A 144,179-nucleotide genomic window follows, 5' to 3' on the forward strand; every position below is an offset into this window, starting at 1 on the left:
GTATAGAAACAGAGAGGGAAGAGGGGTCTAGGTGGAGTCTAAGTGCTAAGTGGATGTGATATTTTTCTCAGCTCCTACACAGCACTGCACTGTGGGGGCAGAGGTCTGGGGTTTTTACCTCAAACCTGACTGTTTGGGTTGAATCAGGCCCAAACATTCCTATAATTTATTAAACACAATGAATCCAACTGGATTCTGTACATCCACACCACTGTGCGACTGTATCTTCTGTATCTTTGACTGTAGTGACAAAGGTAGTGAAAATAAAAGTTTGGCAGAACTGAGGACCCCCGTTCAGTTTTTTTTTTTTTTTTTTTTTTTCTTGTAGCATCACTGCTTCGTCCTTACAAACTGCTGTGGCCAGATTTACAGTAAGGCAGACCGCCTCTCTTACCCAGGAAACACTGGGGGAGATTTTGTGGGGAAAGGTCTGTTTACCTTTGGGCAGAAAAACTCCTCACTCTGTGAGGTAAAATAAACTTTTTGTGTGTGTTTACGTATCAGAACTGTGCTTTCTTAAAGAGGTTATTGTTCTTTAGATTTCATGAGACCCAGGGAAAGAAAAACAAATACGCAGAGAATCCATGTTTGTACATTTATAGCAGATGTGTGCGTGTATCTGATTTTGCATGGTTGCATCAGAGAAGACTGTTAAGAAATCAGTACAAGACTTCTGGTCATAAAACATCCCACCCTTTGTAAGTTAAACCTTCTGTCTGATGACACGCTGACTCCAGTTGCTTCCTTTAACTTCGGCACAAGTTCAAGAATACAGGATAACAAATACCACTCTCAGTCCACACAGGGTTATCAAACACCATAACATTTTATTTTTCCAATGGTCGACACTGGTAATTTGTAATGTCCTCTTGCATGATAAACAGCTGTCCTCTGATAAATAAAATATAATGGTCCAAATATGCTCTTCTTGCTAATTCAGTTACCAAAACATTGCTCCACTTCTCCACATCAACATAGCTGCCTGGCTCAGTCAGAGGTAAAATAAAAAAAATCCATTTTAAGGCAAGTTTGAAGCTCAAGCATGTATTTGTTTACTCTATGAAAAGTGATTAAGTGTTATGGCATGATTAATTCACTTCATCTGTTTTTATCAATACACCAAGCCAAGCATATAAACTGTTTTGCGAAATTTAGACATTTTTGTGAATTTTTGTTTTTCCATTTTTATGCACACAATGTGCATATGTTTTTATGGATAAACAATAAGTGAACTTTAGACTTGCAGGAGGATAGATCTGTTTCACAGTTGGACAGAGCCAGGCCAGCTGTTTCCCTCTGTTTCCAGTATTTGTGCAAAGATAAGCTAAGCTAAGTGAGTCCTGGCTGTCGCTTCATATTCAATGGCGAGATATGAGAGTGGTATCAATTTTATCATCTAACTCTCAGCAAGAAAGCAGATGAGCGTATTGCACCAAAATGTCAAACTATTCCTCTAAGGTTCTCTGAAAACTGTAACAGCTCCAGTGCTGTGGTTCAGGTGTGAGACAGAGAAAGCAGAGAAATCGCCTCTGTTCCAGTGTTCACTTCCCTCTCTTCCTGTTATTACCTGCCTCTCCCTCAGTTTGTGTTTACGTAGTAAATAATCCTCTCCTCTGCAGGGCTCCTCTTGTCTTCTCCATCTCTCAAAGCAATCAGTTGAAATGGTAGTAATCTGTTCCTTCCTTCAGATGCAAAGAGTTAAGGTTCTCCTCCAAAACACCTCCTGTCATGTCCTGCAAACGAAACAATATCTGAGTAAAAAGCAGGAACAAAAAACATGGTGGAGGGCACAAATCTCCTCAAAACAACATAAGAAGCACCATCATTTGTCCTACTGGCTAAACTTGCTTGCTTTCCTTCTTGTCTTCATTGTCTCTGCTGCACTGCACTAATGCCAAAGGTTGTACACAGACTAAAGAGATTCAGACTGACCTACAGTTAATTAGGTTTAACCTTGGCCTATGAGAAAAGTTCAGTTGAATATATTTGTTGATTATATGGTTATTTGACATCTGGGTCGAAAATTTGTCTGATTGAGTCCAGGTGTTCGTGTGTGTGTGTGTGTGTGTGTGTGTGTGTGAGAGAGAGAGAGAGTGTAGAGAAAGAGAGAGAGTATGATTGAGTCCAGGTCTCCTTGTCCTCTGACTCTGATTACTTCTCCCAGTTTCCATAATTGAGCAATTAGTAGCCCCCATAGGTGGGGTCACTCTAGAATTGATGTCTGGATCTGGCTGGGTGATAAATAGGTAATTAGTGATTTGCCTGAATGTGTGTGTGTGTGCGTGTGTGTGTGTGTTTGTGTGTGTGTTACTGTACAAAAAAAAAAAAAAAAAAGAATTAAAGAGAATATGTATATCTTAGAAAAATGCCCTGCAAAAATTAATTAATTTTTTTGAATACAAAATATATGCCAAAATATCATACGTGGAAACTGACCAATGGCAAAAACATGAAATGTTTGTACAAGCATCATGTGATCAAAGATCAGGCTGCAGTCTCTACCCAATTCCTGACCGCCTCTCCTCTGCGTGTGTGTGTGTGTTATGCCCTGTGCCGGGCACACGCCCTCGATTATTATGTCATTAACTTAGATTACGGACCTGAGGGACAAACGGTCAGAAACGGCAAACATACAACACACAAACACACTTTCTCCTCACCAGTTTAACACAGATGATGAAGGGCGCGGAGGCGTCTTTATAGTGCAGAATTGGGATTTTTGGCTTTGGTATTTCCTGAAAAGATATCAGCCAAAAGAGAGTCAAACAAATCATTTATCACTGTTACAGCTTCATAGAAATTCAGTGAAATAAAATATTTGGGTAAGCATTATTTTGAAATGTTGCCTTAAAGCTAATATCTCTGGTTTGATGACCTTCCCAGCTAACTGTAACATTAAATCACAATAAACATATTACACTTATCCACAGTGGTTGACCTCACCTTGGATTCCTCATATGTGTAAAAGCCTTTCTTGATCTTGTTCTCGTCCACATCACAGAAAGCTTTGACCTGATAAATGAATCAGTGAGGCGGGGAATGCTGTCACACACTTGCATAACACAACTTCTCCCACCAGTTCTATCACAGAGGGACCAATAACAGTAGAAAAATATATTTTAGTTATTGTCTCACAAGTGGAGGTAACGTACTTTCTTCTGATTGGTCGGGCTCAGGCATCGGTACAGCTTCCGGCCCTGTTTCCCAGCATTCCATATGGTGAAGCTCTCCCATTGGCTGAGTACTCTCTCCTGCAGGAAGTCCACTCGTAGCTTCCAAATGGTTTCCCTGACAACAGATGAGGCGATGATCAGAGGATGGGCTCACAAAAGCAGGAGGAGTACAAACTTAAAATTAGAGATGTTGTCTATAGACGTAATTGCTTTATTTTGTCTGAAAATTAGGAAAACTAATCTAGAAAACTCGTAAGTACACGCTGACAGAAACATTTGATAGAAGAAGAGCTCATACAATCAGATCCAATTTTTTTTCCCCATCATTTCTCTCAGTAATAAGATTCTACCTACTAAGTACATCTGCTGACATCTGACGGGACGTTGGTAAAAAGATGTCTGACACAGCAGGAACTTGAACTGTGACATGCTCAGATCTAGACAAACTTAAAGATAAGAGTTAACTTTTATCTCAACTCTAAAATCATTCATCAGCTTTAAGGATGCAACTAATGATTATTATTAATGATTATTTTCACGATTGATTAATCTGCCAGTTATTGTCTCGACTGACTTATCGTTTATAAGACATCAGAAAACAGTCAGGAAGAACCTGAAACCATCACCATTAGGTATTTTTGCTTGAAATTTGACTTTAAAAATGAATAAATTATCAATATAGTTGCCAATTCTTTTCCTTTTGATAAGCTAATCAACTAGACAACTAATTATTGCATATCTAATCAGCTTATATATCAATGTTCTGGCTTAACTTTATCTATTTGCTGTAGTTTTTTTAGCAGATTATTTCCTATGAAATTAAGACTATGAGACTACTGGTCTTTCAGGTGAACTCAATTCAAAATGAGTTTTACCTCCAAACAGAGGTTTAAACATCTGGCTGAACTGTTGGTTTACAATCTGTTTGATTGCCTAAATGCTTGTGTTTTGTGCTTGTCGGACTTTGTTTTAATGAAGTTAACATGTTCCCAGATTACAGCAATTATATCGACATATCTATAATAACTGATAGAAATGATGGCCAAAAATACAAAAATCACATCCAGGTTAACTGCTTTTTTTATGCTTTCAGTGTCTGACCATAATCCACCCTCTGAATCTTCCAAAAGTATTTATTGTGTTTAATAAAAGCTATAATTGAACAGCAATAAAGTACTGTCTGATTTTTCAAGTAGACACCTGTACACCTGCTTATTCGTGCATTTATCTAATCAAATGCTTAAAACCCTGCAGATACAGGTCAGGAGCTTTAGTTAATGTTCACATCAAACACCAGAATGAGGAAAAGATGTGATTCAGTGACTTTGACCATGGCATGATTATTGGTTGCAGACTGGCTGCTTTGAGTCTTTCTTAAGATGATGATCTACTGAGATTTTCACACACAACAGTCTCTAGAGTTTGTGGTGCCAAAACCAAAAAAACATCCAGTGAACGAGCAGCAGTTCTGCAGATGAGAACGCCTTGTTGAAGAGAGAGGTCAGGGGAGAATGGGCAGACTGGTTGCAGCTGATAGAAAAGGCTAAGGTAACTCAGATAACCGCTCTTCACAACCGTGGTGAGCAGAAAAGCATCTCAGAATGAACAACACGTCCAACCTTGAGGTTGACGGGCTACATGAATGTGCAGCTGACAAATCTACAGAAAAGATGTGATGTAATCATGTCAGCATGACATCAGCAGAATCTCAAAGGAACGTGTGCAACATCCTGTGAAAGCCATGCCACGAAGAACTGAGGCTATTTTGAGAGCAAAGACAGACCCAGTATTAGTAAGGTGTTCCTAATAAAGTGTCTGTCTTGATGCTCTCCTCACACTCTTCACCCCTTCCTCCTCCCTCACCCTCTCTCTCACGCAGAGGCATGCACTGAGTAATTATACGCATATAGTCACAGGAGGTACTCCACTCTCATCTCCTGATGTGAGCATCTCAGTGTGTCTAACAGTGGGCCTCATATGACAAACAAACCCTAACCCACCACCATCGTGGAGTGCGGGTGGTCCATGGTTTGCTTTCTATACAATCTCTATACAGGCTTTGATTCCAAGACATGGCAGTAACATGGCAGAGATTTACTGTAAACTGTATCTGCATGCACATACTGAAGCCTTCATCTCCTTAATACCCTGCAGATCAAAAGGCAAACACTTTCACAGATTCTGGTATAGATTCACACACATGAGGGGTGCACAAACATATACACACTCATGCAGGCATACCCACATCCATAAACACAGCCTTTCCACGTTAAGAACCCTCTCAACTCAGTTACTCTATGACACCATCTTAACTAATTTTTTAAAAACATTTCTCACATACAAAAGATCTACACTCAGTTGTAAGTTTATTAGGAACACCTAGCTAAAGCTGGTGCAGCCTAATACAGCAATCCTACACTAAATCTTCCCCTCATGAAGACTATGATGTTCAACTGCATGATCATTTTGGTGGCTGCGATTTGTGGTGCTGTAGAATTGTACTGCGTTATGTTGACATGTGTTCCTATTATTTTGTCCACCTCATTTAACTCAGTGAGGGCAGGCTAAGTAATAGAAACACAGTCAGAATAAAAACTGAACATTAGAACATTATACTGCATTAGTCTAGACAACTGAGCGTACAATTACATCAATGTATATGTGAGACAGAGAGACTGACAAAAAGAAAGAATATGATGGCTTAATTTAACTAGAGAGGAAGTAGGTAGGCTGTGATAGGAAAGGGTGACAAGAAGTGGGGAAGAGTGGAAAGTAGGCAAGGCGAGCTTGAAATAGGCCTCCAAAAATAGACAGATGATAGATAAAGACAGAGAGGAGGATGATCGGTGAGGGACTGCGTCAACACGGGCAGATATACGAGCAGTGGACAGATGTAGGGGAGGAAGGAAGGAAGGAAGGAGGAAAGGAAGGAGGGACAACAGGAAAGAGGGGATGAAAGGGAGGGAGGTGCGTGTGTGTGTGTGTGGTTGGGGGTTGGGGTTGGGGGGCATGAAAGACCTTCTCCTTTTGGTGCATTTTACATTTTGATGTAGAAACACACACACCTGCAGACGCTACATGACCTTGCTGAAGCACAGGCAACAGTAGGAATGTCAGCTCCTTCAGACACACACACGCACACACACCACGTTCACTTCTGTCCACAACAAGTTCGGATTCCCTTTGAGAGAGACTAAACCCTGAGAACAACACATGGTGAAATTCCTGAATCATACGCTGGGAAAGTGAATGAAATTCCAAAAACATATTCTGAAAATGTCAAGATTATGAAAACATGTGTCTGTGTGTGTGGGTGTGTGTGTGTGTGCATAATTGTGTGAGAGAGTGTCAAGTCCTGAGAAAATGTGGGATGGCAGCGGGGCAGCTGTGAGTAGGTGGATGAGCAACACTGCATCCAAATATGTGTGTGTGAGTGTAGCCGAGTGGGGAAGGGAGTGTGTGGAGATACTGACTCTGTTACAGAGTGTGTGGTGGCCTTCTCGTGGTAACGGTAGATCAGCAGGCACTGGCTGACCCTGGACAGACCTCCTCCCTGACGGAGACTCTGGTAGAAGAAGATCAGATCCTCAGGGACTCCCTGGAGAGGAGGAAGTAGAGTATGAAATAATGGTTCCAGATGTATATTCAATATTTGTTAATGGTGGCTGTGTCAGTTTAGGTAAAAGCATAATTATAAAGGAAGCCTGAGCGAATCCAAAATGTTATTGTTTAAGTGAAGGTTTTAGTAGTCATCGATTAGTCGACTGAAAAAAAATTCATTGGCAACTAGTGTATTATGATAATCAATTAATAATTCCAGCTGGTTCCAGCTTCTTAAATGTGAAGATTTGCTGCTTTTCTTTGTCTTTTTATGACCGTAAATGAAATGTCTTTGGACAAAAGAAGCAATTCATAAACGTCACTTTGGGATAACTGTGATGTTTCTCATTTTTCATTCAATTTTAACATTTTATGGACAAAACATTTACTCTGACACACTACACTGACAATGTGTTCACGTTAGCCAATTTCTAGTTGGGAGAAGGGAGGCATATTGCTTAGTTTTGCCCCACACTGTTAGTAGAGTGATGGCAGCAGCTACTGAGAGCAGTTTACTTAATGTTTTTGACACTGATCAATAAAAGTATTTGGATTTAACGGGGAACTCCACTGATTTTACACATTACAGTCTGTTTCCAGCTCTTGGTCAATAACTACTACTGCATATGTGAAAGGATTTGTAAAAAGCCTTTTGTGTCCCCAGAGGGAGCCGCGAGAGGTCTGATGAAGTGACGTCACTTCAGTTAGCTCTGAAGACACCACAAGTTTGGAAAAGGAAAAAGCAGCGGGCATCAAATCTGACTCTGAGTCTGGAACCAGGCTAACATTATAGATGTTCAAACTGAACACGGATGGAGCATTGAACATGGAGCCCATCTGAGGATGGGCCAATGCTTGGACTCTGTGTCATCTAGAGAGGAATCGGGAACACAAAAAGAGAAAAAGGAACATTGGGTGCAAAGGCTCTGGGAACTCTCACCTTGCCTCCCTCGTCAAATGGTCCAACCTTCAGGAACCAGTTCCTTGAGCAGAACCATGTCGGCATGACAACGGTGGGGCCATGAGATGTGTACACCTGAGACATAAAAACAGTTCAAACTGTAACAGAAAACACTTGGATACATATAGCCCAGAAATCCCACGATATCAGTTACAGTATATTATACTGTGACTTGAGGACATACTGTACATGTCCATACTGGTCCCTGTGAAGGGACAATTTTAGGTACATTTTGTGTCACTTTGTCAAATCCTTAAACACCAGGGATTAATCAGATGAGATGCTACATGTAGATGCTCACTCAAAGAACTTGGGTTATATTTATAGGTCTATTTTTGTACATCTTGCGCCATCTGAAACAAGGTTTGTGTGAGAATGGGGAAGCACTGGAGAGATAAGAGATCACATCATAACCAACAAATGCAGATGGAGGATGGAAAAAACAACATAAATGTCTTAATAAGTCATTGGATGACCACTTGTGAAATAACACGAACACTATCTCGGATCATCATTCAAGATTTGACAACTGTGAAAGACAAAATGAAAATCCCCGTCAGAAAGCAGAAATCATACAGTGACCATATCAATTAGTGCTCAGTCTGTGAGTTGAGAAGCTTTAAATAAACCAAAGACGAGCAAGAGATTGAGTAAAAGCACTGTAACTGATCTGAGGTTGAATAAAAGTCTGTTGTTGGTAAAGGGAGAGCATTGAGGAACGGAAAACCTGCAGCATCGACCTAAAATAAGCTTGTAGAAGTGAGAAAGCAAGGGAAACTACAGCATGACCAGTGCACCTGAAAAAACAGTATTAGTTGTCATGAGTATAAGTACAGTTTTATTTTAACATATATCAATAAATATATCTTGTATATGTTTAATGTAAACACGCAAACAAATCGGCACTCAGGCTTCTACAATCACATCCTGCAACAGTTACCAGGATATGTAATTAGATTTATCCTCTGCACTTTATTTCACGACAAGCCACACCCCACTCTCTCTCTCTCTCTCTCTCTCTCTCTCTCTCACACACACACACACACACACACACACACACACACACACACACACACACACACACACACACACACACACACACACACACACACAGCTCCACTTTAAAAATAAAGTTTATCATGTTGCGGTTACAGAACGTACTGTAACATAACATGCATCATATCAGCCAAACCAGATCAGCATTTGGCTCATGGTTCGGGGAAATTTCCGATTTGGCTTCTCGGAACAGACAGTCAAATGAAGACGGACTGTTAACTTCTACTCCTGCAAACAAAACAGGTTAGAGTGCAGCAACATGTGCTGTCTCACAGAAGTGTGCGCTTCCTGAAGTGTGCAGTGGAAGGATACACACTTCCATCCTCTCTCGCATGATCTTTGTCTGTTGAGTTTGTTTTGGCCTCTCCTTCTCTCTCTGACCGCAAACTCTGTAATACACCAGGAGCACACCGTGGCCTCTATATGTCTTTCTCTTTTCACAGATGTAGCCCTCAACCCATTCGTTCCACTGTTCCCCTCCTCCCTTTCCAGACCCCCACCTCTTCTTCTTCCTCCTTTCCTCTGGGTGTGTGTGTGTGTGTGTGTGTGTGTGTCTGTTGAAACAGTAGTGTTTTTGCATTCTGAACCTGACGGCCATTCCAGGTTGATGTTTCTTCGTACGACTACGTCACTGAGTTTCACATGCTCCTGTGTACATGTGCATGTGTGTTTGGATGTGTGTGTGAAACTGTTCTTGGCTGAAGTAGAATACTACTGCATAACTGAAATGCATCACAGATGAAGAAAATTGTGAAAAACATCTGGATTCAGCCAGTCAAACAGCTGGACAGAATCTAGTGAATATGTGTGAGTGTTTGTGTGTGTGTGTGTGTGTGTGTGTGTGTGTGTGTGTGTGTGTGTGTGTGTGTGTGTGTGTGTCCCCACCTACGTACATCTCTTCTCATTTCTGTTGAAATATTGCAACATTTTGCAGATGTAAGCTGTGGCCAAAAGTATGAATAAGAGGAATAAGAGTGAGTTCTGGGAAATCAGTGGACACAGAGAGAGAGAGAGAGAGAGAGAGGGAGAAAGAGCTGATGTGGATGTGATTAGTCAGTGGGGTAGGGAAAGTTTTGGATAACCATATCTAATGTCCTACAGATGAACCCTCAGGGTCCAGCTCTGGATCAAGTTAAACAAGCACCACCCTGAGTTAATCTCCGATTTAACTACAGTTAGATTCTGTTCCTTTGCCTAGAAATTGAAAGTAAAGAAAGATAAAGTGAAGGAAGAGAAGGGCAAAGAAAGGGAGCTGCTTTTAAGCCTGCAGAATCAATGTATGATCTCATTCTCATGCTCCATGAAACTTAATATCATATAAATATCCTGGAATGTCTGCTAAGGAGTTATGTAGACTTTGTGTGTGTGTGTGTGTGTGTGTGTGTGTGTGTGTGTGTGTGTGTGTGTGTATGTGAAAGAGTGAGTCCAGGTTGTCTTGTATCCTTGGTGACAGTGTGTTTTGTTCAGACAGCAACAGTAGACTTCCATCTAGTGCCAGTGGTCCATTGTTTCACTTTTATATCAGTGGCTCTCTTATCATTTAGTGATTACTGTGACTATTCAATGTGGTGGAATGAGGAAGTATTAGCTTTAAAAGTGGTATATACAGATTTTCACTAAATAACACAACCACTTTATATTTTGACTTTCTAAAGTCATCCATTTGTGACAAGAAAAAATATGACATAATGTATTATAATGTCAACATTTATGTTTTGCCAAGTTAGCAAGCCAACACTATTCCAATATAAGGACAATGTTATCACTTTGGCTGGCTTATGTTGGGCCACATTACCAGGATTTCTGTCATTTGAGATGGACACTGATACACTTCTTGATCGGGAGTCATGGCAGATGACATGTTAGACCCTGACCAATCATGGCTTGCCATCTGTCACAACTTGTGCCTAGGTTCACAGAGACCGACTTCACCTTTTCCATCTGATAGCATCAACAACACATGTTTGCATATGTAACCATGAGTTTCATGAATGAAGTTGAACCTGGAATTATTTGTTGTCATTTGTTGGTGAAGTTGGGCTTTATTTTCCTTCCCTGTTGGTAGAAATGGGGTGAGTGTGTGGCTGGCTGCCCAGCATACATACGGTGCATGTATCTGAAGAAGGTGATTTCACACCTAATGTTTGTTTGCTCTGGTCCGATTCAGTTGATGGGTTTGTAAACTTGTAGCATTTTCCCCTTGGTGTGGTTTGCTTCCACACAGAAAAAGTGAAGTGAGTGACAGGAGAAGGAAAGTAAATACAGGAAGAAGCTCAAACTTGTGAGTTCACCTGCTGGTGGGGTCGGATTGAGTTCGGAACTCTTTCACACCAAAAAAAGAAACGCTCCAGAGTTCGCTTGGGACCGAACCGAGACCACATCCTCGAAAGGCTCTGGGTGGGCCAAAGTATGACGGCTGATGTTGTGGAGTCTGAACTCAACACTAGACCTGGTTCAGTGTTGTCTGGCAGGCTAACCTTGATCTGCGGAACAGAGTTACATGGGCCCAACTTATATGGCCTGCCCAGAAAACGTCTATTATCCCAGTAATTGGCAATTTGGCAAAAACATATCTCTCATATGATATCTATGTAAGCAGTGACACCCATGCTTCTCCTGCTATGACATGTCACGGTGTTTGGGGTGAAAAAGCAACACTCGGTCATGATGACCCACACTTGTTTTGTCCTAGTTCTCCATGTTGTTGCTCCATTGTACTTGTTTTGAAGTGAAAGAAGGAGGAAAGGTGGCGCTTGATAACAGCAAACAGGAATCCATTAATTTTATCATCTGCCACAGACAGAAACTCTGGCTCCACCTGCTCTCTAGGGACATCATTTTTCTGTTTTGGGCCATTGAACTATTTTTTATGACATCCAGTCTGATGGGAACCCTTTAAATTTTGGTGATGGATTTGTTTGTTTATAGTAACTATACTGCTGTCTTTAGTGATATCAGTCATACAGCAGACCAGTACAATAAGCTTTATATGAGCACTACAAATCTATATGTGTACTGCAGTCTGAAGAGTAAGCTCGCAGAACTTTTTTGTCAGCAAAATGAACTTTTCCTCTGCCAGGTTACAGTTTCCACTATCGTCTGCTCTGAGCAGACAGCTGGCAGTGTGACCTGCTTCCTCTGGCGGGACTGTCATGGGCAGTGAGGTGTCCACTGTCACATTTCCATGGAAACTGAGGCTGGCAGATATGCATCCTGTTTCTATCTGACCTGGTGACTGCCTGGCACATGACCTCTCATATGCACGCGGACACACACATTCATACACATCCAAATCACATTCGGTGCCCAAGCTGCGAGTGTTTACCTGTGTGAGGAGCTGCTCCTGAGCGACTGTGTTGATCCAGCGGGTGTAACGCTCTGTGGATCCCTCTGGAAGCCTCTCGACTCTACAGCCAATCAGCTGTCATGAAAACACATGCACACAGCTTTCTGAGTGTTAAAAACATTTTTTCTTTTGACAGCCAATGAAAACATTTGCAGCCATTCAGGGAAAAATACTGCAATAGAAGAAGCTTGGAAGTTTTGTTTGTTTATTGTTAAGCTGTCTAGAAAGAACTACGATCACCACCGGTTTCAGTGGTAAGCTTTCACAATAAAGGCACATTTTGGACAATTTACTTACAATCACATTTTGACAACTTGCGGGACTTTGGGCTCTGATCATTTATGAATGCATTTCTTATTATTTTCACACAATTTCAAACAAGTCATCCATTAATCAAGAAAATAATGGGTAGAATAATTGTTATGAAAATAAAGCCCTAGAAATTTTCAATACGGCAAGATATATATATTTATATTGGTCCTGTGTACTGTATATCGAAATCAGTTGTACCATTCTTGACATGTACAAGCAAAGCCCCTAAAGAAAGTGCTAAATGAGAAGTAACAAAGGGCTCACATAAAGAAGAAAGAGGCTATACGCAATTGAAAACAAATCATATCTTTACCCACAACCATGAAATATTACAGCAATAACAGAAAGGGGCAGGTTGTTTGTGCAGGGCAGCAAGCCTGCTGTCTCCATGCTGTCTCCCTCACTTCCCTCACACACACAACCTTTGACCTCTGACCTGGCAGGCCTCAGAAAGCATCAACACCGGATACTCACACTGCTCTGCATGCCAACTGCATGGAAGTGCACACACAACACCACACACACACACACACACACACACACACACACACACACACACACACACACACACACACACACAACACACACACACACACACACACACACACACACACACACAACCAACACGCATATTTTTTATTTGAAGGGAGGAACCTGGTCAGATGGCCAGAGGAGGGAGGGAAAGGGAAGGGGGGGGGGGGGTGAAGTAAGAGCACCACAGAGAGGGAAGGAAGTGAGTAAGCGAATGCTTGAGGGAGAACTTACAGAGTTTGGGTGGAGGAGAGATGCCTCATACTGCAGACGAACTCTTTGAGGCAACATAACGTCATCCTGAGATGAAAAATCAATCAAAACACATAGCACATATTAATTATGGTAAGTATTCAGCACCATGTCACAACATATACATAGCAGGTACCTTTAATTAAAATGAAAAATTTTAACTGTTGCAGTTTAGGTTTTTCTTTGCTCTATTTCACAGTATGTGCGCGTCTCTCTGAACACCTTTTTGTTTTTTTGTTGTTGGTTTTACAGCAGTTATTTCGCATAAACCACAAATCAAATCAAAGGTGATTACAATTACAGAAGTACAATTAAAGGCCAAAATTATATAAAATAACTAAAATATACAATCTAGAGACATAAATAAATTAAAGAAATATCGCAGCTGAAAGACCTTTCAGTTTACACCATACAATGTTAGTAAAAACAAGATGCTGCCCACTTTTCTGGATTTTTCTTGCAAAGAAGAATATTGAAGTATACAGAGGGAAAAAAATGCATTTCAATGCAAGGATAAAGATAGAAGTTTAAATTTAAGCTTCCAGAGGAAAAGAGGATGTGAACAGTGTTCGCAGTAGAACAGCAAAAGCAAGAGGACAAATAGAAGAAGTTGACAGTTTTTTAAGAAAGCTGTTTCACTCAGAACAGAAGTGAAGAGAGGGCAGTTCAGATGTTGTGGCCTTTGACTTTTGCCAATTCAGTCTTCAGATGAACAACTACAAAGCACTGTGCCAAAGACAGGGCTGCAACTCATATACATACAACATACGCACAAGAAACACGTATAGTATATATGAAACACTGCGCTCAGGTCATTAGTCATGTGCTCTGACAGCTCTGTCAAACAGTCACTGAGCCCCTGAGGTCTGAGTGTGTATACGTACAGCCTGTATATTTGGACAAACCAACATGATCTAATTATTTTTGACTCACTACTGTATGTGTTATGAAAGATTAAATAATATATGCCCTGTTTGATACACACACATACTTACCGCATCCTGAAAGCACAAGTATTTTCCACAGCTCTGAGATATTGCCTTATTCTTTGCATATCCCACTGAAAGACAAGGGAACAGCCTATGTTTATGTGTGTGTGTGTGTGTACTCCTGTGTGGTAGCTATTCCCATTTAGCCGTGTGCTATATTCAACCATTAATCACTTGACAACATAGTAAATGCCACACTGTCATTTGTCACTGTCAAACCAAAAACATGCAACAGCGGCAGACATGCCCTCACGCTCTGTTTCCAACACAATCTGACTTAATATGTGACTGAAGTCTGCCAGTGTGTTTTGATTAAATATAGTTGTCATTGTCATTTTTTCCTTCACATATACAGTACACACGGTCGGCTCAGCTGCCTCAGATTTAGAGGAATAAAAAACTTAACACCAAGGTTCTTAAATGTTAGGCTGGTCTTATTTTGTTTTTTCTTTTTGCCATTAAATCCCAAGAAAAGACCAAAATCAACATTGAAGTGATTCTACTGACAAGTGTGTGAAACATCCTATTCCTCTGTGCTCACTGAGCCACACTGTGGCAGTGGGTGACATTTCCCTTCATTACCTTGAATGCACACACACACACGCACGCACGCACGCACGCACGCACGCACGCACGCACACACACACACACACACACACACACACACACACACACACTATTGCATACAAATGTTATGTGTGTTACAAAGGTGTATGAATCCACAGCAGGTGAGAGTCTCCAACATACACACTATTTACTCCTGATTTTAGTATTGTTTGCTAAAAACTAGAGTGCAGCTGTTTCAGTACATTACTGACCTTTTAAAAAAAAAAAAGTAAACTATACATTGAGGAGAAAGAAAGTTTTGAGATGCACTAAGTCATAACTAGTTTAATAATATGACAATATACTATATATAGAACACTATATAACTATAAAACTATATAGTTTTGTCATCACAGGTCCCCAAGCAAAACACATTTCCAATCCTGCTGATCCAGTGACACATAATGTTACTACAGAGGTAATGTTTCTAACAGAGATAACTGCCTGAAGAAGAAAGTACATATAACAATATTTTTGGCTTGACATGTACACCTCTGTGTGTTGCATACACCTTAGGAAATTCATTTAACTTCCAAAATAAAAAAAATTAAAAAACATCTTCCTGGGCAGTGTTGTTGATCAGATGAGTACCTGTGTGGCCTTACTGACCTCCTCTTGGTTGGGCAGAGTTGTGGCTAGAGGTCACCACTGAGATGCCCCTCGCCTCCAGTTGCTCCCTCCAACCCTCCACCACTTTCCTGGAGTCATCCTGAGGGACAAACGCAGAGAAATACACACTAAGCTTCAACTGCAGTCTGTTACTCAGTCAAGACAGTGGTATTTACACGCGCAAAAACTTACAGTGCTTGCATCGTCAAAGACAGACAGCTCCATGGATCCAGTGAAGTCTTGCTGTAATATGGCCTGCAGACATTCATCCAGCCAGCAGGATGCATTGTACACTGGCATGACAATACTCTGAGGATAAAAACAAGCGTGGAGAATCAGTTTATTACACACTCAGTACAAACAAGCGATGCATGGACAACCAGACAGATATAGTTGATTCACTAAACACACAATAGGGAGACTTTGTTTTACAAGCTGTTGACATTAAAATGTGCGCAGAAAAATCATCAGCATTAATTTCAGGGTGGAATTAACGACTCTATGCCAGCGTTTACATAGACCCACTGATGCAGTCATTCAGCCCTCTCTCCTTTAGCTCCGTGTTATCTTGTAAGTCAGTTAGTCTATCACTCACCACATCCACTGCGCTCCTCTCCTCCAGCTGCTCTCCTCTCGGTGTCTCTGTTCCACCTCCCGCAGTACGGAGCCTCTTCATCGGTGGGTTCATGTCGGTCTCCGACACCCCGTCCCGCCGCTGCTCAGAGAGCCCGCTGCTCATGTGGGCGACCACAAAGCCTTTAGCCAAAGTCTGACTCTGGTTCGGCTGATTACATATGGGATATGAAATAACAGAGTAAAAACGCGGTCGTTTGCACACAGTCGGTGAGAGTGTAAACCACGGCGGCAACGCACGTGAATCAAAATGTCAGTAAACACTCATGTTGTAACCGTACTCTATATGAAATGCATATATGTCAACAAAGGTCATGACTTGAAATGTTTCTTGCACATTTTAGTGACGGTCAAAGTAACAATTTTAGCAAAACGTGTAGTCCAGACATGCACGGTGGGTTGCGGCTTCACAACTTCCGCAAACAATAAACTCCAGACGCTCATTGGCTCTCGCTAAACATGAACAGACACTGGATTCGCTCTAGCTCACTGTCAATCATCTGGAACAGTGACGTTGCTGACAGCTTCTTCTTCTTGTCCCTCCGTTTTATGGCGGGTGGCAACAAGCATTAAATGCATTACCGCCATCACCCGAGTTAAATTTTCCCCTTAATCAAACAAACACACATAAAAACAGTTATCTCATTGATCACTTTTCTTTTGATCTGTCTATTTTGTTTCAAATAATGCCATAGATGACGTTTATTCCAAGTACAGGGTTTTATCTCACAGCTATTCTCACTGTATCCATTGAAATGTCCACTATGCCCTTAATCCCTCTGTAAGCTGCTAGCAAGATAAATGTTTTTAAAAAAATATTCATATTTTCAAATCAGTCTACGGAGTTTCAAATATCTCATTGACGATATCCTGCCGACTGTGAGTGCAAAACAAAATTTCCAGGCTCCATTTATTTCTAAGTGGAGGTGAAAAAACTTTCTTGGTTTTTACTAAGAATGAACTCTTATTTTTTTCTCTGGCTCTCCAAAATCAAAATTCTAAGAACTGGACATTTCAAAAAGTAAATAAATGAATAAATAAAAGAGAAAAGCACAATGTAGAGCATAGTTACCCCTTCCAAATGTATTTGCATTCGGTCAGGAATTTAGAGAAAGTATCATGTGTGCATTATGTACTCTATCATTTGTGTTTTGACAGTCAGTGTTCATGACAATAGGATTTTGACAATAAATTCATAGTACAAGCTCCATTTGCTGAAAACTTTCAGGAGCTTTCCACCATATCTCATGGTCTTCCGCAATGGATAGGGTTTGCTCAGTTGTTATGGAGATGTTTCAGCTGATATCACATGATCACATGATAACAGGTGGCCCTATCTGATAATTATTTTTTCCAAATTCAAAAATGAATCTTCAAGCTCAAAAGTACATCTTTTTTGTTGTTGTTGAATGAATTAAATTGTAAAAATAGACTGGCCTTTTAAAGCATAGTGACAGTGGGTAACAGCATGGAACCTATTAATAGAAGTAAACAGTTTTCACTCTGGTTAAATCTATGTAAAACAGTGTTAAACTATATGGAACAACTGCAGCTTATAAAGCATTTTATCATTGCTTAGACTGCAGTTTCAATAATAAGTGATCCCATCAGGACAATACCTTATCCTTGGATTATTCAGGAGGGCAGCTACAGTCTGATGAGAGTTAGTCGCTCAGCTGATGTCACTGATGTCATGTTTATAGTATTTTTGATTTAATTTGAAGTAAATCTCAGATCATTCAGGCTTTTAAAAGAAAATATTCATTGAAGTAAACAGTTCTCTCTCTTGTCTTTCTGTCCTTGTTTTGTTTGGTCAGACTCAGTACTGGCATGTAACAGTGCGGCCCTCTGTCTCTGCAGCTTTTCCTGGAGCGTTGAATAGGAACCAGATCAGTGTGTTATTTCATGTTAACGTTGGCAGCCACAGTATGGGAGGTTTGTCTTGGTGTGGGGGGACAGAAAAACAGGATGGAATGAAATGTTGTTTTTGACTCTTGTTTTCATTTGCAAAGGTAATCGAATCATGAGAGAGAGATAAATCGTGTGTGTGTGCGTGTGCATGTGCATGTGCGTGTGTGTGTGCATGTGTGCCTGCGTGTGTGTGTGTGTTTGTGTATGTGTGTGTGTGTGTGTGTGTGTGTGTGTTTTGTACTGCTGTAGCAGCTGCAGGTGTTGTATCGGCATGTATGTGTGAGTTTAAGATGATGTGCTTATTAAGATATATTTAACAAAATGAATAAAGATCAGGGTGCTTAGCTGAAGCAGGGACGATCCAACATTTGGAATCATGGTCTGAGTCAGGACCCAAACACCAGACCTGGGTTAGGATATATCCAAACTCTGTTTCCAGAGTAAAGGTCTCTAAATCCCCCTTTTATTGTCATATTATATCTCTTTTTAATCACTGTTTTTTATTTGTGTCCTGATAAAACGAATTACGAACAATTAAAAGACAAAAGCCTGGAAGAACATAAGCTGCTTAAACTGCTGTGTTGCCCACTTTATAAACCCACATGTAACCGGCCTCTCTCTTCTGGCCAAAGCCCTCCTGAGATATTTTTAATGAAGTCCTGAATTTTTACTAAAACACACACACAATCCTCCTTAATCAGGGCACCGCTCAGACAGGATGTAGTTTAGAAACTGCGTTGAGTGAATAAACACTGCGTATGTGTACGTGAGAGTGTCTGAGTTTGTTTCTCCTGCAGACTAATTGTTCCCACATTGCAGCAGCATCTTGATCAGACAAAGCTTAATTCATCACTCTGAATGCTTCTTGAAACTGGACAACTGCCTCGCTGCGGGCCAGGAACAACAGCTCCAAGGGGGGCAACAGACCCGGGCCAAGATCAGGAATTATTCTCTCATGCTTGAGTGCATGATAAGTGGAATCAAGAGAAAATTTGGCCTGATTGTACTGATCAGCACACACACACACACACACACACACACACACACACACACACACACACATAGGGCTATCACACACTCACACACACACCATCACACAACACACACACGAGGATTCGTAGAGCACACCACACAAGCATCACAACACACACACACACCTGCTAAACTGGATAGCATAAAGACTGTTTGCTTGTGTGTGTGGTCGAACTTTTACTCTTGTGGAATTATCTGCTAATAAAAGTATTATTAAATTTGTGTGTTACTGTCTTTCGAAAACACAGTGAGAGGCCAGAGAAAGCATCCATTTATCGTGTTGCACTGGGCCTGTGAAGGTAACCAGATATTAATTTTTGACTTACAGAGATTGATAGTTGCCGACAGCTATGCACGATTAACTAAAAGACAGTTGTATTATTAAAATGTTTCATTCTTACAGGTTCAGGCGGAGGTTACGAGTTCCCCTGAGTCTCTGTTCTGACCGTGTGTTTCCATCTCTCTGCACTGCAGGTCCACAAGGTCTCTTCTATACTTTTGCAATAGAAAATATTCTCCACTCGATCTCACAACTGTTCTCACAATCATTCACTACCGCCCGTTTACTTCCCCTCCTCCATCAAATCAACACCACATGGTGATGCTGCATTTCAAGTGTGCGCACAAGTTGAGTTACTGTATCTGGAGGTCAAGACTGCAGCTGTTTGGATCTGTGATCAGACTGCACTTGATTTTGTTTGGACAGAACATGAAAGAGAAGGGAAGTGTGTGAGTGTGTCTGAGTCTATGGACGTGATTGGATTTCCTTGATTCATTTAGTTTTGCTTTGACCTCATGAGAGAGTTTGTGGGTATTTAATTTAGCTTGTGCAGCCAGACACACACACAGGAGACACACAGTGGAGGATAGCGGCATGTTGAACCATGTTTTTGTTTTTGTTCACCCAGCAGCTGAGGATGGCAGTCTTTCTGTCATCTCACATATTCTGTCCAGAGCAAGAAATCCCCACAACTGGACATATAGTCATAAACATCTGGTGACCCCCATTAAATGAAAAATTCCCCTTGTTCACAACAAAGTATCTGGAAAACCAACAGCCTCAATTGCAATAAAGTTGCCGTTGATGTTCTCGGTCCCCAGTGGAACAATGCGACTGATTTCGGTGACTTCCTGGCCTTTTCTCCTGCGCCGACGTCAGGCCAAAGCTTTTAATCTATTGGTGCGGGTATTCACTAGAAGTACAGAGCACACATCCATGCTTCCCAGAGGAGGAACTGTTTTTGTTTTTGACATCAACTCCCCTCAAGCACCACATTCAGGCCAAAATGTTTTGTTTGCATAATAGAAATCTCATAAACCAATGTGCAAATTGGCAGGACAATGCTGACTATATTCATTCTGATACAAACTGTTTAATAATAATAAATCTGACTTTGATTAAAGCACTGTGAGATAAACTTCTGTCTTCCTGTCTTTCTCTCTTCTCTATAAGATACTGGGCCTCTCTCTGATGCGCCTGTGCAAGAAATGCTACATGTGAAAGTATTTTTTTTAACCTGCCACAGACACATACAACAGAGTTCATTAGTTTCATTTGTTTGGAGAATGAAACGTGAGATCAACTCTTCCAGGGCAGCGCTGGAAAACAGCGGCTGCTTATTTGACCCTAAAGTGTGCTGACTGCTGGTTTGCTTCACTATCAGGCATGTAAGTGTTGTTATCTTGTGTCCTGGGTGTAAAGTAATCACTGACTGAATAGCTGGAAAGAAAAGAGTTGTATACTGTTTTAATGCTGCCATCTAGTGGCCACAGGACAAAAGTCATTATATGAATCCATCATTGGACAACAGTGATCCAGCTTCTATTTCCTTACAGCAGAGCTGTTCAGCTGTCAAGCATATCTAAACTGCTTTATACATTTTAATACAGGCCTGTTATGTTAGGTGCGTACCGTAGCTGTGGAATGTGAATAAAATCAAAATTAATACTGGATCATAAAACCTGATCCATAAATCAAAGTCTGCCATTAATAAAACCTGCACCAGAAACGACAGTCAAATACACTGAGGCCTGTGTATGATGTTCAATATATTGATTCGTTTTTAGTATTTTTACATATCAGTCATGCATTTATAATGAACTGTAGAAAGAAAGTGCACCTACCCAGCACCCCAGTCCATTACCTTTTTGCATTTGTTCCATTGTTAAAGTGGAAACTTTTACGTGTGTCTCGGACAAAGCACATGCTTCATAACATTAGATTTGGGTTTAGTGTAATGTTGGTGTGTGTCACGTGTGTTACACATGCCTCTGATTGTGGAGCGCCAGCATTCTGTCTGAAATCACACACTGGGTCAGTGTTGGTTCAGGCTAAACAAGCAAAGCCGGCTAATGAGGGGTCTTCTTATCTTATTATTCTCTGTGTAAAAACATTCAAATATTCAACCCAACCGAACTTTCAAATCCAAGCAGACAGAAATGATCTAACTTTGAACTGACAATATCAACATTATATGCCAAGAAAACTCTGTGTGATTATATAGAATCAAAAATGATTCATTATTTAGGGTGTAGTTACTCTTTAAATAAAATTAGGACTTGGAAGCTACCATTTTAGTAGTGGGACACATTTACTGTACATAAAGCACTCCCTCACTGTGATGCAACTTCTTTTGTTTTTGATGAAAACAAAATCATGATGTAAATGTAATGGAGTAAACATCTAAAAGTTGCTTTTCAAGTGAAAAGAGGAGGAAGAGTTTTCATAATCTCTAACCAGCCTGTGGATAAGGAGGTACGCTTTATCTTTTTAACTAAGGAAAATGCTCACTCAGCCCATAGCTGCATTATTGTGTCCACTGGTCCATTGATTGTAATAGTTGTAATATTTGATGCTGATCTGACTGAGAGCGAGCAAATAGACTAATTTACTCACAAAAAAAAAAAAAAAAAAAACTAAACCAATTAAGACCAGAATTTTAAAGTTCTTCAGCAATGTACTGGAAGACATACATATTATTGTTATCATACATAATGTTAGCAACAAAACAGTAAACAATATCCTCTAGCAAATGCATTGATGTGTCCAGAATTACAGTGGCATGCCAGTTGCATGCAAGTTTGAGCACCCCTGGTCGAAAACTCTGTTACTGTGTATAGCTCAGTGAGTACAAGTTGAACTGGTCTCCAAGAGGCATGAAGTGAAAGATAATGAGAACATTTTTTTCAACATTTTAAGTAAAGTTCATGTATTATTTTTGTTTTGCACAATTATAGAGTGAAAAAAAAAGGAAAGCAGCACCATGCAAAAGTTTGGGCACCCAAGAGATTTGAGCTCTAAGATAACTGTTACCAAGGTCTCAGACCTTCATTAGCTTGTTTGCTATTTAGCTTGTTCGCAGTCACCGTTAGGAAAGAACAGCTGGTGCAAATTTCAAAGCTTTATAAATACTCTGACTCCTCAAATCCTTGTCCCAACAATCAGCAGCCAAGGCTCCTCTAAGCAGCTGCCTCACACTCTGAACGCACTCGTTTGCTAATTAGCACTTAACACTGCTAGTTCAGCTGAGGCTGATGGTATTTGATCATAAACAAGAGCGATTATTTCTAAATTACATTCTATTGACTAAATAATCTATTAAATTTTAAGAAAATAAGCAACAGTTTAATTGATGATGAAAATAATTGTTAGATTCAGCTCAACACTGTAACGAGTTAACAAATGAATGAATGAGTCATAAATAAATTGCACGAACACTGGAAATTATAATGCAAACACCATTCATTTATTGGTAGAATACTTCATCATACTGTATAGTTATCATTCTATTAAATACATATGTACTAAGCCTGTGTGTATCTATAGGCAGGCATTTCACATTCAAGTCCAGGTTCAGTGCAGTGATGACCAAACATCTCGTCTCGTCACCGACTCTCTTGTTCCTAAAACAGAGGTGAACGAGGAGCTGCTGCTCAATACATCAGTTTATCATCTGTGATCATTTCACTTTCTTTATATTAATCTCTCATTCACCCCTCCCTCCTCCTTTATCTGTTCTCTTCATCCCTTGTTTTGATGCCCACATGTGAAATAGCCACTAATGCCTTTCAATTCACTAAGTTTGAATCTCTGTGGAGGAGGGACAGAGCGGCCTCCCTGAGGTCCTCCTCAACGGCGCCAATATGAACCAGCCGGGAATGCATTGTGGGTCAGCTGTAGAGACAGGCACGCGGGTCCGATAGGGTACAATCAGTGATCAGTTTAGGTCTAGATTGAGACAGTAAGGTCTAGCTTAGGCTGGTTTAGTCCAGTTTTGAATCCACCTGAATCCCGTTGGAGCTAATCGCCTAAAAGGACAAATAACTTAGCTAACTTAGGGCCAGATGCTATGGAGCTTGCAAGGTAACAAGGCAATGCAAAATAGATATCATCATGTAGGAAGGAATGCCTGAGTCAATTAGCTCTTGAACAGTGCTGTATGTTTTCTTGAATCTCACAGTAACACACTTTTGAGTCGTCTCCATTGATTCAATTGTGCCAAGAAAGCTCAAGATACTATTTGACTCATCAGAAAACAGAGGATTTATTTGAGGAACTCCTCTCAGGCGCTCAGCAGAATAGAATAGTTTGTAGCCTCAGGAGGGGAGGATGAGGGTAAGGGTGGGGGTAATGGGTGGGGGTGCATTCATGCTTTAGTCGGTGAAGCAGCAGCGGTGAGGATCCTGGTGAATGTTGATGGACAATCAAAGTGTGTGGCTTCATTCCAGTCTTCCAAAGGAACAGTTGTGTCTCTGTGGTCAAAGGGTGCTCGGAGTCGTCACTGTTGATGGGGAAAAAGGCATCGAAGGGACTGTTGAGATACACCCTGTTAGTCTGGTGGTGTGTGCATGCTTGTGTCTGTGCATAATGTTTGTGTCTGTGCACCCTGAAGTGCGCCTGAGTGCGTGTTTGAGTGTGTGTCTGTGTGTGCGTGAGTTAGCTTTTCTTCAAGAGTTCAGGTTATATAGCAGCTGATGTGTCTTCGGACGGACACAAATACATCCAGTCCACGGTTTTATCCACCTCAAGTGTGCACAATGACATCAGACCAGGATCCGGTTCAGGCTCATTTAAACAAGTCTCATTGTAGTCAGCATAGATTGATCCAAAAAGAGTCTCTGTCATTCTCTGTCGTCTCCCTCTGCAGACCCGAGTTTGAAAGGTGCAGGAGTCTCAGAGGAAGGGGTTGTGGCTGTGTGTTTGTGTCTGTGACTGAGTGCGGGCCGCCGGTCGCGGAGAGAGAGGGAGCAGGGGTTGGGGGAGGTTGGAGGGAAGGTCCAGGAGTCCGGCAGGAGGCTGTGTGAGAGAGGAGGGGATGATGGGCGGCTGGTGGGGCAGAGGGAGCGGCAGGGACGGGCTGTAGGAGAGCATGTGAGGGGGCAGCGGGGAGGTGGAGGATGGTCGCATTTGATTGAGGGTGAGGCGAGGCTGGTCGCTGTGGAAGGGGTTGGTGGGAGACGGAGCACTCAGACCTGAGGATGAAAAAAAAAAAAACAGGATTTGTTGATTGGAAAAACTTTTTCGTGAATCAGAATAAGATTTCTGTAAGTACAGCAGGCGAGTTCTTGAATAACTTGTTACCTGAGAGGAAGGGGTTATTGTGCGTCTTGCTAGGAGGGTTGGGGGGTATCAGAGCGTCTAAATTGACCAGCGAGGCCCCCGTGGGTCCCAGAAAGGCCTCTGGGGTCCGACAGACACGTGTAGGCGGGGCACTGAGCGGAGGGGCTAGCCGGGATAGGTCAAACATCTCTGGACTGGCAGACTCTCTGCCATTTACCTGGGGTTTCACAGGAGGCTCGGCTCCAAACAGATCTGGTTTAGAATCCGCTGCCAAAAACGGGTCAGAGTCTGGCTTTACTCCAAACAGCTCTGCATCTGCAACAGGAAGAGAAAAAAGAAAAAGCATTTCTTTTTTTTTTTTAAAGTAAATGTTGGTCCGGCACAGGTCTCCAGAGCAGCTATTTGACAGTGGCAGTAAAGTTAAACAGGAAATGTGGGGAGAGAGATTGGGGGAATGACATGCAGCTAAACTTTTAAAACAGACTCAACTTTTAGTTTACAGATACAAACGCAACAGACTGCAGTTTTAACTGACTGTCTGACTGAGCAGAGGAAATCCCTACACTCACATGCTGTTGCACATAATTATCGCCATGGTTACCGAATGATTTCCATAAATATAACATACGGCATGGGTTTATAAGTAGCTGAGCTTTTGAGATCATGCTGAAATGACACATCTAATGTCCTGTGGTTCGTCCGTGTGCTTTCCATCACAAATGAACCACAGCAGACTGAAACATCTCTGTAGCAACACAACGTGTCATTTCTGGTATGTTGTGAAACATTTTACTTCTATCAAAAAATTGTAGCTCCTGCGATTTGGATATTGCACAGAGCCATATTGTGATTTCAATCATATTTTGATTAATTGTTCAGCCCTAATTGAGACCCTCTTTTTCAAGCAGTCTCTGTCCGCTTGTTTGATCCGCACTGGGCTTTGACTGAGTTTTTACACCAGCTCAAAATCCTACAAACCAGGAAACCAAAAGGGTTGAGGCTTTTTCTCATTTACTCCAATCCTTTTTAGAGATCAGATCAGTCTTAAATAAAAAGTAATTATAAGTTGTATGTAGTATTACTTTGCCTGCTGTTCAGGGGCTCATGCTAGAAGATTTTTTTCTGTCCGACTATTGTCAAAGACTTACTGCTTCTGTGAATTCCAAATATACAGTGCAAGCCACAGTGCTTCTGGCTGTCTGCTGTCTTGTACTACATTACCTGTGGGACTGGCAGGCTGTGGAGAGGACAATTGAGGAACCTCCTGTTTGGGCTTCTCCTCTTCCTGTGCAGCAAACGGATCATTCCCGTCACCGCCTGCATAGGAAATTGAAAAGTGATGAAAACGGTCCAATCACAGGCAGAGTGCAATGATTACATTTTTGGTTAGACACTGAAAACTACAATCAGTACGTATGTGCGATCTGAGAGGAGCTTGTCAGGTGGGCCAATGTTTCTGAAAGGTACCGTACCTCCGTCCGTCGGGCTGTCCCACGCATCATTCACAGGACTGGAGGAGACGGGTGCTGCTTCCCAGGGGTCTGTGCCTGAGTTGGCACATGGGGCCCAAGGATTGGACGCATCGGAGGAAGGGGGAGGGGCTGACCAAGGGCTACCAATCACAGGAGTGCTGGAGTGAACCGCTGTGAAGACGGACGGATGAAAAAAAACACCAGAAGTCATTGTGAGGCATTAAAAACACACAATCTCACAGAAAATGAAAAAACACAATGAGACAGCAGGTGTAGCATCATATTGGCCTGAAGTGTTTGTGTGTGTGTGTTTGTGTGTGTGTGTTTGTATGTGTGTGTGTGTGTGTGTGTGTGTGTGTGTGTGGATGTGTCGGTGTGTGTGCGAGGAGCCACCCACCTACAGAGTCCCAGGGGTCACTAGTGATGTCGCAGGTGGGCTGAGCTGAGTTCCAAGGGTCACTCGGAGGAGGTGCGGGCTCAGAGGAAGTGCCAAATATGTCCACCAGGTCCAACATGGCTGACTACAGAGGAAGCAAAAAGTCTTATAATCAAACATTCTCTTATTTGCTTCCAGGTTTGTATGAGTCACGGGGTCTTTAAGCACCAGGAGACTCTTGATAAGAGACAAAAGAAACATATTGAACCCTTAACCCTGATGAGCTCTGTGAAAGGAGAGTATGGGAAGTGTCACAGTCAGTGTGGCTGGATAATAGACGTGAAAATTACTTTAAAACACTCCTTAGACATTCAGCTCGGAGAACGTTAGTTAAGTGAAGTAGCAGGGAAATAATTAGTGGTGTGAATGTCTGTGAATCGAGCATAGGTGGAAACTAAGCTGAACTGTTTTCCTGACACTGTTTCAGTTAAAACTTTATCAATCTGTGTTTAATTGTGATTTTTCAGATTCACTGAAGGATAGCGTTTTCTTTATGGGTTTAGAATCTTCACACCTCTTCAGTCAAACAAACCATCCAGAAGAAAAACCCTAACTCTAACCCAAAATTTGTGTTATCAAATTGTTTTTTGCTTGTGTTTTGTCTGTTTGCATGTGTTTTCTGAAGTCCACTCTACTGAAAACACACATTTAGAGCAGAAAGAGCATTTTTAAGTGTCCTTTTGAGTTGTAAATTAATTCATTGGTCCGTTGTAGAGCCTAATAAATATCCCGTATCAAAAAGCCAATGCTAGATATCACAGATGTTGTGGTATTGATGTTGTATTGTTGGTGTACATGTTGGCAATGAGATTACATTATATAACGCAGTGAAAGTCGCCTGAGGAAATTCTGAAACGGTGTCATCGTTTCATAAATTTGTCAGGCTGCATCTGGACTCCACTGCTCAGATTCCTCTGCAGGACCTGAGTTAGCAGAGCAGTTAGACCGCAGTGCCGCCTGTTAAGAACATTGTGTTTACTGTTCAAACTAAAATACCCGTGTTGTCAAATTGATGATGTTTTCTGAATTTGCAGCACGTTTGTGCGTGCGTTGAGCTCTCAGGGCCACCATAGTAATCAAGTGATTTCATTTTAGCACAGGACAAAACTGGCACCTAATGTTGTTTTTGAAGTATTCAAACATTCTAAATACACAACATCACAACAGGAATCAAGATAAACCTGCACAAGTCAGCACTGTAACGTCACGGGAAACGAAGATGCTGGACATAACATTTTAACAGTGACGTCCTGGGTTGGAAATTTCAGTCTGGAACAAAAGTTCACCACATGAATCATCTCTCTTCTGCCCCTCCCGCCTTTCTTCACTCCGCACTATCAAACTACAGGTGCAAGGATTTCGCCTGATTTTTGCAGACGCAGGCACCTCTGCATGGTTTCCACAGATGAGAAGCTCGATACTCACTCACAGTCACATGAAGGTTCAATGAGCAACTGGCACATGTGTGATGAGAGAGAGGGACTTTTCAGTGAAGCGGGAGACATCTGATTTCCAGAAGTCAAACTTTTGAAATGAACAATATTTGCATATTCATATATTTTGGTTTTTCCAGTGACAGAGAAGAGCTTATTAGTAGGTAACTGAACTATTATGTGGAAAACCATATCAGACACAAACTGTTATTCCAAGTAAAGTATTTCTATATGTCGTGTAAGAATTGAATCCTGCGGCACCCGTTGTAAAGTTAAAGCATTAGATAAAATGCCAAAAATGAAATGCAATTTTTGAATGCATGATGAGACATGATGAATGATGACATGTATCTGACCTTGTGAACACGTCAGGTATTACGTCAGACAACCAGGAGCTCTCTTAGACAGTTTTTTCTACTAATCCTAATTCCTAATCTTTTTCCACGGAGCACCTAAAAGTACCAGATAATAATGATAAGAATATAATATGACCAATTACAAGCCAAGGGGACTTTTACATAAGACAGCCTGTGACTCTGATTGGCTTGTAGACAGGACCATGAATACGGGAGTTGGCGTGCTACAAGATAAGGAGGATGCTTTCAGGGAAATGTCATGCTGAGCTCAAGGTTAGACAAGACAATGTCATTATCATTCAGCAGGCACGTCTCTCTCGTCCCTCAGCTCTCTACCGTTTCTCTCTCTCACACCCTCCCTCATTATGCTGATCTATGTCTTTTTGTCCTGTTTCCCTCCCTATCCCACAGTCCACACCATAAACTCCACTTCATTCTCTAAATGCCTGCCAGCAATCCACCCACAAATACACCTGCCCACCTCTCCATGCAAAGGCACACTCATGTACCATGCATGCACCCACACACTTACCGTACAGCATGCACACACAAGTGCACACACACCCACGTGCGCGCACACACACACACACACAGACATGTTTTTAAACTCACCTCCTGTGTCCCTGACTGGCTCTCTCTCCGGCTCTCGTCCAGGGCCTTCTGTAGCTGAGACTCGTCTCCTTGGCGACAGCGCTGCTCCTGCAGGGGCGGCATTGTGACATCATCAACATTATCGCCACGGTAATGAGAGTGGATGTACGGACACACACACACACACACACACACACACACACTGCCGTTAGTGAAACAGTCTTTGAAGGCAGCACCAGCAGCTTTTTTGCACTGTTGAAATATTTAGTTGACAAAGAGCGGAGGCTGGTTAAAGGCAAAGCAGAGAGAGAGAGTGCAGCAGAAATCTTCCAAAATTACATGTAGAAATTCAAACATAATGTGTGAGAAAAGATGTATAAAAACTACTGTTAAAGTAGGAGAGAGGAGGCGAACAAAATCTGTGCAGTCTGAAAGCTGCTGGGAGATATGGCAGCGGTCCTGGAAGGGAGAAAAGTGACGTAAGGAAGGAAAAAGTTAGGAAGGAAGTCATTAGTTAACCACAGAGACACATAGGAGCCACATCATCAGATACGCAGAAAGACACACAACTACAGGGTTAAAAAACGTTAATAAACAGCTTTAAGGAGTGAAGTGTGTTTCTCTGTGTGTGTGTGTGTGTGTGTGTGTGTGTGTGTGTACCTGCTCATGCTCCCTTTGGCTAAGGCTTAACACAATCTGTAGTTGTGTGTCTTCATCCATCTCTATGGTAACAGGGGAAGGAAGGGCTAGCTAGATGAAGGTGGGCGAATGTTCAGAACGTTTGTCACAACATTTTCATTTCTGGAATCGTCAAGAGGATGTGAGACACGTGTTGCTAGAAAACAGAAGACGTGTGTGTGTGGAGCGGAGCGGAGGTATGGTGGTGGGTATGTTGGCAATTACACATTATCATAATATGTGTGCGTATGTATGTGTGTTGTTTTACCTTCTGACTCTCCTCCCTGCTCATGGCTAAGGCCAGCTGGAGCTGCAGCTCCTCCTCCCCGCTGGTCTGAGGGCGAGCCTGCTCCAGGTCTGAGGCGGCACGAGGAGACGAGGACGAGGCTGCAGCAGAGGGAACAAGCGTTTGAGGGAGGAAGGAGTAAGAGTGTGAGTGAGGAGAGCTGGTCAGACTGATGTGGAGCACAGGAAGTGTGTGTGCGTGTGGCTGATTTGAATATTTTCAGGCCTATGCTGCAGTATTGATAATCTATTTGGTGGCACGTCCTGAGTGCTGGGCTAAAGCACAAAATGCATTTCATTAGGGATGTGGCGTTAAGCCTGAATACAAGTGTGTGTTTTTCACTCTTCATCCATTTATTCATAAACTGCCACCACATAAAATAAGCTGTTAAGCGCTCCAGACAAGTTCTGACTTTAAATACCCACAATGCTCACAGTTAAAGGAGGACGGAGAGCCTCTGGAGCGGCTGAACTCCTCCCCGTACAGCACAGCCATGCTGGGCTGGCTCGTTCGCCTGCCTGGGTGGTAAGACGGGGGTATGCCTCCGTACACACCACCCCCGCCGCCTCCGCTGCCTCCCCCTGCCATTCGCTCCTTGGTCTTTAGGGCTTGACTCCTCTCCTGGCGGAGTCGCTCCTCGTCCCGGAGGAGACACACCAGTTGGCGTGCTTTTTCTCTCACGTTAGCCCCCTGGTCTCTGCCGTCGCGGTCTACGTACTGGAAGTCACGCAGTGTCTGAACCACACATAGACAAAACTCATGTTCACAAATGTTTACAGATCAGCATGAATATTTAAATCAATGTATCAAGTATCCTCTGACTTTCTGAATTTTTTTACTGGTTGCTTACTCTATTCAATGATTAACATTTTATTCCGTTGGTGGTGATTGAAATGGTGATTTCTTTCTGCGTGTATCGTAATATTTGCTGGTTACACTGTATTTCTATTAAATATAGACCCCAGGATGAGTAGTGGTTGCCGAGGTAACAACTAATGCTGATCCAAATGAACAATAAACAGTAAATCAGCTCTATTCCTGAGGCATTCAGATTGCTGAGGTTCTCCTCTAGTTACAGTCCAGTACCTGAATCGTGAATGCATTCTCACGGCACTGCTGAGCCACTCTCTCTGATCCTGTCTTCAGCAGGTAATCCAACAGAGTCAGGGCCTGGAGGCAGACGCTGATTACCACACTGATGCTCCAAAATCAGTATTTTGTTACATCTCTATGTTACAAGGCAACTGACACCTTTAAGCACAGCTTTTGTAACAAACACAAAAAAAGCATGAATGTTACTGAATGGAAGTAGTGAGGGAAGTGGTGGTGAGCGGTCAGGGGTCAGAAGGAAGCTGAATTTAACACAGTCAGCAAACAGAATGAAAGAGAAACACACAGGTAGAGGAGACTTATGGTTAAAAATTATGGTCAAATCTGACAGACACTTTCTTTCCTGAGATCACCTTGTAGACATGTCTCCAGTTCTTGCCGCTGTCGTTGAGGCGTTTCCAAACCATGCCCATCACCTCAGCAAATGCCACCACATTGAAGGTCAAGTCGGCGATCTCGGACATGAGAGATGAGGACGGGCCCCATGGATCATTCGAGGTGGCCTCACGAACCTACACAACAGCAGCAGAGGAACCACAATATCCATTTTTTTTTCTCACATTTACATGTCAATTGTATGTTTGTTCACATCCTGTGTAACAGTGTCATAAAAAAGTGAAAGATTACAAGTTTCAGACATTTCAAGACATGAAGTAAGAGGCAAGTAGAGAGTTTTGCTCTGAGGTGTTTTTTTTTTTTGGATGTGACATGAGTGTTCATTTAATCAGACTCACATATAAACACATAAAAACAGCAATGGTACTTAAAGTGAACACAGTCCATCTATAATACCTTGATCTCCGCTTCTGAATAGTTGTGCACAATGTTCTTCACCTGCCGGCGCAGGGCTGAGGTTGTCATGGTGACAGATGATGGAGGACGTGGAAGGATAGAAAGTGAATACAAATGCTCAACAGGTGAATAAAGGGGGTCAAAGGGGAAATGTGGGTTGAAGGTGGAGAGGAGAAGTCGCTATGGCAATGAAGGCTCCTCTTCTCTGTCAGGAGTTATTGGACGCCCCTGTATGAAAGACATGATGGCAATATATGAGTATAAGTGAGTATATCAAATCTATGTGTAACTTTATGTCTTTCTCTTTTAAGGTTGATCTGATTAGCCATAAATGCCTAAGATTGATCAGGGGTTTTCAAAGTCTGACCACCCCCCTTCAGCCTCTCTGTGGGCTACAACCTATGGGTTCAACTTGCACCCACCTTTTTTTAGCCTATATTTATTCACATTTTGGCAAACTGGAACCATTAAAAGCATGCCAAATTAGCTATTTGCAGTTCCTGTTTGCAAAGTACCCATGGATGTACAGACAACTATCACTAGATTACTTTGATGTGGAAGAAAACTTAAAAACATCATGATTCTCTAGCAAATTCTGGAGTGTCTTTTTTTTGATTATCTTTATCTTTTTTTTATTATTGTTTGTCTTTATTTCTTTGTATTTACATCAGTATGAATACACTGAGCTATACAAACAATGACTGATGATAGCGACTGAGTTGGTCACAACTGGCACCCCTCAGAAGGAAGTAGGTCATACAAAAGCTCTGGCACTCAGGTGTCTGATGAAGCTTCTTGGTGGCTTATTTTATTCAGGCCAACACACACACATATACACACACACGCACAGGCGTGCGCTCACACACACACACACACACACACACATACACACACACACACACACACACACGCAATCGTGCGCTCGCGATAGCAACCCATTTCTCTCTTCCAAATTCATATTTCAGAAGGGACACAAGGGAATTGATCATTAAGGGTTCCTGTGATACTTTTCCCTCTGCCTGCGACTATAAGTCTTTATAGACACACAGTGTAATTAACCCACTAAACCAAACCTGAACTAGGGTGACCTCACTAAACTAAATCTCATCTCATCGACTCACTTAACTGTCAGATTGTCAGAGATAGTGACAGTTTTACATTTGGTGGAAAGTACATTTTAAATGACAAAGTAAAGCCAATGTGTTTCTAGCTCATAAAACCACTACGGAATTTTTTTTCTGTGAACTTCACACACTTTAGTCACTTGTTTCTCTGTGTAACTGTGCAACCCAAAACAGAAAAAGGGTAGCGCTTTGGTTTTCCCTGGTAGCTATTGGTAGCTTTCCTAGCTAGTGGAAAATGGCGGATGGTGGAACAACCAGAGTAACTGTGGGATCTCTACCCAGCAAAATAAAAAGAGTCCTGTTGTTGGAGGTGGCAAAAAAGCAAACAGGGGGCGCGACAGAAATCAAGGAAAAACAGTGTGAACAGAGTGAACCTCGGATGGGCATTCACTCCATGGAGAGAGCCATGGTCAGACTGGGACAGAAATTCACCCCTGGACTTACCCACTGAGACCGACTGTCCCGGGATTTGTCCCAGGAATTGGCCTGGTGGTCCCTATGGCCAGTCCAACTATGGAGAGAGCTCAGACATTCAGGCCTTATTTCTACTAGTAACAAAACCTGCCTACCTACCAATACCACCAGGTGATTTACTCAGCACCAACATTGGAGTTTCTAGTTTAACTTGGGATTCTTATGGTTGTTTCTTGCTTTGGACGGTAGCCAGGCTGAAAGTGGTAATATAATAATAATAATAATAATAATAATAATAGTCAAAATAAATAACACGTTTCCTGGTGGTGGCCTTTCTGAAATGAACAGCTGTGAAACGTATTATATTCTTCTTAGCGACAGTGGCGCCAACATAAACACCACTTGGAAATGGGGAAAGTTGTCTATTGCCATGTAAGCAACATGTTGCAGGTTAACCTGGATTAAAGGTGCAGCAGTACCTCAAATTCACATTTTGTTCCTGCTGGATATGAAGTGCCACACATTAAAACCACTTCACTAATTTAGAATATAACATATATATATAACATTATTAACAGGCAGCTACTGCTATGATCGTGACTACTAACAATAATAATTATATTTAACAATTACTGACTTTTTAAAGAGTCTTGCATTCTTTTTTTAAAATTGTTTTCATTTTTATGTCACTGCTGCTCCACAACAGTTCACAGAGGGTGTCACAATGAAACAAGTCACTGGATGCTGCATCCTGCCGAAAAGCAAGCATCAGCAGAAGCACAGAGGACCTGAGATGCACACAGCAGGGACACAGACAGAAAACACAGAGAGGAGGACGAGTCTCAGAGTGTTTGTGCATATGTGAGAGAGGGAGAGAGAGAGAGAGAGGGAGAGAGAGAGAGAGAGGGAATGAAGGACATAAAGAAGAAAGTGAAGCTCAGCAACTTCAACCAGTATCACCTTTCTGCACAATCATCTTCACACACACAAACACACACACACACACACACACACACACACACACACACACAACGACAAACAAAGGTTATTAAAGGCTTGTGCTGTCTCTATGAAGTATTTGAAACTATTGCTCTTTGTATCCCTTTAACTGACCCTCACACCACAACAGATACTTCATAGTGTGGGAGTAACATGAACTCGCTGTGTATATAACGACTCTCAAACCCGAGAAGACGAGGGGGCAGTAATGGCACCAGCTGAAATAGTGTGTGTGGGAGAAAGGAGTTTATGTGGATATTGATGTGTGGTTTAAAAATCCCAAAAGCAGATTACATCTGTCCTTGTAAAAAAAAAAAAAAGAATTTCCCAATTTTTGCATTATTGTGAGGCCTGGACCAAGCATATGCCCCCCCTCCCCCCAAAAAAAATCACGGTTAAACTTGTACTATGTGTTGTAAATACTAGTATCTTCCTCCATCTGTCCTATTAGGAATACAACCAGCAAAGGCCACATCCCATCAGACAGAAACAACACTAAAATTAATATTAATCATTATTTGATGTGCCAGCAGGCTACTAAGAAAAGTTCAGGTGTAATGAAAACTGAGACAAGGCAACAAACAATTTTATCTTTATATGAATGAAAGTTGTACAAAATCCATCCTGACACATAATTAAGATATTTCTGTACAACTCAAAATGTGTGTATTTGGTAAAGTCTCAGAACAGGACACAGAGACAGACTGGTGGCGATGAAGTCATCCAGGGACAAACTGTGGAGCTGCTCAGTGAATAATGCAACAACCCCTCAGCACCTTTGGTGGTCTTACTGGGATGTGGGCACATTTTCTGATTCACAGCTATAAACTTCACATGTAAATGACTCATCTGTGTGTAATTATTTAAACAAACTCACTCTGAGACAACAGTCAGTCACTAAATCTAGTTGGAGCAGCTCCATGGAGAGTCACCTGATGAAATCATCCAACATGGAGACATCCGTCTGTTTGTAGATAGCCTACTTATAATTTGAATAGCAAGTTCTACTCAAGCTACACTTTAAATACTATCCTACACCTTTAATACACCGACTAATAAATCCAAGTTTTCTTACATGGTCGGGTGTGATGCGTCAAATTGCTCCAAACACAGCTGAACGTACGTCACGCCGTCGTCCACGTTTGTGGACGCGCATGCGTGCTGGGGAAGCAGGTGTGCTGTATTTTTTCAGGTGGTGATGGAGAGCAGAGAGGGCGCCCATGGTGGGTCTGCATAATGCATAACCCCACCTCACCACCGCCACCCCACACATTCACATACACACACGGCCCTCTTGCGGTGGATTCCCTGTGCGGGTTGTTGCCATGTGTGGCAGATCCCTCCGCAAGACCAACTACTGCTGGAGTTGCCTGTTAGGCTACATGTAGGTCCACAACATATCTTAATACACTGTAGCTTACATGTGGAAATAAAGAGATATTGGCCAAAATATGCACAGGAACTACATCCAGTTTCAACAACATGCAGCTTACCTTACCCATTGCTCATCTCTCGCCTCCCTGCTTCCCTCCTCTCCAAGTCCTCAGCGTCGATGATATCCCCTCCGCTGGGATCAGCTAAGCAGGGCAACCACAATTATCCACCCCGCACCTATTACCGGCAAACGTGAAAGAAGAGTCGAGCAGCTCGTGTTATAGAAATCCTTGAATGGGGATGTCAGCGTCTAAATCCCGGCCTACCCGGGATGATGCGAGCAGCTCGGGCAAACAGTCACTGATGAAATCCGCATAGGACAAGGATAAGCCACAGCACACGGCTCACTCTCTCCCTCTCTCACTCAGGCTCAGGAAGCCCCATCCACACACGCATACAGCACCGGCAGGCCAGGCGCGCACAGCACACACAGTAATCACAACGGGGAGCGTAAAAGAGAGGCGGGGACGCGGGCGCGTCGTTTGCAGAGTCAGCGGTACTGTTAACCTACTATCATCCGCTGATGTGAGTGTGAAAGAGTGTGTGAGTGAGTGAATGAGACAGAATTAATATTACTCCACATCTCCACTGTGCCAAAATAACAGAAAAGTTTATTGATTTCACGTCAGAATGAGTTCTAAAAACAGATTCCTGTGTGACAAGTTTTATTACAGTTGGTTGACTACAGGGCTCCTGAGCCTCTCATGTGTTAAAAGTGTGTCTGTCCTCCTCTCCCTCATCCATCGGGTCACACAGGGTGTCCACCAGGTCTCCCATCAGAGCATACACCTGTCAGATAGATACAGATTTACACATAGGATGTGCATATGACGGTGGGAAACCTCAAACTACTACTACTCCAGTGATTTAGTGTTGCACTTTCTTAAAGTTGGGGGATTCACTAGTGGTAGATAAAAAAAATGGAAGCAGCAGAGGACATCCTGATTTATAATCCCTGTATGGGTCAAGCTCCAAAAATACAGAATCCTACATTTCCCACAATACAACTGGATGGTGCTTTTCATTGGACCAATGAAGAATGGTAAAAAAAAAAATTAAAGACGCAGAGATATCCTGACTTTTAATCGCTAGTATGGCCCAAGCTCAAAAAATGCAGAATCCTGTATTTCCCATTATGCAACTGGGTGGTGTCTTTCATTATTTCAATGAAAAATGGTCATCAGGGTTATTTTTTTTAAACTTTTGAAAGCTAATGCAATATATTATACAACTCTTTAGAATAAAAACTGTATTGTAGAGATTATTAAAGGATAACCTTCTGGTGCAGGAGCTTTGTGTAAGTGTTCATCGCCTCCAGCTCTACATCGGAAGGTTGCTGATTGATGCTCTCTGGATGGGTATCAGTCAGTGAGGCAGGCTCATTCCCTTGCTTTTCCTTTTCCATGATGCGCTTCCCCACTTCATCTTTTCTTTTCCCCTTCTTCTTGTTCTCCTTTGTACGCAGGGTAGACAGATATGAAAAATTTACAGTTTACTGATGAATCACCATGGACTTTTTACTGAGCATGCAGGATGATGATATTACCAAAATGAGTTGGTTGGTAAGTCGTTTTGTGCATCTTATGTGATGAAAAACTACCTCCCACATATTTGATGGCATGTAATATATTGCATGTTCTGTGGTGGTTGATTTAATGTATATCTGTGTGTGTGTGTACCACAGATGGCTTGGACCAGTCCAGGTCCTATTAATTCACACCCTGGGCACACATTTGGAGAGCAGGTGCACATTTTCACACAGTGTTCTGTTACCATGGTACCCTGTGAGTAATAGGCTGTACTTTACCTATGATTCAACCATCACACAGTGGAAAAAAAAACACTCAGCAAAATACACAGTCAAACAGACAAGAGTGTGTCTGAAGTATATTTCTAAATGTAAAATTACATCTTTTCTGTACTTTCTACAGCTCACAATAGAGACATGAGAAGAGGTGTAAAAGGTCCAGAGCCAGATTCACACCCAGAACATTGTTTATGTGGCAACTAACTCAGCTACAGGACACGTCATCTCATCATCTATAGCTGAACAACACAGTCAGTGTCCTCATTAGAGTTTTCACTCCCTGTGCTGACGATGGAAAGTTGCTTAAATTCAGATTTGTGAACGGGACGATGCAAAGTTCCTGGGTATAATGAGTTGGGTGCATGGAGGATGGGAGCAGGGAAATAATCATCTGCATTAAAATGAATGGGTATGAAGCGACATTTGCTCGCTCGTTATCTCACCCGACCAGTGACACTGCAAAAATATGAATGGCCACTACCATACTCTATTGCTAAGCTACTATAATGGCTTCTCTGGGGGAAAACACTGGATTGAGAGCATTAGTTTCCTACACTTAGTGGAAAGATGGAATAAGGGATGCCTGGTAACCCTCTTTCAAACACACACACACCCACGCAAACATACACACACACACACACACATTCAGGCTAGAAAATAAGCCAGTATATGTATAACTGAGAATGAGGCAGTAAGAGGCCGAGTTGTGTGGAATAGTAACAAGTCAATCGTAACAAAACAACAGAAGCCTGGTGAATGGCAGATAAATGAATGACGAACTGACAGCTTGTTTGAAGGGGGGAAGATGACTCATGATTGGAACAGCTGAAAGTCAGCTGAAGTGATGTGTCATGTCTTAAAAAACATGGTACTTCATTCATGCCCATAATTAAAATACTTGTGAATCTGCTGCCTCTCAGTGGCAAAACATTTTATAATTCTCCAATTTGTGTTGATGAAGGTGAGTCAGCTTCACAAACACACATATCTTTTCCCCTCACCTCCACTGATTTTTCAGTTGTTGGTGACTTGGACTCTCGTTTGCTGTCATCTTTAAATCTGGACCTGGCCCCACTCCTCTCCTCTTTAGCAGCTGCTCCTCCCTTTTTCTCACTCTTCTCATCTTTGTTTATATTATCAGCCAAATCTGTGATGTAATAACAGTGGTAAACAGCATGGATTCAATACCCTCACCAATGTATGTCTGAGTGAAAGTGTGGGAGTCTCACCAGCGTAAGAGATTGGGGATTCATCCTTTTTATCGATCCATGTTTCTCTCTCTGGGAGGCCCAGCAGGTTTCTGAGCCTCATGGCCTCACCAGCCATGGTGTCCAGAAGTTTCTTCCACAGCATCTGTCTGCAGGGGGCACCACACACCACCATAACCTCCAGGCTTACTACACTGAGTGTGCAGTGTGTGGGATGCTATGAAAGAGATGCTACATGACTCATGTGTGTTTATGCCTCACCCTAAAGCTGCTGCTGTTAGATGGTCGTGTTCCAGTTCAGAAGGTTCAGACAGCTGCAGAAGTAGAGAGCTGAGCTGGGCCAGGCTCTTTTCTCTGGTGATGGTGTCCCGAGCTGACTCTTGTTCAGGCAGAGACAGCACAACCTTAAGTGTGGGAACAAATGAATGGATAAATATGTTACATTTTTAATGCATCATCATAGTATGAAATTGTACAGAAACTTGCACTCTGCATTTAAATAGTCTACATCCTTGAATCAACCTGCTACACGTACTTTCTTTGCAATGACCAAGTGTTATTATGTAACACATCACTACATTTTGTCTCTACCTGTCGGAGAGTATCAACAGAGAGGTCCCAGGTGTGCCCTGGATTTACTTCTTGCCACAGTCTCTTCAAGTCCTCCACTGGCTGATGAAGATACCGCAACTAAAACCATGGATGGAGTTAAACAATCTGGAGCAGTAGGTTATAGTATGAACATGTGAACACAAAACCCCCATGAAGAGACAGTACTATCACGCTATAGGATGATAAACGCCACTATCCCCTTCTAACAACGACGATGCATGTCACTATTTTTATTCATTCCTCAACAGAAGAGAAGAAATATGCATGCACCATATAAAAGGCCAAAAGAGCAGTCATGATCCTAACATTTGGTAAAGCTAGATGTCACTTTGTAAGGAAAAGTCAGTTCACCTCAATTACAGGTTAGATGAATAGATGATGATGAAAAGGAAGTGGTATTTCAATCTTAATGTTTGGTTACACTTTCCAGTGTTGTTTCCAATCGTCCCATCCTTCCTATATCTATCAGAAATTAGCTCAGCAAAACTTGTGAGGCAGACATGCTCTAAATTCACTAGAGACTAATCTTATCAGCCCCCCAATTAACCCAGTTAAAACCAGGTTCCCACTGCACTGCCATGGCAACATAACCTCTTTTGTACAATGTAGAGGCAACAGTAACTGGTTTAAGGTATTAGCAGTTACAATCTATAATCAGTTAATGAGCTATCAAGAATTGTGATACTGTAGATCAAAAATATAATTGAGGAGAGCTAAATGATTGGGGACTGAGATATATTCAGGTTGGGGACGGGCAGCCATAACGGTTCTGATCATACTCTCGCTTACACACAGCGAAATGTCAAACATGATGAATTGGTCCATTAACGGGTCATCTCAAACTGAATCAAGTGATGTGGAGATTTAGACTGAACTAAATGTGGACAAAAAGAAAATAGTTTGATGCATCAGCAGTACATGGAATCAGGCCACCCTGATGCATAATGAGCAACGTGACTCCAGCTACATTTGAATCAAAGAAACTGAGACAATTTTAAATTTCAGGAGCTGTCTTTGTGCACACTGTTGATGTCCTAAGGGGGTTTTGTACAAAGAAGACTGTAAAATTCTATATGGAAATTGCATCCACCTGTGGGATTTACCTTGGGGTTTTTGTTTCGAAATGTTTGCACCTCAGTGATGTAGAGCTCTGCAGGAGAGCTGGGTCTCTCTGGGGTGTGGACCCCACGCAGCACCTCATACACAATCGACTGACACATTTTCACCATCACTATCTTTTCCAGCTTCGTCTGCTCGTGCACACACAACAAAAACACCGACATTACAAAGAAAACATATGGGTATCTTTTAACGAACACCTTAGTGCCATGTGTCCATGTGTGTTTCTGTCTCTCTTTCACACAGTTGTATACAGTTTAAATGTAAAACTACCTCTACGAAAAGTCTTTGGTCTGCAGTTTTGTCCTGGTAAAGAGCTACTCCCTTCAATGTGACCTGCATGGAGGCTCCTTGCAGCAGCATAGGGTGGGTGTTGAGCTGCCATAGTTCAGTTTTGATGCCTGGCTTCTCTGACTTGAATATAAACTCCAAAAGCTGGGTTTCACCTGGAAGGATCACACCTGGATGGGAGGGGAAGCAAAACAGAAAGCAGAAAGGCAGGTTGAGTACTGGTTGACTGACATATAGACAAACAGTGTATGACGTAAGAGTGGTGGCAGCAGGTGTTTGATTATGTGTGTATGTGTGTACCAGAGGAGGAATTGAAGTAGAACTGCGGGTTCATTGTTTGTGATTGCAGGTTAGGAAAGCTGTGTGGAAAGGGAAGCTGATGCCAGCTGTAGAAGATGGCTGTGCTGCCCTCATTGTGTAGCTCCAGGTGGGACGAGGCTGTTTCTCCAGTCAGGGCCTCAAAGAATATTGTGGAACTGATTCCTACTTCTCCCTGAGCAATGAGTGTTGGAGAATACAAAGGGGACAGAAGAAGGAGAAGAAGCAGAAGAAGAAGAAGAAGAAGAAGAATAACAAGAAGAAGCCATACTCCTGATTGATGTTAAGATACTGACAACAAAACAAACAACAACCAAAAATTTAATTTACAGTGGATCTGCCCCAAAATTTAATGGGTTCATCCCTGGACATTCACAATGCACTCACAGACCAACTCACTGTGTAAAGGCCAGTCTGTACCTCGTTAGTGGAAGAGTTTCCAGTCCAGCTAGCAAGCTGCCCACAGAACCTCAAGGCAGGAATGAGCAAAACATCTGACCGAGCATCATCATACTGTTCCAGCGGATCACTGTGAAAGACAATGAGACAGAAATATCACTCTGCTGTTTTGTATGAAAACCACACCAGTGTTTCCAGGTTGTTTTAGTAGAGACCTGAACAATTAAAAGACTGCTTCTTATTTCCATCTGGGAAACAGCAAAACTGTATCACAGCCAACATCTGGAAAGCAGTGGGACAGACGCAGCTCAGCTGACAAAATCATTATTTCATGGTTGTAATGTGGTCTGACAGAATCAGCATAAATTCAGGTTAATGACAGCCACTGCTCTGTATGATCAGCTATATTCCCATTTAAAATGAGTGGTCACAGAGGGGGTTAAACGGAAAGTTGTCTTCTCAACTTCACTGAATGTAATGCAATGAAACTCTACTGCCATACAGCCCTGACTGTCACGCAGCCTACATCATTGTTTGGAAAAGCTACTTTTACCCTGTATACCCTACAACACCAAGCCAGCAGATTTGGAGACTTTTGAGACAAACACAGTTTTAGTCTGGACAGAAGACTGAAAGTGAAAGAACAAGATGGGTTTCTAAATTTCACCGGCTTGGTGTGGAAATAGTCTCAGTCTGAGTCTGCACCCAAATAAGATGATCTTATCATAAGATGCTATATTCAAACGCTTCTTGTCGAGCTTGAATTTAGCTTTGCACCAGGAAGCTGTCCTCAAATGTGTCTATAATACATGTTGTGACATGTAACTACAACACACTGTGGACAACTGAGTCCCAGCTTAATGGTAAATATGTGCATTTAGATTGCTGTAATACAAAAGTAACTAAACTAACATAATACAGTATCTAGGCTGCTAACAAGAACTAGCAATAGCGTTTATGTTTTATAGCAGATGACTGAATAAGTTGAATGCATCATCAAACTAATGACTCACATACACCGATTGTGTTTCTTAGTGTATTTGGAACAAAGGCAGCTTTATTGGCCTGATCTTGACATATCTAGTCTAGAAAAAGACTAGACAGTTATCTCTTACAGGTTCTGCTTCTTCTCCTCCTTGTGCATCTTCACCTCTTCTTCCTTCTCCAGTAAGGGAGTACCACACACTGTGACAAAGGTGAATGTCTTGCCAGCACCTATCACCTCCAGTCCGTCGATGTCCTGTATTCAAAATGACACAGAATGGTGCTTTTGAGAAATTCAGTTGTATATGTCCATTCGACACTCTGGTTCCTTCCTGTTATTGAAAAGTAATACCCAACGTCCTCTTCGGCTCAACATCAATAGATGCATATGTCCTGTCTACTCACATCCAGAAAGTACAGACACAGAGGACAAAATTAGGTGTCTGATGAAGCCTTCAATAAGACAAGACGAGGTGTTGTGGAACACACTGTCCAGGTATCAATGGCAAACTTAAATTATCAAGGTGTACATCCACTGTCCTTCAGCCTGTTCCAACTCAACTGCTGAGTGAAACATTTCCATTCAGATTTGTTCTGTACTTTATTGTAGCTGCTTTACCAGCAGAGCTCTACCACAACATTATGGAATAGGCAGAGTGAAACAGATCCTCCTGTAGTTCAAACCTCTCAACATTTTTCAGTCATTGTTTTCTCTCCAACCTCCCTTACTATTTACCTTCCTCTCTTTTATGTCTCTCTTGACAACCCCCCCGTCCCCTTCATCTTTCTCTCTCTTTGCACGTATGTCACAATGCCATGGGCTAGTCAGCTGCTGACAGGACGATCTGTCTCTTTCTGTGTGTTTGTCAGAAGGTACTTCAGACCTCAAATCGCCTCAGCATCACACCACCAGCACGATAGAACACACTGCCAAAGTGTGTGTTTGTGTGTGTGTGTGTGTGTGTGTGTTTGAAAGAGAGCGCAGAGAGGGAGAGATAGGTGGACAAAGATACCAAGTGATAAATAAAAGATGTCATTTGAATAAACCTTCCCATAACCAACACCTGTTACTTAGTGTGTTAATAGGAGTAAATGGGAACTGGCTGTGCAAAGAAGTGCACATTTCTGTTTATTTGTGTTTAAGTGTTTATCCCAGAACCTCCTGCCCCTGCTGATGGAGTCATTGTAATGCAGAGACAGCAGTAAAGCAGGCTCTGTCCCTTTTCTTAGGCTCTGGTACCCCATAGATCTCAACAGAGCTACTCTATGACTTGACACGCTCCAGATTTCATAACTGTACCTTCTCTATATTAGCATGTATGTGAGCAGACATGAGTGTTTATGGAAAGGCTGCAAAGCTTCATTAATCTCATTATGCTTGTGCCTACTGAATGTACATTTTGCCAAGGGCGTAGGTTTGTTTGTATTTTTGGTAGGGACATTTTTTTGTTAGATGGCCAAAATAATATGTGCTCTTGTTCTTTATCTCTCTTTTCTCTTTACTTGAACATGTGTTTGCTGATATAACTTGCCTGAATCTGGACAAATTAGTTTGATGTATCATGATTTTTTTCCCGTTTTCAAACAGATATTTTAGATTTTTTTTTTTTAATTAATAGAACGCACAGACCAAAGTTGCTGTATAGATCTTTCAAATAACATAGAAGGGAGTTAAAAGGGCAAGACGGCTTTAGATAGGTAAATATATTGGCAGGGACAATTCAGCAACACCTTGACATTAGTAGGGCTGTGCGCCTTGCCCATTTGCTGTGGTTTGTTCCCTGTACAGAAAACCCAGAACAGTGTGCCCAAAGCTGGATGATCACAGGCTGTTTGTGAAGATACAGACTGATTATGAGCAACTAGCAGCTCCAGCAGCAAGAGACAGAGTGTCCTGAGGGTGTCAGCAGCTTCAGTGGGCTGTGTGGTTGGACGTCGAGTGGTCCAATAACGAAGCTGCTTGTGTTGAAACAAAAGTTGCATAATCAAGACCTGTGCTGTGCCCATGAAATTAGGATCTTGTTCACTGTTAGAGAGAACTGACAACGCTTTAGTGAATAATATGCGATTTAGATTTGAAATTTTTGATTAGATTAGGGGTTTTCAAACTGTGAGGCATGCTTCCTCCTTCCACCATGAGCTGCAGCATTGGCACGCAGCTCATGGTGGCTGTTTGAATTAAAAAGCCCATAGCACCTGATTGCTACAATTTGCATCAAAAATAACACTCCTTCTCAGAGTCATAACTCAGTCAAATTTCATTACAATGTCCGTCTTAAATAACAACAACAACTCACAGAAGTTCCACAACTTGCCTGAGAATCAAATTAGTAAAATAATAAAATAATAATAATAAAAGTTTACTTTAGCATGAAAGTGATCCAGTGGTAATTGTTTGTACATACATGGGTACATTAGAAACAAGAAACAGGAACTGCTAATAGTTAATTCGGCATACCTTTATGGTACCAAAGTTTGCCAAAATGTAAACAACTATAGCCAAAAAATGGTATGCAGAAGGTATGCTGGAGGCGACATACATTATAAATCTAATGCTGTTGTATCAGACAATAACCAGTGCACCCCAAAGTAAGGAAGACTTACAACTTTATATGTTTACTTAGATCCTATAGAGCACTTTGAATAAAAATTTATATGTAATCAAAAACATGTTGGCTAAATGTAGATTAGATGAGTTTCTTGCATGTGGACTCTCTTTGACTGATCATTTGCTATGCTTCATTGGAAATGTCAACAGGCTGCAACTTTTATATCAGAATGATTCATTGTAACAACCTTCTGTGTACTGAAAATACATAATACATCCAAGGCTCTACTTAAGAACATTATCCCACCGTTAGTAGACTTTCAAGGTAATATTGATATTGATATTTGAGAGTTGAAGAAATTAGATAAAATTTGTGTTACCGGCTTTTTGATGTCCATGTCCCGTAGAACCTCCCCGAGCTCCTGACACTGATGCTGTAGGTATGCACTCTGGTCCCAGGTTCGAGATGCTGGACGCAGAGTCTCAGCACAAATGATTCCTAGAGGATGAAAATGTTCCCACAGAGAGAATACAGTCAGTCTCATAGAGTGCCTGAATTTGCACGTGAGTGTGTGTATGTGTGTGTGTGTGTGTGTGTGTGTGTGTGTGTGTGTGTGTTTTTAAGACTTTATACCATTTCTCTCATTTGAAGTTTGTGTCAGAGTTACTCTCCATTTAAAGTAATCCCCTCAAAAGAGGGACACTGTGTCCTCCTTTTCTTCTGTTGTTTGGATTCAACCAGTCACATCCAATTTATGTTACTTATTTCAACATGTTTTGGGTTTTCTCTCTTGATCCCTACTGTGATTGTTAGAGGTGGACAGCTTAACTGTCACAGAGCATTTTTTTTAACTGGGACACCACTACGTTCCAGGTGCACAAACAGAAGGAAAAGGGAACTGAAAGGGAAAATTGGGACACGACGTAGGTGTCTGTGTGTACCTGATTCCTGGCGTATGCTGCTCGGTTGTCCAACATGTGTGACAGGTTCCCGTCTGCCCTGCTCTGTCTGAGTCAGAGTGGCTGTGAGGCCACTCATTTCATCTCCATAACGCTGGGGGAGACTCCAAAACTCACTGCCCACACGATAACCCTAAGACATACAAGTTAAGACACGACAGAAAAAGCCACCAAGAAAACAATAACACAGATTTTAGGTACGAGAGAACTATAATATGAGTCTGACAGATGGCTAACATCACAGTAGACAAGAGTGTGTCATACATATCCAGAGTGGATGAGTGGCATGACTTGGTTTAGAAATTCCCTCCTCTCCTGAAATTCTCTGAAACGGTTAGCTTGGTTCATCAGTAAATTCTCAACCGGCCTGTCGAGCAAATCTTGACAGAGTTGAAAAGAGCAGCAGATAAATAAAGGGTTAGATAGACAAAGATAAGACATTGATATAGACTTTGGAAATCAAATGTTTGTTTTTTTTAAAAAGCAAATACCTAGTTCTTTAATTTGCTTCAAATGAGAAACCTGCAGTTGTACACACGTTATGGCTGCAATAATGATGCAAATTTGATCTCTGTCTGTTGCCCACCAGATAAAAAGTCCTGCTGCCGTCTGCGCTGCCTCATGTGTGTATGCCAATGTTGCAGGGCATTACTCTGTTTGTTTCTGTGGCCTGGAGAGAGCCCATGCCCTCTTGCCACAGCCTCAGAATGAGATCCCCCTGGGGCCTCAGATGGAGGATCTCTCTGGGACTCGGGTATCTGCTTCACCAGCTGGACGGTGGAGGGAGGACAGACAAAATCAGAAGTGACTAATACAGCAAAGTGAAAATATTTGTATTGCATTTGTTAGTTTGCAGAATGTGTGCTGAATTTACCTCTGTCTCCCCTTTGGCCTCCAGATAATTTCTAAAATCTTCCAAACTACCCAGGATGCTGTGTGGAAGAACCATCCCTTTGTCATCAAACCGGAGCCCTTCCGGTCCTTGAAAGAAAAGTACAAGGATAGAAAAAAATTGAATTTTAGCTTCAAGGATGGATATTATGACCAGAATAACATCTCTTTTTAGAGATAGGAAGTTTTTCAGTAGGTACTGGATGCTATTGTCCATGAGAGCAAAGGAATACAACTTACCTGAGTAGCCCTGAGGCTGAGAGTCAGGGTCCAGATTCACTGAATGAATTTTACGCACACAAGCCATGAGCAGTGGTTTCTGATGGCTCTTAGGTGGCTTTGGTACATGAAGCTGCAATCATATTCACACAGTCAGTTACACATACAACTGCTTTAAAAAGAAAGTGCCACACATTGTATTCTATTGGAGGAGCAAAGTTATTAACTAATGGTAAACACTACATATGGATGGAAGTGGGTTTACTTTATTGAGCCCCTGTGGGTGACTGGCCAAAGCCTGGATATCCCTGCCTTTAAGAGTAGAGTCTGTGGACTGGTCATCACCCAAGATGGAAAGCTCCTCTGATGTTTTTAGCTTCTTGTTTTCTAGATAGGAGAGGAGAGGAGAACAGTGTGGGAGTGTTTGAGTAGTAATATGTTATGTCAAACTAGGTCCTACAATACTTCGAATTGTACAATACTTAAAAGAATACTTAGTATAATCTCTCTCTGTGTAATCTCTACACACAGAGATTATAATGAATTATGTTGCTTATTAGTGATCCCTTGATTTTAACATTTTAAAAAATGAAAAGAGGCTCCACTTCATTGTGCACGAGGTACATCAGTGCTGACACACACATACACACAGGCAGAGAGAAAGAGATTACCCTGGAACGCTGACATGGTTATGCAATTCTGTTGATTTGTCTTTATCCAACTGTGCCTGATTATAGTTTCCATGACCACAACAACAATTATGAGTCCTTGGCTTTTTGTTAATGTTTCACTTCCCTCACTCCATTTTTTCCCTTCTGCAGGCAAGAAATGCTTTTGGATGAAAAACATGAAATGTAAAAGCGTTTTTATTTCTTTGCATATAAATCTATCAAAAGCGGATTGATATTGGCCTATATACTGGCTGAGATATTGTGTGTTTCTCCCATTTAAGGCATCACATCCGCATAGGCTCATTGCTTCCCACTCTAACTTTATAAAAACAATGGTAGAATGCAATTGGGCATATTTACCCAAGTATTGTACTTAAAGTACTCATACTTTTCTTTCCATTTTATATTATTTTATACATCTACATTTATTAGATTACTTTAGTAACTAATTACTTTGCAGTTTCAGATACATTTGATGATATACATTTTCATCTATCACACTATACGTTAAGATCAGTTGAGACTATTGTTCACTGGGAGGATTTTCATAAACTAGCCAAACCGTACATAGAGTAGTTAATTAACCCCACATATCAACTGCAACCAACATTAGGGTGATATATACATTATTACATCAATAATTATAATCCATTAATATACAGTACATTATTTTGAAACGGGCAGTTCTACAAATGGGTTCTACTTGATTCTAATACTTCTATACTTCAGTAACATTTCTAGATGCAGGGCTTTCACTTATAGCATAGTATTTTTACACTGTGGTTTAGGTAGCCTACTATGGTCAGAGTACTTCTTTCACCACTGTTATAAAGAGGTTAAGGTGGAGGGGGGGAAAGAGACAGACAGAAGTGAAAGATAGATACGGGAAGTTGTAGCTGACCTGAACGACTCGAAGGTCTGAACTCTTTCTTCTCATCGCGTTTCATTTGGTCTAACCATTAAAGTCATGGATAACTAATGTAGCATTGGCAGTGCTAACCAAGCTAGCGCTGTGTTTCAGCTTCTAGTATGTTTTCACTAATCGTAACCAAGGCAACGGAGTCTCAAAACCGTGGAGCTACCATAGCAACGAATGAGTCCTTTTCTTTCTTACTTTCTTTCTTTTTCGTATTAATCAATAAAAATGATTAACAAAACAAGAATAACAATAAGACAAACAAACAAAAAAATTAACAAATAAATAAAAAATGATTTAAAAAAAAGATGCGAGCTTATATAGCCTACAACTAAGACTGAATCCCGCAGAAATTCTCTTTCTTTCTTTCTTTCTTTCTTTCTTTCTTTCTTGTAAATATGTAAATATCACAGCAAAGGTGTGCAAAGATTTAAAAAACAAATATAGCTACATATAATTATAACTTAAATAATAATAATAATAACGATAGTAATAAAATAATGATAATAATAATAATAATAATAATGATAATAATAATAATAATAATAATAATTATTATTATTATTATTGTTATTATTATTAATCTATCATATTGAACTCTTCAGAAACATGCCTATGGTAAATCATGTAAGTAGACTAAAACGTGTTCAGATGTATAGCCTATGCTGCTTCCTCAAAACACAGTGTTCTTCTGAAGAACACAACAACCCCTTCTGTCAATCAGCATGACGCGGATGAACCACGCGGTTGAGGCTAGCCTATATAAAGAGAACGAGCATCAGCCTCCGCGCCAGAGACAAGCTTGAGGCCTATAAAACTTCAGACCGCAGTCTGCCACCCAGACAAACCCATCTTACAACGATGGAAATGAGCAGCCTCTCCACCGGCGCACAGACCACCCCAATCCCTGTTCCGCATCAGCTCAGCTGCTCCACCGTAGATGGTTCCCAGTTTCATGGTAATATGGACGGGCAGTGCGCCGGGTCCTCCAAAGTCTTACTGGCTTACAAAAACGCATCGCAACACCTGAGCTCTTCGGGGATTAAAGCGGGTTTGGGGATACTCAAAGTAGCCACGTCCCAGTGGAAACAGGAAAAAAAGACGCGCTCGGGGCCCGCCGTAAGGCAACTGTCCGCTGCCAACAGCAGCCATCCCTGCAAGAGATCCCCACTGGATCAGCTGGCGGCTCTGGTCCTTCATGGTCAAACCCGGCACCATCAGATTGGCCACGAGCACCGACAAGATGCCCTTTGCTCCACCAAGCCGCAAAACTGTAAGCGCATCGTAGTTCTTGGTGCGCCACGGGTCGGCAAGACTTCCATCCTGAGAAGATACCTTCGGGACGGATTTGTGGAGGAGTACAGTCCCACCTCCGAGGATTTCCTCAGGAAACTGTTTCGTATCCGCGGGGAGACCTACCAAATTGACATCCTGGACGCGTCCAGGGAAAGGGATTTTCCAGCCAAGCGGCGACTGTCTATACTCACTGGTGCGTATTGGCTCAGTCTTAATCTCTGTTCTGCAAAACTTTAAATTCCTTGTCAGTTTTTTATTTGTTCAAAACAGAAGAATTGCTGTAGGAGGTGATAGGTGCATGCGTAAATGCTGAACTTAATTCTCTCTCTTGAAGAGTGCATGCTATGCATACAAATTGTTTTTTATGTTTTTGCAGGAGACATTTTTCTTCTCGTATTCAGTCTAGATGACCGGAGCTCTTTCGAAGAGGTGTGCGCCCTGCGAACGGAGATTCTTGCTGCTAAATCCAAACTCACCAAATCCTCTGTGCCAGAGCAGTGCGCACAGCTCCAGGTTCCCTTGTTGGTCTGCGCCAACAAGGTGGATCTCCTGGAGTCTGAGAGAGAAATATCAAAGGCAGAGGTGCTCCAAGCCCTCGGTGATGACTGTGCCTATTTTGAAACATCTGCAAAGGACAGCACTAATCTGGAGAAAGTCTTCGAGACTTTGGCAAAGAGAGGCGGTCTACCGACTGAAACGGGTCCGTCTCAGCACCGCAAAGTCTCCCTGCGTTCTTACCAGGCGATACGGACTGGCCGTGTGGCGGGGAGGGGGAGCCAGACGCCGGGGCGCGAAGATCCATGTGGCGCCCTGTACCCACTTGCACGTCGGCCGAGTTTTAGCACTGATCTCCGAAAAGTCATTGGACCAAATACGGGAAGGAAGCCCGGCAAAGCACGGGAGAAATGTCAGATTCAATAAGAGTAAAGTAGACTATGAGACGAATGAAGAAAGGCATCGATGTCCCCTAAAATATAACTAATGCATTATGGTTGTGTAATTATATGCACGTGAGTTGTTTTTGAAATAAAATCTTTTAATAGTATAATGGCTTGCTTATTAACACAGGATCTATCTATCTATCTATCTATCTATCTATCTATCTATCTATCTATCTATCTATCTATCTATCTATCTATCTATCTATCTATCTATCTATCTGTCTATCTGTCTATCTATCTGGTGTGTGTGTGTGTGTGTGTGTGTGTGTGTGTGTGTGTGTGTGCTGTCCATCCATAATGTGAAGGAGGAGTGGGAGGATGTTGAGTCAGGAACGTCATTATTTGATTATTGTATGACTATTGCATAACCTATATTCAGAAATCTATTAGCAACTCTTTCTGTCGCCCACACTTTTATGTCTCTTCCTGTGTGTGTGTGTGTGTGTGTGTGTGTGTGTGTGTGTGTGTGTATTGTTATTGCCAGTAGTCCCACACATACTAAACAACCAGATTAAAGCTGGGGTTTCCAGTTGGCATATACCTTTCCATCCTACACTGCTCTATAAATGACTTCTCAGACGGCCGGCCTCTCAGTGGGCTCTTCGTGCCCACCAACCATGAATCCACACCGGTTATTTAACTTTGACGTCCATGACGACTGTTAACTCATTCTTGATTTTGTGCAGCTGAAGAAACCTCTGTAAAAGACATGAGGTGATGCTTACATCTCATCTCCCAAAGTGAAGCAGGGCAACAATGGAGACATGAACTCCATTCATCACACAAGGTGAAACATTAAGTTACAAAGTTTTATTCATTTACCATGACACAGTTTAATAGCTTGGTCTTTATAACAAACCTATCTCGCAGTCATTTATCTCTTTTTGAAGTTGTGAATAAGAGTGTGCTGCACCAAGTGAAGGTCACTCGCTCCTATAATGCTGGAGGTAATGTAGACGCGTTTCCATGGGCACTGCTTTTGAGCTCATATTGAGAATCATTTGTGCAGCAGATAACACACCACTCTGCATTACATTTACAACAGACCTTGCATGATCCCTATGAGCAGTGTTTTGTTTTTTTCCCTGTGTGCCCATTCTTAATAAGTAAAATAAAAAAATGACACTGCTTCGCATATGCAATGACAAATGGATCGATGACACCGCTCCCACATTGTCACCTAAAAATAGTGAAAAAAGTGATAACTCTCAAACCCCTTCCTTACATTTAACTTGATAATCCCACAATGTCACCACTGAGCTCCCATGTGTATTTTCATAAAAAAAAAAGTTTCTTTTCTCACAGGGCTCTAATTCGTTACCATTGTAAAGATGTGTGGTTTGGCTATGTGAGTCATGATGCCTGAAAGCCTCAGAACAATGTGTGCGTCTGGGTCAGACAGACATTTGGGGCCCACACACAAAAGCTATTATTTTGAGTAAAAAGAACAGTTTCTAATAACACATTAGGGAATAGTCAGGCTAATATCCACGAAAATGGAATATTCCGTGGACAAATAAAATGTATAATCACATGAAGACCCCTAATCTATTGTGTCATTCAAAGGATGAGCAGTGAAAGTTGTTCCCTATAACCACTGCTCCTGAATCTTCAAGCATCAGTTCCCCGGGCTCAACCAAAACACAGCTTGTAAAGCTGAAAGCTCGCTCATCTTCTGTTCCAAGAAAACCATTTCTTTCCAGCTGTCATTTCATCATTGTGTATTATCCTTCTTTCTTATAATTCACCAAAAAGATACTGCCTGTCAAGCTCTCTGTTCTCCTGAGCTGCAGTTGACAGTTATAGCGGGGGCAGGTTTACAGCTCAAATTTCTCTGTGTTTTTTAAAACAATGGCTCCTTGATTTCAGACAGGTAGACAAACGCTGGCCTCTCTTTATAGGCAACTGCAATTTTTCCAACTAAGATGTCAACTGTCACTGGCAGATTGAATCAGCTTTAGCTACAAGCTAATAACACTGTTAGCTCCATGAATTGTTTGAAAGGGCCTTCTCCGGCTGACTTTTGAATGTTTTCACATTTTCATTTTCAAATGAGAAAGCTCTGAAAGTCTGGTCTTAGATATGCACTTGATAGCTACATACATGATGCCATACAAAAAAAAGTAAAAAGGTGGTCTTGAAAGGAAAAAAAAAGATCAGACTTATTTTGATCTAAGATTACCCACGTGCAGCTGCTTATATTGTATTCATCTATATGTTTTCAGTTGTAATGTTACAAGAGGATACGGACTAACCAATGTGTTTAGCAAATGTATAATGCTATCTTGCATAAAGAGGTTGGCTGTGAATTCTGAAGTAAAAACTTCAGTAAACCCCATGTTCAACAAAGAACAAACAGAGCTGCTAACAGTGTTCGAAAATGGCTTCCAAACTGTGGGAAAATCCACTGAACAAATATTGTGCTCAGTGGTCTTGGTAGTGATGTTCGACAGTAAGCCAGACAGCCGAGCATGTTAACAGCTGCAGCTTAAGTTACAGCAGGCAAACACACTGTTTAATCCATTTCTTAGATGTCCAGAAATTAATTTCTATGATTGGACAATTGCAGTCTGGGGGAGGGGTTTAACGAACAGTCAATCAGTCAGTGCAATAGTCAAGCCAAATAGATACTTCTGTTAGAAACTTCACACATTTTCTTTCTTCTTTTTATTAATGTTTAATTTATTCTGAGGAGTTGTGATTGTTAGACATACTGATTATTGTTTATCTGTCTCATGCAGTGTAGCCGATTTCAATTAACTGTGCAGCAATACTCATGTGATTCATACCAATCAAGCTAATTTAATTTGATTCAAAAAACATCTGTGAAAATTTCATATCATCAAAAGATTGACAGTGAAAGAAACATATTTTGTAGGTGAAAATATGTTTTCTTGTTTTCTGTCTCTGCAGTGAGGGAGTCTGAACTTTCCTTTCTATGTGCTGTCGCGTGCTGGGAAGTTCACATTGCAGGAAACTGCAGCCATTTTCACCTCCGTGTGACTTTATTGCACGTGCATGGACACTTTTTCTTTGTTAAAGCAATCACTGCGCGCACACACACACACACACACACACACACACACACACACACACACACACACACACACACACACACACAAACAAATCATAACAGGTTCAAGCAAGGACTACTGAAACGTGATGCTGTACTCTACTCAGCCATGTCCCTCACTGGAGGATTTGTTATTCTGCAGGTAGCTAAGGTATAAGACCCCAAGTTTGAGAAACTGGCTGCATTTTTTTTTTTTTTTTTTTTACATTTTGTTGTTTTACATTCTGTTACTCTCACATTTCCATGTTTGATGTTGCACACATAAAGCCATGCACAGAAATTAGTAGGTATTCAACTCAACATAGACATATTGTTTTATTAGGTCATTTGAGTTGGTCTAAGGCTGGAGTTTGGATGATCTGAGTTAGCAGGTTGTGACTAATATTGTATTATTTGCCAAATGTTATAAAATAAAAGAATCAATATGTCATTATCTTAATTGAGTTTCTTCCTATTTCACTGATGTTTTAAGGTGTTATTAGGAGTTTGCCTTGTTTTGTTGAGACCTTGGACTGGGTTGGGAGCTGATACTGATGTGTCCTACAAAGCCCCACTTGAACATTGGTATTGAAAGGTCTCTTCAGGGACAAGGTTTTTATATAAATATGTTAAACTTCTGTCACGTAGTCTAGTATGACTACAGATGTTCTAATGTTGAATGAAGCAGACAAGTAGGATCAAAACATCCACTCTTCACTTTCTATGACTCCATACACAGAGTAGAAATGTTAGCATGTGTGCACCTAGTGTATGGAGAGCTGTGTTTGTCAACAGTCCAATCAGTCACTAGTTCACAGCAGCTGGGCCAATATCATGGGACGGAGGGAGGCAGGCGGCTTGTCACGCAAATAGATGACAGAGAACTGAAATGATAACAACGGAACAAGTGTGCGCGCATGCACACAGACACACACACAGACACACACAACACACACACACACACACACACACACACACACACACACACACACATACACATGCACCTGCCACTAGTGGATGACTCCCTTCTCTTGTTAATCAGTCTTTTCTAGTTGGTCTACTCAATGAGTGTTTGCCATAATTGCTCCAGAAGGATTATTTTCTAAGAAATTAAACTCATTTTAGAGATAATGAAGTGAAACCTCAAATAGTTCAGCATCATTGTTATGAGAAAAGGTGGGCGTGGAAATTGCGAGATGGAGTCGCATAAATTTCCAAGGCATCAATGGAAAACATTAAATATAGTATATAGTTTTTTAAAAACCTTTTAAATTATAATTCTACCAAAAGAAGCATTTTCTGGTATTTTTTCTTTTAAATCTGTTGTTGTCATTATGTTTTTTCACATTGGAGGAACTGAAATGTAAATCAGGGCAAAGATACCACTCCAGGTAGGGACAATACTGATATCAATTGTTTAAACACATTGGAGTGATGGTAGAGAAGTGAAAGCCCTAATCAATAATATGAGGTGATTGGTTGTTTTCGTAAGGAGTGGAAACTGCTGTAATAAACCTCATCGCCCTGACCTCAGTATCATGGATACTTGTAAAACAAAGGAGTTAATTTGTGCCATATCACAACAATGACTCAGGACTTGATATCAAGAAAGCTTTACCTAATAAACAGAAATAAAGTGTTATCAATTGCTCTATATGTTCCTGGGATTAGTGGAAGCATGGGAGTTAACATAATTGCACTGAAGAAGGTACGATCAACACCTGAATGTAGGAGTCATTAAACTGACCATCCAGTGAATTCTATTCTGCATGGAAGCATCTGCAGTTGTGTTCACATCATCTGAATTTGTTACCCATCTGTATATAAATAAATCATTTAAAACTTTGACAAATTGAAGTTATGGAGAAAAACAAGCAGTAATTCAGCTTCTGTTGTACATTATTTATTTTCATCATCAACATCATCATCATCATCTCTCTGTGGTGCAGAAGCAGAGGTTAACCAGGAGCCTCAGAGACAGAGTATGTTCTTGGAGGTGTTGACTGGATGTTGTGAGCCAGATGTATCTGAGCCCACCACCTCACCAGCAGCTGGATCTCTGTCTGTCACCACAGTGTCGTCTGCACACTGGATAATGCCTCTAGATCACCTGTGTTAACGAGCTCCTGAGACAATGTTAGCTCACATACAGTTAACACACAACATCTCCAGGTCTTTGCTGTACACCAGAGGGATTCAGAGTTTTGTCAAATCAATTCGTGAAGAGTTGACAATCGTAAGTCATCGTAGTTTGTATTAATTGGGACTTACTTTCTAAATCTGCCAACCTCGTTAGCAACAAGAATATGGGTTTTAAATGATGTAACTAAAGATATTTGGCTTAAAATACATTAGGTAGAGTTAGGTTGAACTGTGGCTCTCTTAAAGCTTGAACCAAATGAGCCAGGATATTTCAAACTGGGCCGACTGTGTTACAGGTACAGGAACAAAGAATAATGAACAAGATGATAATATCATGTGAAAAAATGTTTTTAAAGGTAAACAATGGGATGCCAGTGAATTCAGGAGTAAAGTACAATTCTTTATGTACAAAAGGTTTGTGAAGACAAACGATGTGATAGAGATAATCTTCACCAATCCAATCTTTGTTATTTTCAACATGTGTCTTACATTTATTTATTTTTTTCCTTTTATTTTCTTCTTCTTTTTTGTAAAATGATTTAATTAAATCTCTGAGATTAAAAGATATTAGAGATTAAAATGGGGCATGACCCCTCCACTTTTATCAACACCTCACATTGAGGGGGAAAAGATAAGAAAGAAAATAGATTTTCAGATACAGTGTTGAGTTAAATCACTCAAACATTTTCATTTATCTAAAATATACATTAGAGGGTTGAACTGGCAGCAGGCTGTCGCTGCACCTCTGCTGTCTTGGGGGGTTCAGGAGGAGCTTGATGAGGCCACAGTGAGTGGAAACACTAGAGATGAGGAGGCAGGGGTCAAGGCTGTTCTCAGGACAGACTGATGGACAGATATCAGTAGCTTTAGAAGCAAAAGCTGCGGTCTGGAGGCCATGAACAAGTTTAGGTGAAGTTCCTGAGACTGAGGACACAGGGCGGAGAAGTGGACTAATGAGCAGTTTGTTTACAGAGGGTTTTGCTCACAAAGTGATTAAAAAAATATTGACACTAGTCAAGAGAAGCTTCAATGTGCTAACAAGAGTTGGGATCATCTGATGGACATGGTCCAGTGTTGGAAGCTTTTTCCATTGATGTTCAGGAGCAGAGGAGACACAGATTTATGTTTCTTTGTTTTTGTTTTTACTCAGAATAAACTTCTTTGGTATGTGCAGATCAGATGAACTCTTTGGTCTGGCAGGTGATAGAGTTTGAAGGCAGTTAAATTTCTATGCTGAGCAGAGACATGAGACTTGGAGGGAGACATAAAGCAACAATAATAACGTGAGGCCGTGGTCCAGTTAACCAAGACAAAATAGGTGCAGTGGAAACACCGGGACAACTTCTCAGGTGTATTCTGCTGGATCTAAACTCAGGCAGAGTTTTATCACTGTGTCAGCAGGACAAAGGGACAGCAGGAGTAGCAGAGCGAAAGGACTCAGGGTACAGTTAACAGAGGCGTGGCGTCAGGCCTGTTCCAGGAAGTACCTGCTTGCTTTAAACCACAGGGGAGGTTTGCTGAGAGTTTGTGGTTGTCAAAATAAATGGCTGAGTGTGGGGGGAGTTTGGGAAGGCGACAAATAAGCTCAGGTAAATTGTTGGAGGAAAGACATCATGGGTGATATTAACAGCTGTCCGACAGGTATCAGCATCTTGATAAACTGGCAGACTGAGGAGCAATATAAAATTCTCTGAGCAGGAGGGACACCCAGAAAAACATATCACATCGGAGGCTTTAACGTGCCGACAGGAGGGAGACACCAAGCAAAAACTAATTAGGGTTTCACTGGTCAAACTAGGTCTGCAGGTGCAGAGGAGACAACGGAGACATTTTCTTGAACACTAAAGAATGTGGAGGAAAGGAAGTAGTAGCGAGCCATTTCAACACTTTTCATTGTGGAGGTAGCCAGAAGACACTTGGTGAAACTGGTGGTGGACACCAGCGTTGGAGGAAGCCTTCAGGTTGAAGAGGCGAATATTACGGTTTGAGAGGAGTTTGATGAAGCAGCAAGGAGATTCTAGATTCATTAGAGGATGAGGACTAGGAGGCAGCACTTTGTTCTGACTATTCACAGACACGTGTATCAGTAAAACCTGGAGCAACTGGCCTTGACTACAGAATTGTCAGGTGGAGGAAGGAAAGTTTTAAACGGATAAACTCTCCGTGGAGTACGGCGCAGTAAAGGTTTTTTCAAGCTGCAAAATGATAATTAAACATTTTCCGATGCAAATTACCTCTTGTGATGAGGTATGTCATTCATCATTAGTATGTAGCAACCACCTGCCGACAGCAACCACCTGAAACACCTTAGCAACTGAAAGGTGACTTCTGCATCGTCCACATGCGCAGGATAGCATTTAAAGTTCAGATGAATTCACAACCACCACCGCAAATCCTCTTAGGGAGGAAGTTGGGATGGGATAGTGTTCAGTTGTGCATACCATCTGAGTTTGGTACCACAGGGATTGTGTTCTCTTCCTGATCTTTCACTAACCTAAACCATTAACCTTAACCTCATACCTTGACCATTAACCATTACGTTCTGATTACTATTACTAATAATCTACTTTGTGTATAATGACTTGTTGGTCAAATACTACCAATAAAGATTCAAGACTTCATTTTTCTCATGTTTTTTCAAGGGCAGCAGACCCTGAGGAAGGTGTACCAAAGGGCAGTGATGGGTTGTCTCTCCTAGTCCCAGGTATCAATGAGCTGCCACCACTCAAGGTCATCATCATCTTTATAGTCATTCAGCTCTGTAGGATTTCACCTAAATCTGCTGTGAAATCAAGTCTTGCAATTTTTGTGCAAGAACATGCGGCATGTTGTTGTGCAATGTGCCTGCTCACAATGCCAACGCGGCCAGGTAGTCGTGGCTGTGCCTGCCTTAGGTTGTCCCCAAGCTCTGCAGGGGGGGGGGGATCTTACCCGTCATAGGCGAACCAGTCTTCCATACCTGCCTGCCTGTGTCTTTTCCCACACTGAACAAAAACACTGTCACAGTGTTCTCGCACGCTGTGCCTGCTCACAGCGGTGTTGAGGTCAAGTACTCGTGGCTGTACCTGTCTTAGGTCGTCCCGAGGTTCAGCAGGGGGATCTTACCCGTCATAGGTTGAACAGTCTTCCATACTCGACCCTTTTGGTTTTGTTTAACAAATGGAAACGTATCAACAGCAGACTTTAGTAGGATTTCACCTAAGTCTGCTGTGAAATCAAGTCTTGCAATTTTTGTGCAAGAACATGTGGCATGTCGTTGTGCAATGTGCCTGCTCATAATGCCAATGAGGCCAGGTAGTCGTGGCTGTGCCTGCCTTAGGTTGTCCCCAAGCTCTGCAGGGGGGATCTTACCCGTCATAGGCGAACCAGTCTTCCATACCTGCCTGCCTGTGTCTTTTCCCACACTGAACAAAAACACTGTCACAGTGTTCTCGCACACTGTGCCTGCTCACAGCGGTGTTGAGGTCAAGTACTCGTGGCTGTACCTGTCTTAGGTCGTCCCGAGGTTCAGCAGGGGGATCTTACCCGTCATAGGTTGAACAGTCTTCCATACTCGACCCTTTTGGTTTTGTTTAACAAGTGGGAACGTATCAACAGCAGACTTTAGTAGGATCTGAACATGCCTGACCTGAGTGGTGCAGGATCAACACTCATGAGACTCAGGATTCTCCCCAGTTGCCTCATTCACCTTCCTCAGGTGAAATATATATTAAAATTTAGGTATCTGCCCTGAAAAGACTGAGAGACCAACAAGCTAACTAGTCAGGTGGCCTGAGAGACCAGTGTCTAACTTCCTAAAAAGGACAAATTGCTGTTCAGTCACATGAGATTATGCAACAAGGTGAAAGGTGCGATGACCTTTGATCTCAAAGACTGTGCACTCGCCACGCTGAGTGGATCAGCCGTGAGTCATGGGACACCGGCTACACCCCACTTTGAGGGGTTAGATTAGTTCAGGTTGATTAGTTGAGGTTAGCCTAGGCTATGTTAAATTGGGTAAAGAGAGGCTAGGTGAAGCTACAAGTTAGGTTAGACTGTAACAGGTGAAATTAGGTTAGGTTAGGTCAGGTTAAGTTAGGTTAGGTTAGGTTAGGTTAGGTTTCAACAATGTGGGAAGCAATGAAAGTTTTGTCACCTTGGTCCAGCAGTTCTGCAGAGCCTCCATGTTATTATTTCAAAATCCTCATCCTTATTGTAAGACGTGTTTTTTTTTTAGAGGAAGTTCAGCTAATTAGCTAGCTCCACTTAGCTTTACTTTGTACAGTATTTAGCTACTACAAGTTTGGGAGTCCATGCCACATCTTGCATGAGGACTTCCCCTGTCTCCTCACTGTATTAGTAGTTGTAAAAAACAAAACTGCAAGATATGGAAGTAGGACTGTAGAGTACGTTACCTCCAGGAGTTAAGAGACATCACATGGTTTTTGTTTCTGGGTGTTACCACAGTGTAGGTTGAATAAAAACCATGTTAAATGTTTGAGCGGTGTAATGTGGTTGCTGTTGAGCAGTTGTTGTTGTTATGGAATGGCAATGCAGGAGCCCCTCAACAGCCCTGACCCTAACCCTGTTCTCCCAGTGTTCGGGAGCTCAGTGCGATAAGCTGTGTCACATGTTCTCCAGTCCCCAGGTTTCATGCAGCTCTGCAGAGCGAGATCCTCTACTGACAGGTTCTCCAGGTGTTGTGGAAGCACATGAAGCATGTGAGGTTTGAGTGATCCTCTGTGGTACCATGAGGGACTGGAGGGTTAACTGTGAGGTGTGACAGTGAATCAGCTGAAGGGGCGGGGGGGTCAGGAGAAGATCTCTCGATTTTCTCTTTCCTCATCCTCCCCTCGTTCCTCCTGCTGCCCCCCCCCCCCCTTTTCAGCTGAGCTCTCCAACACTGGGAAAACTGTTGAGGAGCTCCTGCATTGTCAGTCTAAATGCTGCATGACGCCAACCCCCGTTTAGTGCAGCTTGCAGATCTTTGCCTCCCCTTGCTCAGGCACGTGGACACGATTTTGTGACCTGAACGCTTTTTTTGCCTGCGAGTAAACAGACTTGGTCTTTCTTTTTCTATTTACCTCTCTGCGGGTTTTTATCTGTCTTGCCCTCCTCTTTTGCTCCCTCTCCTCCACCATTGCTTCGTCCTGGTCTAATGCCCTCAAGATTCTGAGCAGGCGAATCCTTATGGACTGCTGCCGAATCATCCTGTGCACCAGCTGCTGCACTGTGTGACCTGATACTAACATAAGAGAGGTTAGAGTCATGGGTTTTAATGAAGGTGGTGAAGCTCAAAACATTTTCACATTTTATGTTACTACATAAAGCACATCAGTAAATACCCCAGTCCTCATTTCTTTAAGCTTTTCTTTAAAAAGGCTGGTTGTAAGAAGTGTCTAAATGAGACTACAGAGTCGAACATGAAAACCGATGTACTCTCCAGTCCACCTTTACAGACTTGTTGTGTTTAAACAAACTATTAGGAAAGGCTTTTGTAGAAGAGGTCAGAAGAGCTGAATCAAACTACAAGTTGAAGTTTAGTGGTTAAGCTGAAGTCATGTGACCGTGGTGTAGTTGGTTTAGGGCCTAACATTAGCGTTTTACCTCTGGTGATTGTATTTAGGATTAAAAAACCTCTCTGATCCTTACACAATATGGAAACAAAACCATCTCAGCAATTTGGAGGGAAAACTCCAACATCTTCAACATGACACGGGGAAACATTTGTTCTTTAACAGTTCACTTTAGAAACTTATCACACTGTATGTGTTTTAATGTAAAGTTTAATCTGCAGAAGAGTAACTAGCCACTAGAGTGTTTTTTGTTAGTCATGTAATTAACATTAATTAACTTGCTTATTAATTGGCTTAATGTCAAACATGAGTTATAAGACTTTAAAGTGACTGTGTGTGTAGCCAATAGGAGGCGATGCATGCTTCTGTGTGAGTGTTGAGTTTCTTACTGTTGAGCGAGATGAACCACTCCGTCTCATACGTCCGGTTGATGGCTCGGACGACTTGGGTTCTCTGGCTGTTGATCAACCACATGTACAGTCTGGAGAGCCAGCTCATCTTTGGAGTCTCCTCCTCCTGCTTTTGTCTTTCTCCACTTTCTCTCTCCTCCTCCCTCTTCTGTTGCTCTTTCTGTTGCCTCTCTCGGATTTCTCTCTTCTCCTTATGGAGACGTTCTCTCTCCTTCTTTGCCTGCTTTTCTATCTCCTTTCTCTCCTTTTCCTCCTTCTTCATTTGCTCCCTCTCCTCCTTCCCCATACTTTTAAATTCCTTCTTCTGTCTCTCTTTCTCCTCTTTCTTTTGCCTTTTCCTCTCCCTTATGCCCATCTTCTCCATTTCTTTCCTCTCCTTCTTGCGACGCCTTCTCTCCTTCTTTGCCTGCTTTGCTCTCTCCTTTCTCTCCTTCCTCTGCCTCTCCATTTCCTTCCTCTCCTCCTTATCTTGTCTCTTTCTTTCCTTCTTCAACATCTTCTGTCTCTCCTTCTCCTCCTTCTCCTGTCTCTCTCTTTCCTCCTTCTCTTCCTTCTGTCTCTCCTTCTCCTCTTTCTCCTTTCTCTTTCTCTCCTCCTTCTCTTCCTTCTGTCTGTCCTTCTCCTCTTTCTCCTTCCTCTTTCTCTCCTCCTTCTTTTCCTTCTGTCTCTCTTTATCCTCCTTCTTTTGCATCTTTCTCTCCTCCTTCTCTCTCTCCTCCATCTCCTCTCTCGTCTCCCAGGCAACAACAGGCTGATCATATTTGCCAGATGTTACCTCGGCCCTTGGTCTGGTGGGACCTTTGTCGATGTTCGGACGGGATGAAGGGCCATCGTCATCCTCACAGGTGTAAAGATCGGACAGAAACAAAGGGCTCTCACCCCTTTGTTCAGTCTTATGTTGGGAAGCCGAAGGGCCGGGATCCTGCCAGGTGGAATCACGCGGGGTATTGGCATCGTCTGCCAGATACCCAGATCTCGCAGCTCTTCGGTTGCACTTCCTTCTTTTTAAGGAGGAGCACAAATCTCCAAGAGACCAGGGTCTCGAAAATGATGGTTGTACAGAACAGGACATTGTAGTACTCTCACTAACCGACGACGAAAAACTGCAGACACAAACACACACAACACAAACATGCTCAGCAGGTTCTTTAACTAAACTCTTACTCAACCAAAGTGAACTGAGAAGCATTTCTCCCATCAATACTTGACATGACTCTGTACATGATAAACAAACATGTAAAAGCTGCTGCAAAAGATGTCACTTAAAAAAAAACTTGTACTGCTGCCAAATGTTGTTACAGTAATAATACTAATAATACTCATAATTATAATTATAATAATAATAAAACCACTATTGGTGTTAATAATCTCACAATTAGTTCAAGATTTTTCAGCAACATGAATGATATTTTTTTCATCAGCAAACAATATGCAGGAAAAACAAAAAATTTAAATTAGAAAAAAGAATAAAGGAATCATACTTAGTCAAATAAACATTAAATAATCTCTGTGTTTTGTTTTATTTTATGTAAGAGAAACTGCACAGTGTCACAAGTGAAAGGACTAGAAACCGTTCAGTCGATGTGAATTTTGCTCTTGTGCAAAAAAAAAACGGACTAAATTCAGTCCAGTTTGAACAAATGCAACTGGGGCCACAATTAAAGCAAATGTTTGCAATGTAACTAATGAATTAAGTCATTTACTCAACTGATAAACACATGGAAAGTAAACATACTTATTCTTCAGCATGATACAGTTCTATTAAACAGATAAATTCAAGTTAAAACAGAAACATTTGGTCCCAGCTGAATAATGGTCTTACCTCTCTAATGGTTGATGTGGGAATGAGGCCAGGACTGTGTGCACCTGTAGATCTGCACTTGTTCCATTGTGATGTCACAGGCGGCAGAACAGCGGCGCGTTCTAGTTCTGCTGTTCTGTTCTCCTGCAGCGTTCCACGGGTGACACACATTCCTCTGTACAAAGGTCACGTGTTCGGCCCTCACAGAAGCTGATTGACTGTGATTTCATCCTGCTAGAAGAACAACATGGACAACAGTAAAAAAAAAAAAAAAACCCAAAAAAACACCCTGAGTTAATCAGTCTAATTAGCCAATCACAGTCAGTTGTGTGAAAGTTTGGGCAGCAACTGCACTTGTGTGCGTCTGTCAATGTGCATTTGTGCATGGTGTTAGAAACTGCCAAAGCTTAACCTTTCCATTTTTTCAAATATTGATCAGTAAAGCTTCAAACAAAAGTACTTCACTAGTCCTCCAACAATTGATCTACAGCATTGCCCACAGGAACCTAAAGCACCCAGGCATTAAAGGAATATTTACCACACTCTAATCAGTATGCAAAATCTATTACAGTTAATAATATATATTTATTCATAATATAAGTACTGTCATATTGCCCATATTAATCATATTTGGAACTGATTGCAACACCCTCACACAGTGGCCTCCACTCTCATTTATTCTCCATTTGTATGTGGGTCAGTGTGTAAAAGTAGGTAGCTGATGGAGAGCAGTTACAGTTGCAACGGTCTACAGAAACTTCGTTTTCCCCATTCAGCAAAAAATGTTGCAAAGTTTCTAAAAATATCGTAATAAGGTTAATACGATTCAAAATCTTCCACTGATTTTACTGGTACCCTCGCAGGTTATTCAGACTGAGTTTGAAGGAACATCAGACTGTTGGAGATGAAACTCTAAAGTTAACAAGGGGACAATATGCAATGACATTGATCATTTACAAGAAATGAAAAGATGGTTGCAGATTTAGCGAAATGCTAATTGTAGTCCTACATTTAACAAACAGACACACCACGAAAAATTACAGAATACAGAAAATACAGGGACCCAGTATATTGAAAGACAATGAGAGGACACTAGACAGCACAAAATACAGTATGAGGACACAATAACCACATTTTTAAAATAAATAACACAATAAGAACAGTAAGACACTCAGTGCATATTTCAAAGTGCAATATGAGTCAATAGCTACACTTAAAGGACTTAAAGGTGGGGGACTTATACCGTACACTGTGGTCATGCTTGAAGGTACAGTCCTTTGGGACCAAAGTCCATGAGGGTATCACAGACACTTTGTCTTTAGTGTGCACAGCTCTTGTTTATATATTTATATATTTATATGGACACTTTTAAAATTGATCTAACATGTCATGTTAATAGTTTTATTTTAGTTTACATTTGTTTAATGTTTATGTTGTTATTATCATTAGTTTTTAAATATCCTTTAGCATTAGTTAATTTTTTACCTCTTTTATTTCATTTTTTTTTCTTTCTTCTGTCTGTGGATTGTGTTATTGGTTTTATTATTATATGGTTTTGTGTTGAAAATTTGAAATTCAATTAACTTTAAGTCACAAAAATGGATGAATGCTGGGAGCAAATTTTCAGAAGTATAGATCCATCTCAGTTTTGTTGTTAACACTTTATAATGCATCCCACATTTTTGTTTGTAATTTTGTTGTATGAACCAGGTGCTAATGAAACATTTACTGATTCCTTGTGCTGGAAGAAAACATGACTATGGGGAACGAGGGAGTAACAACCGGGCATCGATATAGCAGCTCTTGTCATGTGGACACCAGATTTTCTGTTGAGGCACACTTACCTAATAACTGTCCCCTATAACTATGTCACTGTAATCCATAAGTGTCCACGTTATTCAGAGATTTGTAATGCTTTTCTTTGAGTTTCCAACCCCAAAACTACACTGTTCTCCTCCAGTTTGGTGAGTAAAACTGTCTATTGCTATAGCTGTCTAAAACTGTAGATTTTTATATCATAACTGTGTGTAATACTATATAGGATCAGCACAATCTTAAGACCATTTTCCCCAAACATATTTACAAAGATGCTTAATGTACAATGCTCCTCCCCTCTAAAATTCCCAATAGTTACTCCCTTTTTCATCACAGTCTTGTTTGCTTCCACTGTACTTTCATTAAATTACCAGAGGGAGTATTGTCATTTTTTTACGTGATTCATTCAGTTAATTCTGATTCAACAAAGTTTTAGTTCACAATTCATGAAGCCACAGTCTTCAGTGTTGCCTTTATGTTTATATATATATATATATATATATATACATATATATATATATTAAAAAAAAAATGGGAACAGTTTGACACTGAAGTAATCTGAGAAGACATGCATGAACTGAGCTACAAAAAAAAAAAAATCTTAAAAGAGTAAGGCTGTACTTCTCCCAGAAATGTAGTTTTCATACAGCAAGCACTAGGTGCCGCTACAAGACTGTGATGCTGATGACACAGCAGTCAGCTATAGCTTCCCATTATTTTGCTGCTGTGCTATCTGTGCTGTGCCAAAGCAGCGTGCCAACGAGACATCCCCGGCTCTCATGAATAATACAAGCAAGATGGACTTGGCTCCCCATCACTGTAGTGAAGCCCCTGATCTGTCACAGTCACCTGGATATGACATACTTGTGCTATGGGGAATAAATGCTTGGTTTGTCTAGTCACACACACACACACACACACACACACACACACACACACACACACACACACACACACACACACACACACACACACACACACACACACACAGTGAGATTCATGCCATTCCTCCTGTCACCAGAGGATGGCTCTGTCTTTCTTTTAACCTGCCAGGGGGAGGTTTGTTGTTGGTTTAAGTTTCCTTTTCCACAAAATCGACAATTAGGTTCAGTGTTACATGTGACCATGTGCTTGTTGTGCTATTAAAGAAGCTCTCCACCTGCCAACACATACAGCTGAAGAGACACAGCTGAAGGTAGGTCAAACATATTTAAATGTAAGAAGAATGGGGAGAAAGCTTTGTCTACATTGCTTAATTATATCACCATTTATATACAATTTCCTCTTTGAGCCTCGTGTTTTCACTGTTACCTGCTTTGATAGATGTTCTTTAAATGTTTTTTGTGAAGGTTTTGACAGAGATTCCAGTTAAAAAGATGTTGCGAGGAAGAGCTTGGATCCTGGATTGCATCCTGCTTGTGCTGGTCACATTATGTGATCAAGGAGTTCACTGCCAAGATAAACACAAAGGTATGTGATATAAAAGGAATCAATGTTGCATGTTTGTCATGAGAGAAGAATAAAATATATGGAGCCCTTATATGACAGTATTTAGGAAATTGTTATCAGAAATGTAGAAAATATAACTGATTTCATCTATGATCAGTTGATAAAATAAATAAATAGATAAGATTGTGTTTCCCTCTATTGTTAACTTTCACAATCTCATTTTACTTTATTGTATGTCCTTATTCGTGGCTTGGTAGCCTATATAGTTTAACTTAATAAACTGGTGCCTAGACACTCTCAGTTAGCTATATGTGACTGGACCTAACTATCGTCATAAAACTACACGAGCCAGTGCAGGTAATTGTCTCAGAATAGAGAAGGTAAAACCCAGGAGCACACTTTTTTTTTTTTCCATAAAGACTGATGAACGAAAAGCTGAAGGAGAGATTGCAGAGTTACTGAAGCTCGTGGAACAGAGGCTATCCCCGACGACATAGAAAAATATTCTGGCAAATATTTGGGCCAAATATTGTGTTCCTTCTGGCTCAGTATATGTCTGGCTTGGCCCAAGTCTGGCCTACAAACAGTGTGACTGTCAGATGCTACTTCCACATCTTGACCAATTCTGGAACAAACTGAAAATCTTCCTGGCTGTCAACACTGGAGAATAATAAGCCTAGATGTGAAAGTATTTGGGCCAGACTTAGGCCGACCATCCAGGCATGTTGGGCCAGAAGTTTCATTTTGTTATGTGGGACGTGATGTCATGACTTTGGCTCTCTATCTCACAACAATAGCCAAAGCATTTTTGCTGGCATGCTAACACTTACAAAGTTAGCTAGCTAGCTAATGCTACTTAGGTAGCATCACCTTTATTTCAAGTGCATGTTGTGTTTTGATCAAAGACCACAACGGGAATAACTTTATTGGGCCATAGATGTATGTGATTTAATCTCTCTTTCCTCATTGGGTCAAACAAACTAAACTAAAAACTTTTCAGTAATGCTAGTAACCTTTGTTAGCCTTTGCTAAGCCAAGCTAACATTCTGTAACTGTTGTGAATTTATAGAGTGAGACTTCAGTATGCCAACCAGTGAATGACAATACACAGTTACATCTGCATCCATCCACACACTCATTATTTTTCAAATCAAAACAGTCAAGTGTAATTTTATCAATAACAAACAAACAAACACTTCCTGAAATGGGCTGTTGGAAATTTTGACACCAGTGTTTCATTTATTGTTGATAGATTCTACACATCTGGAAGACCTGAGACTCGTTCTGGTTGGAAAAACTGGATCAGGAAAGAGTTCTTCTGGAAACACCATCCTTGGGCAAAGTGCCTTTAAGGAGGAAATGTCTCCTGAGTCTGTGACTCAAGAATGTCAAATAGGGAAGGTAAAAGATGGTGACGGTAACATTGTTGTCATCGACTCCCCGGGGCTGTTTGACACGAAGAAAACAACAGAAGAAGTGAAAGCAGATATTGAGGCGTGTGTTAATCACTCAGTTCCTGGACCCCATGCTTTTCTGTTAGTGATCAGTCTGAAGTCAAGATTCACAAAGGAGGAGAAGGCATCTGTGAAGTGGATCCAGGATAATTTTGGCCCAGATGCAGACAGATATACCATAGTCCTGTTTACACATGCTGACTTGCTGGAGGATAAATCTTTGAAGAAGTATGTAGCAGAAAGCGAACATCTACAAACACTGATAAACCAGTGTGGAGGAAGATACCATTCACTGATCAATGACCAGAGACCAAACAGAACGCAGGTCAGAAAACTTTTAGAGAAGATAGAAGAAATGGTGGTGTTCAATGGAGGAAGTCACTACACCAATGAGATGTACCAGAAAGCCCAGAAGAAACTTGAGGAGGACAGGAGGGAGGAAGAGCGAAGAAGTAGGCAAGAGGAAGAGAGGATCAAAAAGGAGGGAGAAAGGATTGGTCGGTGTAAAATGGCAGGTTTGGCTGCCCTGGGACTTTTTGGCGCAGGAGCGTATCTTTCCTCATATGCTCTTCTGACAGCTGGTGCAGCACTTGGACTCACTGAAGGTTTTAATTGCACTATGAGTATGTTTACTTAATTATCTAGCCTGTGACACAAAAATCAGCAAGAAGCAATACATAATGGCTAAACCTGAAACAAGTCATTTCTGGTTCACAGGAGCCTCTACTACGATGCCTGTTACCTAAATCTTGAGTAAATCATAACTTTCTCTATATATGTATGTATGGGCTAAAAACATTTTTCAATAAAGTCTGAAGCTCAGTTTAGTTCTCCTGGAATTCATTTATGATCATATTTTTATCCATTATTTTATTTCAAATTGAATGTGCTGAGAAGAACAAATGTGTAACTATCCAATACACTCTGAGCTGTAATCCTCATGTGTTAAACACAAAAAGTCACATTTTGACAGTAATATCAGGAAAAAGAAAAAGAACCATATTAGAAACATCTGTGTTTTACAAAGAAAAAAATACAACTGAATCAGTATTAGTAAGGTCAGAAGTTCTAACCTTTGGATATATTTTAGATATTTAATGGAATGAACTGAAATAGAGTATACTCAGTCCAGGCAAATGGATGTCAAAATGCTTTGATTTGAATGGGGGGAGACATCAACAATGGAAGGATGTGATGCACATTAGAGGTTTTCTTGTTTCCTCCATTTTAAACAACCAGGGTTCATTACATGGTTATAGCAAGATTACCTATGTTTATCAGTTAAAGAGCCTGAATGCTGTTCTCATGTTGTGATTGCACTTTTTAAAACATAGCAGCCATGCATACACAGATCTGTACAGCATATTTTGAGAGCTTTGGACAGTCCCTGTGGGGATGCACATTTCAGAAGTAAACTAAAGACAATACAAGGAAATAGGAAGCCCCCTGTGCATAGCCCAGGTTCCAGAAGTTTCCCAGAAAACTAATGTGAAAGTCAAGCCGCAGAGCTTGTCTAAGTTCACCACTCTGGCCTGGAACAGCGCATTTGGCCACCTGGGAACTGGAAAGGATAGATCCAAAGTGATGGCTGAAGGTAAGACAATCTATCTAACCTAATGTTGAAAAATAAAACAGAATTTATTCTTTGATTATTGTAAGATGTAACAAATCCAGGAGTACAAGAGTACAAGAAGGAAACAGAAAAAAATGTAGACCTTGATAATGATGTCAGTGACTAATAATCTATTTTCTTTTGTGTCTCAATGGTATAATTTCATATCACAGCAATACCGCTGCGAGAAAAGAAGCAGAAAACTCTACCTCGGTCTGATGGGTGGGGTCTCAATAACTTTGACGGTATGCTCATTCATTGTCTCTCTCACAGAATCTCAGTAACTAGACATATATATCTGTATACAACTTTCTATTAAGGCCTCTTAAGTTGAGGTAATGGCTTTATTAATGTTTATACATGGTTTATTATTGCTTATAGATCAGTTACAACTTTGCCAGATTGTGAAAAATCTCTTTGGGGTTTATTCTTCTCTAGTATTACTAGCTCTGTCTTGTAGCTACTCTTTAATATGTGGCTTATTTGGCTCAGCAGTGACTGAGGGAAATACACAGTCCTATATTATAACATCTATAACTGCATATCTAATGGCTTATTAGTCATGTAATTGTTTAGTAGTTTTTTTACTTTATAATTAGAGAAGTGTAGTTTTCTCTTTACTTTATTTTTACAGTAGAAATAAGAGTCTCATTTTTACAATGTGTAGTTTTCAGACACTTATTTTTACAATAAATATAAAAGTCTGCAGTTGTAAATGTCAGTAAATGGTTTATAAACAGATTTTGGGTCCAGCTGCTCTTTCTCAGATAGTAATTGGTTGCAGGCTCTCCCTGAGAAAATCTCACCAACACACAATGTGTGTATTCTTGAGGTCCAGCAGACACGATGAATTTATTAGATCATGTATGAAACACTTTCAAATCTGATCTTTTTAAAATATATTTTAATAATCATAGACAGATTGGAATTGGATCCCAGACTTCAAAATGGTGCCCATTCATTTGAATGAAAATTGCTCGCTCAGCGCACAAGCCAAAGCAGTTCTGGTGTTTCTAGGTTTGCTTCCTTGTTGTGTGGTCCATTGCACATGTCCATCAGTGTGTCCCCCACTGACCCGGCCCACAGGGTCCCCCTTGGTACATAGACTTTACTTTGTGATGACATCACAAACATGAAAATACCTCCTCTAAGCTTTAGGAAACTTAACAAATGTAAAAAAAAAAAAAACATTTTAGAAGTTCATAATAGAAAAAGTAATTGTTTACTGTTTGAGGTGTCTTGTAAACATTTTTACTGACACATCTTTTATAATGTTTTCTGGCCCTGAGTGGACTTATTAAGTTACCCCTTATTAAAGTACCACAGTTGGCCACATGATGCGTATTGGTAGTAATGCTGCATTCACAGAGTCAGCAGAATGGGGAGAGCAGGAAAGACACCCATTAATCAACTGAGTGTTGATGCATTATTATTATTATATGCATTATTCCAAGCTGGTTAGCCTTGTAGTCAAATCAGATAAAAATCCTAAATTTGCTTATTTTTTGTGTATTTGTAGTTTGTTACCAAGTGAAACGTGTCAAGCTCCGATAAAATGAGGTGAATCATTTATACTACTGTTAACATTGGATTTTACTTAAATGAAACTGTCAGCTGTGGTGCATTTTCAGCCATTCTGCCAATAGTTTTCTTGACTTGTTCTAATTAGGGTTTAAACTACCTGATATGACATTTGTTAGCTTGTCTTATTCCTTTTTCCTTGCCACAAACAAAATAGAGACCCACTTGTAAAAACATTGCTCCATGGCGCTACTAGTGGTCAAAAGCTCAACAGGGTACCCTTAAAGAGATAGCTAAAACTTAGTGACCCAAGTGGTAGCTATATATGTGGCAAAAACATGGCAAAAACAAATAAATAGATAAATGAATTCACTTTAACTTAACTTAATTTTAAAATTTTGCTCCTGCTGTTACAGCTCTGGATTTGTCTGGAGGCTTGAGGATAGTCCTGGTGGGCAAGACTGGATCAGGGAAGAGTGCAACAGGAAACACCATCCTTGGGAGAGGTGCCTTCAAAGAGGACCCAAGCTCTGCATCTGTGACCAAACACTGTGAGACAGAGAGCGGAGAAGTGGACGGGACTGTAGTCCAGGTGACTGACACTCCAGGTCTGTTTGATACAGGCATCACAGAGGAAGACTTAAAAATAAGAATAGAGGAATGCGTCAAGATGTCGGTGCCCGGCCCTCACGCCTTCCTCCTGGTGATCAGGCTTGGAGTGAGGTTCACAGAGGAGGAAAGAAATGCTGTGAAGTGGATCCAGGATAACTTTGGAGACGATGCCTCCATGTACACTATCATGCTGTTTACCTGCAAAGATCAGGCTAAAGCTGACAATGCTCTGAAGGAATGCAAGGAGCTACGGCGACTCTCAATTACATTTGGGCGCAGATACCACGCCTTCAACAACAATGATGCAGATGACCGTGTACAGGTCACAGAGCTAATCACCATGATCAAGGAAATGGTGCAGGATAACGGGGGGAAACACTACACTAATGAGATGTATGAAAAAGCCCAGAGGAAGCTGAGAGAGGAGGAGGAGCGGAAGAAAAAAGAGGAGGAAGAGAAGAAAGAGGAGGAGAGGAAAATGTGGGACGAAGAGAGGGAGAAGAAGGAGAAAGAGAAAGAAAAGGAGAAAAAGGTTAGAAAGAAGAATATACGTGTGGCTTCGGCTGTTGCTGTTGTGTTGGTGCTTGCTGGCGTGGTTATAGCAGTGGGAGCTAACAACACAGTGGCTCTGGCTCTAGGAGCTCCCCTGCTCGTCCTGGGAGTATTGGGCGGTATAGCTGCCATCTGCATATGGAAGGGCACAAGATGCAAACCTAACAGATCTATTCCGGTATAACTTTGTCTAGTAACAAGGACAAGTTCATCCGTCTGCAGTATGTGACACTGGAATATACAGTAGACGTATTCCAGATACTGTATTAGTATTACACACATTACTGTTTACTGTGTAGAACTAATCAGTGGATGATGTTGTTTTCTGGATTCTGCTGCCAAAGTAATAAAGTTTTGACACAACATTGCAATAACAGAACTATGTGAATTTAATGCTGACAGTAAACAAATGGTATGAAACGCAATACTTGTTTTCTTTTCAATCATTTAATGTTTGGAGTTTATAAAATCCACATCATGAGTTACAGATATTTTTTGGTTTATGAGAAACGGTTTGAGTCTGAATACATTATGTTAGTCATAATGATACAGTATATTGTGCTGATCTCATGAAGTTTGTAAATACATTTTTGCACAGTTTTCATTTTCATAACTTATGCGATTATTTCTAAAATAAAATACTCATACAGATGATTTACTGTTCCTTATTTAAACTATGATGTGCTGTTTGCATCACTTTATAATTAGTAACATTATGAGCTCACTTCCCTATAGAGGAAAAGAGAGACAATGGTAAGCGTCCGCTGATTGATGACATTTAAGTGAGGAAACAGTGGGACCCCTCACTACACTGCCATTACATCACTGCCAGCACATACCAACTACACTCGATTAAGACACAGGCCATAATATGGTGAACTGTTGATGTTTGATATCTATGTTTCAAATGGGTTGACCTTGAAGCAAAACCTGCATCAGCTGGAGCTCTCATTCACGTTTATCAGAAATAATAGAATTTAAGAGTTAGATACTCACATAAAGCAATTAATGCCTTTTATGCCTAAATGTTCAAGTTCAGTGGTTCAGCTTTATTGTCGTTGCACAGTACAGGACTGGAATGAAACAACTGTAGATGTAGCAACACTCACATTACACATAAAAATATATAGATAAATAGGTGAAATGATGTAGCCTCAAGTATTTTGTTAATTTTTTTTTATTGATATTTTTGACAGAATTATTCATCTACCATACAGATTGGTTACAAACTGTCATTTTGTCAAGCAACAAGCAGAACACAATCAAACAAACAAACAAACAGAGATCCATCATCACTGTGTTCGAATACAGTTGGTCCAGATACCACAGGTGTTCAGTCCATCAGCTCCATAGACACCAGTAGATATTATCAAAAGGTGAAATATACATAAACTGTCCATCAAACATATCACTGCTTTTCTAACTGAGAAAGAAATGTGCCCCAAACTTCATTAAAGAGATCTGCTCTCCCACACAGCCTATATGTCACCCGTTCATATGAGGCCATTTTACTCATTGACTGTATCCATTCATTAAAATTGGACATAGAGGAGGATTTCCAGTGGCATAAAATTATTAAACCCGTAAAAACCCAAATAAACACAAAGTGGGAGATTTGTTCAAATGTGTTCTTGAAACCTTATTCAGAAAAAATGCTATCTCTGTCCACATAGTTTCTGCCTTTTCACAGAAGAATAACAAGTTTACAAGAGTGCCCACTTCTTTTCCACATCTCCAGCATGTGTTATTGTCACTTAGTTTTAGTTCTGCCAGTTTGCAGGGGGTCAAATAGCTTCTATTGATTATTAAGTATTAAGTATTAGTTTTGATTTCACCTCCTGTGAATAAGTATGCCAAGTAGCTATAAGGTTTTTCCAACAGTCATCTGAAATGCCTTGGCCTATATCCTTTTCTCAACAAATTTTTTGCCCTGTCAACCATGGGCAATGAGAGCTTCTAATGTGTTCATAAAATTTTGATGCCCCAGTACGCCTATGTCTTCTTTTCAGAAAGTGATCCTGGATTCCAGTAATACAACTGAGGTTAAATGTTTTATCAAAAAGGACACAATGCCTAATTTGTAAGTATTTCCAAAAGTCTGAGGTAGACAGAACCACAACATCAGGGTTTTCAGCCACAAATCATCAGCATGTAAGAAGAGTCTGTGCTCTACCTCACCAGCCCCGACTCCAGTTATATTCATATTAAGCGATGTTTAGCGATGGTTAATGGTTCCAGGAAGAGTGCGAATATAAAAGGTGACAGAGGAGAACCCTGGCAGGTACCATGGCTTAATTTGAAGAAAGATGATATTATGCCATTTGTGAAAACTGTGGCTTGAGGATCTGTGTGCATTAATTTAACCCACTGCCTAAACAGTGGACCAAACCCAAACACGCACATGCACACGGACCCGGAAGCAAACAAAGACAAGGTGGAGTATTTTAATGAATGAAAAGGGTGGGCGAAGCTTAGGTTAGACGCAGGTGTGGAGTGGAGACAGCAGCCAGGAGTAAAGAAGCCGCGGACACACACGTACACATACAGACAGAAGAGGAGGAGACACAAGGGAGGACGAGGAAACAAACAGAAACAAACAGTTCAAAGTATCTTTATTGTTCCTCATAGGGAAATTGACATGCACCGAGGCTATACATAAACACACACACAAAGACACACATAGCACCAACACTTATGGACATCAACAGACAGTATGGCATACTGGCCAGAGTAAGAGTATATTCATCAAGGTTAAAGTCAAAGTGCAAAAGTCAAGTACACAGTCAGTGCAAATAAGCAAGCTCTTGACAATAAAATAACATCTGCCATTTAACAACAGGATAGGGTGGGAATAAAGGTTGAACTTGAATTTCTAGTATAACCCGGGCAGCTTGTGTGAGTGTTCTTTCTGTCTTGACTGGGATTTTCATGTAATAAAGACTTTGGCACAACATCTAACAACACTTTTTAATAATGTGTTGTCACATTGATTAATTTCATTCTTACAAATCAAATAGAGAAATTACAATAGTTTATTTTGTACAAAGTAATGTAGTGTACAGCCCCAGACTTGTCATTGTATGTTGGTTAATTCATCAGTAAAAGCAGACACGCTGTGACTAATATATGAATTTACATGAATGAAATTAAGAAGCCTGATAAAAAAAAAAAAAGAATATCGAATAGTAATATGAAAAAGTAAATGAAATTACCTCAAAAGTTTGGTTAAGACATGACTTAGCTGTCCCTTGGTTTAGGTTTCATCCACCTTCCGAGAAATTTAGAAGTTACTGCACCTGTTGCCAGAATTGACCCTATTCTACCCACCAGTGCTGTTTCCTCCACCACTATGGCAAGACCACCTACTGCAGGGTTAACTGCAGCAGCGACTGCTGTTGCTGTCATCAGAACATTACCTACAGTGTTCATGGACTCTGCCCATTCACGCCACTTTTCCTCCTCATTCCACTTTTTCTGCACCTCTTCGTATATGCTGCTGGTGTAATGATTCCCATTTAATTGCACTACCTTGTCTATTTTTTTAAAGAGATCAGCCACCTGAGTGTTATCTGCTGTGCGTGTGTTGTCAAACACAATGTACTCAGCTCGACACTCACTGATGACCTCCTTCAGCTCAGGACTTTTGGATATATATTCCTCAACTGTTTCTTTGAGTGCATCACCCCTGGTGAAAAGCACCATTGTATACTTGGAGGCTTCCTCACCAAAGTTGTCCTTGATCCATTTGACAGCTTTCTTCTCCTCGTCTGTGAACCGTGTATCCAGTCTGATCACTAGCAGGAATATATGGGGTCCTGGGAGAGACAGCATGATACAGTTCTCTATTTCACTTTTCAACTGGAGCTCAGTCATCATTGTGTCAAAGACCCCGGGAGTGTCGATGACGTTCACAGTTCTTTGTCCAATGTTTCCTGTTTCTTTTTTACAGCAAATCGTCACGGATGAGGGAGAATTCTCAGACTCAAACACTTTTCGACCCAGGATGGTGTTTCCTGTTTCACTCTTTCCTGATCCAGTCTTCCCCAGCAGGACAATCCTCAGGTCGCTGACAACTGGAGAGCTGAAGTCTGTGGGCAAAAAGACAGTGAAACTGTTCATTTGAATGGTTGTGGAGCATAAAAAGCCAACACATAAGTAAAGACACTCACCTTCAGTTACTGTTAAACCCATCTTGATGTAGAGAAAAAATACCAGGAAACACAGGCCAAACCTGAATTTGAAACATACAGTCTTCTTGTGCTTTTCTTTATCTTCCAGTTCACAGTACGTCTGTACTTATGTGTGCGAGGTGCTCCTCCCTCTCTTTTCCTCTGTCCACCACAGGAGTTTCACAGAAAATGAAACTAGAACTTTTAGAAAGCTGTTTACATGGGTTTCAAACCATTATCAAAATGGCTTAGGCGGAGACTTCTCACATGCTAAAGCAGGTGACAGTCTGATCTCAGCTTTAGCACACACTCTCAAACGATGAGACACAAGTTGGAAACACAACAATGACATATTAGTATCTTATAACATTGATAGTGCTTAGTAACAAATACATGAGATCAGTTCAAGCTTGTTGACCCAAAAAAAGCTATATTGATTTGGTGCTTTTATTTAAAGGTGCAGGAGGAGGTTATCAGCAACAGACAGAGAAGATGTGGCGGGAGAAGAAGAAGTAAGCCACAAACATGAAACCTAATCTGTTCATAAAATGAAACCAACTGCACGACACTGCTGTCCAGCTGCAGGTGAGGCTGTGTCAGAGTGAGAGAGGACGCTATGTAAAAAATCTGTACACGTTTAACTCGTCAGTCTACATTGCAGCAGTCAAAACGTATTTTGATTCAAAACCCTCTGCTGGCAGCCTCAGATCTGTCAGGCATCCTATCAAGCAGCTATCCCCCAGTACGCCTCCTTTGCTGGTGAGCAAAATGCAAGATACTCTGCAACCAAAGATGACGCATTACAAGCTGTGCCAATGGTAAGAAATGGTACACACTTCCTGTCTCCTGAGTGAGCGTGGTCCTGATTGCTTAGTCATGTCAAAACATAAAACAATACAACACTAGATAAAGTATGGATTTTGCTGCTCGTTTTTACAAGATTATATCAGTCTAAAACGCTGTGTTTTCCCTCCAAAAACAGTTAAATAATAATAACAATAATGGTATTAGTAAGCAAAGAAACATGTTTTCATTTCAGTTTTAACTTTTAATTCACGGTTGCACGGATAGGTCCCTCTAAACTCCTGGGGTTGGAAAGCAACGTCTGCAGCCCTACTGCAGCAGTGAAACCAGACCAGAACGGACAGAGAGAAGAGAGATTTGTGTTGCAACATCTGGTGAGAGTTTGTTGCTGAGACAGGTCTCGAATAAAGTTAATTTTCTCCTGATCTGTTGGTCTGAAAAATGCCATTTTAATGTCAGTGTTTGGAAGATCTGTGGCTTGTGAATGACAGTATGAGCGGTGAAAAATGGTAGACAGGAAATTATTTTATGATGTCACGTCCAACTAAGTTTGAGATAATCTTTAAGCGAGTCTGTGGTTCTGTTTCCTCTTTGCTGCGCCTCTCACTCTGATTATTTGTCTTTAGTGGCCAAATATTTCCCACTGTGGTTACCAGGGTAAACAAACTATGACCAGTATGTTACTCCTCCTTGAATGAAACTATGAGCTATCATGAAGGCATGCTGGCAGTTATAAAAACAACAGGGATTATGGAGAGTGCTATATTCACAAAACCTTACAACTGTTCATATAAAGCGGACCTAGTTTCATAAATGTACTTTTAATGTTGTATGAGTGTTGTTATAAGACATCATAATATATTAATTTCTTATACATACATTATAAATCATTGTGTAGATAAGTTATTGATATTTTTGGCCTTAGTTTTACATTTTGGAAATTACTTTTATTTACCTTCATGCCAAGATCAATCATAATCGTTTTCCCAATCTGTTAGATAAATTCATTATATACAATATGTGAATACACCTATAATTGATGTGGTCAAAATTAAGTTATGGATCCTTAACAGCAATCAAGTACGAGACCTTTCACTTGACACTGATGACTGATAACTGTGGTATCATGTTAACTGAAATTTCTCTCTGTATTGTTTTTCAGCTTACACTGTCCCACATGCAGCATCACTAACAGTGGTTCTGTCAGTGCAGCTTATGAATTCAGCCTGACTGGGTTTATCTCAAACAGGCAACAGTGTGGAGCCCTAGCAGCTTTTTGTGGGAATCCTTGCTTTCATAATTGGGATTTTGACATAACATCAAACTACACGTTTTGAAAATGTTGTCACATTGTTTTATTTAATTCTTACATATCAATCCAAAAAAAAACTCCAATAGTGTTTTACACTTAAAGTGATATTCAGGTTAAGAGAGTAGAGCATCAACATTTAAAAGATTTGTCACCATAGGTTCATTTATCATTCAAAGCAGGCACGCTGTGACTAATTCGTATGAATGCACAGTCATGCAATGAAGAAATGCACTTAAATCAACATGACAAAAAAGTCAAATATGAATTTGTACTGTAGTCATGTATTTGTACTCAAAGGCGATAAATGGAATGACATCAGACATTTAGTCAAAGGAAAATGGCTTGACATGATTTAGTTATCCTTTGTTTTCGGTTTGATCCACCCACCAATGACTTTAGCAGCCCCTGCACCTGCAAGCATGAAAGCTGAACGTAGTGAAGCAGCTGCTGCTTCCTCTGCTGCTACAGCGACACCAGCTACAGGGGCAGCTGCAACTGCTGCTGCCACAAACAAATAATTACTTGCAGCGTTCACAGTGTCTCCACACTTGCTCCACCATTCATTCCACTTCCTCTTTTTCTGCACCTCTTCGTATATGCTGCTGGTGTAATGATTCCCATTTAATTGCACTATCTTGTCTATGTTCTCAAAGAGATCAGCCACCTGAGTGCGATCTCCCATGCATGTGTTGTCAAACAATATGCTGCTGGTGTAATGATTCCCATTTAATTGCACTATCTTGTCTATGTTCTCAAAGAGATCAGCCACCTGAGTGCGATCTCCCATGCATGTGTTGTCAAACACAATGTACCCAGCTCGACACTCACTGACGACCTCCCTGAGTTCAGGGCTTTGGGCTAAATATTCCTCAACTGGTTTTCCTTTGAGTGCATCACCCCTGGTGAAAAGCACCATTGTATACTTGGAGGCTTCCTCACCAAAGTTGTCCTTGATCCATTTGACAGCTTTCTTCTCCTCGTCTGTGAACCGTGTATCCAGTCTGATCACTAGCAGGAATATATGGGGTCCTGGGAGAGACAGCATGATACAGTTCTCTATTTCACTTTTCAACTGGAGCTCTGTCATTGATGTGTCAAAGACCCCGGGAGTGTCGATGACGCTCACAGTTCTTTGATCAAAGTGTCCTGTTTCTTTTTTGCAGCGAATCGTCACAGATGACAGAGAGATGTCCTTTGTCTCAAACACTTTTTGACCCAGGATGGTGTTTCCTGTTTCACTCTTTCCTGATCCAGTCTTCCCCAGCAGGACAATCCTCAGGTCGCTGACAACTGGAGAGCTGAAGTCTGTGGGCAAAAAGACAGTGAAACTGTTCATTTGAATTCTTGGGTTGTGGGACAGCTCACAAAAGGAGCATAAAAAGCCAACACAAAAGTAAAGACACTCACCTTCAATTATTCTTAAACCCATCTTGATGTAGAGAAAAAATACCAGGAAACACAGCTCAAACCTGAATTTGAAACATACAGTCTTCTTGTGCTTTTCTTTATCTTCCAGGTCACAGTACGTCTGTACTTGTGTGTGCTTGGTACCTCTCCCTCTCTTTTCCTCTGTCCGCTACAGGAATTTCCAGGGAAATGAAACTCTCTCCCTCTCTCTCTTCACCACAGCAGTTTCCAGAGAAATGAAACTCTCTCCCTCTCTCATTTCACCACAGCAGTTTCCCAGAAAAAAAGAAACTAGAACTTTTAGAAAGCTGTTTACATGGGTTTCAAACCATTATCAAAATGGCTTAGGTGGAGACTTCTCACATGCTAAAGCAGGTGACACTCTAATCTCAGCTTTAGCACACACTCTCAAATGAGACTTGGCATCATAAGCCATTTGCATAGATTTTTTTGTCAACTGAAACCGAACAGCATGAATTGAGCAGGGAGGGGACACAAATTGAAAACACAATACTGACATATTCGTACCTTTTAAACCTGATGTGGTTAACACTAAGGAGTGCTTAGTAACAAATACATGAGATCAGTTCAAGCTTGTTGACCCAAAAAAAGCTATATTGATTTGGTGCTTTTATTTAAAGGTGCAGGAGGAGGTTGTCAGTAACAGACAGAGAAGATGTGGCGGGAGAAGAAGAAGAAGTAAGCCACAAACATGAAAAATGAAACCAACTGCACGACACTGCTGTCCAGCTGCAAGTGAGGTTGTGTCAGAGTGAGAGAGGACGCTATGCAAAAATCTGTACACGTTTGACTCGTCAGTCTACATTGCAGCAGTCAAAACCAAAAGTGTTTTGATTGATCAGATCTGTTAGGCATCCTATCGAGCAGCAAATCCCCAGCACGCCTCCTCTAGCAAAATGCAACTCTTGAGCATAAGGAACAATGTGGAAATGGTGGCTACCTCTGTATTGCCATCTAGTGGTGGATTACTGAACAGCTATTAACTTCCCAACATACATAATATCAAAGTGTCCATAAATGAGGGGCTGAAGTAGCCGTTCAATACATATTTTTCACTGAAAAACATTATAATTTCCACTGCTTCTGGTGATTCCTACTGTTCTGCACCATAGTTAGACAGGTTGTGCTTTAGGTCTCATGTATGCATCAGTCTCCAGTCAGCTTTTAGCTACTCCTCCTTGATTTCATCCTTTGCCCCAGTCTGGCCAATCTAACTGCAAAAAAAATGACAACATGGTAGCAACAATGTCTGAAACAAAGTGTCCTTGTGCTGTCATTTTTTTTTTTTTTTTGCATAACTAGCTGTGTGTGTGTATGTATTTAGTATGCAGTATTACACACTGCTGCCCTCCTACACCCCTGCGTATGGGATCCAGAGAGACAAGCTGACCAGTCATAACAGGAGAAAGACACCAGCTACTCACATCACACGATTATACCACCAAGGGAGCGCACAAAGATTGGTTAACACGCCGTCTGTGGACTTCTGATTGAACAGTAAGTTTTATACAGTTTTGCTGGAGCTGTCGAATTCTGTGGTAAATCGCTTAAACCAAAGAAAACAGGTCACGCTGGAGCAGGTTTAATGCTCATACTTTTACTTACTTATTTATGTTTACTGCTCTTAAATCATTTTAACTGTTAGCTAAGATCTATTATTATTTTTATTCCTGTGTTGATTCAAAATCTGTTTCTATAAAGTAAATTTGCTTGAAAATGTTCTACACTTACATATCTAGGTGTTAAACAAGAAAGAGGAGAAGAAGGGGGCCATCTCACCAACTCACAGTCCCTGGACATCTCACTGAAAGTTTGAGAATATACTGGGAGAAGACCTTCATTTACTGAGTGCTCAGCTCTCAACAACCTCCTCGTGAGTAAGACAAGAACAAATCTGGACTCGGGACTTTCTGAGGAACATTTTGTCGATGTTGAGAGCGTTCTAAAGTTTCTTCAGGGATCATGGCATCAACAGGTCTTCAGCTGCTGGGCTTGGTTTTGGCTTTGTTGGGTTGGGTGTTCGGGGCACTGGTGTGCGCGGCCCCTCTGTGGCGTGTGTCTGCCTTCGTAGGAGGAGAGCTAGTGATTGCTCAGGTGATGTGGGAGGGACTGTGGATGAACTGCCTCTCTCAGACCACAGGCCAGATCCAGTGCAAGACCTATGACTCCACCCTGGCCCTGCCAATGTCTGCCCAAGCCGCCCGGGGCCTCACTGTCCTCGCCCTGCTCCTCTGCCTTCTGGCGCTCATGCTCGGGGTGGTGGGGGCCAAGTGTACGCACTGCATGGGTGACGGTAACCAGGCCTCTAAGGCTCGGCTGGCGAGGATAGCAGGGGTGCTCTTCCTTGTGGCCGGCCTTGCCTACTTGATACCCATCTGTTGGACGGCCCATGCAATCATCAGGGACTTCTATGATCCGAATATTGCAGCGCCTCTAAAGAGAGAGCTGGGGCCGGCGTTGTACCTTGGCTGGGGGGCCAGCCTGCTGCTCCTGGTCGGGGGATCTCTGCTGCATGTTGGCTCTTCTCCACCAGGTGGAAGAGTGCTGCCTGTTTTTGGAGGAGCAGCAGCGAAAGACAACCCACACACAGGGGCAGCAGGGGAGGTGAAGCAACAAGAAAAATCTTTTGTATGAGATCATTTTATTGGACTTGTGAGGTACAAACAAACCCAGAGGTCACAACCTGGTCAGACAAGCTTCTGGAAACTGCAAGATCACAATCTATAAGAAAATAATCGGCTTATATTTAGTTTTTAATGAGTTGTCTTATAAGGCTGAGTTCATTACACTTACATGATTAACTACATAGCAATGGGGCTCTAACACAATTTACATTATTTAAGGGCTGTGTGTCAGAGTGGGAGTTAAAATGATTTGTGGGAGGATATTAGATGTTTAGATGTTTATTAATGTGTGTGACTTACATTTCTCAAATACCACTCTGCCTCTGCTTATGTGTGTGTGTGTGTGTGTGTGTGTGTGTGTGTGTGTGTGTGTGTGCGTGTGTGCGTGTGTGCGTGTGTGTGCGTGTGTGTGCGTGTGTGTGTGTGTGTGTGCGTGTGTGTGTGTGTGTGTGTGTGGGCGGTCTGTGTACAGAGGGCCAGTGTACATAGTACTTCTGTGTATGCTGGTGTTTTCATTGCAAATATGTGGGCAGTCAGTGATGCTTGTTTATTTACTTTTAATGCACTTTTTTTTGTATTTTTGGATCCTAGGCAAATTTACTCTTCGTATTTAATTCTCAATTTTTGTTTATTTCTTTATTTTTGTTTACACATAGTTTTTTTTTGTTTGTTTTTTTTAATTGTGGTTCTGCAATTTGCACATGTCCAGTGCTCTTTTGTTGATATCACTTTAAACACTGTCTTTTAGAGCTTTTTTGTTTTAATGTCATATGAGAAATTAATCTAAAAATATTTATGGTAATTTATTTTTACTTATTATGTTTTCCAGTGGTAACAATTTTGTTAATTTAGTGTAACAAAAAATTTGTGACTGATCTGAACAAAACTGTTTTGGTTTGTTACCTGAGGATAGCTCTGAGTGAAGGTAATACACGTATATCAATGAATGCAGTAGTTTAAATTATATTTTCAACATTATTTAGGTATTCACTGGGTTACATGAAAAAATCTTTTGCTACCTAACAGTTGACTTAATAATATTATACAGTAAACATTATCAACTACATGTACAGAAGTGTGACATTGCATTTAACACCTTTACTTTTTTGTTAATGACAGTCTTTTGATGTATAATCACTTACGCACAATAAATATAAGCATTTGCTTTCCCCAACAACTGGTTGTCTTTTAAACATTCCTATGATAGAATGGAGTGTGTGCATGCAGAATACACAATATCCGGGTTGCAAACGCACACTGTATCCCCCGTAATGTTTTCAAATACTGTGAAAAACTGGAGTATTCCCCTCTTTCTGATGACCTTATACTTGCTAGACCTTACACCAGAGTTTATACTCATTAATCCCAGTGTGCTGGAATGTTCTTAGTAGCTGAACTCACTCCAAAGAAAAGACACAACAACATAAGGACAGACCCAGTATGTCATCACACAGACTCAACTGATTTACTTTTGGTCAAGGTCATCATAGATATTGTAACCAATTTTATACGATCAATCAAACCATTTTGAATCTAAAATAGCAAATTTAAGATTATTCTGAATCAAGATTTAGTTTCATCCACATATCTGGTTCATATTGTTCCTGTTCACTCTTTTCTCTACTTAGACTCTTCATATAATATCCACCACAGACGTGTTTGTTACCAGACCTGTCTTTCACTTTGCTCCAGTCTTTTTTTGTGCAGTTACAAATGTGATTGGCAGAAAAAGGAAAAAAGAGATGTTACTATCTCAGAGGAATGAGTAAAAAACACAACATGTACGGTGATTCACATGTCACGTGTAGGAGCAGGACTACTGGAAACTTATTTCCGCAGACAACGAATTGATCCCACTTAGAGCCCATACCACTGTGTGTAGTGACGGCAGACATAGTACACTTGGGGGCAGTAGACACTAAGTAACTCTAACTCTAAAGAAAGGAACTGTCACTTACTAAATCAAATCATAACACCCACTTCAACTCTGACTATTTATACATGCAGGGAGGGGACAAGATCATGCAAACACTGGGTTAAAGTGCTTTATATTTGAACACTGAGACCAGTGAGGCTGTTATCAGTTTGAGTGCCAGTTAGCAGCTTTTTCTTCAACTCCTTACATTTGATGTTGTGACTGTAGTTTTTCTTTTTGCTCGAGTATGTTGCTGTATTCTCATCAAAAAACTAAAGCATTTTTCTTTTCTTCGTCTGCACTTTGGGCCTGGCTGACTTGACCCCTCATTTGGCCCCCTGTGAGTTGCCTCATGTTACTTCCAAAACACATCTGGTTGTGTTGATCAGCCCTCTTCTACAGCTGTCCTACCAATGCAGCATGTTTGCAAAAGAGACTTAGGCAAAGACATAATTGCTTTGGTTTCCGTGTTGTAAATCCTCTTTAATTCTCAAACATGCCAGTACATGTCTATGTGGTTGCTTGAACTGCTATAATTTGTGGTGCCAAAAGCCAGCCAAAAAAAGGAACAGATATCTGACAGTGACTCCATTTAGTCTTGCCTGCATGCTGCCCTGCTAACTCTGCACAACACAGAAGAACAGACTCAGAGCTGTTTTAAAGGGCATAGGGCAAGAGGGTGGAAGACCTGCTGTTCTCTGGACTGTGCCAAAAGTTCCTCTTTGTTGGACCGGAACAAGGAACAAGTCTGTAACTTTCCTGATTAAGGTATTTCTAATTTAAAAACTGTATGTTAATTTTCAGTTGCACTTGTCTCTTTTAGTGAGACAACATATTTATTACCTAACAACCTCAAGTACAATCTAAACTACACTATTTAATGAGTAAACATTGAAATGTACACACAACAGGGTACATCTCATTTAACTTGACAGAATATGTGATTTAACTTAAATAGCATCCGATTCCTCAGACACAAATTGTCACATCCACTGCATTCATGGGAGACAGTCCTGGCTGTTTACTATTGTAAAGTTTAGGAAAGCACGGGGCATTCTGGTGTTTAGGTGTCAGCCCAACTGGGCCAGCTGTCTTCTGCATCCTCTCATTTCTTGTCATCTCTCTCTGCTAAAAAATTACAAATCAGCAAAAGTGACTTCCTTTGAGAAAAACAAATAGGCCTAGTTAAAATAGTGTCTAACTGGCTAAATCTAACCCTAACCCACCAGGCAACAGCATGAAAACACACTGGATAATCAACACAGATGTAATGAGATGATTTACGCTTTAGTTTCAGACACCATGTTTCATTTTTAAAAGAGAAAAAGCCACAAGTATGAAGATATAAACTACATATGCTAAAGAACTGATCTTGGATTTACTTACCCACATAGTGACTACATCTAGCATGCCACAGATATTAAGAATTACTGACAAAATTGAAGTATTAGCCACTTAAAAATGTGAGGCACCCAACTGTCTTCATGACAGAATTTGACAAATGGTATTTACATGACAACCATAAGCACTAACTTAACAAAAAGTTAGCTTGTTTTGCAAATGTCCCTTTATGCTGGAGTTTCAACTTTGCTCTGCCCCACTGATGACGCCAGACTAATGAGATTTTCTTCCAGTGATTTTGCACCAGTGGTGGGCAAACAGCAGCCCATGGGATAAATCTGACCCTCCAATTAAAGGTTTTGGCCCACCTACAAGCTGAGGTCTTCACTCTCAAAGTTTGCATCAATACTTTTTTTAATGTAAGATTTATGTAAACAGGCTTACGTAAATCTTGATTAACATCAACCCTCATAACAACAATTATAAAGATTTGCATCACAAACAGGAATAGTTTCTACCCTGATAGACATCAGTCATAAACTGAAGTTAAGTGAGTGTGGATAGCCCATCAATTTAAGTCTCATAGTGAAACACTTTACTGTGGGTGTTGTAACTCTGCAATGGGTAAAATGACATCTGCCCTGCAGATACAGCTATACAATACAATACAATCAGTTTTATAAGTCTGGTTTATTCTTAAAATATATAAAAATATTACATGGAAAAAACACCTGTAAAACTATACTGAACAAAATGGCCCATGGTCAAATCTAATTGTTCACCTCTATAGGCTATTTATCAATAGCAGTAATTACTCTATTTTATTTAAATCAATAATCTGTAATGAGTGTGTAGGCTTCTTTGTCTTTGTCTTATGTATGTAAAATCCCTTCTTTTTTTAAATCCTAAATGACATAGTAGTTTAAAAACAAAGACTCAGGGTCACACTGCTTGACGCTGCTGCCAATGGGTAACAAGACCCACAAGGCACGCACTCTGCCACGCTGACTGCGTGTAGGCTTCTCCAGTCGTTGTTGAAACTCACCACACTCTAACAACCAACAGTGCGCGCGCGCGCGTGTGAGTCCTGTATTAAGGGGGACATGTAGACACTTGTTACAAGCAATTTTGCAAAAACGTTTTTTTCATGGTGAACTAAAGTTTCTCTCTCTGCTAGCTTTAGAGGAGAACTGTCCTCTTAAAGAGACAGGGGGATATCTGGCATTATTACAGCTGCAGGGAGGATGCGTATCACTTTAAAAACCGCATGACAGTTGGTAGTGGTGGTGGTGAAAGTGGGGTATGTGTGTGTGCTGTTCGGCTTTAGCATTTTCATACCCTGCTGTCGACCTTTGAATCTCGGGCCCCGGGGCGGGTAGGCAGCTCCGCCGTCCACGGTGGCAATTGGCTGCGTTTTTCTCTTCTGTCTACAGCTGCAGGTCGTGGCCCAAACACAGCAGACAGTGCACACATACACGAACACACGGTGCTTCACGTGCAAACACGCACATTTTGTGGCGTGAGTGTGCGCGATGCTGCTAGAGCCCAAAGTCCTCTGGTCCCTGGTGCTGACTCTTATCGGAATGTTTGAAGATTAACGAGGTTATCCGTGTCCTGTAGACCACAAGCCACTGCCAGCTGTACCCCTGCAGGCAGGCCAGGAAGCCGACAGAGCAGGCGGACAGCGTGTCGAGGCGGGCTGGAAGGAAGGAAGTCACCGCTGTAGCTGCATTGGACGACGGCAGAGGACGGCACCATGACCGAGAAACGGATGTCGAGGTGGTATTTCGGTGGGCTGGCGTCCTGTGGAGCCGCTTGCTGCACGCATCCTCTGGATCTCCTCAAGGTGAGGGCAAGAGCCAGTGTCCGCTGGCGTGTAGAGGAGTGCAGGCCTGAGCACCAGGCTACAGCTGTTTCCAGCGGTAGACACAGAAGACGGGCCAGATATCAGTTGTTAATCTGACTACTCATCATATTACTGCACGATTTTAAGCTATGTTTGAGTGTTTTGTTGTAGCAGCAGTGAGCTTTAAGTGGTCATGCCACACTGAGCTAACACATGTCTATAGTATCACTGTAATGTATATGAGGATGTGCAGGGCTGGTAAAATGTAGGGCACAGGTTAAGGCTAGTGAGAGTTGGTAAGTCCAGCTGACACTTACTCTTAATAATTGTGAAAAATAATTGATAATAAGTAATTATTGAATTGAATTTGGATTTAAAAGTACGCATAATGTGTGTAGCTGTAGTGGCTCATTTAATATTAATGGTTTATTGGGATGAAAACAGTATGGTAATTGTAAGATCACTGACTGTGATTTGGGGGGGGGGGGTCTTTTCCCCTCCTTATGCAGCCTGTCATCGCCTGACAGCAGGTGTGCGCGCCGCGTCTCTTGTGTCACATGGTCATTCTTGTTACTATAGAGGTACTCCTCTATAGTAACAAGAATGACCAACCAGTACATCTAAACCCAGTGCCAAAATCCTCACTCACTTGTACCTCTCTTAAGGCTGCACTGAAGTCAGCAGCACATGACCCTGATAACAGTAACTGGTCCTCAGGAAGTCATGGGCTGTGTAATTATGCAGACAAGGCTGTTGATCAGCACTTTGCAGTAAGAATGTCTTCTGGAGAGCTTCATATCTGCCCAGAGTTGCTTGTGAGATGGTGATGCCAAATGAAATTATAGTAATATAAGACTGAAGTGTGATATTTTGAGTCTGGTGATTTAGTTGCTTCAGTGTTCATGAAGTCTCTCATTAGTGTAGTAGCAGTAGTTTTCAGTGCAGCTCCCCTGCCACTCTACTCATAGTACTGAGAATAACCTTATTTTTAGAACTGGCCTGTTTTTGACTTATGGCTTTTTGTCACACTACATCTAAAGAAAAAAATAAACCAAAAAGGAATATATACTGCACACTGAACAAAAGGGGGTTTTATTTATAAAAACAAGATAGCAAGTATCCTAAAGCATAGTAATTTATCCCAAACTGTATTGAAGTGAGAGCCTCAAGCCTTCTAGTTTCTTGAATCCATTTCTTTAAACCAGGACTTTCAATGTTTGACAAAGTTGCCCTCTGCCCTGCACCCCCCACCCCTCAGAGAAAATCAAGACAACTGCAGCTTCAGCTTCAAGTGTCTTTTTCTTCAAGTCTGTAAAAACAAAAATAAAAAAAATCAGGTTCAAGTTGCTACAACTATACAGCTAACCCATATTAACTTATATTTGTTTACATTTTGTAAGTATACGGAGCTAGTTATTAGCAGCTCCTTTTTGTAGTGCACCTATGTATATGCAGACACTGGATTACTTTGAAAACATTAAAACATAATAATTTTCAGGCAAGTTCTGAGAGTTATCAGGAGCGTCTCTTCTCAGTGATTTATAAGATGATGTGTGGATGTTCATTTGTGATGGACATCAGAAATAATGATATCCTTGGAAAGTGGAAATCACATTGAATCCAAAAATATGTGTGTGTCATATCTGTTTCCTCAGACCTAGTTGATCTGTGACTCCAAGAAGGAGAGTGATTTTTGACATAAATTTTGGCAGTTGGGCACTAAGTGTTTTAAAATACCTTCACTGTCCTGTAACACATTTTCTGTTGTGTTGACTCTGTACTCCAGTAGATTAGATTAGAAATTACCTAATGGTTATGAGGGTTAATTACTTTCTGCTTTAAGCGTGTTTGAGGGTGACTTGTTGCCCCCTTTTATGACCTCCCCCACCCCCCCAAACGACAAGGACAAGGCTACAAGTTACTCTTTTCACCTAGTATGTATGCAAAGAGCCTCAAATTAAAGCTGAGATTCAGCACTCTAAACTCAAATTCATTGTTTCTCTTTAGTCCCATTGTGCTGGAGTACAAAGGCAGCAGAATAAAAGAATGTGTCACTGTTCAAATACTTGCATACAGATTGCTCTGTATGTGCTCATGTAGTTTTTACACCAATCAAACTGCTGTAGTGGCAATCAGGCGAGGAGTGTTTCTGGTGTCGGATGTAGGCGACACCATATTTGATCCACAATCAGTACTTTTATCAGGAGCTTCCTGGAGCTGATGAAGGGGAGGAATTTTCTCAAGTGTTATTGATTTATAAAAATGTATAAAATCACTCACTGGGAATTTGAGAATAATTGATCGAATAAAAAACTAATTGAGAAATCCTCACTCATGCTCACTGGAATTAAATTATGTTAGGGTGGGAGCTTGGAGTTAAACCACAGCTTGGTGATTGTACAAACTGTTGACACTTAAATGTCATGGTAACAAAAAATGTAAAACTTTAAAGATGGCTAGTGTTACTTCAAAGAAACCAGAAAGTGCATGATGGATACTGGAGGAAGCACTTTCTCAATCACTGTCATCTACTTAGACAGAGTGGATTTGTTTTCACATATTGAACAAAGGTTAATTTGCATTGGAAGTGTCCTGAATAAACAGGTGTTGATTTCTGTGCTGTAGTGCTGGATGATATGGCTGAAATGATTAACGAAATGAAATCACAATGTTAACAAGAATATTTCTGTGACGAGGCAAATGCATGAAAAATCAAACAGGAAATTTTCAAAGTAGTGGACCGTGTCCTACTGTTATGTATTACATGAACCCAAACTTCATATGTGTAAAACAAAAACTTGAGTAACCACTTTTGTTAACTAATTACATCTTGTTCAGAATGATTCATTTGGGCAACGGACATTTGTAAGATGAGCACGTCATGAGATTTCATCATCACATGATTATTTTGCTGATTAACAATAATATACAATTATTGCCACAGTCTTTTTCCTAACGAGCTACCATTTTACCCACATCGTGTGTAAGACACACAAATGAGAACTCGTAGTTTGTCTCAGTTACTGGACGGAGAGACAGATGGTGACTTTGACGCAACAGCTTACAAAGCTTAAAACGTTAATGGCTTCATAACGCTGGACACATTCCTGTAAAAGCTAACAGCTAAATATAGGACTGAGGTGGAATTTGGAGAGAATATGGGAAATTGGTTTTCAGCACAGAAATAGGACTAAAGGCACATATCACCATGCAAAGAGTGCCGAGTCATGTTCCGCCTTGGTGTTAACCAAAACATCTATTACGCCCTCAGATAGGCCAATCTATTGTTATCCTAAACTGATACAGCTAAGTTGCTTAACAAGATTAGTCAGACATCACCTAAAAAGACAAACACTTATCAACATATCTGGGTGTAATATTTCACCACGGTGTGTACACAAGTGTTCCTGCCCATATACACATTAGCTTGCTGAGTGCTCAATAGGACATTGTCTTGACACATTTTTGCACAACACTCTGTGGTTCCCTTTACCAGAGTTTTCAGGGATAACACCAGAGTCGGTCCTGCCTATGTCCAGTTTCCAATCCTTGAAGTAATTCGATTTTTTCTCGCAGTGTGAAACCTGACTCAAATATTATTGTGTCAAGTTTTCAAGGCTGTGAGATTTTATTGTGGATTTTCAGCTATGATAGTCTCCTTTTAAATATGAATGGCATTTCTGTTGGTTTGTCCATCACTTTGGTGCAGACTGTAATATTTCAGCAACTGTAGCAGTAGGTTTTCTTTATCCAGACGCAATGAGCAGTACTGTATTAGAAGATTTTGTTTGTGCACCCAGTAGTTCTCCCAAATTTCAATCTCTAAAGGATAAATGTTTAACCTGCTGCCTGACTTGGTTTGGAACCAATGTGTCATGTAGACCAACAAGTGATGATTAAACAGATGATGTAAGGAAATAGAGGAAATGATTAAAAGCGGCCATTAAAATCCACTGGTGATGTGACAGGGGAAACATTGTGTTTTGAGGGGCTCCGTCTTCAGACTTATATACTGATTAGAACAGAGGACAAAGGCCATATTGTAGAGCTATTGTCCTCCTGACAAGGACAGCACACACGCACTCGCATACGCACACACACACACACACACACACATGGGTACCATTAAGACATTTAGAGAACTTGTGCATGGTATTATAACTGCCTTTGTTGCACATTACTTCTTCCTCCACCAATTTTACACTTGAGGGTCAGTTAGCTCATCATGGTTATTACTCCTCACCCTGTGCAGTAAAACGTTTTATGATGCCCTGTGTGGAGGGAGGAGCTTTTCTCAGCTCTGAAAAAATATCTCTAATGATGTCATCAGGGACTAAAGATTTTAACACAAAGAGAAAGACGGTGTTATAAACTGGAGGTGTGAGGGTGAAAAATGTGGCCATTTACCAAGCAGCTAATGAAATATGGAGTTGCACTATGGGAAGTGTAGGATCTAGTGTGTTTTGAGTTTGACCCATATAATGTCTTAAAATTAAGGATATCTCAGGCTGATTAGACTTTGAACATCCTTTTTTTGTCTCTCACAAAGCCCCACAACTGTAAGGACGTGCAAAACTAAATGACTGGAATAACCCTTTTAGAGGTGACACATTTAGCCTTTTGACGCACTTAGTTGCCTAAATAAGTTAACTAGTGTGTCTAAGTCACTCCACAAGGAGGAACAAGAAGAAAAGAAATTTGCTGTGTCAACCCCAAGAGGATCACACATTGTCTGTGTCTGCAGATTTGTTGTGACTTCGCGCTGTCAGATGTTTTCTTTGTCACGCCACTTGATGCCTCACTTGATATTGAAAGTGACAACAATCCTAGTACATCACTGTCTTTCCAGGTACACCTGCAGACACAGCAGGAGGTGAAGAAGAGGATGATGGGGATGGCCATTCATGTGGTGAAGAATGACGGGATGCTGGCTCTTTACAATGGCCTCTCTGCCTCCCTTTGTAGACAGGTGTGTATGTTTGCAGCTGAGTGATATAGCCATAACAATAATGATAATAATGACTGTGCACAGCACTTTTCAAAACAAAGTGACAACAAAATACAACAATAATACAAAACTAAAATGCTATATAATACCCAACAGTGATTTAAAAACAACAATAAGAAGAAGACGGGTTGGACATAAACCAGTGTGCTGGCATTAATAAAAGGGATTTAATAAGTGTCATGCTTTTTTCCAATGTACACATGACTTCCTAATAAAGCAGTGCATACTCTTGGCTGAGCTGACATGCAGTTTGAGTAAAACATGATGTGTCTGTGACCGTCAAGTCCTGCATTTTCCTGGTGAAAGGAGGAGATAGTATGACGGACTACCTTAGACCAGGTTTTTGAATAAATATCCTGTAGCTGGTGTATTGTAGTGAGATTCAAAGAGATTCATGTGCTTCAAACATTTCATGTGGAAATGGTGACTTCACGCGCAGTCACACGAAATAGCTGGTTTGCGGCAGAAGGATACTATAAATATACCAGTAGAATAGTTTTATAAAATATACAAGGATTGCAGTGTGGTTAGCAGGTCTGTACATGTTGCGGGATGGATCCAACATGACAGAAAAGTTGAATCACAGCCACTGGATGATGAAGAGTAGGATCAGTTCTACCTTGTAAATGCTGCCTCCTGTTTATGGACCTCTTTGAATGATGAAACTCATTTGAAACCATTTTTAGATTGGTTAGGCTGCATGAGGCTCCTTCTAATGGCTAGAAAAACAAAATGTTAAATAATGAGCAATAATGAGTGCAGGAGTCATCCATCTGCCCGACTCTTTTTTTTTGTATTTCTTTTTTTTTTAAATGTAATCCTCCTCTCCTCTCTCCTCTCCTCAGATGTCCTATTCTCTCACCAGATTTGCCATTTATGAGACAGTGAGGGACATGATGGGCAGCACAAGCCAGGGCCCCATGCCCTTCTACCAGAAGGTCCTGCTGGGAGCCTTCGGAGGTGGGAGCACACACATGTTCTATCTCTCTCTCTCTTTCTCTCTCTCTCTCTCTTTCTCTCACACACACATGCACATGTGCACGCATGCAGTGTCTCCCTTGATTGTGTGCCAACAAGATTTATCTTTCAACAGGTTTCACCGGCGGGTTTGTTGGTACGCCGGCAGACATGGTGAATGTCAGGTAAGATGCCGTCACAATATTCAAACCGGCATTAATATTCAGTGGAGTCCAACAGTCTGACCCCACTTTCCCTTTCACTTGAATTCACAATTCCTGCAAACAAATGGTTTATTGTTATTTTTAGACAATGGTCAAAACCAGCAAATAGTTCAATCAAAAGCTCTGAACTGTTTTTGCTTGTAGGATGCAGAATGACATGAAACTACAACCAGAACTGAGGAGAAAGTGAGTGGTGTGACTTTCCTTTTGTCAGTTTAGCTGTTCTAAGTCTTTTACTGTAATTTAACGCTGATGTGTTGTTGTTCTTTCTTTCAGCTACAAACATGCCATCGATGGGCTCTTCAGGGTCTCCAGAGAAGGTAGATCCCAATCAGTATAGTGTGTGTAACTTCATATACAGCACACAGTGGCATCATGTCTGACCTCTGACCTGTGTCCCGTCCCCACAGAGGGTGTGAGGAAACTGTTCTCAGGAGCCACCATGGCCTCCAGCAGAGGAGCGATGGTCACTGTTGGACAGGCAAGTAACACTATTCACAGTCTGCTGATGGGCTGGAGTTTATCATGTGGAACCTCTGGGGGCTTTTTTGGCATTGCATGCGTAAACTTTGTGACTTAAAAAGTCATTTCAAATACATAATACAGTACATAAGTATTAAAGAGACCCAAGGGATTCTTGGGCCAGTGAAGAACTATGTCTGTTTCTTCATTTTTGTATTTTGCTTTATTCTACCTGAGCTAATGTAATCACAATTTCAATCCAATGTCTCATAAACACATGAATATACTTACTAGTCACGTTAAAGGATGTCAAATTCAGCAAACATCGATAAAACTGGGCATGCTGTACATATACTGTAAAGTTATTATTGAAGGGTGCCTGCTGAAAAACATTTCTGTGTATCTTCTCCAATCCTCCCATGGAACAATAAGCTCCATTAGTATGGGCTGCTTGGTGGGTCGGGAGGGCATTACAATGTCTGGCCTCAATGATGTTACTGCAATCTCCTCCAGAACCTGAGCTGCCTCTCAGAGGTGGAGAGTAGAAGTGTAACAGTCTCATCTGCATCAGTATATTCATCTCAAGACCTTTTTATATACATAGTTATTAGCTAGAGAATGACAATAGCAAAATACACATCCATTACCCTGAAGCACAATTTGAATATGGTTGTTTTGATAGAACAGTTTTTTTTTTTTTTTTAAGTAAAACAAAAAGATTCACTGTGAAATGTCCCCTGACTGATCCATACGTCGTATGTGTTATTTCTTCAAATATCAGCACTTGAAATCAACATGCAGCTTTGGTGTCTTGAAAATATTTCTGACCATCCTACTTGCTAAATATCCCAGATCCCAAAATGTTTTTATGATCATTTCGTAGCATTTAATGTGAGTTTATTTCTTTGTTTGTAAAGACAAGAAAGTTTGACAATGCCACGCTGTCTTTTGTTGTACCACCACTAGGGGGAGCCAAATACTGCCATTTTAAAACATGACACTGACTGGCTGTTATTTTTGACTCATCACACTTTTTGTGAAATATATAAAGGCCGACCCAGTTGATGTACCCATTTTAGCATGTGACCATCAAGTGCACAGAAACAAAAGGAGAACACAGATAGACACGCAAGCCATGTTTCACATCCGGACCATGCTGATTTGAAAGCAGTGAAGAATTTGTGGGACACAGATTCTTATAAATCATAATAAATTATAATAAATATGAATATGATGATTTATAATATGAATGAATAAATATCTAAGAGTGAGTTTAGATTAGGATCAGATTTTTCTTTTTACCATTAAAATGACACAAGTCTTCTCTGGCTCCTCTTATCTTTCCCCCTTTAGTTGGCATGTTATGACCAGGCCAAGCAGCTGGTGTTGGGAACAGGGATGATGGGAGACAACATGCTCACTCATTTTCTTTCCAGCTTCATTGCTGTAAGTATCAGGTCTCAGTCAGCGTGTGACGTTTACAAGGTTGGTTTGTCGACTGATCTCAGCTTGTGTGAACTGTTGCTCTGCAGGGAGGCTGCGCTACATTCTTGTGTCAACCTCTGGATGTACTAAAGACGCGACTGATGAACTCAAAGGGAGAGTACACGGTGGGTAGATCCCTCCTCATCCCCCTTCATCGTCTCCTCTAATCCTTTCATTCCTGTCTGCTTATCTATCTTCTCCATTTCCCAATGTTCATTCCCACCCGGCGTTTCTCTCTCTTCAGGGGGTGACACATTGCTTACGAGAAACCGCCAGGCTGGGCCCAATGGCATTTTACAAGGTAAAAAGAAAACCCCACGAAACACTGTACACTAACACCATTAAGGTTATTTAGTGCCGCTGTTAATCAGAGGTTCTTTACAGGTTCTTAGATTTACTATTTCAGTTATTTGACTCTGTGTCAGGATCACACATGGATGCACTGACCAGTGTTACCTGCCTGTAGCACAGCAGTGAAAGAAAAGACCTCGGCCCTGGGTAACAGTATTCAGTCCAGGGTAGTAATAGGTGCTGTACCAGGGGGAAAAAAAAAAAAAATTCCTGTAATGCATTTACATAGAGACAAATTAATTTAGTGACATAAAGTAGATTCATCATTCATTCGTTTTTTACTATGCAAATAAGCATGCAAGAGAAGGGGCACCAAGCAGTAGTACAATGGTAATGAAGAGCAACAGCAACACAACCAGAATACTTGAAATGAATCCTTTTTTTTTTTTTTTTGCTTTTCTTTCTTTGGGGCATTTTATGACTTTACTGAGCAGTGACAGTGGAGACAGAGAGGAAATGCAGGGAGAGAGTAGGGGAATGACTTGCAGCAAATGTTCCGGCTGGCCAGGAGTCAAGCCGGGGACTCACTGCTCAGGTCATTTGCGCCCATGTGGTATGCACCCTAACCAATCAGCTATCAGGTAGCCCCAGGGATGCAGGTTATTAAGGTTTTAACATCATTTGCATTCTTTGCACTAAAGCATATTGATTTTGCTTTGTTGGACTGGAAGCTGATCTATCAATATGAATTAATATAGAAGTTTCACTCAACTATATAATATATAATAAATATGTTATTATAAATATAATTTTGAATGATTTCTTTGACACACAACAACAAGCCTCCGTCTTTTTAAACTGTGCACGCTGTGTTTTGGATGAAGAAATATTGTATTAACATACAAAAACCTCCGTTATGATATGACATTGTTATATACAAACGCATGATAAAACAAAAATATATATTGACACCACGCCCAGCTGATCCCATTGCTGTGTGGGAGAACAGATTTTAAATTGCGCTGCAACATAAACGGAAAGGAAAACTCTCATTTACAGCATAATGGGGCAATAATAAAAAATCAATACATTTCAGAATGAAGGCATTGTTTAGCTGATTGGCGCAGTAGTTGTAGCTTTCAGTTGACAGTTGTGATGGGAGAGAAGTACAAGTAATAATAATAATCTAATGCCGCATTCTTTTGCAGGGTCTGGTCCCAGCAGGGATCCGCTTGATTCCCCACACGGTGCTCACCTTCATCTTCCTCGAGCAGCTGAAGAAGTACTTTGGCATTCGCATCATCTCCTAAACTCTGCAATGGGCTGCTCTGTAATCTCAGCACTCAGTACTTAAAGGCCAGTCCACCAGTGGTGCACAGCGCATTCAGAGCCCACGCCAGTGTAATAGCAATTGTAGACTGTGGCTTAAGAAGTTTGTGCCAGGAATGTGTATCCTGTAGTCCTCAACAACACTTGATTGTTTTCCTATTAGGCCAAGATGCTGTTTGTAATTTAGCAGAAGTCTAAAATGTACTTACAAACACAATGTAGCCTTGTCATCAATCTATAATATTTCCCAAAAGCCATCACTAAAACATGACTAAACAAGCTTTTATGTAACATACATAGTAATCATTCCCAATAGTGGTGACCAAATGTGATGCACCCTGAATTTTACAGACTTATTTGTTTGACTTCTTATCATGTAATAATTAGTTTTGAACAGGAATCAGCCACTGACACGTTAGAATTTAATTAACTTTTGCCTGATTCTCCTCCCTTCATTCCACTCCTGTCACAGTTTCATTCTTAAATCTTTCAGAGAAGAGGACCAAGCTTGTTTGTCTTGTGGTTTTAAGTAAGGAGGGAGTTAGCGGGGAAACTGTGAACCAGTCGGAGCAGACTGTTGAAACTACATTTGGCAGTGGCTCGCATTGACTTTTCCAGTCCTAGTGAATTTGAATTTGCAAACGACCACTTGATCTCTTTAAGTTCCTACTGTTTGAATAGAGAATCATGTAGAGAACTGCTGTACAGTACAAGTGAACCTGTAGCCATTTCATCTCTAATGTTATTACTCCATTGAGCTAAATGCATGTCAGACTTTATGACTCAGGATGCTAATATGTAAGGCACTTTACTGAAACTCAATGGACTCATACTCGCTAACCTGCTGCGTAGAAACACATGCTGTACACTAAAACATGTTCTAAAAGTGAGAATGGAAATATTTCATTTGTATTGACCTTAAAATGTTAATGGTTCCAACCGAGGATGTTTTCTGCCTCTTGTTGTCCCATTATAAGACTGACTTTGGTTCAAGCATTCTCTGTGCTGTGCCTGCTCTGTTTACAGAGACAAGTAATGTTGCCTTACAGTATCTGTCCTGCAGGGGGCAGTATAGTAATGTGTGAAGTATCTTCTCCTGTGCTGATAAGTCCTGCACCTTCATCCTAGGATACAATAAAAAAAAAAGAGACTCATAATGCCACTAAATGACTGTTTGCCTGCATGTTCTTATTTTCAAGAGTTGCAATGTGAGGTACGGTGCGGTAGATCAGCCATAATATTGGTACTCTTAACCCTAATTTTATTCATACGCACAGAAATGAAACTGGAGGAACCCATAGTTCTGGGTGTTGCGAATTTGTATTTTGTAGATCATTCACCAAGAATTTTGGAATTAAAATACTAATGGAAAAAATATGTGTGGGTATTATGCCTGTTTTCAATATAATAAGTCAGGCTACAAACTTTTATTATGGTAGTGAATGAGATTGTTGCAAACCACACCACATTTTTAAGGTTATTATTTTTGTCGTCTCATAAATCAGCTGCAGGCCCTCTTGGTTGTGTTAAATCCACATCATAAAACAAACAGAGTGATCTCTGTGTTTCTGGTTTCTGCTGCCACAGGCTCATAGTACAATGATGCTGGCTGTGACTGGATCCCAACAAAGACATAGTTGAATGTTCTGCCAGTCCTTCACACCAGTCCCCAGACTTGGGATCAGTACTTATTTTGCAGAATTACAGCCTCTCAGTCGGCACTTTGTGGCAGGACAGTCCACAGTTAAGTGGTGATGTTCAGCTTTTATAATAAATGGTGGCAATGTGACTCTGTTCCTCTGCCTCGATGAAGATGGCTGCCCATTCCTTTATTAATACCATCCATCACATGCAAAGCATTAATGACTGTGACCATTCATGTCTAGCATCCCATGTACGTATGGGAATTCATGAGCCTTATGCCTCTGAATGCACTCTGCACATTATCTCATGCTATTTTTTGCACATCCTTGGAATGCTGCCTGTATGAAGAGCGAAAAGGAAAACCAGGGTGAATATATATATATATATATATATACATATATATATATATTCAGGTGTAAAATGTTGAGGGAAGCAAATTAATTTGTTCCTACAGCTGTTTTTTCCTTTTAATACACATCAACATGTTTCATTAATATTTTTGAATAATTCTATATATTGAAAATACCAACACTTTGTATTCAGCATTTTTTGACAATTAAAACGGCTGCTTTATTAAGTATGCAAGCACTTGCGAGAAATATTCCCCTATGCAAGGAGATACAATTTTGATATGAGAGGCAAGATTTTTTTGAATGAGAAACGAGCATACTGTAAGTTATAGCAAAATATCTGACTTCATTAATTTTCCATTTGTGTTCTCCACTACATGTTCGGCTTAGAGGGACCTTACATTTTAATATTTTTTAATTAATGTTGTTTAACATCACCCTTCACAGATGAGTGAAAAGAAGGGGAAAAAACATGAACTTTCCAATTTATAACAAGCTGAACTTACAATGAAGGACCTTGCCACTGGAACAAACATCAGTTCCATTCATGCCATCAAAAGTCAAAAGTAAGAAGCAGCACTGATTAATGAGGAGGCAAGGTCACAGTTTTGACTTTCGTATCTTTGTGTGAATGTCAAATGTGAACTAGAAAGCTGGTGAATGCAGATGTGAGGGTGTTTCAAAAGTAACTACCCATCATCTTTTGCATAAATTAACAAATTAAGCCACAAAACTGGACCAAAATTAATCAGCTGTGGTAGAGTGAAGAGCGAATAGTGGACTTCCATTCAGGAAGTGGCCAGAAACACAACTCCAAATGAATGTGAATTTTGCTTTGCCTGCTAAATATGTAAAAATGCAACTGTAAGTTAAAGCTTAAGTATTGACGACTCTTTGAAATGATATGTCAGGGCTGTATTTGAATAATAATAATGATAATAATAATAATAATGATAGATAAATAACTTCCATTCACTCAACTTTGTCTATTTCATGGTTGGTCATTCAGTGTCTGCTTATAGAGAGCACTGGTAGTATTAGGAGGACTGTTAGTAGGAATAATAAAGTCATTCCCCTCTCTTCACTGGCCAGTGTGAGACTTTAAAGGCCAGCTGCAGTTCAGTTTAATCTGAGCATGGTCGAGGGCTCAGAGAAAACTGATTGAGGGCTTTGAGCTGAGTCTGATGGAGACACAGCAGGAACTCATATTAACTCAAAGGTCACAGTGAAACCCTGGTGACAGAGTGAAGGTGGGCTGAATAAAGCTAGCTAACTTTTCGCCTGTTGCTCAGTGCATGGTAACTAGTCTGGTGACATATATGCAATATGATTTTGAATTTGAAATTATTACTTAAACATTAGGTTAAATAATTCCCTTTGTCATTATCTGGTCATATTAGTGCATACACTAATAACTATGTGTAATGTGACAAATAGAGAAGAGATTTAGCACCCAGCTCTGCAGATCCCCTCTTTACTGTTTTGGTTCGCTCCCAACAGCACTGAGAGACAAATATTTCCCTCAGGAGTTGGTGGAGACCAAAACAGAGCTGAATATTTACACACACACAACTCCACATGAATGCTAATGTTGTTCCGTCTGTTGGGGGTTAAAGTAGACACCTCAGCATTAGCCGTCCGCTATAGTCCAAGCTGATCAGCGGTAGATCGACTTCAGAGAATTATGGAGATCAAGATAATGTTGAAAGAAAGGTAAAAGAAAGGCATGTCACTAAACAACTGCTACTACTCTATCACATCCTAATGAAAGACCGAACACTCAATGAGAATCCATTTTCAGTTTTTGTCTTTTTTTTTTTATTTCTTTTTAAAATGTTTTATTGGTTTTTGTTGCATTTCTATTTAAATGTGTAAATGAATAATGTAAGGCACTTTTAATTGTGAATAGGATGTTGTAGAAATTGCAGGAAAATGGTAACGGACAACTTCTTTCTTTTGCTGCATAAATGAGTGCATCCTTTTATTAACACATCAAAAGCACAGAAATGGTGTTGCCCAAAACCAAAGTGAGAATAGGGAGTTATTCACCCTGAGCTTCTTTCTTAAAGAGACCGTGTCACACTATCCACAGACCCAACACAGAAAGGCCCGCGTGTAGAGAGCGTACAGCAAGGCAATTATGGTGAATTATGTCAAGAGAGTTCGCTACATTGTGCTATATACTAACCTTGCCTTATACCATTCAGTGGTGTCCTTATTATAGCAAGAGAAGAGAGTTGTCATTGAACTGTTGTCATTGAACACATGCAACTTGTTTTATTGCGTTTCACAACTTAAACATTAAGTTGGTCATTGTTAGTGTGGCTCCAAATGTCACATCCAGTGTTTTTAATTGGTGTGGGCTTTTTCAGTTCATCAAATGGTTTTAAAAACGTGCTGCTTTTTTCTCCTTCTCTCATATTCGCTTTCTCTCGGTCACCACCCACACACCCCCATACCACCCACTCACCCACGCACATTCATGCATCTCAAAAACACTCTGAAGATAGTTCAGAGTTCAGCACCTGCTGTCAGTTCACATTCTGCGCTCATTATGTTTGCTCACAAGGTCATGACCTCCCCACCACAAAGACTTTGCAGGAGTAAGTGATCAGTAGACTACATGACAGAGATGTTACAGCTCTTTGGTCCGATTTCCTTTCACGTTAGTGAGATGGTCGATGATGACACTTGGAGGGGAACAGACTCTGACAGCATCACAGCCAAGTCTTACGCAGGTCCTTGCAATATGTGGCAGCTCAGCAGCAAGCGCGCTGCCCCGCCAGCTAAAACACAAAGCACATTTGGGAACAGTTGCAGTTTCTACTTGGACCTGTACAACTGACTGGGCTAACGTGGCTTTTGCATCCACAGTGACCTTGGAAACCCAGCTAATACAGTTTTGTTATTGTGACCTGTGTGTTATTGTGTATTGTTTTGTTACAGTTTACTGCTGTTTTTATCCACAAAATGATTTTGATGGTTCTTTAAATCGCATTGTTTCACAGTAACCACTGTAATTTCCATGACTATATGGATGAATAGAAGTCAACCTTGATTCCTAAACCTTGACAGTTTTCTGTTGCTCAGCGGTGCACATCTGCTTCGAAGCAACAATTACTTTGAACTAGATTATATTTGATTAAAAAACCTTGTTGTCATAAATGTGGGTATAACCATGGCCTTAAACTGAACGGGATGCTGTGAGTAAGTAGTAGTAGTAGTAGTAGTTAAAGGGAAACGGACTGTGCTGGTGTGAATTAGTAATTATGATCATCAGCAGATGGAATTTGCTCAGTCATGAAATTGTAGCTAATTTATTACCAGACGATGTGAAAACAATGTGCCTGTCATGTTCTGCCCTGAGGGGACTCTTTCTTATGGACTTTTGGTTTATTTCCTGTTTGATTTTGAAAGCACTTACTTTGTGTGCCCACTGTCGTTTTACTTCCTGTTTTTGTCTCGCTTTCCCTCCACGATTGTCTGCCCCGCCCTAATGTGTTACACCTGTGCCTTGTTAACTGCTCCCCCCGTGTGCATTTAGACTCTGTGCTGTTGTCTTGGTTGTTTCATCTGTTTTGCCTCTGTGAAGTTTCCTCCGTGTCTCGGGCTCCCAGTCTTTTTTAGGTTGTTATGTTTTTGCTCCTGCTTTGCTCCTGTCGAGTTCCCTTAATGTGTCCCAGTGCTTCTGTTCTTGTTCCTGTGTTTTGGGATTTTTGATTTCTTGCTGCCCTTCCCTGGAGTAAGATCTTGTGTTTTTCCTGGGTTTGATAAATCTTTGAACAGATCCAGCCCCGTCTGTTAGTCTGCCTTTGGGTCCAGTTTACATAAAACTTGACAGTGCCAATAGGTCGCTCATACCGATGAATCTACTGAGAATCATCACCTGAACCTTAAGCAGCTTCATAACAAGTTTCAGCTCACTGCTTTTAGCTGTTTTGGTTCACTTTGGTTTTCAGCACGCAGCTGTTTCCGGGAGAGTACCTCTAAAACCCACAGTATAGGACCTGCTCAGCACCAAACAGCAGACGTTCAGAGAGCTTTGCAACAAGGAAGGTCGCCATTCAGAAAACGTTGAGACACGTTATCTTCATGTGTGGACCAGAAAGACATACGCACATGTAGAGGAAGAAAAAATGATAACAGACACAGACACAACTGGGGTGGGGGTATATCAGAGGTATTTACTGTTAGAAAAGAGCATGAGAAATGTTAGAGTGCAGTATGTTTGAGTTGTTTTCTATCTTTCTCTCTCACACACAAACCAGAACACACATTTCTCCCCTCACTTCATGACTTCATATCAACCAATAAGACTGATGCGTCTGCCAACAGCCATTCTCTCTCTGACACGCACATCACATTTCTGCTCAGAGGAAAATGTGAACGACCATAACTCGCGCTCTGACTGACTGTGGGGAAAACAGAGGGGGGGGGGCTGCTGAATGTAGGTGCTTGTCAACGCTCGGTGTGTGTTGTGTGTGTAAGAAGATGGGGTGTGTGGTCATTAGTGTGGATCAGAGGGAGTTCTCCTCTGATCAGTGGTGTTAAGATAAATATAGGGCTTTGGCGTTTATGACCCTGGAGATAATCCCTCTTGAACCAGCCTCCTGTCAGCCAATCAAAAACAACTGTCAGGGGCGCAGAGATACACTGTCACTGTGTGCTGTAATTACCCGTCTTCTCACGTGCGACACATTTAACTCAGTGTGTGTGCTGGATTTAGTGGTGAATTAGTGTGATGTAGGTGTGGGCGAGTGAATGCATCAGGAAGGATTAGAGGGATTGGGAGAAAAGATGCGAAAAAACAAATTTATGTTAGTGGTTGTCCTTCTGGAAGTTTTTCCCCTCTTCACACAGGATCTCCAGAGCCCAGCCAGAGCTCAGCCATTGGCTTCTTGGTCTCCCTTGACTGTTCAGTTTGGCTGAGCGGCCAGCTCCAGGAAGAGTCCTGGTTTTTCCAAACTTCTTCCATTTAAGAATAACTAAGAATTATTGTGCTCTTGGGAAACTTCAGTGCAGCAAAAATGTTTTTGTATCCTTTCCCAAATCTGAGCCTCAACACAGTCCTGTCTCTGAGCTCTGCAGGCAGTGCCTTCCTCCTCATGGCTTGGTTTTTGCTGTGAGACTTGATATAGACAGGTGTGTGCCTTTCTAAATCATGTCCAATCAGCTGACTTTACCACAGGTGGGCTCCAGTAAAGGTGAACAAACATCTCAAAGATGAGCTAAATTTCAAGGGTCATAGCAAAGTGTCTGAATATTTATGTCAAAGTGATATTTCAGTTTTTCCTTTTTAATAAAATTTCTAATTTTTTTCTAAAATTCTGTTTTTGCAATAAATGGTTTCATTAAATGGTGTTCGGTGTAGATATATCGGAAATATCTTTATTCTTTATTATTCATCATTCTTTTTACATGTCTGCGGTTGTGTGAAAGTATATTGACACCTCCATGAACAGTAGCTGAGGTTTACGTCTTAAGTGTAACTGAAGTGATGTGTGTCTCTGAAACGTCCATCATTAACTCCATGGCAAGTCTCTGCTTTCCTTCCCTCCAGTGATGTATGTGAAGTGTGTTGGGGGGAAATGTGCACTTGCACATTGTTGTCACATTGTCTCACAAGGCATTAAAGCAATACAGGAAAGAGCTGTTAAACCATTTTTCTTGGAAATGTGATGAGTGGGGGGGGAATGAGCGCCAGCTGGAAAAGAGAAGCACAGATCGTTTGCATATATGCATATGATGGGTCTCATTCATGTCTGTTTGGTTTCAGATTCATCTGCATTAAACTGCATGAGCAGAAACAATGGTTTTAAAAACAGCCATTTGCCATTTGATTTCCCTGGAGGAGGACTCGGATGTATCAGGCAGAATTTCTTTAAAGCTTTATTCAGAAATATTTATTTTTATTTCCAGAAAAGGGTTTCGCAGATTGCAGCTGCTTTTGATTCACTGCTTTGAATTGCAGTTTTCTGCTACTCGTCTACTCACTCTGTCCCGCTCCTGCAGGAACTGCATCCTCATTTATCAGCAAGCTAATTGAAGGTAGCCACATACACTCTGAAACAGTATCTGCTCAGCAGCACCGTGTGTTGACAAAATTCTCTCTTTTGTCAGCTGCTTTCCCTCCGCTTGCTGTCTGGCTCCTGTCGTATATACGTATAAGAGTGTAGTAATAATACTAATGATGTGAAATTTCAAAATCACAGCCTCCGTTCATCTGACTCCAACTTGTAGTCAACGGCATCCAGGACCCAACACTGGCCCTTGGGTGACAGCCCCTCCCTCTGGATCTCCTTCCCCAAACACATCCATGTCTGCACCAATGAGTCTATGTTCAACTGCTTCTATGTTTCATTTAATGTCCTGTCTTATCTCATGTCTTTTAGTTCTTTAGGGTCTTTTATCAAAGTCTTTCACTCTCCTTTTAGCTCTGTTTTTGGTCTCTACCAACACCTGAGGGAAATATCTGGCAATTTACCATCTGATTGCTGATTACAGCTGCCTGATGCGGCGGGAAACAACCCTGAGAGAGCAGTGACAGTGACTAAAAACAGTTAAGTTGCAGGCGGACAGCTAAGCAATGAGCTGAAACTCAATATGAAGCTCAAGCCGTGGGGAGCCGCAGATTCATATTTGAACCTGAGCTGACGGCAATCCTTCACCTCTTGGCCACTAAGCTGCTCCACAGGAAGAATTGGTAATGCTTTGCTCAATGGGAAAGTTAATTTGTTCATTTAGTCACTCAATGACATGATCTCATTGAGATCAAACTTTCTTTTTCAAGAGAGAGATGAAAAACATTCAGTCAAACAAACACACAACCAGCATTTAGAGAACAATGCGTCTAAAGCCGGAAAAACCAGGAATCAAGTGACAAATAGAATTTATATAAATATATAAAAATATATAATTATTGAATTATTACTTTAACCTGGGGCTAAATAATTCCCTCTGTAATTATTTTGTCATATTAGTGCATACGCGTGAGCATCAGTATTCACAGTGGTTCAATGATTACTTTTAATATGAATGCTGTTGCTCATAGTGATAAACCCACAGAGAATTATCAGCCAGCGCTGCAGTTCCCCTCGGATCTACAGCATGTTGTAGCTTGGCTTATTGCTTTGCTTTTACGTGACTGTTTTGGTTCAGTCTCATCAGCGTTGTCGGTAAAAAGCATTTTATGGATGAACTACAGAGGTGGACAAAATAACCAAAATGTCTGACAAAACCATACAAAACACTGAGCATGATCATTCATTTACAATAACAAAGGCAGTTACACACCTGAATCGATTTGAGTTAAACACTAATTAACAGGATGTGCCACTTTTATTGGAAGTCCAGTAACCACCATTTTTATTTGGGAGACGTTGCAAAGATGCACAGACACGGCCGAATTACTGGTGTATCCGTTGCAATCACATCGCCACAAATTTGAATCAGCACCTCTGGCAGTCCTAATACTGTCGAGTTATTGTGCTGTGTTTGGAAGTTTTTCAGCTATTTGTACAATATTCATGCATCTTATGGCATTAACTTGCCATAAGATGCAACAAATACTGAGTCAAAGATTCAAAATTAATTGTATTTATAAGTTGTTGGACTACTATAGAATGTCATATTTTACTGTATATCACATGGTCCATGTCCTGAGTATTTCCTCCTTTGTTTGTGTATTTTTAACTTTGCCTTGTTCTGAATTTGGGAGTTGTTTGTGTGATGTATTGTATTTACATGTCATGTGTAATGGGTTTTGCATGAAGTTTTAGACTTTAAAACTGAATAACTTTAGAACTGAATTTGCATCTGACAGATGGTTTTGATCAACTAGCTGTTTTATGAGGGTTTTAAGTTCAGAAGGACTGTCAATGTGGAAATAAGATACTAATAAGAATATTTACGCATTGCGACAAGGAGATTTGATCACAGTGTGTCTGGGAAAAAAATAAATGAATTGAATGGAGCAGATGATGACAGAGTCTGTTGCAGACAGATATACAGTTTCCATCTGCAAAATATTGATAAACTCAAAACATCACTAGCTACTAATATGTGATCAGAGCTGTTGATCTATTCACAACAGGGTTAAAGAATTACTGTGTGTTAGTTTTTTAATGTGAAGAAAAAAAATTATAACAAAAGCAAAAAGCAAAAATAAGTTTTGTCTCCAGTGATGGAAAGCAACACTACTGTTAACTCTTGTTTTGCTTCTGTTTCTATCACTTATTTTCTTCTACTGGAGTTAGCACGCTAACCAGCTAGCCCCAGCCCGGCTGGAGGGTCTCATCACTTTCCGATACCGGGTCACTGTCGTGTCCAGGCTGCCTTGAAGAAGCAGTGCTGCTTAGAGGGAGATTTATAGCTGCTTGTATTGAGACCATGTTCCATGGCGGAGAAAACTTAGACTACAAATAGCCCCTTTAATTAATAGGTAACAACTGATAGAAATGAGGTACTGTTTGTGTGACGTTGTCAGAGGAGTGTATTAAATAAGCTGTTACTCTATGTGCATGTGCACTTGTGATACTAGGATGGCAGATGTGATGTCAATAGGCCTTTTATTTTTCTTCTAAATAATTCTCACAATTGTATATTATTTTTATTGTAATTAACCTTTTTCAACCATTGAAATGTTTAAACTGTGTCAGTGTATGTGTGTGTGGAGAGAAAGAGGGCAAAAGCAAGATCTGCCTGAGTAAATGAAATCTTTGTTCATTCAATCAAATACTCTCAGCTGACTGGAAAAAATTAGAAGATGTTTTCAGACATTATTCATCCATATTTAAACTCTCTCTGAACTTTAAAATATTATCTGATTTCACAGCTTCAATCGCTGCGTATCAATCACGGCTTGTAGAGTTATTGCAGAGAACTGGATGTAACACCTCGACAAATGTGTGTGCATGTTCATGCCTGTTTAAACATTTGTGCAGATTTGAATGTTGGCATGTTTCCAAGAGATACATATGTGCTTGGGGATCATCCTGTAAAGGATCTGGCATTCGTTAAGCACAGATGAGGCTGCAACAACTCAAGGTCAGAGGCCACTCGGATATTGAATTGCATTTTTCTTAATGTCCACTTGCAATATGACAGAGAGGAGGTACAATGAGAGAGAGAGGGGCAGGGTAGAAAGACAATAATGCCTAGCACTGAGGCCATTCAGCATCTAACATGAGATCAGATTTCATCCGTGAATACCGAGCCAGACCTCAGATTAATGGATTCTCATTTACATCTCCAGGCCAGAGAGATCACAATTCTGAGGCTGTTTGTAATTGTCATTCAAAGGCTGTGGCAGTTATGAAGGCCCCATCAGCATAAAGTCCTGCTATATGCAAAAACCAGTCACTATGCAGTCGCACCCTTTGCAGAGTGATGATTATGGTGTAAAACTTCATTTAGGTGTTTGACCAAGGACAGAGTTTAATAACTCTCCTCAGCTCCTATCAGGGTTGAATAATTATCATCATGAATTACAGCATCTACCCACTCATCAAAAGTGTCTTAAATTCAGAGTTTTTACAAACATTTTCAATCCAATTAAATAGTGGTGAAACACTGCTAGACACATGTTTACACCAGAGTCCAAGCAAGAAATTGGAGCTGTCAGATGGTCAGACAGATTTTAAATGAAATCCGGTGTTTAACTCTAGTATCTGAACCACTTATTTGGAGGTGAAAATGTAGGTGACTGCAATGAAAATATGCATTATCCTTGAGCATTGCTTGCTGTAAAAAATGTTTGTGCACAATTGTAATTCAAAGCTGACCCAGCCAAGGTAATTCCACAACATGTAATAGATTTGTCAGATTCAGCTTCAGTATGCCTCCCTCCTCATTTACACTTATCAAAGCTGCTGTCGGTGAGTTTAAGAAGGAAAATGAAACCTTGGGCTTTGACGCCTTATGGGTCAGATCAATTAGACTAAGGTTTCACAGGGTAACTCCCTCCTGATCAACATCACTGATGCTAACATCCAGCCACCACCTTCCCCTCCGCCACCATCCAAGACTCCAACTAGACTCAGATTACTGATTTATCAGTTGGGTTATGCTGCTAATTATAGGGCACTGACCCTGAATCAAATCTGTCTGGGCAATGATGCATCATAGTGTGTCTTTTTATTAACGCAGAGTTGTTGTATAAAAGTGGAAATTGCTTCTAAATATTAAAAGCACATAACTCTGCCATTAAAGTGAAAACAGATAAACTGACCAGGGTTATATAATGCAAATACTCTCATTTTCAAAATAAGAGAGTAAATACCGTATTTAGATGCAAGGTATACACTGATGACATTTATAAGACTTGATCAGGTCCAATATCAGGGGGCTCAGTAACCTGTCATCTGCACTTCATAGTTTAATACTGTCTGTATGAAAATCCAGGGCTGCCATAGTTAAAAAGAAATTATTCAAATTAGACTGAAACCAAATTTCTTGTGCACATCTGACAAAATGCAAAAACACATGCACACACAAAAAAAAAACAATTGTCATTTTCATGTTTGAATATAGTACACTGAAAAGTAATTGTCAGTGGAGCTTTGATATTACTACTATTAATATTGATTTTACTATTTTCATATGTGATAATACAACAGCAACTGAATTTTAGTTTCGATTGTTTTTATTATATCGTACAAAAATGTGAGTCAATGTAAATATCTCCATTCATGAACTTCCGTGCTTTGTAACCCTATTTGCCTTTTTCTGTTTGCTGAGCACCCTATGACACTGAGGCATACGCACATCCAGTTTCCAGAGCTGAAAGTCATGGGATTCTAGTCAGAGAATAGACAACAAGCAGGGTCTCCAGTTTTGTTTTCCCTCATGAGTCTCTTCGCTTTATCAGCATGTGGGCTTTCTGACACAGCCCTCATTTTGCCCTCATGCTTCAGTGGTCTCCTCAGCAACACATGGGGGGAATCGTTTTGGAAATGAAACTAAACATACTATCCTTACCTTGAGAATCTTAGAAGATAATCAGGCAAAAAATGTAGGAGATTAGGGGTGAGTCAATGCACAAATCTCACACATGCCTACAAAAATGTTGCATTAAACACTGAGTGGGAGGAATAAGGTTTCTGAGATACTCAAATGCAAAAACAGAAAGAGAGAGAGAGAGAGAGAGAGAGTGAGAGGAAGAGAAAGAAAGAAAAGATCATGGTCGTGCAAATGACTAATAATTGGGGAATACATGGGGATAAAAACATTTTTCACAAGAACTTTTTATTTGTTTTTATTAGCAACAGCTTGTTAACTGATGTTGTGTCCTCCCTGTTAGTGCACAGCAACAGTTCTTCTCCATTAAAAGCCTAAATGTAGTTGCTTAACACACTTTATGACTTGTCATAGCAGGAAAAGCCCAGGGAACTGAGATAATGAATGATGCCTTTGTTAAGTGTGGCAAGGCAATCTGTGTATAAGCAGGGCCCTGACACTACACAACACCTAAAGTTGATTAATTACACCTGGCCTTGACAGGTACAATCTCCAAGGCCATGTTAATGAAACTGAACACTGCCATTTTATTGATATGGGAGTTAATAAGTTATAGCAAAATTCAAATTCAAATGCAAATGTCCACTTTGCTTTTATTTTATTTTTTTCATGTTAATGTAGTAATCTGTTGGCTCATTTGAAAAGAAAAAGTCAGTTCTGTAAGGCAAGATAGCTTTAGTTTGGACTGTAGGGATCTTTAGACATAAAACACACCTATCTGTCTTTGTTTTGAGTTGGCACACAGTGTGTTCAGACAGAAGGCAAGATGTATTTTAATGAAAGGTTTCTTTTTAACAGTGGCAGATTTCTTTTACTGCAGACAGACTGTTCCACTAACTAGCAGGACAAAGCACTGCAGCTTTGATGACAAGATGAATCTTCATAAAACATAAGGTCATATCTTCTTCTTTTTTTTGGTACTGGTCAAACCTTCTAAGCTGTATTGGAGCCACTGCCGCTGCTCTTGTTACTGGTTTACTCTCTCTACTCTCTCTCCGCCCTGCTGGTTACTGTTTTCCTGATTGTTTACCTGACTGCAGCCCACACCTGCCTGACAGTAACCTTGCAGCGACCTCCTGCACCACCACCACCACCACCTCTGCAACTTTTTCCCAGAGAGCCACAGGGGAAAAATATTCAATGACTGATGCACATTCAGTTCGGACCACCAGCTGGGAAACGACTTGCATAAAGGTAACCTCATTTAGGAGTGAACGTACCGGAAGTTAAAAAAATTACATTTCAAAATAAAGGTACAAAATAGCAAAATAGTAGAAAAGACACTGGTAAAAATGTCAGACAATCGTATGTTTGATTTCTCCATGATCATCTACCTGCTAAGACAATTCCACCGACAAGCAACAGTTTTTCTGTCTTCAGGTGCTTTGGCTTTAGATTTGACAATTGCGGGACAAGGTGAAAACCTGACACCTTTTAGAGAGAACTTAGAGAGCACTGGACTGAACGGTTCAGCATCTATTTAATCTGGTTTTTGCTCATTGGTTCAGATTGTCATATACGTTGTTCTTATTTTCTTCCTTCATTTATGTGCTCTTCAAATCTATACAGTTCATATGTGTGACTCAGGCTGCAGCTGTAGGAAAACACATAGACTGTAGCTTTAATATGCATCTCCAGACACATGGTGTACATATATACATATCCATTTATGTGTAATACTGTAGAACATGACAATAATGACATATTCCAGTTGCATAGGTGAAGGGTTCCTGGTCTTTTCTTTGAGCCATTACAATTTTTTTTCTTTACTGTGTTTTCATACTATTATTATCGTAATATAATTATTGACATTTACCATCTCCATTTACATGGCTCAACGTCACAAAAATCACACACTCACAGGAAATAATGACAGTTTCAATTTTAACATTGGTTATCTTGATGGGCCTATTAAGTCTAAATTGAGATAGGCTACGTATTTATTGAATGACACATATTCGCGCGTGTGCGCGCACACACACACACACACACACACACACACACACACACACACACACACACACACACACACACACACACATAGACTGATTCTGCTTCATCCCTGGGTTGGACTGGGAAAGATGGATTTTTGAGGGTCAACTAGCCAGTCCCACACTGCAACACGTTTACCATGCTGAGCTCTATTTTGAAATTTTACACCGGAAGCCAGTGTCTACATTCAGCTTGGTTTGACAGAAATCTGAAGCGCAGAGCATCAACAGAGGAGCATCCAGCTTCTGTCAGTCCGGCACACTTCAGCCCGCTCGGGAGTGAACGGGAGAGAGATTTATTCCAGAAAAGTGATTTATAGACATCAAGAGAGAAAGAAACAAAAGACAAGAGCGAACCTGGACTGTAGTCTAAGAGGACAAAGGCAAATTTAAGAAGTTTTTTCTTTCTTTCTTTCTTTCTTTCTTTCTTTCTTTCTTTCTTTCTTTCTTTCTTTCTTTTTTCTTTCTTTCTTTCTTTCTTTCTGTCCTCCGGACGGTGCTGGCTCTGCTGCTCTCTGGACTGTACCCACGGTGATGGGCCGGGTCAGGAGATGAGCAGCGGGCGGTGTGGGGGTGCCAGGGGCGCAAGAGGAGGTCTGGACGCTCAGGTAAAAGGTCATTTTGTTGATGTTTGCTCTTCATCTGTCCTGTCTAAGCCTCGCTGCAACCCAGCTACGCGAGGAGTTGATTCTGTTTGCTGTCCGTGGTCTAAACACCGCTTTATTCTGGAGGAGAGCGCAGCCTCAACTTTTGGATGTTTTGTTTTGTTCGAAGCTTGAATGTCTCCTGCCATTCACAGAAACAGAGCGCTGTCACTTCCCACGCTTTCCAAGTGTTGTAGAATAAGTCTGTTCGTGTGTGTGTGTGTGTGTGTGTGTGTGTAGGTGTGTATACCTCCCTAAAAGCTGATGTTCTGAAGAACCACAGACCTGAGATAAATGTATAGGCTGCCTCTTCCTCCCTCAACTACGATCTTGTGTAACAAGGCAATCTGCAGCAAACCAAGCTTTCAGTTACTTTCTGTATGTGTTCATTCATGACATGATTTTAATTTTGCGCGTCGATGTCCGGGGCAGAAATAGTAGAAATAGTTGTAGTTGTTTATGTTTGATGCAAGATGATGAGACAGTGGATCAGATAGGAGACAAACAGGATAACCCAAGCTGTCTGTCTAGCTGTCTTTTACAGTAATGGTGAATGAGAAGCATATGATCACTTGAATTTGATTATGAAAATTTTGAATTAGATAAAGAGATCCTCTCTCTCTCCCTCTCTCTCTCTCTCTCTCTCTCTCTCTCTCTCTCTCTCTCTCTCTCTCTCTCTCTCTCTCTCTCTCTCTCGCTTTCGTTTTCGTTTGTTATTTTTTGGTGGCTCCCAATGAACCGGTAAGGTGCGGGCGTGGGTTGTATCAAGTGCCACAGGAGGCTGGATATTATATTGTGATGTGGTTGCTGAATGATCATCGCCTGATCATGACATTAAATGCGTTGTGTTCATGGGAGGCTGGAGCAAATAAACAAGGCAACAATTCCTGCTGGTTATTTTGCTGCTTGCAATAAGAGAAGAGTTATTACAGTCTAATGCAGCAGCTGCACACTGAGTCTATGTAATGTGCCTTTAGCGGCTGAGCGTGCAGCTGCCTTCATTAACAGTTAGTTTACAGTAGCCTGTAACATAAATCACTGTTATATCCCTCTAAGGGGCTGCATCTCCTAGATAGTGACCAAGAGTCGCACGTCTTAATTTGAAAAACACAAGAAAAAAATCATCTGGCCAAACCTTATAATTGTTGCTGGACACTATAGGTATGGTGAATACTATAATAATGATACTATAGTTTTATGAGTGATATATTAATAACGTGATTGAAATATTCAAACAGTTATTGATATTCAAGTAAACATATAATTAATATAATTTAATGTGTAATATTAAGGAATGAGAATTGAGAAGAAGAGCGGGGTGAATGAAATGATTGTAGGACTGAAGACGGACAGTTACACAGCTGTTGAATGGAAAGCAGGTGAGGTTATTAACAAAGATAAAGGTATCTTGGACTCTAACCTGCTGCTAAGGAGTTAGTTGTGTAACTATGATGATGCAGGGGTGTATCATGTTAAGATGTGGGAAATTTTATTTTTCACAGTTTTCTGTCATTGATGGATAAACTGATAATGGAAATAAGCGTCAGTCGCAGCTCTGTGATCTGAACAGTTTGCGGCTTTCTGTAATTTCCGGCGCTGTTTTCAGGCTGTTTATATTTTCATTTGGGCCTCGGCACTGACAGGTTTGTCCTCAGAGATGCTGACATGTTGCAAAATTGTCTTCTGCTTTAAAAGTGGAAGAGAGGAGCTGATGTGATGGGCAGTTACTGAAACCTGTCACAAGGAAAATGTGCCCACTCCATCCATCCGGATTCCCAGATTGCGCTCCACTTCACCTGGTTTGTTCTTGTTTCTCTGGTCACAGAAATTTCCCCAAGTTTGTGCTTGTGTTGACACCCAGTTTCTTCAAAACCGAGCCATCTCTCTCCTCCGGGTCCCCTTTGCTCCTTCTGCATTTTCTTTCACTCTCCAAGAAGTAATATCCTAAGTTGTCCTGCCTGAGGGCTCAGCGGTTTCCCCAGACATCAAACCACTCTGTTGTAATGGTATGATGGCCAGAGATTAGATTTGCCTGGTCTGGATGGTCCGGCGCACATACGGGGAACATTTACAAAGGACAGATATTGATTCACAGACGTTGGTCTTCAAACATGAAAGCAGACAAAGTAAGCTAATGCCTTTTTTCCATTAATTTCTTCCTCCTGACATGATCACTGTTGTCAAAAGCCCAAGGTTTCACTGGCTAAACTTTTTTCAATCAATAAACAGACAAAGGCAGAGGGTTGTTGTGAACCAACACTGGGCAAGCCCTTCAGTCATTCAGCAGGATTGTGGATGGAACCTGTGGGGGGGGAACTGAGAGTGAAAGTGCTTTGACCCATGACTTTGTGTCCATTAATATATTCGACCCTCTTTCACTTGCAGAAGACACTTTCCTGCTCAGTGAAAGTCACTGACACATTTTCAAGGTTGAATCTGAACATTATACATTATAGCAGATTTACATTCCACCTCATGATGGTTAGTTACTTCTACCTACCTACCTGCTTGTGAACGCTGGAGAAACAAATCCTGCTCCGTCCTGTCTCTTCTTACAGGGACTATATCACAGTTTCTAACAAAAGGGTTCAGGGACAACATAACAGTGGTGACTGACTCACAGTAACTTGTCAGGATTTCCCACTGTCCTACTAAACAGTGTTGATGCATGTCAACTCTCCAGAGAAGCAGGTGTGTTTTCACACTCGCTCTCTGGAACAGCACATCCCAGCTGCTCTACTTTGACTACTTCCTCCGTGTGTATGATAGGAACAGTGTGTGGGCATCGCTGACTCCCGTCAAAGTCGTCATTGATGCATTCGCTGTGTGTGTTATATTTATTTGGAAGCATTGCAAGAGGGAGGGTAAGACGGGCTTGGGCTTGCAGTGAAAATCACTAATTCAAGTTACATCAGCAGCTGATAAAGGTTTTAGGCCATTCCACAAACGCAACTCAGAGACAGACTTGATGAATTTTAACTGCCGTGCTGGCAGCTCTGTGAGACACCTAGCCGCAGCTGCGCTTTGAGCTGCATGCTAACATCACTTATTTGGTTTCACCAAAGTTATATAAAATCCATCCCGAGGGGAACGTGAATGCAGTCCCATCAAAATCTTACCAAAATCACAAATGTCAAAAGTCATTAGGATTTATTTTACCATCACCCCACCCCCCAGAAGAGAGCACTATATGGTGGGTACATTTACACACCCAGAATTCGGACACTCAAATAAAACAAATGTTGTCCACTATATAATAAATATAGGGAGTGATTTGGACACAACTAATGTGTTTTGGTGAGAAATTGAATGTAAACTTAACTTTGTTGTTCACTCAGTACATTTAACTCTAGAAAATCCCCTTGTGCAGAATTTGCCAACGTCAACAGACGACAGGAAGCAAACCTGGAGCCAAGCTCTGTCCTAGCAACACAATTCTGATAAAACTGTCTGTAATATATAGAATATGATTGCGGTTGGACGACAGATCACAAACAGAACAGCTTAATAAATGTAATTGCACTACTGTCAACTGTCGTTTATAACAAAGCTGCTGTTGTTGAACTGGAAAGTTTAATTAAAACCTACATTGCTTCACATCTAGACACAACTTCCTGTTTAAATAAACCAATGAACAAATGAGGAGTAACTCCATCAGAGGCCAGAAGTTGTTTCAGTTCCCTTACGCCTGGATGAACTCCAGTCTCTCAGCTGTAAATTCTGGCAGATGATCCACAGGAACAGTGTTTGGCGGCTGATTTTCTTTTATGTTTTACATCGTGAGCTACACAGGAAGGATGATCTCAAAACACACAGACACACTGACATTCAGTGCTCAGCAGCCACTCTCACTCTCTTTTTATCCACAGCATCACACAAGGCAAGTAACGGCTTGGTATGTGGTAGCATATAATTAATAAATGAAAGCCCAGAACAACGGCAACATCAGTCCTACCTTTACCTTTACTCCTCTCCTCTCACCATGGCAGCAGAAAACACTGAAGAAAACAGAATACCACATGGAAAAAAATCCTCTGAATGCAAGCCAAGAATGGTGTGAGAATTCATCGATAGGAATTAACTGAATTTAGTGGATTAAATGTGTAACGACACCACTTAGTCAGAGGCAGTGACCTCAAACCAGAAAGAAGCGCCAGGACAATGTGTCACACTTTCCTTTTCTACTATGCAACACATATTTTCTGTGTGGAATCACTCAGGTTCATCAAGCCAGGGAGTTTTACATTACACCAACAATCCAGAGTTCACATAGTATAATGCTGATAGGGTGGTTGTATCTCTTGCGGGCACTTCAAAGTTTCAGAGGGTTGTTCAGGCGCTCAGGAGGTTTATGTCAAAGCCAGTCTTGCATATTTCATGTATATTTTCTTTTGTAGACTCCTCTATTTGATCGCTGTGTTATTTATTCATTAGGGTGAGATGAGGTACAGGGTGAGTGATTACGCAAGGAGCCTCACATTAGTCACTCTCTCCTGTACACTCCATCACATCGCCAACACACACACACACACATGTACAGTGACCATGTCCACATACATTCAGGTTGGGCTCTTTAAATTTCCTCCCAGCTCTGTGTTCTCTGTCTGAGGCCGGAAAACTCAACATGAACTATGAGGAGTTTCAAAACATCGGCGGGTGAGCTGGGAGGAAATTTGGGGATTTTGGGTGTTTGCATAAAATTGCTTACGCTATTTTACACTATTTGCTGTCCTTTGTGTGGGGGTGTTTTGTGAATTTTTCATGTGACTTTCTAGTAAAGAGTGAAACTCTGATGATGCCCAGTAACCTCTCCATTGACATTAATTTATCTTAACAAGTCACAGGGTTCAGTTCTTTGTCACGAGTGACATATTCAAAATGGTCTGACAGCCTGACAACATGCATGCAGCATGTTGAAGGGTGTACCATGTCTCTTTCTGTGTGTGTGTGTGTGTGTGTGTGTGTGTGTGTGTGTGTGTGTGTGTGTGTGTTAAGCATGTGTGTTTAGAGGTCTGCTCTATAAACACAATTGTTTATTTAATCAACATTGACCCAGACTGGTTTCTGACGCATGCTGGGTTGACACACACACACACACACGCACACACACACATTCAGAGCACATTAGGAGCAGATTGCCCCTGCCTGGTTAAACAGGGACATTTTATCTGTCAGCGATAAGTCACGTTAATTAATCTCCCCCAGTCTGATGCTGATGTCATCAACCTAAGACACCCCTGTGGCTAATTAATCCAGAAAATGACTAGAGGACAGCTGAACATGAGGCTGTTCGCCTTACAGATGTTTTACATTGCTGAACTTTCACTACGAACACAGTATGGTTAAGGGTTAGGCAATTTTCACTGGTATGTGACAGATCACTAGGGATCGCAAACATCTGGTAAAAGGGTTATGACCATGTTTGCGTACTAATGTATGTTCGTAAATGTAAAGAGAGAGAGGTGTAGAGGGGAAAAGACTGTTCTAATGCAACACTTTGTACTTACTTCTACTGTGTGTGATCACCAACATTTACAAAATTTGTCTTTGAAACAATCGGCCACATGCCGTTGAACTCCTGTCCCTGTTACACATAGTATTTTCTCTTTTTGCCTTTCCTCTTGTTCCACTTCTTGATTTTTGTAGCAACTGACAAACAACGTTGTGGTGCACCACCGCCACCAACTGGAACGGAGTTAGGATCGGGAACGCCAGCCCGACAAGGAACCCAATTGTAGTATGAATGGAGCCGTGTCTAGGGGAATTAATTACCACTAAGCCTCATGGCTGCACCAGCTGGTAACAGGCCACAACTTCCACTGAATGCGTTCGGGTGCCAATGACAAAGAAAAGGAAACAGGCACTACCTGAGTCCTGGTGAGCTCGACTGAGCTTCCACAGTCGCGTCGCTTCAGCCATTTAAGCGTATTCACCAACGTGCACTGTCCTTTTCACTGTTCTGTTCTCTGACAGGCTCATATTAGTTAAGACTATTGGCAACCAACCAATCAATAAAGAAACGACAACATGTGACCGTGACGTAGGCAACTATAACTGTGGGAAAGCTCATGGTCGGGTTAATTAAGAAAGACAGCTGTAACTGCAGGTCTGTGGTGGAACAAGAACTCCAGTCTCCAGCATGAAAGTCATATGTGCTACATGTCTGTCCGCCACCCCCACAAAGAGCGCAGTACTTTTTTTTTACATTGGCATTGAAAGCTGGCATTGTAGATACAGTATATCATGAGATGGTGGAAGTATCCAGTATGGACACCTGAGCTGTTGAAATTAGGATGCAGTATGAAATACGCAGCAGAGTGTAGCGCGCAGTGCCACTATTTCCCGCCTGTTATCTGAACTGTACGGCGCAGACGCTCTCATTAAACGTATTGCAAACTCACAGCCACTGATAGCACTTAAAAAGGCGGTAATTTGAAATTTGATCTCAGCTATTAGCTTCTATGTATCCATACTGTGATGTTTATGTATGTGCCTGCAATGCCAGTGTTTCTGTGTCCAGTGCTGACTATCCAGGTGAATTTCATCTTCGCGCTGCCGTGTGCGTCTCTGACTGGGAGTGAAATTGAAAACCATGAACCCAGTCCATCACATTCATTACGTACCTGCGTCATCCCTCTCTCCACCGCTCCCTCTTTCCCCGTCTGACTTTCAGTGTGTCTGGCCTGCTTTTAAATCTCTTATCTCACCCTGTTCACCAATCAATGGCAACAATATAGTCCTTTCTTTTTACACCTTCCCCGATAAGAGAGTCAGTAAACACACTCCCTTTGTTGTTTTTCTCCCTTTGCCGTTTTTCTTTATTCCTCCCCCTCCGGTTATTTCATTATCTCTTCATACTCTGCATGAACCATCTCTGTATCCCCCCCCACTACATCTCTTTCCCCTACATTCTCCCACTCCTTCTGCACTGTTTGCTCTCAAATTACCCAGGTCCTGATCTCCTTATATTTTCTCACTCTCTTTCCTGAAGCGTAAAATTGAACTTCTCCCGCCTCTGCCCATCCCACTCAGTGCACTGTATGTGTGTGTGTCTGTTTGTACCATAAGCGTGGGTGTAATCTGCTCATCCATTCTCCCCATTCTCCACTCGCCCTCACCTGACCCAACACTTGGAAGTTTCACACTGGCAGAATGCACCATTCTGCGCATGTTTGCACAAATTAGCATTCTGTCTACACTCAAAGACAAATGATGTCTGATGAGCCTCATCAAGAATAAAAATGTGTGAAGAAAGAGCAGAATGATAAAGCAGAAGAAGAAAAGAGAGGGGGAATAAATAGACAATTGAGCTGGACAGGAAATCGAGCCATCAGAAAGAAAGCTGATTTAATTTGACACTGGCAATAAAGTTTGTTAGGTAACCAAATATCGTCAGTTATTTAAGCTAAACATCCTTTGAAGTTTCTTTTAAAATACTTTCATTGATCCAACTATCGAGAGTCAATGTGATATTTGAAAAGCCACGTTAGTAGTTTGGCTCTAGGGATGGCAAAACTTTGGTCCAGACTGAAATATGTTTCTGTTTCCTACAGATATTCTTGTTCCTCAGAGGATGAAACCAAAGAACTTTTGTGGTCCCCTGACGTTTTGCTGACAATCGTTGAGTTACAGTTACCCATAACACCCCTCACTGCGCAGGAATCGCAAAGATGTTAATGTGAATCTCTGCAGAATCATAATTCCAGCTTTACTATGAGTTTAATACTTTGCGTTATTTTCCAGATCTGAACCAGACAAAATTCATTCACGAAATAATTATAATAATGGCTATTATTTTGCTGTTTAATGTAAACCTAGCGTGTAACCTAGCTAACTACTAAAAATAACTTAAAAAAGTGGAGGAGAGCAAAGGAGAACATGTTTTTGTTTTTTGTCCTGAACATGTGTGTGAGGGAAGGCCAGACAGCTTTTCCCACAGCGCTGGAGTATCACTGTGTAGGTTTTTACTAAGTGCAGTGAATGGACCAAAGACACGCTGGGAGCTGAACTGATCTATTATACATGAAGGACTAATATATAATATGATATATTGTATACAGCTGGAATGAAAGACAGATAAAGAGGAGAGAGAGCGAGAGAGAGAGGGACAGAAAGACAGAGGGATTTGTCCGACATTTGAATGAGACAAATGACATTTTTGACAGCATCAACACAGATCTACTGTTGCAGCTGTTTCCGGATATAGATCAATCCCAACTGACAGACCCGTTTCACTACTGCCTCATTAATTACCAAACATAAATTGACCTTTCTTGGCCTGCTGTTTTTCAAACCAGTGTGGGCACATGTTTTTTTTTTGTTTTCTTTTAAACTCTTAGATACAAACACAAGAGTATGTCCAGGCTTGACAGCACTGAGATCACACTGGCAGACTGATGATGTCCTCTTGAGCTTTATTGGATGAGGTTTTGTCTGGCTATGCACACACAAGCATTCTTGGCAGTGCAGACATGTGAGTGTGCGTGTTGTTATGTAAAAGACAGTAGTGCTTGTGGAGACAGTATATATAATTAGACAGGTGAACATTTAGCCTCTGGGATATCACTTACCCCTCCATGTCTTTCACCAACTTCCAACTAATGTTTTAGTCATGTCGCTCGACTGTCGCCATGACTCCTGTTGTTGGGCCAACCATTATCCCAGCCCTCTACGGGACAGCTGAAGTCTATCATGGTGTCAGTCCTCTCTGCCGCAAACCTCCCATCCATCCTGTCAAGATATAACGGAGCAGCGACAGTGACAAATGAATAGTGAAGTAAGAATACATTTAAAAAGTTACGAAGTTTAAAATCAACAACAACCTTCAGCACACTCAGCCGCTGTGGCAAAATCATTTAAACCTTTCATTTAATTTTAATAGAATTCTGCTGAGTAGCCAACAACGATGTAGTAATAGACTTTTTCAGAGATTCACAGATTGTCTTCATAAGTCATATAATGATCGATAGTAGACAACACGAGGTTCGGGGCAACTAGTCTTTCAAATGAAACAATGATAACACCTGATTTGTAACTGTCGCCCACACCAGCAGGATGACATCATTTGTCAGTGTCTTCCAAAGTGGATAAAAATCACCATTGTTAAAGCCACTTTCTGACGTGACAAAGCTTTGCTTAAGGCCTTTTTCCTCGAGTTAAAAGAGAAGTCTCAGTAGAAATTCTTCCACTTTTACATCGGAAAAAAAGAAAATCTTCCCATTATTTGTCATCTGAAAAGTGTTTTTCTCCAGGCTCCATATCTTTTATCTGTGGGTCGCTGCTGCAGTGTGTGGTCGCTGTGAGCCAGAGTAGCAGGATGTGAGCATCGGGGCGTAATCACACTGTCACACATGAGCCAAATAATTTCAGCAAATTTAGATGGTGATCCCGCGATTGAAGAACACAGAGGTGATTTCATGCAGCCTGTCGTCAGAGCAGTCATTTATTCAGCAGGGTGCGACAGTGAGAGAAGCCAGTGGGTGAGCACTGTCAGGTCTGTGACACTACAGGGAAATTTATGAATGATTTCTCAGTAATGGACTGACTGACTGAACACAAACAACCCTGTAGGATTATCACAGTGATTTCACATCCACTCCCATTCCAGATTGAAATTCGGCTATATTTACACTTTTATCACCATTTGTGTATGGTGTAAACAAAGGCTTGTATCAATAGTATGCAGTAGAAGTTATTCTCTTATGTCAGTGCATTCGTTTATTTGCAAGAAGAGTTCTCCACTCGAAGTTATCCGTTGAAACCAATATTTATTTGCTATTAAAGAATCAAAATCAGCATGTACATGGATCTCCTCCGATCTGAAAACCACAGTCTGCAAGCAGTTAGCTGTAGCCAACGTCCCAGAGAAGAGTGTCTATCTTAGCAGTTACACAGAGTTTTGTATATATTTTTGTAACTATCTGATTGGTGAAAAAGCTGGGGAGAGGCCGTGGTTTAGACTCAGCTCTCCCGTCGTTGGTGCACAGGCTGGTCCCAGCCTCTTGGCACAGTGCCTCCTTCTTCTGAGCTGACTGCACCTAGAGAAAAACCTACTCTCCCTTTTCATGTAACCGCCACTTCACCATGCTAGAAGTTGTTGTTTACTTTAATCAACTGAGGCGGTCACATGACATCCTGTTCTTCTGGCGTCTCCCTGTGTGCGTGACTGCCTTGAGTTTCACCCTAGCGCCCCCTAACGCATAGCAACAGTAATCATCATAATATAAAAACAACACTCTCTTAGCAATGTAACAGAACTTTTAATATTTCTCACACTTACTAGGATAAGAATAATAATAAAAAAAACAATAGGGTAGATTAAAGTCTGTTTACAGGTCTTGGGGAGTATTACACAGCGGTGGAAGTAGTTACAGTTACATTTAGTCTCATTACTGCAACAAAGTATTTTTTTCTGTACTTTTTGGAGTATTTTTAAATCAGTAATTTTCCTCTTACTGAAGTATTTTGTATCTCAAGTATATTACCTTGCTGAATTTAAAGTCACAGTGGTAACAATGGAAAAACATAAGTCACATGATAAAGCCATGATGAGCGCTGAACGGGAGAAAGTGGCCAAAATCAGCAGCTGCAGCAGAGAAGAAGCTCTGTGGCCGCTGCGACGCCTGCTGTGTTGCGTGACCAGCAGCTGCACACTGGGTCTGGCTAAATGCTAAACTGATACAATGCTCACGGTGGAAACCTCCAGCTGTTACTTTTATGTTCCCTCAGAGAGACTTCTACCGTCACCGAGGTGAGCACCACTGCTCTGCTGTTGCTGATCAATCCGCTGCAGAGTTCATTCATGTCAGTGTTTGAAAACTTGGAGCAGCGAGGGTGAACGAGCAGGAGCGAAGGAGTTGAACCTAGAGCAGATTGAGGAGGACTTTGTGGTGCACAGGGCTCTCAGAATGATTTAGACAGGTGAGTACAACAGCAAATCACCGACTGTTGTCAAGAGAGGTGTGGTATAAAAGAGGGTGATCTCTAATATCTCTGGTTCCGCTGCACCAATTCTGAACCATTTGTTAAACAGTTTGACAATGATATAGAGGTGCAGCAATAAATTGAAGGAGTTATCTTGAGACATACAGTACATCACTGAAATGCACCAGAGACTTTTTCTTTTTGCCTGATCATCTTTTATTTCTTCTTCTTTGTGAGTTATCCAAACAGGATCTGGGGTTGTTCGTGAATCTTGATGGTTTCCAGGATTAGTAAACTGTAGCCAAACAAGAACAGGGAATTGGAAAAAGGAAGAGACAATATGAGTCAGAGGAAGTGGATTATATTTGGTATCTACTGTATTTGAGGAGCAAGGGTACAGAGGAAGGGGGCATGGATGATAGAGTGGAATACTGTGATTCGAGTTGAAAACACTTATCTAAATTTTTCAGTATTAAGAACCCGAGAGGCTCTCACATATTTAATACACTTCTGCAATGTCTGATGAATACCTCAAACGTCATTTGAATGTCCTCGCCACCAAAGCCAAAGGCTTGACAGAGTTAAACAGCTGAAACTCTTGTCCCCAGGTTTGGTTTTCAATTTTCTTAAGAAAAGAAAGACTCAGTCAAAGGTCCTCATCCACAGTGAGCACACAGCAGCAAGGACACTGATTCTTGAATAACAACGAGTAATCTAATTACAAACCAGCATGAGCAATTCACAACTGACCTCAAGTGCGATTTAGCACTTGAGGTCAGTTTAAGTCACTCAATCACGTCCTAAATCTCCCCCAGATCAACTGAACAATCAGCTTAGGCAGCACAACAGACCATCACCATGATCATCAGTGTGTTGAGCGACTGCCAAGCCCAGATCAATACACTGCGGATCTAAAGCATGGCAGATTGAGAGGCTGATTAAGATCTCCAACGTCCCCCTGCATGTTTAATCTCACAGGACCCCAACGCCACCATGCATCCACCTCTACCGTCACTACAACCGACACAACACTCTCAAGCACACGCACACCGTGACACGAGTTTAACGTCCCACTAAAAATCACCTTGTTAAGAAAAATATCAACATGAGATTGAACAACTCACTCAACCATTCCTTCTGGAGTTAAAAAAAAACAAACAAGGGACCTCTGAAACAAATCTACAGAGCCTCGGAGGAAAAACCTACTCGTGCTCTTGTTGGGTTTAACAGGCAAAACACAAAGTAGATCCACGTATCTCAGTCCAAACTAAATAAAACCGGATTACATGCAAACTGCCCACAGTGAGAGTGTGAAGGGTGCACACAATACAAGGCATGAAAGTGACAACTTAAATCATTTATCCACTTCTGTACCCATCTGCCAGTATCAGGGCATTTATTATCACACCACGCAACAGCAGAGATGTGCGACGTTTGTTATTACAAGTTTTCAAGTTTTCAAAGTCTGGTTCATTTACCAGCTGAGACTGAACAAAAGGCCTCTGGTGCTCTCACTAAACAAAAAACAGTAAGACAGGCATAAATACAGAAGCGGGGGCGAGCCGCACAACAGACCACACGGTCAGCATCAAGCTGTGAGAATAAACAATTGTCTAATTCAAAACAAAAACTCATCATTTATACACAGCAAGCAGCGAGAAAACTAAAAGCACTCTCTAGTGTCACTGCCATCCCTCCCCTGTATGGATGTGAATGCCACAAACCGCTGCCCTACACAGATACATTAAGGTAGAACAGTGGCTGGTTCCACGTGTGAAAAAGGCTCAAAAGGTTCCTGAGGTGGTGTTTGCTGTCACTTGACAGATACTTGGTGTTCAGATGGAAAGCAGCTCCTCTAAGGGGCTGAGTTGGTGGGGGTGTGTTGCTTAAGGCAAGTCTCCAAGTGACTCCATCCATGAGGCTTATCAGATGCAAAAACACAGCACAGTGTTTTATAATACAGAGAAGAGGGATTACACCGCGCTGCAGAATGATCAGTGAGACATTATTTTATCATATATTTATAACAGTATAAATACAGAATTTATGTTAAAAGTGATCGCCTGGGAATGTGTGCACTGCTGAAATGTACTTTATTGGACAATGCCAGCCCCGGCTAGGGCTGTATGAAAAGTAAAGAGCGTTTTTGTCATGCAGCACTGTTATTAGTTATAACAAAGAGCGACCTCGCAGCTGGAAGCTGCTGAACTACACTGACAAAAATCATTCTTTCTTGCAAGGTCTCCATTAGAGAACAGAGCTTTTTTTTTTTTTTTAGCTCAATGGAAAAATATGATGTGAATCTGATAGTCACACAGCCATGAGTGTGCCTTTGTCTCTACTAAAGGTACATCTGACACACAACCACACACCTTCAGTCTCTTTTAGTTGGAAAATATATTTATGTCTCTGGTTCATTGTTCAATGACAGATCAGGAATGACTCCCCTCTGTTCTCATTGTATACCGTTTAAATACAAACACATGCTCTTTAGAGTATAGTCTGTTTCCATGTGCAATCATAGAAATACCTCTGTGACTTATTTTACCTCATTTACGTGTTTGTTGGAATAAAGGACCAGGGAAAGGGTGATGGGTTGTGGCAGTGATCTTTTAGTGGGACGATCTTTCAATTCTTTTTATCTACAAAATAAGCAAAACAATTTTGAATTTCTCTGTGGATAAAAAGTATTTCAGTAATAGTTGTGTGACAAAATATTGATAGAGGAATATATTGTATTATTATATTGTCATACGTTATCGATACAAAGGCGCCAAATATCCATATTTTTATTAAAATATGCAGGTGCACTAAACGGATTCCTTACTTCATGACTCAATGTGGTGGCGCCTATCTAATGAATGATGGTTAACTTGCGGTGAAGAAGAGGAAACTTCCAGGGGGAAAACAGCGGGGGAACCTTCAAGTCCAAAGTCTGGGTGCACTTTGGACTTTTTCACATGCACACACACACACTGCCGTACACGCTGTGTCAACAGCTTGGCTCTATGTCCTTTGATGGAGAGAGTTTTTCACTCTTAAAACATCGACACACACTGGGACATAAACACAGAAGCAGAATTTATGATGAAGAGTGGACCAGTCAGCAGTTTGCTGCTGATGAGACTGAACATAAATACACGCCCAGATACACACAAATACCCACACACTGAGCATTTTTCTGTCGTCTGAATTACAGCTGGAAGGTGACTGAGACAGAGACTGCAAGTCTGAATGTCATGGACATGGACAAGTTGCAGTTTCTGTGTGTGTGTGTGTGTGTGTGTCTGTGACTTAACGAGGCACTTTGTTGCACATTGTTTCATCTCAGTTGTCAAATTCTGTGAAACAGACATCACGGTGCAGTGAACACATAATTCCTGCTTTTTGCCTTCATAGAGGTGATTTTTCACAGATATGGTGATGTATCGTAGAGAATTGTTTTGCCATGTATGGAGTTTCGCCGTATCATGATACCGCCGTTAACGTGAGCAATTCCCACCCCTATACAGTAACTCTCAGTAAACTCTGTGAGTGAAAACCTCCTCTGCTGACTGTGGATCATGGCTTGCTGTTGCTCAGCATCGACCCGTGTTTGTGCGTGTCCCCTCTCTCTTCCTCACTGAAATTGATCTCCCTTCATATTTTCTTGCTTCATCTTTTGACAGAACGAGTCCAAGGCTGGTTGGATAGATGGCCAAGGCGTCATGTTGATATCTTAATGATCTCAGTTCTTCTGCTCTGACACTGACACAGCGATTTTATGACTGACATCTATCACAGTGTGCCAACAGGTCCCTGCAGGAGCTGTCAGTCTAGTTAATTTTTTTCTGTTAAGTTTTGTTCACTTTGTTTCTCCTATCTGTCATTTTTCCTTTGAAGCAGAAAGACGACAAGGGAGAGTGCTGTCATTCACACCTGCCAGATCTGATTCTCTCTCTCTTCCATCTCCTTTATTTCATTCACACACACACACACACACACACACACACACACACACACACACACACACACACACACACATGCACGCGCCAAGTAAACTTTTGTGATTGTTTGGTGTCGGGACTGTTTTCCTCCCCCTGATTGGTGTTGTTGACAAAGCAATACTCCTGCTGAGTTTGTCTTCACGTATCAATGCTCTGCTCTGCATGCACACACGCAAACACACACACACACACTCACAAAGACCTGCTGTTTTCACCTCAGGTGTTGAAGCAGGTCTGTATTGGCAATTTACACAACTTTTACTCTGATCCAAAGCACTCACACTCATGCAGACACGCACCCTAAGCCTGTTGAGTGTAAATATTTGTGTGTAGCGGCAGGTTTGTCATAGCTGCTGACTCTCTAGAGAGTCGGCTTGGCTCCATTAATAACGGACAGCGGGGTGAAGCTTGGACAGGACGGGGGGGATTATGGAGGGAGCAGGAGGACTGACCATACCAGCTCTGACACTCAGGTTACATAGACTGTGACTCTATAGGGACGGGGGTTGGTGATCACGTGGGTGCACACAGAGACAGTCGAGTAGGAAGTCATTTGCTCCCTAAACACTGGACAATCGCTGGGGGGTGGACGGGAAATCATTTTTCCATCACTTCAGATGAGCTTGCAGAGTAAATTTAAATCACAACCACAAAAGTGACACCACAATCACCGTGCCTTTGAGATTTCATTTCATGGAGAGCTGTGCAGCGATGCTCTCCTTCAGATGACAGAGAACATATGGTCCTCTCCTCATGCTTCCTCTGGGGCTTTTCTACACACCGTTATACTCACATCTCAACTGTGATGCAGCTCTCCAACCGCGGTCCCATCTCAGCATGTATAGCAGTATATATACAGATACTCACACTCACACATTGTACCACAGTGCTACATAGAAGTCAGTGCACAGATACTATACGCTTGATGAGGATTTTGTACTTGTGTGTGTGCACAGCTGTTAATTTATGTGTTGCATGCATGGTTACATCTACAGAACATGTCTAAAAGGTCTTGCAGGAAATTAAGTGAGTGCGTAATTGTGTGTGTGTGTGTGTGTGGCCTCAGTCTGTGGGCTTATGCATTATTTATGTTGATCAGGAGGAAAATTACACACACATGAACAAATGTGAGCAGTTGGCTACAACAGATGAACCCTCCAACTCTCATCGTGACATCATCAAACGACTCATGTGAGCAGCTCCAAGAGTCTCCACATACATTAGCCGGTCTGGCCAGTGGGTGGATGCTGATTTAAATTTCTAATATAGTCTGTAGTTTCCACTTTTAGAATGAAGACCACTCAGGACACAGCCAGTGGCATGTGATAAAAAATAACAATGGGTAATTTAGTAAAGGTGCTGCGTGTGTGTCTGTCATGAGCCACGTTTCCACCGCAGGAACTTTCCCCAGGAACCAGGAACCTTTTGAGGAACTATACGCGTTTCCACTGCAGGAACCGGGATCTAAATTTAGTTGTGGAACTTTGGGGGGTGTGGTCTGCAGTGCTGAACACTTCTGACTGGTCAAGTACTCGTTGCATTTTATTTCACCCGCAATGTTTAAAAGTCCGCAGCGAGCAAGCAAACACATTTTCCACACCGCAAAACAGGTCCGGAAGAAAGTAAAAAAAAACTGAAACAGGATCGTCAAGTATTTGAAAATAAAATGCTGCGTCCTGTAGGCTATTGAATATATACGGGACGCAATTTGTCCCGTATTTTTGTTTATGTTATGTCCTCAAAGTGCTGTGAATAATAATAATGTCAGGTAACAATTTTGCATAATCTTCCCGGGACTTTAGGCCGTGGTGGAAACGCAGACAACAATGGGCCACAGGAACCTTTTAGTTCCTGCAACTTTTTGGCTGAAACGCGGCTATGTAAACAATGTCTGATCTGGAAATGAGATCAGTTGTGGTAAAAACTGTAAAGTACTGCATGTACTCACTGCTCCCACCATGCACACACTTTCTTTTACACATCACAAAGTTTTGCTTAATTTTGTTCAATAAATGCAACAAAGCCTGTTACAACATTTGTTGCAGCACGATGGAGCAGTGGTTAGCGCTGCCGCCTCACAGCGAGAGGGTTATGAGTTTGAACCTGTCGGCCTGCTGGGGCCTTTCTGTGTGGAGTTTGCATCCTCTCCCTGTGCCTGTGTGGGTTTCCTCTGGATGTACTGGCTTGAAAACTCTGGAGCGGTGTGGATGCCAGGACTAAATGAAACAAAAGAGATGCGCTTTAAAACTAACATTTCCCAGTGTGGACGTAGCCTCAGCCAGGTAACAAACTCCTTTCACTGTATCCTGCTGTTTGCAGACTCATGCCGTGTGCAGCGTTAAATCAGATCACGGTTGTTAACAGAATGATGGCAAAAGACCAACTATTGCCTGACATCTTTATTAAATCTACAATAGTTTGTTTCACACATATTTGCTGTTACCACAGTAACTACAGGTGTAGCCAAACCAACCAGGACTGAAATCTTTGGCACTATCTACTCCCATATACAGATAGACGGAGTCTGTGCTCTAAAACTGTTGGAAAAAAGTTGGCAGTATGTCTAGGATCAATTTGACTTGTTGTGTAATCACACAGCAGTGGCGTGTGGCATGCATCCTGTGGCATCTGGAGCGCAGGTACAGCCTTATTGCACGCCACGATGCACAACTGAGTGAACTGTAGAGCAGCTCTCCAGGCTAATTTATGTCCACAATCTCTTTCTCTACAGGAGAATTGTACAACTTTTTGTATTCATTGTAACACATTCAGATATTCATGAACGACCTACACATTCGTGGTTTGTGTGGGCGTAGTCGTCTAGTGTGAAATGGTGATCGCACAGCACTAGAATAGTGACCTCTCCATCTCCAAACACAGTGCATCACTGTTTGTATTGTAAATTCACGGGTCAAAGTTGAGGACAGTTGGTGCGAGTATTCACAGGGTGGAGGTATAATGTGACTTTACCCCTTACACCTTTTTTTTTTTTTTTTTCCACAGCAGACATTTTGACACGTCGTAGCAGGAAAGAGCACAGGTGTGACGACTCAACTTCATTTAGTTGCGCCAGCTCCAGGGTCCTGGTGTTGTTCATATTGTCTCACAGGAACTGCTTAATAATGCCTCGTCTGAAAAGAGCCATCATTAACATTATTAGCTCCACCTGTGCTTTCCCTGCTGACAAGTCAAAATGCCTTCAGTGAAACAGGTCTATTCCTGCAACTCCCAGCGCAGCTCAGCACAGATTCAACCTGAGCAGAGCTTCAATCACTCAGAATAATTGAAAACACCTGTGTGCGCGAGAAGAGTCTTTAATTGTTTTAAGATTTGATTCCTTTCTGTCCTGGGAAGCCTCGTGTCTATACTGTCACCCAGCTGACTAGAGCCGCCTGGCTGTTATAAACACAGCTTAGGACGCCTGCAGCTTTCCCCGCAGGATTCTATGAGACTGCAAATCTGTGAAGACGGATCATTTTTTTGAGAGGTTGATGGTGTGGTGTCTTCACTAGTGTCTTCTTCTGCATTTTAAATAAAGGAGAAGGCCCCTTCTTTTGCACTATGTTTTAATATCAATAATACATGTAACTAAAAAAAGCCTATTCTTGCTCATTAAAATTCTCTTAAGCCCATGTTGGTACTAAATACCACTCTCCACAAAATCCATTTCCACCTATTTTGTTCTTAGACTAACTTCCCCAGTCCTCGCACCAGTTTCCGAAGCTATTACATTACAATATTGGAGAAGTCTGGGGGTATTTTTCATGTTTTTTAGAGAGTTAGCTGCATTCCCATCTTTGAATCTGCAAAAGAGCCGTCATACCTTCTCACTCACTGATGTGCATCAAGTCCTCCAACCTAAACGACAATTAAAGTCGTTTATAAGTCATTTATTAACGACCCATAGGAGCATACAGGCAGCAGGCCAGGCCAGACCAGACCTCCATTGTCCTGGTGAAAATAGTGATCACATGGTTAAGATTATGGAACAGTCATAGCTTGGTTAGGTTTAGGAACGAAAACTTCTTGGTTCAGTTTAGTGAAAGATCATGATTTTGATTCAAATAAGTACTTAGTCAAGGTTGGAGGACCTTCACCCTCATGGCAACAATAATAAACACCGGGTAAAGGTCGTGCAGTGGTCATGGGTAAAAGAAAGAACGCTGATTGGTTTGAAACGGGAAATGAACAGCAGTCTCCCATGTCAAAGTCCAATATTGTGTTGATCCATCCATCGACCCTAACCTCTACCTTACACTGACTTTTGACTCTAACTCTATGACAACATCACCTGACTTCTTCCCCCTTTTGCACCTGTTATCGTTGCTACAGCTGCTAGAGGTCGCCTAACAATAAAACAGAGCTTTGGGTTGTGATGACATCTCAAGATTCATTGCGCGCGGGTAATGAAAGTAAACAACACCGACACAGAGCCACTTTTAAATGTGAGTATTGTGTTTCAGCTCAGCTCAACGGCAAATGGTACAACTGTTAAAACCACAGGCCTTAAAACCTCAAGCTTTGTGAAAAAAAGTTATGTGTTGTCAAGGTTGCTAGGCAACAGAAGCCAGCTGGTGACGCACAGCGTAAATCCTCCGTGGACCAGACCTTGTCATTTCAGTACGGCCTTCGCGGTCTACAGCGGCTACGAAGGGCCACACCTTCATAGACCGCTTCCTCTGAATTGGGACACAGCTATGGGCTCGTTTGGGACATCGTTAATGTGATTAGTTACATCTGTGCTTTTTGTCTTTTTGCTTTCACACACATATTGAAACAAGAAACAGCAAAACTGGTTGGTCCACACATGTCTTGAGTCACGTACCAATTTGGTGTTTTAGCATTTTTGCACACAGAGATCATTTCTTTGCAGGAGACTCATTTAGTCTTTTAATCGGTGGCTTGAATTTAACAGGACATGTAGTCGAGTTTTACCTCTTTGAGACTCTCTGAAGACAACATAATAAATCTGATTATCTTTAATATGATTTAAAGGGAGTAAGGCTGCAACCAAACAAACTCAGCTGAGTTATGAGCCAGGCCGTTCACGGATGCAAATGCATGCACACACACTCTGTCTTTGTGTGTGTCTTTCTCACACACACACACAAACACACACAGAGAAAGATTAAGCTCTGTGTCTCTAGATGCCTCTGGCACATAAGGGTCTATTTAGCTTTAACAGAATTATCTAATTATGTTTCCTCACTGAATCTGAAAAGTATCTCATCCGACAGAGAAAAATGGACCTAAATTTGCTGTCGTCTGTTTACTTGGCTCACTTTTCATATTACAGAGATTCCCTGTTACAAATTGAGCCCATCAGTGAGCAATGAGAAAAGAGAGAAATAAGTTCAATTTCATCTTTTTTATGGGCTTTGAGTTAATTGCAGTGATACACCCAACATGTAAAGTGGATTTATTCAAGATAAAGTAGATTTTAATGCAGCATTTCCTTTAAAAAAAAAAAAAAAAAAATATATATATATATATATAGTATATATATATATTAAAGGGAAAATGTTATCTGTTGCAAATGGAAATCAGAAACCTTTCAAAAGTCAACATTTGTAAACAGCAAGTAAATCAGTTATTTCTATTCACAGGAGGTGATGGAAACACTGCTTTCCCTCCGACCTTCACCTTCCTTTGTAATTTAAATCTCTAATGCATATAAACTGCTGATGCAGCGATACAACATCACATGATACCATGAAAACATAAATCAGATTCCTCCCTTTATCAAACTCAGACATTGTATAAGAAGTATAGGAATAATCAATCTGTGTGGTTTAGCCAAAGTTTTAACATGGTGCACTTTTGTTTTTATTGTATGTATGTAACTTGAACATCCTGATTCCAGTCCAGTGTCACAGGATCAGTGGAAGGATTTAAATATTAATAAATATACTGAGATGTTTGTGTGGTTTACAGATAAAATCGAAGAGTGAAGACCATTGGCAGCAGCACAGCACAGTAAAGTTCTGACAGTTTGGAAACTTGTGTCCATCAGATGTTTATAGCTCATTAGACATGCAGCTTTAAAGCCCCTGGCAACTTGGCTTCAAGTCTTAAGTAGTTCTGTAACATTCAACATTCATGACTAAATGAGTTGCAGTCAAAGTTGAAAAAACAGGTTTATATGTCATTTATTAAGAACTGAACATTGATAAACTTGATTGTCTGCTTCATTGGGACTGTGCGGGTGTGGTTTTTATCAAGTTTGATTGACAGTGACCAAACAACACACCACTTGTTTTCAGATTCTGACTCAGATGTGACCTTTTTATGGCTCCACGCCATCCCATTCTCGTGAACTTGGTATCTCAGTAACACCTTGAGGGCATTTCTTGAAAATTTTGCAGAAACATTGGAGTTGGGCAAGGTCACAGTGACCTCACAAAACACTGTTGTTGTCTTCTTGAATGTGATATCTCAAGACTGCCTTTAGGGAATTTCTTCCGATCTGGAAAAATCATTCACTTGGTTTCAAAGATGAACTGATTAGATATTCGTCTGCAAATGTTAAAGTTCATGGTCACAGTGACCTCACGTTCTTGTGAATGCAGTATATCAAGAACGCCCAGAGGGAATTCTAGTTCTCACTGAGTCCTGCCCATTTAAAAATAGACAAAAAAGAAAAAACTGCCCTCCTGAGAATAATGTTAGTATCAGTCATCCCAGCAAATACAAAAAAGAACATATTCTTACATTGAACTGATAAAGCCTTCCAGTGGCTGATGTTATTATAGATTGACAAACAAAACAAAATGGGAGAACCTTGTTTGTATCATATTGTTTTCACCTGGTGTGTGTGTGTGTGTGTGTGTGTGTGTACTGTAGCGGGAACTACCACAGACAAGGTTTTGAGAACCTCTGTTAGGAGACAGATTTTTGTGCCAGACAGAGTCACATGTGAGTAGTTGAGATCAAAATGAAGGCAGAGTTCAAAGAGCAAAGAGTACTCAGGTAATACTGACTAGTTCTCATAGGTCAGAACGACAACATGTTGACAGGCATAGCAGCTGGTGTGATCCCATCACAAGATTGTCTCTAGCTGTTACCTAAACCTAACCAAACCCTCCCCATAGAGTTGTCACAACATAAAACTGGTTTATTTGTTCAACAGTGATTCCTAACAGTTACGGACGGCAGGGTGAGAAGTTTTTTTCCATTTCCAGAGTCAGCTGTATAATCTTGTTCATGTTGAGTGTTTTCTCAGTCTTCTTAATTGCGTGTATTAAGTGATGGAGAAAATCACGTGAAATCTATCGTCAGGCTCTCCCAACGGTCATAATCATTCATGATCCAAGAGAACACAACTGTCTTTCCTTTTTGGTGAAATCTTCAGGGAGTAAATGTGCACTGAATAATTGTAGATACAGTAAGCTTGTATCCCCAAATTTAAGCTCTTCACCTTCATCATTCTGATCATTCCAAATATTGTCAAACACCAGCTAAAAACACTTTATTTGAATCCTAAAGGAGCATCTGACCAGGCTGAGACTGGTCCAACTTGGTCTCAGCCTGGTCAGATGCGTACATGAACTGATGAAGCCTCTTGGATGAGAGGCGAAACGTCTTCCCAGACAAATAATCAAGTCCAGTTGTTTCTATTTAAACTCCTTTAGGATACTATGACCTGGACAAATGAGAATATGCACAGGCTGACTTTATTTGAATCGCTCAGTTGGTTTCTAAATATTAATATTCTTAAAAATCATCCTCTCAGTTTTCCTCTAAATTTCTAATCTCATAAAGAAATGCCTGGCTATGTGAGGGGATCTGATTCTCTGCTGTCATGGTAACTATGGCAAAAATACTCACATAAGCCTTGGACAATACAAATATATTTCGAGGCTAAGTTTGTGTTCAGATTGTTTTTTCACAGTGGACCTTTTCCTGGAGTTTTAATGCAGTTCACCAAAATCTGCCCAGTAACACATGGTTACTGACGCAGGGAGAGATGTGGGGCTTTGACTTTATCTAACTGCTTTTCCCTTGATGCCATATTATACCAACCTCCGGGCTTTATAAATAGCTTTCTGTTTCAGTTGGTGAAGATAATGGCCTTTATTTTACCGAAATTACGTCCTTATATAGCATCAGCCATCTTAAGCCATTCGTTGTGTGATATGTGCCGGTTTATTTTGAGAGGGTTGATTGGAAATTGCGTGTTGCATTTTGCTTATGATTAATGTGTGCTGATGTACTTTCAACCACTTTTCTAACTTGTTCATTTTCAGATCTTTTCTGTTCCTTTTCTTGTTCCTTTTCAATTTTTTTACAGCTCAAAGAATCTGCACAGAACTTGGCAATAACTTTCAAATCACAGATTTCCCCAATGCATGTCTGACATTTGCATCAATCAGAACAATGAAAAACTTGTGGTATGAAATCTTTACATGCACAAATGTTTGGTCAGCTTTTTCTTTCTGTTGTGTGACAGTTGTGTGTTGTTGATTATTTCATATTGTCTTACATGTTCCACCGGGACCATTCTTACTTGGATGAGCCAGGTGGTTACATGAGGATTATGTTCTTTGATTTCTCAAGTGCATTTAACACCATCCAACCCCCCATTCTTAAAGACAAGCTGGAAGGGATGGGGGTGGATCCCTGCTTTACGTCCTGGATTGTGGATTACCTGACAAGACGACCACAGTACGTCAGGCTGGGTAACTGTTTCTCAGGGACAGTGATGAGCAGCACTGGGGCTCCACAGGGAACTGTTCTGGCTCCATTCCTGTTCACCCTGTGTACGGCCGACTTTAAATATAACTCTGAGTCCTGCAACATCCAGAAATACTCGGATGACACAGCTATTGTGGCGCGTATCAGGAACAGGCAGGAAGAGGAGTACAGGGATCTGATGATGGCCTTCGGTTAATGGAGCAACAAGAACTGCCTCCTTCTGAACACTTCCAAGACCAAGGAGATGGTCATGGACTTTCTGAGGTCTAGGCCCACCCTTCAGCCAGTCAACATTCAAGCAAAGGACATTGAGGTTGTGCACACTTATAAATACCTAGGTGTGCACCTGGACAGTAAACTGGACTGGTCCCTGAACTCGAATGCCATCTACCTGAAGGGACAGAGCCGGCTCTTTTTCCTCAGGAGGCTCAGGTCCTTTGACGTCTGCAGTGAAATGCTGCACATGTTTTATCAGTCAGTGGTGGCCAGTGTACTTCTTTATGCTGCAGTCTGACATGAAGACAAGGAGACTGGACAAGCTGGTAAAAAAGGCTGGGTCTGTGCTTGGCAGGAGTCTGGACTCACTCAGGACTGTTGTGGAGAGACGCATGCAATGTAAGATGGAGGCCATCTTGGAAAATACCAACCATCCTCTCCACAACATTCTGGCAGGACAGAGAAGCAGCTACAGCTGCAGCAAACGTCTCATCTCACTGCAGAACAGAGAGGTTCAGGAGATCCTTTTTTCCCACTGCCATCAGGCTATATCATCATTATTATTATTATTATAAGTAGTAGTAGTGTTATTATTATTATTATTATCAACAATGAGCTAATAGACACATGAATTTCCCCAAGGGGATAAATAAAGTATCTCTCTATCTATCTATCTATCTTAAATGCAACGGCTGGCTCTTTTTATATAAGCGTTTATGCCTAATCAAGCCCTCAGAAAGAGTGGTTGGTGTGCACTTTTCTGCACCATTCATGTGTGTTTTTGTCAGTGCTGGTCACTGTGGTGTATCAGGCTTCCAGAGACCGGTCTGTGTCCCTCATGTTTGTGGCTGTCACAGGTGTGACGGTGTGTGTCGGGAAGTGTTTAGCAGATGCACCTCCAGCAAATGCGTGACAGGCAGGTTGTGGGGTTAGTTTGGATATGATACACACTAACACAGTCACTTGTGAAATTTCTCCCCTCAGGGATAGGGTTGTGGGAGACCAGTGGATCAGCATGGTTCATCTGTCCTTTTGTCCTTTTGTAGACCAGTCTCCTGATTGTGTTGAACAAAAATGCATTACTTAGTAAAGCATTATAGTTATGTGATTACTGTATTACAGTACAGCTGCTAATTCTACTGACACTCCTTTACTTTGATATTTGGCTGTTCTGTTTCACATGTCTTATTTTCTAAGGCTCTCCTACTGTAGCTAGCTAACATTAGCCACAGGTAAGCTTTTATGAGACGTCACCTGGGTTAACAGTGTTCAAAGGCTGTGTCTGAGGCTAACATAATCAGTTCCACTTTACAATAAGACTACCCTCATAAAACATTTACAAATGGTTTATAATTAGGTTATTAATTTGGTTGTCAACACTTAGAAATCTTAAATGAATATTTAAAAATATAAACAAGTTATAACATGGTGTTCATACGATGATGCAGGCTCACTATTTGACAAGATGAAGCTGATGCTTACTACTCTTCAATCTTACTGCGTTACTAAAAGGGAGCCTTATTGTAAAGTGTAAAACCCATCATCACTTATAAGGGTTTAGAGTTATTTAAAAGGCTCCTTTTACCAGTTTTAAATGGTAGTAAGTGATTAGTAAGATTAACGAGTAGTAAGCATTAACTTGATCTTGCCAAATAGTGAGCCTGCATCAGTGTATGAAAACTGTATTATAACTTGTTTCTATGTATTTATTTATGATTTATAAAGCGTCGACAACCAAATTAATAACCTAATTATGAATAATTTATGAATCCTTTTTAAGCGTAGTCTTATTGTAACGTGGTACCACATAATCCACCTGCCAGCACCTATAGTAATTTACAGGGGGTTTAAGTGCAAAACTTGCATACAGAAGTTACAGCACCTGGGCAAGAAACAGTCCAACACATAACCCCCAGTAAAAAACTAAATTTATAATTAATCTCGGCATCTGTGAGCTTTAAAGGTACTGGTTAATCGGTTTAGTTACCTTTGGATAGAGCTTCATGCTAAACCAAGCTAACCGACTACTGGCTGCAGCTACATATTTAACGGACAGACATGAGAGTGGTATAGACATTTCCCAAAAATGTCAAACTATTGCTTAACTTGGTGATGTCGTCCAATGCTTTATTCTGGCTTTTCAAACTGGAACTGATTGGTCAGAAGGGGAGGGTGGAAGGGAGGAAGTGGTCTGTTTGCCATATGCTGGCGCCTTTTCTTCTTCTCAGCCAGATGCATAAACCAACAGTAAGTTACATGAGGTCATATATTTTCTACTTATTAATCCATTTGGTTGTGAAAGTAGTGTTTGTGTGAATATGTGCATGTTGGCAGGGGAAGGCAGTGTTGTTTGTTTCGATGGGAGAGAGGGTGTGTATGGGAGCCATGCGTGGCTGAGAGAGAATATATAGCGAGCAGGATATCTGTGGTATAAGTAAAACATTTTTATGGAGGAGTCCAGGGAGCGCAGGGCTGAGGATTTAGGGTCTGGCTCCTGGCATTCTCCATGGGACACTGAGAATGGTATGTACTGGCCAAGCGTTCTTCCCTTGTGCTCCCCCTCTCTATCTATCTCCCTCTCTCTCTCTCGCTCTCTCTCTCTCCGTCGTTCACACACAACTTTTACGACGCTCATCTGGACACCGCTGGGTTCATCTGCACCCACCTCTGGACACTTGCCTTCAGATGAAGTGTTGCCATGATTTCATATTATTATACAGAAATACCACCTTATTCCAAACTTAGTGATGAGCTCAAGGCCGCTCGCACCATCTGCCCTTGGCTCAGTGGTACCCACACTTCTTTCCAACCCAGATGTCTTCTAAGTGACAGTCGTGATGATTTCAGCATGAAATTTTCATCAGTGCTGGAAGCCAAATCTCCACAATTTAAATGTGAGAGGCATGAGGAAAAGAGCTGACTTTATTTCACGTCTTTATTTCTTGCATAATGGCCAGACACCATGGGTCTTTTTATAGGCTGACATACAAAACAGTGCAGGTCACTGAGTTCTTCAGCACAACGCTAAAGTAATACAATGTAATGTGTTTGCAGAGTAAAGAGACATTTGGACACAGGAGCAGCATGTGACTAATGAAACTTTTAGAAAGTGTTTTGATCAGATACTGGTCAGTCTAAGAAGAGGTAAGACTGAAGCCCTGCTGCTGTCACATCCTCATCTGCTGTCTCTGTGTGTTCCCCACTGCACTGTCCTCACATATGAGCCAATTCAGACAGGAAACAAGATAAACAATTCTCCCTCGAGAAGGCAAAAGAAATAATAAGGAAAGGAACCGGGCAGGATTCTCTGAAAGCTTTGGCTGAGTGGTTGGAGAGTTGTGAAGAGTGGGGGTAAGGACAAGGAGAACCTCTGATGAGAGGGAGAGGGACAGACAGAGAGATGAAACAATGAAAAAAAGATGGCTCTTGCCCAGTTTGTGAGGCATAACTTCTGCTGAAGGAGCAGATTCTGGGTCACCTCCATCACCCAGCTCGGTTGATCATAACACACAGCCTTACACGCTTGCATGCACATACACACAAACACACCCGCACACACACGCACACACACGCACACACACACCCTTGTGCTGAGTGCACCTGATTTGCTTTAGCCACTGTCACTGAAGAGGACAGCAACCTGGAAAGAAAGCAATATGATTGGCCCTGAAGGATGTAATTCAGATTTGTGTATGTGCTTCACTGACATGCATGAGAGTTGAACGTCAGTTGACCCAAACAGCAACAAAAAAACGTCTAGTGGTACCTACACATGCAGATAGTTTAGTTATTTTTCCTCAGGTCTTGAGATACCGATTTTTGAAATTTCTGCTGCTACCTCATTACAATGGAGGTGAATTCATTTCTTTGTGGTGGTGGAGTGTTGAAAAATTACATTAAAACTCAACAGCAATACATCTTTCCAGAAGGAGTGTTGTCATTAAACAGATAATCCATACTGTCATTAGTTTTCATGGGGACAGCTTTTTTGGTTGAAAATACTTCTAATGAAAACTGGTGTATGGATTATTATTTTATAAGCAGGAAAAAATGTAATGTAATGTTTCAGTGCTTTAGTGAGTGGCACATACTATATTTCAAAGCTATCAGCATAGCTAGATATAACATCCCCTGGTCAATAATGGTGTAACTCTTCAAATAAATCTTTAATGAGCAATAAGATATATGGTACTGTAGATATGAACACACTGTAAGAGCTACTGAAGAAAAACAACAAAATAAAAACATATCTATCTGATAGTATCCAGAGTGTAGTACTGCAGCCTGAAAATCTATCTATCTATCTATCTATCTATCTATCTATCTATCTATCTATCTATCTATCTATCTATCTATATACTGCCAACAATCAATATAATTTGATCTGCCAGTTATTTTCAAGATTACACCTTCAAAATAAGAGTTGAAACTTTCATAGTTTGATGAAAGAAGTTAATAATAACAAAGCTGTAAGCTGTTTTCTGTTGTTTGGGTGAACTTACCCTTTAAAATTTGCTTCATATCCTAATAACATGAAGTTTAAAATGGGCAGAAATAAATAAAAGAAAACACCATGCAGAGAAATGATATAGGAGCTTAGGAGCAGTTGGCTGTCAGTCTCCATGTGGGGCAGAGCCATTCACTGAGGCAGAAAAAACATAATTACAGCTCTGTTTAGCTCCATTACAGCCACTGCACTCCTGTCTCTGTTACCACCTACATACTCTCTATACTCTGCCTAATTGCCTGCTCCTCATCACATAGTGAAGGCTTATTGATTTAAACAACATAATTGGGAGGTGCTCGCGGTGGGTAATGCAATTATTCAACAACAATATGCCACAAACACAAACGCACAGCAATGCAGACAACATGACCTTAATGATAATGTGGAACGGTCTGTTTTCCTGATAGACTTCATTATTGGTCATTTGATCGTTTGGGATCAATGTCCCTGATGTGTGATAAGTAGCTTTTCTTAGATTTTCAAATTAGTTGCTGTCACACATTCCCACTCCACTTCCTGTCCCCAGCACAAACATATTGTGCACTTGATGATGAACAAAATAATAAAATATCGTTATCAGGAATGTTGTTTAATTCATCAGTAGATGAAGGAGAGCAGGATGCTGTCGTGGCCTCATCTGTTGATGATTTGTGTCATGAGCTAAAAGTGCAAAATGCAGCCAGAGATTATTTTTTTCAATTTCCTTCCCTTTTCCCTATTGAGAAAGAAGGGATATACTGTATGTGTGAGTGTGTGTGTGTGTGTGTTTGTGTGTGAAAGAGAAAGACAAATGAAGAATGCAAATAATGGCCCAAACTCGGCCTGCTAAACAAATGTCCTTTAGGAGATGTAGCTGCAACACTGACCACACACACACAAACACAGACGTGTGTGGAGCTGCCGGTCATGTGTTTTGATTTACATGCGGCTTCGTATGAACAGCACATTATTCAGGAATACTCCGTAGGAAAAGCTGTGACTCACACAGGCTGATTGTGCCCATACAAATCAGTGAGCATGGCTGTGCCGATATCTTCTTGCTGTCCATATCTGGCTTTGTCTCACCCCTTAATAAAACACGCACACACACACACACACACACACACACACACACACACACACACACACACACACACACACACACACACACACACACACACGTATCAAACAGGGACACAGAGCTATTTTCCAATGAATTGTCATGTAGAATAGGTCCAGCCCAGCTGTTTAGAAGATGGATGACTACAGCAGAAGTTCACAGGAGGTTTCTCTGAGTGAATGTATGATAAGATAAAGTAAAATAAAATGAAATAAAATAAAATAACATAAGATACAATAAAATGAAAGCCTTAATGGTAACTGCAGTAGGGGTGAGTCATACAATTTCTATGAAGGCATTTGAAAGTAATTCATCATTAAAACCAGAGCCTGAAAAGCATTAGGACTGTAGATGTGTATAGATGTGTAACATCAGTCTAGAGGACTTTTATGTTTTTACTTTCACCAAAAGATGAAAAAAAAAAAAACTCAAAAATGCACCGTCATCAACAAGACTGATTTTTTTCCCTCCCAGACAAGATGACATTTTGTAGGTGCAAAGATTACATCCTAGTGTAACATCCACAGTGATGGATTTTACTGGAGGATTGGAGGATTTAATTAGTGGCCTTAAACCTGAGGTGCTACGACCCTGGAAGCAGAGATTTACCCAGACTGGAAAACACATTTGGATATCCTCATTCCACAGCATTCTGGTGTGTGTGTGTGTGTGTGTGTGTGTGTGGGGGGGGGGGGTCTGACTTATGACAGCTTGTCCAATTGGGGACAAAGTTGTGCCCTCAACTGGGAAAAAACTGATTTTGGGGTCAGTTAATATAAACAGTAGTTATGGTTATGGGTAAGTCCATGAAATGATTGCAAGTCACTGTAATTTTCCCGAAAGGGACAAAAGTAAACATGTGTCTGTGTATGTGTGTGTGCGTGTGTGTGTGTGTGTGTGTGTGTGTCTACCCGTGAGGCCGATAAGGCAGTTGGAGACAATCCTGTGATTATGCACTCTGTCTTCTGCTCACTATTGTGGTTAAATTAGAACAGACACATAGGCGCTAGCAGCTCAGACACACACACACACAACACACACACACAGCACCCAACACCACACA

At 41.1% G+C, this 144,179-nt stretch overlaps 9 protein-coding genes, 1 long non-coding RNA gene and 1 pseudogene across 12 annotated transcripts; 5 read left to right on the forward strand and 6 right to left on the reverse strand.

Moving 5' to 3' along the window:
• Positions 1-619: 619 nt before the first annotated feature.
• On the reverse strand, positions 620-16,473 carry b3gntl1 (UDP-GlcNAc:betaGal beta-1,3-N-acetylglucosaminyltransferase like 1). Its single transcript, XM_022755716.1, has 12 exons — positions 16,031-16,473; positions 15,628-15,744; positions 15,436-15,535; positions 14,227-14,291; positions 13,214-13,279; positions 12,116-12,211; positions 7,714-7,809; positions 6,647-6,771; positions 3,153-3,288; positions 2,944-3,012; positions 2,661-2,735; positions 620-1,733 (listed from the first exon to the last, which is right to left on the reverse strand). The coding sequence occupies exons 1-12, from the start codon at positions 16,172-16,174 to the stop codon at positions 1,653-1,655; spliced, it is 1,170 nt and encodes a 389-aa protein (XP_022611437.1). The 5' UTR covers positions 16,175-16,473; the 3' UTR covers positions 620-1,652.
• Positions 16,474-24,184: 7,711 nt separating this feature from the next.
• Positions 24,185-31,794, reverse strand: LOC111229456 (epsin-3-like). The gene is made up of 11 exons (XM_022755788.1): positions 31,726-31,794; positions 31,287-31,445; positions 30,910-30,993; positions 30,258-30,558; positions 29,806-29,924; positions 28,881-28,967; positions 26,441-26,564; positions 26,044-26,214; positions 25,793-25,888; positions 24,593-24,886; positions 24,185-24,483 (listed from the first exon to the last, which is right to left on the reverse strand). The coding sequence occupies exons 1-11, from the start codon at positions 31,792-31,794 to the stop codon at positions 24,185-24,187; spliced, it is 1,803 nt and encodes a 600-aa protein (XP_022611509.1).
• Positions 31,795-36,343: 4,549 nt separating this feature from the next.
• Positions 36,344-47,050, reverse strand: mycbpap (MYCBP associated protein). The gene is made up of 17 exons (XM_022755789.1): positions 47,041-47,050; positions 46,817-46,923; positions 46,529-46,712; positions 46,207-46,322; positions 45,925-46,075; positions 45,363-45,481; positions 42,566-42,690; positions 41,472-41,580; positions 41,034-41,226; positions 40,716-40,903; positions 40,427-40,573; positions 39,303-39,401; positions 38,973-39,115; positions 38,733-38,860; positions 38,505-38,650; positions 36,973-37,149; positions 36,344-36,485 (listed from the first exon to the last, which is right to left on the reverse strand). The coding sequence occupies exons 1-17, from the start codon at positions 47,048-47,050 to the stop codon at positions 36,399-36,401; spliced, it is 2,229 nt and encodes a 742-aa protein (XP_022611510.1). The 3' UTR covers positions 36,344-36,398.
• A 76-nt stretch (positions 47,051-47,126) lies between these two features.
• Positions 47,127-48,736, reverse strand: LOC111229291. The gene is made up of 3 exons (XR_002665403.1): positions 48,625-48,736; positions 47,318-47,439; positions 47,127-47,185 (listed from the first exon to the last, which is right to left on the reverse strand). It is a non-coding gene; the product is annotated as an uncharacterized LOC111229291 (long non-coding RNA).
• Positions 48,737-49,457: 721 nt separating this feature from the next.
• LOC111229290 (dexamethasone-induced Ras-related protein 1-like) lies at positions 49,458-50,896 on the forward strand. Its single transcript, XM_022755564.1, has 2 exons — positions 49,458-50,128; positions 50,312-50,896. The coding sequence occupies exons 1-2, from the start codon at positions 49,501-49,503 to the stop codon at positions 50,854-50,856; spliced, it is 1,173 nt and encodes a 390-aa protein (XP_022611285.1). The 5' UTR covers positions 49,458-49,500; the 3' UTR covers positions 50,857-50,896.
• A 15,856-nt stretch (positions 50,897-66,752) lies between these two features.
• LOC111229319 (GTPase IMAP family member 7-like) lies at positions 66,753-69,381 on the forward strand. Its single transcript, XM_022755601.1, has 3 exons — positions 66,753-66,846; positions 67,001-67,121; positions 68,353-69,381. Exons 2-3 carry the CDS (start codon positions 67,028-67,030, stop codon positions 69,189-69,191), a joined length of 933 nt encoding a protein of 310 aa, XP_022611322.1. The 5' UTR covers positions 66,753-66,846; positions 67,001-67,027; the 3' UTR covers positions 69,192-69,381.
• Positions 69,382-69,789: 408 nt separating this feature from the next.
• Positions 69,790-73,467, forward strand: LOC111229350 (GTPase IMAP family member 7-like). Its single transcript, XM_022755640.1, has 3 exons — positions 69,790-70,148; positions 70,340-70,411; positions 72,104-73,467. The coding sequence occupies exons 1-3, from the start codon at positions 70,139-70,141 to the stop codon at positions 73,033-73,035; spliced, it is 1,014 nt and encodes a 337-aa protein (XP_022611361.1). The 5' UTR covers positions 69,790-70,138; the 3' UTR covers positions 73,036-73,467.
• A 2,928-nt stretch (positions 73,468-76,395) lies between these two features.
• Positions 76,396-77,138, reverse strand: LOC111229411 (annotated as a pseudogene).
• Positions 77,139-79,164: 2,026 nt separating this feature from the next.
• LOC111229410 (GTPase IMAP family member 4-like) lies at positions 79,165-80,738 on the reverse strand. 2 transcript variants are annotated; one of them, XM_022755729.1, is made up of 3 exons: positions 80,544-80,738; positions 79,847-80,441; positions 79,165-79,741 (listed from the first exon to the last, which is right to left on the reverse strand). In XM_022755729.1, the coding sequence occupies exons 1-3, from the start codon at positions 80,563-80,565 to the stop codon at positions 79,489-79,491; spliced, it is 870 nt and encodes a 289-aa protein (XP_022611450.1). In that variant the 5' UTR covers positions 80,566-80,738; the 3' UTR covers positions 79,165-79,488. The 2 variants fall into 2 exon arrangements, with proteins under 2 accessions (XP_022611450.1, XP_022611451.1); XM_022755730.1 differs by having other exon boundaries at positions 79,165-79,822; positions 79,928-80,441; positions 80,544-80,735.
• Positions 80,739-82,472: 1,734 nt separating this feature from the next.
• On the forward strand, positions 82,473-83,198 carry LOC111229458 (claudin-9-like). The gene has a single exon (XM_022755791.1). It carries the CDS (start codon positions 82,527-82,529, stop codon positions 83,196-83,198), a length of 672 nt encoding a protein of 223 aa, XP_022611512.1. The 5' UTR covers positions 82,473-82,526.
• A 4,530-nt stretch (positions 83,199-87,728) lies between these two features.
• On the forward strand, positions 87,729-99,423 carry slc25a10 (solute carrier family 25 member 10). Of its 2 annotated transcripts, XM_022755484.1 has the most exons (12): positions 87,729-87,883; positions 88,065-88,290; positions 93,140-93,259; positions 94,144-94,258; positions 94,392-94,440; positions 94,624-94,665; positions 94,756-94,799; positions 94,890-94,960; positions 96,295-96,387; positions 96,474-96,551; positions 96,671-96,727; positions 97,926-99,423. In XM_022755484.1, exons 2-12 carry the CDS (start codon positions 88,201-88,203, stop codon positions 98,025-98,027), a joined length of 861 nt encoding a protein of 286 aa, XP_022611205.1. In that variant the 5' UTR covers positions 87,729-87,883; positions 88,065-88,200; the 3' UTR covers positions 98,028-99,423. The 2 variants fall into 2 exon arrangements, with proteins under 2 accessions (XP_022611205.1, XP_022611204.1); XM_022755483.1 differs by having other exon boundaries at positions 87,729-88,290.
• Positions 99,424-144,179: the final 44,756 nt, after the last annotated feature.

This window comes from Seriola dumerili, unplaced genomic scaffold, assembly GCF_002260705.1.
Source record: "Seriola dumerili isolate Sdu_G_001 unplaced genomic scaffold, Sdu_1.0 BDQW01000230.1, whole genome shotgun sequence".
NCBI lineage: Eukaryota > Metazoa > Chordata > Actinopteri > Carangiformes > Carangidae > Seriola > Seriola dumerili.

Bases quoted from the DNA above. Each gene is read 5' to 3' on its own strand.
- b3gntl1 (XM_022755716.1), bottom strand. From the start codon at position 16,174: ATGAGCAGCGGGCTCTCTGAGCAGCGGCGGGACGGGGTGTCGGAGACC. The intron at 6,772-7,713 runs GTGAGAGTTCCC...CCTCCTCTCCAG, and splicing joins CATTTGACGAGGGAGGCAAG to GGAGTCCCTGAGGATCTGAT. The intron at 1,734-2,660 runs GTGAGGAGAAAG...TTTCGTTTGCAG, and splicing joins TCATCATCTGTGTTAAACTG to GACATGACAGGAGGTGTTTT.
- slc25a10 (XM_022755483.1), top strand. From the start codon at position 88,201: ATGACCGAGAAACGGATGTCGAGGTGGTATTTCGGTGGGCTGGCGTCC. The intron at 94,666-94,755 runs GTGAGTGGTGTG...TCTTTCTTTCAG, and splicing joins CAACCAGAACTGAGGAGAAA to CTACAAACATGCCATCGATG. The intron at 94,961-96,294 runs GCAAGTAACACT...TTCCCCCTTTAG, and splicing joins CGATGGTCACTGTTGGACAG to TTGGCATGTTATGACCAGGC.
- LOC111229456 (XM_022755788.1), bottom strand. From the start codon at position 31,794: ATGACAACCTCAGCCCTGCGCCGGCAGGTGAAGAACATTGTGCACAAC. The intron at 30,994-31,286 runs GTGATCTCAGGA...GTCTGCCTCCAG, and splicing joins ACTGGAGACATGTCTACAAG to GCCCTGACTCTGTTGGATTA. The intron at 28,968-29,805 runs GTAAAACAACAC...CCGCCCCTGCAG, and splicing joins GCAGGGAGGAGAGTCAGAAG to GAGCAGCGCTGTCGCCAAGG.
- LOC111229350 (XM_022755640.1), top strand. The intron at 70,412-72,103 runs GTATGCTCATTC...CTGCTGTTACAG, and splicing joins GGGTCTCAATAACTTTGACG to CTCTGGATTTGTCTGGAGGC.
- mycbpap (XM_022755789.1), bottom strand. The intron at 42,691-45,362 runs GTAACACAAATT...TTTTGAATACAG, and splicing joins ACATGGACATCAAAAAGCCG to GACATCGACGGACTGGAGGT. The intron at 40,574-40,715 runs GTAGTTTTACAT...GTGCACGAGCAG, and splicing joins ACCAAAGACTTTTCGTAGAG to ACGAAGCTGGAAAAGATAGT.
- LOC111229290 (XM_022755564.1), top strand. From the start codon at position 49,501: ATGGAAATGAGCAGCCTCTCCACCGGCGCACAGACCACCCCAATCCCT. The intron at 50,129-50,311 runs GTGCGTATTGGC...ATGTTTTTGCAG, and splicing joins GCGACTGTCTATACTCACTG to GAGACATTTTTCTTCTCGTA.
- LOC111229458 (XM_022755791.1), top strand. From the start codon at position 82,527: ATGGCATCAACAGGTCTTCAGCTGCTGGGCTTGGTTTTGGCTTTGTTG.
- LOC111229410 (XM_022755729.1), bottom strand. From the start codon at position 80,565: ATGGGTTTAAGAATAATTGAAG. The intron at 80,442-80,543 runs GTGAGTGTCTTT...TTTTGCCCACAG, and splicing joins GGGTTTAAGAATAATTGAAG to ACTTCAGCTCTCCAGTTGTC. The intron at 79,742-79,846 runs CAGCAGCATATT...GAATCATTACAC, and splicing joins TTAAATGGGAATCATTACAC to CAGCAGCATATACGAAGAGG.
- LOC111229319 (XM_022755601.1), top strand. From the start codon at position 67,028: ATGTTGCGAGGAAGAGCTTGGATCCTGGATTGCATCCTGCTTGTGCTG. The intron at 67,122-68,352 runs GTATGTGATATA...TATTGTTGATAG, and splicing joins CTGCCAAGATAAACACAAAG to ATTCTACACATCTGGAAGAC.